Here is a 143,852-nt window from a genome sequence, read left to right as displayed (position 1 = left end):
GTGATAAGAGGAACTGGAGTTGGAACTCGTTCTGGGTTCTTGAAGGTACAAATTGGTTTTATGCTGAATGGGTTTTTAATTGGGTTAACGGGTGCTGGGCCTGGAATTTTTTGTGTCTGGATATCTAAATGGAGGGTGGGGTTTATAAGAAGTTGGTTGGGGTGATGGATACGTGGGCTGTTCCCTATGCAAGGTTGCACGGACCATTTTGTGTGGGCTTTTGACTTGTAGATTCATTCTTCTTTTTATGGGCTCCCCTTTGGGTTGTGCTGAGTCCTATTTTTGGGGCCATAAGGCTTTGTATATACAGTTCTGTCTTCGCTAAGGCCTTCTTTCTGGTTGGACCTCTGAGTAGAGGACGGTACATCCTTTGGTCCTTCGGCCTCTTTTGATGAACTTTTCCATTGGCATGTCCAAGTTCCCTTGTATTTTTTTATTTCTTTTTCAATACAATTACCAGTTAACCCAAAAAATAATAATAAAAAAAAATGATGAAGATTTTTGCTCTTCCAAAGTGGAGTTATATAGCCCGATGGATCCATGCCAAAACTCTCCCAAGCTAAAGCAATTTTCAATTGACAGACTGAAAATGCTTTAGCCCAAAACAAAACCATTATTAGAATTGAACAAAAACTGGATCTACTAGCTCATTAGGTGGACTCTCAGTCTCAGAACCACACTATGCTAATTTCTCGGTTACAAAAACAGATTGATCATCTCCAAAACTGGATTGATCAACTCCATCAAGAATTAATGCACATTGTTAACACCTCTTATGGCTATTCAACTCAATGTCTCCAAAAAGAAGCAGAAATGAAGTCACTAAAAACCCAAATGGCATCGCTTCAGCAGGAATATCTTAAGAAAGACTCAGACAACCACAGACTTTCCCAAAAATGCCTTTGGTACCAAATCCTTTTGACTCTTCAACAGCATGACCACAACCCTGTTTTTCACCTTTCCCAAAGATTAGTCAACCTTTGGTCTCACCTCATATACCTTCTGGTGTTGTTCAGGCTTTTGGAAACACTAAACAGTTTTATGTCAAGCTCCGCAAAGAACGTGATGAAAAGATCAAGCTGGAACGAGAACAAAAGAAGCAAGAAAAATATTCTGCTAAAACGCAGAAACCATCCGATGATATACCTGATTCTTTCTCTTCCAGTCATTCAGATCCTCCATCTCCTAAGCCTCATCGTCTTTTATCTAAGGACAAGGCTCCAATGAAAATAATGATGATGGAAAATTGCCAAACTTCTGCTAATCCTATCTCTTCAGAAAACCCAGTCTCTTCCAATTTTATGAGCTCTTTTTTTAGAGACATGGCAGAAAGACGTCTTGCAGCTTCAGGTATTTCTCAGGATTCTCTATCTACCTTCCAAACAGAATCAGAAGTTGATATACCTTCGACTGATGAATCATTTGAAAGTGGCTTTGACTCTGAAAGTAATACTTCTAATCAATATCCTAATGTTTATCCCCAACTGATGACCCATCAACCTGAATCGTCAAGACCACATGTTGTTTCTGAGGTTGATGATGAGATGCCGGAAGGTGATGATTCCATTCCTGAATCTCCACCTATGTATCGACAATCCCGTCATACTACGGCTGAGCATGACTCTTATACAGTTTCAGCAAAGCTCCACACTTTTACTGTTGATTATCTTCCTCCACGCAAATGGAGAACTCGGATGTATGAATTTCAAGCTTAGTTACAAGCTGAGATGCTTAAACCTAATTCCCAAGTCTCTATTATACTTACGCAGTTTACAGCTAGATTTGGTGGCATTCTCCGTGATTGGTGGCTAAGTCTTCAAGAGTATAGACAAAATTTGTTCATTCAGATGCCAAATATTAATCAAGCTCTATATCTCCTTTATGATGAATTTTGTGAATTACCTCACCTTTATGAGAACCAGGTCAAAAAAAAATATTTTAAGATGCGATGCTATTCTCTTAAGAAGAAAGATCTTGACAGGCATTACAAAGAGATGATAAAAAGATATCATATACTTAGGGGTATGAATGATCCTAACATGAAGCAAGCCTTTTTAGCATCTATTCCAGAATCCCTAAGTCATGAAGCAACCAAGCTTATGCAGTCCCAGCACAAACAACTTGGTTCCATTTCTCTTAGAGAAATTTATCAGTTTGTCAGTCTTGCTCCAGAAAAGCTCTATTCTCAAAAATAATTTTTTGACGATTATCTAAAGCGTTCTAAATAGCTAACAAACGTCTGTCAAAGACCAGACTTGCAGATCAAATGCAAATCAGATCGCTTATGTTCTTGTCCTACCAAGAAGAAGTTTCATTCCAAACACATCAAGTTTTCTCCACCTAATGCTCCTACTAGACGCAAATTTCGACGTTTCAAGCACCACAAGTTACTTCGAAAAAAGAAACGCCGAGGCAAACGATCTAATCGATGTTATTTGTGCAACCGTCCTGGTCATTTTGTCAAAAAATTGTCCAAACAAGCCCAAACAGTCAGCCAAAATGATGCAACAGCTTTCTTAGTTCACAAATATAGATTTTTCTGATGATAATGTTGAAAGTTGGTTTTCAATGGATGAAGAACCCACTTCAGACACTATTTTCCAGTTTGTAGCCATTGATACTGAGTTCTCTGATTCAGATGATTGTCACTATTTCTACCATATCCAACAAACACCACAATCCCTTCTATCATTAGCCTTCTCATGTCACGTACCTACAGCAAAAGTTCAGATATTCCCCACTAAATATTCCAATCCCATTTTAGTTATAGCATTTTTTGATACTGGTGCTACTCGCACTATTATCAACCCTAAGATCCTCCCATCCTCTCAGTGGAAACCTTATCAGGAAGTTCTCTACACTGCTAATAGTAACACTTTCACTACTCATCTAATCAGTAAACCAATTAAAATCCAAATTTTTCCAGGATGTTTTACTTTTCATAAAGTTCTTAGTTCCGATTTACCTGGTAAAGATATGGTTCTAGGTTTTGATGTTTATTCTAAACTCAATAAACTTAGAATCCTCCCTAGTGGTGTTTGGTACAAGATGCTTTTCCAATCCTAGACAACTCAGCCTAATTTATTCTAGATTGACAGCAATCCTATTGAGCAGATCAAAACCCAGCTTATTTCCCGCTCTTGTGCAAATTCTCATACAGATTTTCTCACTAAATGTGCTCATCCATTATGGAAGAATTCTGATTTCTTTATCCATCTTCCATTCATCAAGAGCGAAGATGTCAAGCCTGCTAAAGCTAGTCATTCAGGCATGTCACTAGAAAATCTTAGCCTAGCCCAACAAAAATGTACTCAACTTGTATCTCAAGGATTGATCGAACCCACAGATTCTCAATAGGCATGTAAAGCTTTTTATGGCAATAAACGTGCTGAACAAGCCAGAAGAAAACTCAGACTTGTTATCAATTATCAGCCATTGAATTTCTTTCTCCGTGATGATAAATTTCCTCTGTCTTCCAGACAAGTTCTCTTTGCAAATCTCCATAATGTAAAGATGTTTTCCAAATTTGATCTCAAAGCTGGATTTTGGCAACTTGGAATTCATCCTGATGATCGTCATAAGACTGCTTTTTGCATTCCCAACCAACACTATCAGTGGACGGTCATGCCTTTTGGACTTCAGGTCGCTCCTTCCTTGTTTCAGAAAGCCATGACAAAGATTTTTGCTCCCCTGCTGCATGTTTCATTTATATCGATGATATCCTTCTCTTTTCAAAAAATGAGAAATCTCGTAAATGTCTTCTTCATGAATTTGTTGATATCATACACTCTTATGGTATTATACTCTCTGAGAAGAAAATGCAGTTAGGGTAAACAAAGATTGATTTTCTTGGTATGGTGATTGCTGACGGCAAGTATGATCTTCCGCCTCATATTGCTAATGAGTTGCGAAAATTCCCAGATGTTTTCACAAACAAGAAAGAAATACAACAATTCTTGGGAATTGCCAATTACATGCGCAATTTTATTCCCAACATTTCTCGTTTCATTACTCCACTTTCCCATATGCTTAAGAAGAATCCTCAATCATGGTCTGAAAAGCAAACAAATGCAATCAAGAGTCTTAAGTGCACATCATTCCATATACAACCGTTGAAGATTCTTTCTTTTGGGAAACGAATTCTTTAGACGGATGCTAGTGACACTCATTGGGGTGCAGTGCTTTTTGAACAAGATGATGACAAGGTACGACATTTATGTGGATACTAGAGTGGACAATTCAAACCACACCAGTAACATTATCATTCTACTTTCAAGGAAGTATTAGCAGTAAAAAATGTCATTGAAAGGTTTGAATTCCACCTTGTTGGACATCATTTCTTTGTTGAAACGGATATGAAGTCTTTTGATCAAATGCTTCGATTCAACAAGAAAAATGTTCTGCATCAACAAGTATTTCGATGGGTAGAATGGTTCAGCAAATATTCCTTCACCGTCTAGCACATTAAAGGTCAAACCAATACTATTGCAGATTATCTATCCATACCTAAAACTAAACAAGTTGGTTTCATGAACCCTAGATCCAAACCTCTTCCTTGATTTATGTTCCAACCATTAACCCAGTCCAGTTCTTGTTCATCATCTTCTTCACCAAACCATACTCCAAACGTACCTCTTGAATTCGATGACCTTGTTCAAACTCGTATCATTGATGAAAATGCTACCACCCTCATGTTTTCTTATCAGATTCAATGCATTGAAAAATGTGGATAATCCATGTATGATATGTTAGGCATCCATCCGGATTACCCCTTTCAAAAATCTTTTGTTTACCTCCAGGTCTTGATATCATATTTTTAGAAGAATTATTATGGTTCTTTTGGTATATGTTACACCAGAACCACATTGTCATTCAATTCCCGGTCCATCATATGTTGAAAATAATTTTTCGATATCAGTCATCCTCAACCTTTGAATTACTCTCTTTGATGACTTTTTTTAGATGGTTTAAAACACAAGACAAATGGAAATCTGTGTTTGCTCATCAGCTTGCCCGGTACAAAGGTCATATGTCTACCAAAATGGCATGGTCTATCATGTTTTTCCATAGACATCACTCCATTAGATCCGATGACCTATATTTTTCACAGAATCAAGTCATATTTCATCGGTCTTATCCATATGACCTCGTCCATAATATGTTTGACCATCCTATTGAGACTAGATCAATTCAAAAAATCATTTTTGAAAAAAATTAGATCATTCCAAATGAAATATGACTATCCTTTCGCGATGATGCTCTGTGGGAACTCTTTCCTCCAAACTACACTAAGAAATTACTCCAAGCCAAACAGACATACATATGTTCTATCACTGCTCAATTCAATGCCAATTCAGATTATCCAGAATGGTGGCACCCAGACTCACAACTAGATACTGTGCAAGAAGAAGAGCTTCAACAGTCTTGTAATTACTATCTTCATAAATCCAGGCGACAACAGCACATGCATGCACCAAGTACCTCTACAATACAAACATCCTAGATTCCAGACATTTCTTCGGATACTCATCCAGATACATCTTCTCGACAAATCCATTCTGACTGGATTCAATCAATGGGTTGTCTCGATTTCCAAGATGAAGACTTGTAGCACGTTACCAACTTGTTAGACGATTAAAGCTCTACGTGTCTTAAAATAAAAAGTTGTGTCCTTTATGTAAAATAGTGGTGGACTAAATGGCAGTTTGCCAACTCTGTAATATCTTCCGTATGTTTTGTAAAAGTCAAGTATCGTAGGCTAATTAAAAAAAAAAAAAGTCAAAAAGTCAAAAAGTTTAGTCAAGTATTAAATGACTCATTTATGAGTCTTGCTTAGGTTGTATATCTCTTATCTATAAATAAAGCCTTTTACCTTCTCGTGGAGAAGGATGAACTTTGTAAAACTCTTGTATATTACTCTTGCTCAAGAATCTCTCACTTCTCCTCTGCATATTTTCTTTACACATCTTTACCATAGTTCTTCCATGTTTCTTCCATCTTTCTAAACTTTTCCTCAACCTCAAGGGTGTCGTAATATTCTGATAATGTTAAGGATAACAAAAGATCCCATATATGTCTTTAATTTATGTTCTTTGACATGTTTAATATATATGTTCTTTATTTATGTTTTTGTTCTTCGTTTATGTTCTTGGTGTGTTTAATTTTCACTAGCCCTTTTAGATGATGTTAGAAGCTGTGTGGGTGTACGTGTGTGTAGGATAAAATGAAGGCCTTGACCATGATTTTGACCGATTGTTATGTTGATTGGTTTCGCTTAGGTCCGCTATCATAGTTTCCCACATGCATAAACTCCACAATCTTCTGACAGCATCTCTAAGGTCTAATAATCTGTATGGTTAGCAGTAAACGTAGATAAAGCTGAAAAGGATTCCATATGCGTGAGTTAGCTGTGTAATACCACCTCAAATTGTAAGGATAGCGCAAGACCCAAACATTAAACATACAATAACACATAAAACATAACCAAAACTTAAAGGAGCCAATATTCGAGGGGAGGTAGTCCTCCGCACACGCAGAAATTGGAACCAAAAAGTAACTTAAAGAAGCCAATATTCGAGGAGAGGTAATCCTCCGCACACACAGAGATTGGAATCCATAAGTGGTTTGGCTCTAATACCATACGGATTACGAGACCTTAGAGACATTGTTTTAAAAGCCAGACCGACTGGTCCAACCGGTTGGTAGGGGTGGAAAAAAAAACCCGAAAACCGAACCGGACCGAAACCGGACCTAAAATTCTGTTTTATTTCGGTTTCGGTTCGGATATTAAAAAAAACCGAAAATCTGGTTCGGTTTCGGTTTTTGAAAAAAAGAAAACCGGTTTTCTGAACCGAAATTAAAAAAAATATATTTTACGTTTTTATTTTGCATTTGCATTTTGCAATATCCCTAACACTCTCAGTCTCTCACGCTCACGGTCTCACACTCTCACTCACTTTCACTTTAGTCTTCAGTCTAAGTCTTCACTACTCCAGTCTCCAGCTCGACAGCTCCACTGCTCCAGTACGGCAGTACTTACAACTCAGATCTCAGACTCACTCGCCGGTGCCGGTACTCAGACACTCACCTCAGTAACTGTCAGTCTCCCACACTCTCAGAGTCTCAGTGACTCAGTCTCTATCTCTCACTGACTCACTATCTCTCGGACTCTCTCGGACTCTCACTGTCTCTCACTCTCAAATCTCTGTTCTCACTTCTTAGTTCTCATGCCGAAGTCACGCGGTCACGCCTCAGCCAGTAGCCACACAAATTTCTCACGCTGCTCACGCCACCGATTTTGCTCACGCCGCCGATCTTTGCTTACCGATCTATTGCTTAATGGTCGGCAGTCACCAGTCACGGTCACCATTCTTCCTTTTTCTGTTGCTTCTGCTATGAAAGTAATATGAAATCAAAGTTTTTAAGAGGTTTATGCCTACTCATCAGTGGTTAACCAAGCAGTTATGCCTTTGGTTTGCTCCACAAGGTTTGAGGTTTTAAACTTGGTTTCTCTAAATAGGAAAACAAAACTAGAGGGTCATGCCATAAAAAAACATAAAATGGAGGAGTCTTGAAACTTTATACGCTATAAAGATTATGTTCATTTCACTTCTCACTTCTTAGTCTTATTTTATTCATTTCATGTGTTTGATTTGTAATTTTAGGATGTGGAAATATGTTTATTATGTTTGATTTTGTGGATTTTGTGGAAACTAAGTTGGCAACAGGAACTATTTTTTTGTTTGTATAGTTTGTATATTTTTTAGTTTGTATAGTTTGTATATTTTTTAGTTTGTAATTGAGTTTATATCATATCTTTGTTTTTGCAATCTTTGATTTGTAATTTTAAATTATTAATATTTGATTTTGATGTACATTCAAATTATATGAATTCAAATTCAATTACAATAGATATAAGCTTATTAACGTAATTGAATTTACAGTAGATATAAGTTTATAACTTTAAGTCATGTTAAAAAAAAAAAAAAAAAAAAAAAAAAAAAGTGCAAAGTGGAGTGTGCGAATTGGGCCAAAAAGGCAGCCCATAACTTATGGGTCATAAGTGGAGTGTGTGAATTGGGCCGAAAAGGCAACCCATAACATAATAAAAACCGGTTAACCAAACCGAATTTTTGGTTTGGTTTATAATCGGTTAATAACCGAAACCGGACCGGTTTTGGTTCAGTTTATAACCGATTAATAACCGAAACTAGACCGATTTCGGTTCAGTTTATTTTTGAAATCGGTTCGGATCAAGAATCTGATTAACCGGTTCGGTTAACCGGATTTTTCCACCCCTACCAGTTGGACCATGAACCGGTCACGTGTCTGATTCGAGTCAATATAAAATCCGGTATTGCGCAATAACCCGTTTTAACCCGGCAATGGACCGCGTGAATAATGCAAAACTGCCGGTCCAACCGGATCACAAGAAAAACTAGCCCAACAGTAAAAAGGGAAAAAAAAATTCCCTAATTTCTCACTTTCTCCCATTTTGCAGTTTCTTCTTTCTCGACGCGCAAAATTCTCTGAAAACATTTGAATGAAATCGCGAAAATCTGAAATCCCACACAAATCAAAACTCAATCTTGTTGATATCGCAACCATTCCTTGCTGAAATCGCACCCATTCGTTGCTGAAATCGATCGCAACTCCAATCTCTTAAATCGCGACGAAGCCCTCCTTCCTCGCCGAAAATCGATGACGACAGCTCCATCCCTCCTCATCAACGATCCAGGTAAAAAAAATATTAGCAGCAAATTGGAAAACGTTAAAAGAAAGCAAGGAGAATGGAAGTTGAAACGTGAAAAAGAAATTAGTAACCTTGGGGCAGAGTACGAGGGATGTCGATGCAACGATTGTTGCGATGATGGGATTTGATAACGGAATTGTAATAGAGATATCCCTTACAAGATTTTGCCTTTGGAATTTTGTTAACAACAAATTTTTGTTGTTGTTGTTGTTGTCGCTGATCATTGTCTACTTTCTCTTCTTCTTTAGTCGTATCCATACTCCGATTTGCTTGATCACTTCTCTATCTGTTTCTATCTCTCTTTCTCTCTCTCTCTCTCTCTCTCTCTAATTCTGTGTCAGCACATGCATAGGACTCCCCTCCAAAAGACTCATCTCCAAATCAAATGCAAATGCTATGATATGACTCGCTTCGACGTCGTTTCTTTTTTTAATTATTTGCTTCATGCTTGATTCATTCATTTAGGAGTCATTCACAATGGTTGACGCCTTCATAAAATTAAAATTTAGTGATCTGCCAAACTTGCTAGGTATAATGATAGAAAACCCCCCACATGTTTGATTTAATAGTTCAGTACTAATATCTTAGTGAAGTTGGATAAGCGACCATCTCATCCATTCTTTTATTATTTACTTTTTTATAAGATTAATCCACACAAATTCAGAATGAAGAAAGTTTACATGTAATGTTACTGTGGTCTTTCACCTAAGAATCAAACATCTCTAATCTCTATGAATAGGGTTAACTCACTCTCATGATACAAAAACTTGAACATCATTCTTCAATGATTTCAATGTTGTACCACGCCTTATATTTTATTTATCATAGTTTACAGTGAGCTTCGAGTTGCGAAACTCATCCAAGAAGAGGCATTAACAGGTTCTTTAAAATGTGTTGACATCATCATGATGTGTGATGATGTCACCGGTCCAATCGACGGTCCAACCGGTTGGAACGATTGAACCGTGACCTGGGAAGCTAAATGGGTTGCCCTCCGGTCCGGCTTTTAAAACAATGCTTAGAGATGTTGTTAAAAGATCGTGAGGTTTATGCATGTGGGAAACTATGATAGTCGACTTAAGCGAAACCAATCAACACATACGGATTACTAGACCTTAGAGATGTTGTCAGAAGATCGTGGAGTTTATGCATGTGGGAAACTATGATAGCTGACCTAAGCGAAACCAATCAACACAACGATCGGTCGAAGTCATGGTCAAGGCCCTCCTTTTATCCCACACACACGTACACCCACATAGCTTCTAACATCATCTAAAAAGGCTAGTGAAAATTAAACACACCAAGAACATAAACAAAGAACAAAAACATAAATGAAAAACATATTTATTAAATATGTCAAAGAACATAAATTAAAGACATATATGAGATCTTTTGCTATCCTTAATATTATCAGAATATTACGACACCCTTGAGGTTGAGAGAAAATTTAGAAAGATTAAAGAAACATGGAAGAACTATGGTAACGATGTGTAAAGAAAATATGCAATGAAGAAGTGAGAGATTCTTGAGCAAGAGAAACATACAGGAGTTTTACAAAGTTCATCCTCCTCCACGAGAAGGTAAAATGCTTTACTTATAGATAAGAGATATACAACCCAAGCAAGACTCATAAATGAGTCATTTAATACATGACTAAACTTTTTAACTTTTTGACTTTTTTTTATTTATTATTATTAGCCTACAATACTTGACTTTTACAAAACATACGGAAGATATTACAGAGTTGGCAAACTGCCATTTAGTCCACCACTATTTTCATAAAGGACATAACTTTTTATTTTAAGACACGTAGAGCTTTAATCGTCTAACAAGTTGGTAACGTGCCACGACTCTTCATCTTGAAAATTGAAACAACCCATTGATTGAATCCAGTCAGCATGGATTTGTCAAGAAGATGTATCTGAAGAAATATCTGGAATCTGGGATGTTTGTTTTGTAGAGGTACTTGGTGCATGCATGTACTGTTGTCGCCTGGATTTATGAAGATAGTAATTACAAGACTGTTGAAGCTCTTCTTCCCGCATAGTATCTGGCTGTGAGTCTAGATACCACCATTATGGATAATCTGAATTGGCATCAAATTGAGTAGTGATGGAACGTATGCATGTCTGTTTGGCTTGGAGTAATTTCTCAGTGTAGTCTGAGGAAAGAGTTCCCACAGAGCATTATCGCGAAAGGACGGTTATATTTCACTTGGAATGATCTGATTTTTTAAAAAAAGATTTTTTGAATTGATCTAGTCTCAACAGGATGGTCAAACATATTATAGACAAGTTCATATAGATAAGACCGATGAAATGTGACTTGATGCTGTGAAAAATATAGGTCATTGGATCTGATAGAGTGATATCTGTGGAAAAACATAATAGACCATGCCATTTTGGTAGACATAGGACCTTTGTACCGGGCAAGCTGATGAGCAAACACAGATTTCTATTTGTCTAGCGTTTTAAACCATCTAAGAAAAGTCATCAAAGAAAGTAATTCAAAGGTTGAGGATGACTGATATCGGAAAATTATTTTCAACATATGATGGACTGGGAATTGAATGGCAATGTGGTACTGGTGTAACATATACCAAAAAAAACCATAATAATTCTTCCAAAAATATGATATCAAGACCTGGAGGTAAATAAAATATTTTTTAAAAGGGGTAATCCGAATGGATGCCTAACATATCATACATGGATTGTCCACATTTTTCAATGCATTGAATCTGATAAGAAAACATGAAGGTGGTAGCATTTTCATCAATGGTACGAGTTTGAACAAGGTCATCGAATTCAGGAGGTACGTTTTGAGTATGGTTTGGTGAAGAAGAAGATGATGAACAGGAACTGGACTGGGTTAATGGTTGGAACATAAAACAAGGAAGAGGTTTGGATCTAGGGTTCATGAAACCAACTTGTTTAGTTTTAGGTATGGATAGATAATCTGCAATAGTGTTGGTGTGACCTTTAATGTGCTAGACGGCGAAGGAATATTTGCTGAACCATTCTACCCATCGAAGTACTTGTTGATGCAAAACATTTTTCTTGTTGAATCGAAGCATTTGATCAAAAAACTTCATATCTGTTTCAACAAAGAAATGATGTCCAACAAGGTGGAATTCAAACCTTTCAATGGCATTTTTTACTGCTAATACTTCCTTGAAAGTAGAATGATAATGTTACTGATGTGGTTTGAATTATCCACTCTAGTATCCACATAAATGTCATACCTTGTCATCATCTTGTTCAAAAAGCACTACACCTCAATGAGTGTTACTAGCATCCGTCTGAAGAATTTGTTTCCCAAAAGAAAGAATCTTCAACGATTGTATATGAAATGATGTGCACTTAAGACTCTTGATTGCATTTGTTTGCTTTTCAGACCACGAATGAGGATTCTTCTTAAGCATCTGGGAAAGTGGAGTAATGAAACGAGAAATGTTGGGAATAAAATTGTGCATGTAATTAGGAATTCCCAAGAATTGTTGTATTTCTTTCTTGATTGTGAAAACATCTAGGAATTTTTGCAACTCATTAGCAATATGAGGCTGACGATCATACTTGCCGTCAGTAATCACTATATCAAGAAAATCAATCTTTGTTTGCCCTAACTGCATTTTCTTCTCAGATAGCATAATACCATAAGAGTGCATGATATCAACAAATTCACGAAGAAGACGTATATGAGATTCTTCATATAAATGAGACATATATGCAGCAGGGGAGCAAAAATAATAATAATAAAAAATAACCACACAAACTTATAGCTTGAATTGAATTGGAAAATGGAAGCATCTGTACAACTTATACATTCATTACCCAAATCTTATATTACTTTTGAAAACTAAACTTAGTAATAAAATAATATAAAATAACATTACCTCATCAATCTCATATAACCCCCAGCCAAACGCACCTTATACACTTTTATTTTCTGAATACATAATCATTAAAATTAATCATTTTTTATATATTTATAACATAACACACCTTATGTTATCAACTGTTTTTTCAATCATAAGTAATACTACACATACAACAAATTTATACAACATTTCTCATACAACATTATGTGATAAAATATGATTGACTGATTTTAGATTAAAATTAAACTTTCACCCAATCATCTTGTGCCACATAATGTTGTATAAAAATGTTGTATGTATAGTATTATTATTCAATCATAATCTACAAATAAAGCTTGCAATAGATTCCGATGGCAGGAAGCGAAATAATATTTTGCCAAAGCTCCAGAAAAAATCCAAACTGGATTTTCCAGCACTTATACCACATCTAACACACATAAATGCGATATATTAGAAGAACTCGTCGCCATTTAAACAACTTCAATCCTTCCAAAGATATCTTACCCAAACACAAGAAAAATTTGAAATAGTTAACAAACATATGTATTCACTGTTCACATAGATCAGAAAGACTTTTATGCAGCTATTTTGTGCCATAAATTCATCGAGACAGACTCGAGATCAAATGACAAGCTTACTTGCAATGTTTCCACTGAGCTGCTTCACTGCCTCAAAGCCTGCATCATCAAGTGAGACAGTGCTCAGATGTATAAGCATAGCCTCCTCAGTTACTTGATCGAATTCATACTTTGACCTGAACAAGAAATATCCGCCACATTCCCAAGCTGAAAGGTCGGATGAGGTTGTCTGTTTCTGCAGCAGTATATAATAAGTCATCGCCAATCACCAGAAACCAAAAGAAAAAATCCCCTAGCGTGATACAAACTTCACACAACAAAACCGTTACCAGCAATTTGCATAAATGTATCAGAATATTAAAAACAATATTTTAAAAATAAATTTTTTTTTTTTTAAAAAAAAAAAAGGAGTTTAAGCATTCCAACCCAAAAGCAGGCCAGAATTCCACTGTATCACAGTAATCACAACATTATTTTTCCAGATGTTAAAGCTTAAACACAAATACAAGAGAACAAATCACTATATGATATTATACATACAATGCAAAACCAAGTTTCCTTGCGTACCAGTATTCAAAATTTGAAAATGGAAAACTAAACAATGATTTATTAGATGAAAAATAAGGAAGCATGGTTTCGCTAATGATATTATGTACAAGTCAGAGATAAAAAAAGATGCATTTTGTAGTTCTTGTCCATGCTAAAAGTACTTTGTAATGAACATAATTAATTTGAAGTATTTAATTATTTAAATCCTTTTAATATTAAATATATATGCATGATCAAGCAGCGTGCAAAATAGAAAATAGTCCAGTGAATTATAGGCAAAAATCACTTTTCGCAAATATTCATCCCTCTCCTTTTTGACATCACATGTCAAATTCAAGAAATAGAATCACCAAGAAAAAAATTTATAACCATAAATTTGTATTGAATGCCAAGAAACTAGTATAACTATAAATTTGCTTCCTTCCTCTCAGCTCAAATCAAGCCAAAAAAGTAATCATGCTTTAAGTTTTTAATTGAAGTATTGCACATCTTTTGTTGAAGAAATTGATCATTTACCTGAAAGAACAAAAAGATCTTTTTGCCATGATCAGATATTAGAAGATTATGGGGAATGTTCTTTTCCTGTAAATGAGAACATATCTCAGAAATAAGCTCCACCATAATCTTAATATTGCAGGTGTGTTCAAAAAGGAGAGTCTTAATGGGGTAATCTGTCACTGTACTGATACGAATTCCTTTCTGCCCATCACTAAAGAAAGTATCAACATGCATGAGCTCCACAGGCAAATGATTTGGAAAGTAGCAGCCCTAAAACACCAGAGAAAGAAATAAATTTTCCGGTAAGTTCAAAGCACACATCAAGAAGAAAGAAAATTGACCACTGGAATAAAAAAAATTAGAACGTAAGCAAGAGTCTTGCATCATTAAATAATGTCTTTTTGAGCATCAAGGTTATTAAGTCAATCCAGTTCACAGGAAAACTGGAATCTACAAAATGTCTTCACCTCCAAACATTTTCTACAAAACTCAGAATGTGATACACGTATAACTTATTTGATGACATAAAATACAAATGCCTGATGAAAATTCAAATTCTTTTACTTTTACATTTGATGCTTACACTAAAAAGCCTGTCCAAATAAGGAACAGTCCATACATTCACATCACAATGTTTTTTTTTTTTCTTTTTTTTTCTTTTTTGATAATTTTTTTTTTCTTTTTTGATAATTCAGAAAGCCCCAAACTCTCTTAACAAACTTGATCTTAAAACAAGGTCCCCCACCAAACAATAATTTTTTTTGTAGCAGGAAAAATTTGTAAATTTCATCAGCAGCTAGATGACCCTGAGAATTGAATCCCAGACATTGGGAACCAGCCACATTGCCGATCACTCTCAACTAACCCCTCAGAATAAGATTTAAAATCACAAATAAAAAACTCTTTATTCAAACATGTGATCATGAGACTCTGATGTGTATTTGGTAAAGTAAAAGTTTCATTAATATCCATTGAAGTTTGTCCTAATTATAACATAACCCTCCTGGTTTTAAAGTAGGCAGCAATCCTCTTTATCTTTGAAAATTGCAATAACCTCAAAAAAATTTAGAGGCTTCCCATAGACGTTTATCAAGGAGTTAGCTATAGTTCAAATTTGCGATGAGTCTCTGGTCCTAATAATGTTATTCTCATCTTTAACTAAAAAAGAAAAACAGGCAGTGGAGAGTAACACTGCCAGTCCCAAATAATAATCTTATCTTATGCAACATAATTTAGAAATTATGAGGAAAAAATTACAGTAATAGTAGTGATTATCAGCTGGAAGATGCAAGCACAAAAAGAAAAAAATTGTTTGCAAATTAGTACCTGAAAATATATATGAGTAGCACCAGCACTAGAGCAATCATAGAACAAGCGGAAAGAATCGTTATTTATTTCAACGGTAACCCTCAACATCATTTCCAAGAATGTTGAATCCAAATAAAGTCTGCTAGGGCCATACGGTACCAGGAAGACATGGCCATATTCCAGTGGGGTTGCCTTAAAAACCAAGGAGAGAAATCAGATTGTAAGAATGAGTCATTCAAACTCTACATTCATTGATAGTAACAAACATCTAATACAGATTAACAATTTGCTAAGTAGCACAGCCAAATGGCAATTCACCGGTCCCACAAACAGTTTTTTTGATATACTGGCAACTACTGTATCCTTTTGAGCACAAAATAGGAGAACGACTCAAGCAAATAAAACTGCATCAAAATGGTTATTATCATCTAATGAGGACTAATAAATGGACATAGCTGTAAACCCATTTAGCAGAAAATTTCCACATATGTGATGTATACCATCTATGATACTGTAGATAAACTTATAGACACAAATCATACATACTCAGCCTTACATTTACAATAATCAAGATGGCACCATTCGGCACAGCAGCTAAAGGAATGAACTCAGAGTTCGTCTTGTCGCTGCTTGCAACACAAAAGAGTAGTTCTTCATGGTGGTTGATTCTGTGAAACAAAAACGAATCTCTTTGATGACAGACTTTACTGTCCTCAGCTTTTGATAGACAATCCATGCTCCACTCTTCAGTCAATTGAGCAAGGAACTTTCCTCTACCACTGATGACCTGCAAGAAGTACCTATGATGATAAGCAACTTAACTGTAACTTGAATCTTTATTTAAGAAAAATACCAGCAGTTTGTTTCATAACAATATTAATGCAGCTTAAAATACCTTAACTTCAGAAGTCGTCACATCATATCTGAAATAACCTTTCCACATCCGCTCTTCCCACTGAAAGTAATACAAATGCATTTAGAAACAGCAGCTAGACCCCAAGAGATATAGGTTCATGTTCGTTCCATACCTGAGCAAGCAAAAGAGCATCCAATATACTCTGTTCTTCTTCAGGATTGCTTAAAAGTCCTCCAGAGGAAGTCTTCTCACCAAGAGATTGGCTACCTAAGTTGTAGGTAGGGGTTTTGACACCTGTTGAATTCTTCAGATATTAAAACATATAAAAGGAAAGCAGAAGTATATTTTGCTTTAACAGTTTAGTGGCCCACACCACCACAATAGAACTCCAAAAGTGGAAGTTCAAATACAAACAATATTCATAAGAACTATCCATCGGGTTATACAAATGAGAAGAAAGGGTATATATCCTCACCAAAATATGGTGTAGGAGTAAATATCCATTAAGTTGAACTAATAAAAATTACTTTTGTTATCTAATTGCTGCTACTTGAAATACTTACCTTTTTCAGGTATCAGGGTCTCTAATCTTATAGTATTTCCTAATAGAAGCAGACTATGAGAAAGAGCAATGCCAACTAGACATACATGTACTTGTAACAATCTACTTTGACTGCATACCACACTATGAAACTAAAGGGGTCTTGTTCTGTAAATTTCAGTTCATAACCAGAGTAGGAAGAGGATAGGGTGGTTGTTATGTGTCATACATGCAAGTTTCCAGCAGTTGAAAGCAAGCAAGCAATATCTTACAAGAATCAGAAACACACTGAAACAAATAATACATAAGCCTAATCAATTAACAAAAACAAGCTGAAATTAACCTTGAAAAGAGAACAAAGGACATTTTAAGTGCTCTGTTGTTTCAGACTTTGGCAGAATTTTGTTATTTTGAAGTTGCTTGACGGTAACCATGCTCAAATTAACAATATTAGTAAACTGATAACAAACTGAAAAAAATATGTTTAGAATGCCAGTACAATGGTTTGAGGTTAGATCTACTGGATGCCCATATCAGCACCCACCACCGGCAAGGAAAGTAAGATCCGCTGGATGCCCACCAGCTGAAGGTAGGGCACCACGACCACCGTGAAATGAAGGGGATGCAATCAAGAACTTAGGAAAAGCTTGTACACATTCTTCGCCCCTTCTAATCTTAATACGAGTCTCTCTTGTTAGAGCCGTGTTTGAATAGACGAAGCCAGCCTAACTGGCCAGCAAATCACCTTCTCTCCTCAAATCTTGAAAGACCACTAAGAAAAAGTAAAATTAGCAGATCAAGTTATCCTGTAATCTTTAAAAATTCAATCAAGCAAGAAATACACAATCCCCTTTTCAACTCCAAAGGACCCTTAGAATAGGAAAGAAAATAGAAACTGATGATAATTTCCCCATTTCTTATTAATGCAAAAATTCACATGAACTCAACTAAAACTAGCCAGAATTTCAAAAAAAAAAAATTGTAGGAAAGCTATGAAAGTTAAAATCTTCAATACCACTCGTATCATGCAACAATCATTACCACTAAAACCACACAATCCAATGAACCCCCACATATATTTTAAATTTTTATATCAATCAATACACTACTACAGCCAATTTATCAAATTTCAGTTAAAATAAATATTAAAACTCCACAAATTTCAACTCTAAAATGTTCTATTTTACAACCAGCACCCAATTAAATGAATATGAGATTTGCCACAATTTTTTTTTTGTTTTTTTTTTTTTTCCTTTTCATATATTTACAATTACTCAACAACAAACACAAAGCAACACATAAAAATTCCAATTTCAGTATATCAGCAATCAAAAACAAGAGACTAATTGCATACCTTTAGCTTATACAAAGAAACTTCACTAATCCAAGCAATTTCAAAACCGCTCAACAACAAAGCAATATCTGCATTCAGGTCCATTATACAAAACAAATAATTCAATAATTTATAATTTAATAAACTTTAAATTTATTAAATTTTTTCAAGAATTCAACAACATATACCTCGAAATTCCTGATCTGCAAAACAAAGAACTAAAATTAGTAAGCCGAAGCCCTAATTTATAGACGAAATAAAAAAATTTCTGCAAATTTGTGTATTTTAATATTTGTATATCTCGTGATGACGTGGCTTGATTTGGCTGACTGGTCAAAATCTACAGATCTTTTACTTCGAATCAGTATTTGACACGTGTTTAATTCAACGAAGCGGGAGAAACTCGTTGCCAAATATTCGATCGTGCCAACATATTGTACCTAGGTCGGTCTGCGCTTCATATAATTGCACATTCTATGGATGCATTCGGAATATTCATGTTACAAAACCTTTTTTTAAGCGTAGGCGTCTTAAATATTGTGAGGGGTTGTTTGGTGGGGGTTTATCTCTCATTACTTTAGTAATGGTATCTTATATTATTAACATTTGTTGAGATTTAATCACAAATTAGTAGTAAAAAAGCAGAGAAAATGGCAGAAAATCCAATAGCAAAACAATGGAAAATAGCAGCAAAACAGTAGAATAAAAGAAGGATAACAATAGCAAAACCAGTTGAAGAATAGCAGCAAAAGTAGCAGAATAATAGTAGTGAAATAGCAATGATACAACAGTAAAATAGCAACAATACAGCAGCAAAACAGCAATGTCAAAAGCACTATCCTTAAGATCAGAATTTCACCTCTACTGGAAGAATCTTCGTGGTGCAAAAAAAGCTTGATAGCTAACTGACCTCTATGATACAATGACGAATCTCCTTTTAGAGTGCACACTCTTAGAGAGATTTAGAACAGTTTAAGGAAATGTAACAATGGTTAAGGAGAGCTAGAAAGTTAAAAAAAAAAAAAAAACACAAAGGAAACAAGGATTTTTTCAAGTGAAAATTATGTCTTACAAATGAGAAAACCACCCTTTTTTATATTTTAAAATCTGCCCGTTTTCCCTTAACTTATTTTTGTAACCGAAGTCATTCAATTGCTTTTAAAACCATAACAACCCAAGAATGATTTGTATTGCAATAATTGCAGCAATTCAATTGCTTTTAATATATAACAGTCCAAAAGCAATTAAAACTTGGTATTTTGAAATACCATAACAACAACTATTATCACCGCATATTTCAAAATAACCAATCACCACTTACTATAGAATTTAATATTTATGAGTTGGTGTCTTTCGGACTATGAACCAATCATTGAGTAACTAAATGTGAGTTACGAAAATTTGGTGAAACTAAGTTCTATGAACCAAAATTTTTTTTATGTAATTCAGAGGATTAGTTCCTCATACTAAATTCTCTATATTGTATACTATTCTGCGGTTTAGCACTTTATGACCCTGTGCTAGCCTGGATTTCATGAGTGCTCTAGAGACATCTACCTAAGCTCTCATAGGAATCGACCCAATTTCACTTCACATAGGTGAATCTCTATAAGGTGTGAATTGCAATTTTTCACACCACCATTTATATTGGCTATGGATTTCATTAAGATTAATTCTACTCAACCTTATTCACTACAATCAATATTATCTCGTCATAGGGAGGACTTTCTATATAAAATTCAATCATACTTATCAAGACAACAAGTGGCTTTGTTATTACCCTTATGAACCTACTTCATGGGATCTCCAATCACATAGGTAAGGTTACCGTCACTCTCGCCTTATGCTTTAGGCATAAGTCCCATCCCACTCGACGTGTATTCCACTAACCTCCAACTTAGTGGTTTAGTTAGAGGATCGGCCAAATCTAACTTTGACTTCACAAAATCTAAATCACTACCCCAGATTCTAGCAGCTGCTTTATAATGTTATGTCTTATCCGGATATGTCTGTTTTTCCCATTATAAATTTTACTCTTTGATGTTGCTATTGCAGCCTGGCAATCACAATGGATTGATACTAAAACAAGAGGGTGAGTTTCAATGGGAAGATCTGCTAAGAGATTCCTTAACAACTCAGCCTCAAAACATGCCTTTTTTAAGGCAATAAGCTCAGACTCCATGGTAGACCGAGCTATGCAAGTTTGTTTGGAAGACTTCCATGACACACCACCTCCATCAAATGTAAAGATATAACCACTTGTGGATTTTATTTCATCTGAATTTGATATCCAATTGGCATTGGAATATCCTTCTAATACAGGTGGTGTACTTCTAAACGTTAGCCCATAATCAATGGCGCCCTTCAAATATCTAGCAACTCTATCTAATGTTATCCAGTGATTCTTTTCAGGATTATGAGTATACCTACTCAATCTAGTGATAGCATAAGCAATATTAGGCCTCGTACTATTCATTAAGTACATAAGGCTACCAATGATTTGGGCATATCTTTTTTTACTCACACTATATTGTATATTTTTCTTAAGTTGAGTATTTCCATCATAAGGAGTTAAGATGGATTTACTGACTGAATACCCAAATTTCCTTAAGAAATTTTCAACATTGTGTTGTTGTGATAACTTAAGACCATCATTTATCTTAATGATTTTAATCCCAAGAATAACATTTACCTCTCACATATCTTTCATATCAAAATTTGAGGCAAGAAACTCTTTAGTCTTAATTATCACATTCATATTAGCACTAAATATTAACATGTCATCAACATAGAGACATATTATCACATAACTATTGTCTTCAAATGATTTAGAATATACACATTTATCTTAACCATTAATTGTATAACCATTTGAGACTAATACTTGGTCAAACTTCTCATGCCATTGTTTTGGTGCCTATTTAAGTCCATAAAGAGACTTTACCAATTTGCACACTTTATGCTCATTACCTAGGATAACATAACCCTCTTATTGTTTCATATAAATTTCTTTATCCAGGTTTCCATTAAGAAAAGTTGTCTTTACATCTATTTGATGTATATGTAATTTGTAAATTGCAACTAAAGCAATTAACACTCTAATTGATGATATTCTTATTATAGGAGTATAAGTGTCAAAATAATCTATATCTTTCTTTTGTGTATAACCTTTGGCAACCAATCTTGCCTTGTATTTATCAATTGATCCATCAGTCTTTAATTTCTTTTTAAATATCCATTTGCACCCTATTGGTTTAGTTCCTAGAGGCAAATTAACTACTTCTCATGTATGATTACTCATAATGGACTCAATTTCATTATTTACTATCTCTTTCCAAAAGGATGCATCACGAGAAGTCATTGCTTCTTTATAAGTCTAAGGATCATTCTCTGTAAGAAAGACATAGTAATCATCATCAAAACTTTTGGCTTTTCTTACTCCCTTACTTCTCCTTATTTCTAACTCTGAACTTTCAGAAGAATTCCGAAGAGTTTTATTTTGAGGTAAAGCCTTTTCACAATTGATTTTCTTAGGAAAAACATTCTCAAAGAAATCTGCATTTTTAGATTCAATGATTGTGTTTGCATCATACAAACCAACCTCTTGCTTTATTACCATGAATCTATAAGCAACACTGTTCTGAGCATAACCCATAAACATACAATCAATAGTCCTGGGTCCTAACCTTTTCCTTTTAGGTTCAGGAATTAGGACTTTAGCAAAACACCCCCACACTTTAAAATATTTTAGGTTAGGTACATGACCTTTCCAGAGTTCATATGGTGTTTTGCCTGTTTTCTTAAAAGGAATTATGTTTTGTATGTAACAAGCTGAAAGCATTGCTTCCACCCACAAATTAAAAGGTGCTCCAGAATAGAGATGGCAATGGGCCCGATATTTTTGGGTACCCGACCCAGCTTGGCCCTTAAAGGCCGGGCTTTACCAGGTGTTCGCGGGCTTGGACTTGGGCTTGGTCCTGATTTTAAGGCTCGACCTCGGGTACGGGCCAAGCCTGGGTATGTCTTCAGGCCCGGCCTGGCCCGACAATTTTAGTATTAATTTTACTAAATTATCTTTATACTATTTATTTAATTACAAGATTATCCTACATATATATACCCATTTTTCCCAAACCCTAATCTCATCCCATTTGATGAGTATTCAAAAATAAATTAATATTTAAAAACTATTTTTAGAATTAAAAAATATAAAAAAATTGAAATTTATCAATATTTAAAAATTCACATTATAAAAATGGGCGGGCTTAGGTCGGGCCTGAGGTTACAAAAAGCCCGTCAGGCCGGGCTTGGGCTTTACCTATCATACCAGTGACGGGTTTGGGCCTTTGTCATGAGGTCGGGCTTGGGCCTGGGCCAAGGGGTACCTGGTCCCAGCCCGACCCATTGCCATCACTACTCCAAAACTAATCAACATAGCATTCACCATTTTTTTTAAGTTCTGTTTTTCCTCTCAACAACTCCATTAGACTGTGGAGAATAAGGAGGTGTTGTCTCATGTATAATACCATCATCTCTACAAAAAGAATCAAGGTCATTTGACTCATATTCACCTCCTCTAACTGTTCTTAACCTTTTAATTAAACCCAGAAGCTCATTTTCTCATTCTAGAACTGGTTTACAAGTCTTTTTAGTGGATTTAAATTCCACACACACATCACATTTATCAATATTTGAAATATTGACATTTGATAATAAACCAACTTCTTTCATCTTTTTCAGAAAACCATAATTTACATGACCTAATCTACCATGCCATAAATCTATTGAATCAATAACATAAGCAGAAGAAGATGCATTTTCATTCATAATAACATTAAGTACATTGAGTTTAAATAACTCTCCAGAACAATACCCCTTCCCAACAAAAGCCTCATTCTTGGACATTACAATTTTGTCACCCTCAAAGGAGACTTTCACTCCAGCCTTTCCTAATACATAAACAGATACAAGATTATATCGAATGTTTGGAACATGTAATACATCATTTAGTGAGAGCATTTTCCCATAACTAAGTTTGAGAAGAATTTTCCCCTTTCCCAAAACAAGAGTAGAGTGGGAATCACCAAGGTAAACACATTCTTCTCCATCCCGCACTGTTATGTATTCATAGAAAGAATTTCTATCTCCACAAATATGCTTTGTGGCCCTAGAATCAATAATTCATTCTTTCTTTTTAGCTACCATGTTCATTTGTGAGACAACCACAACAGCAATAACATTATCTCCCTCAGCCAGATTCGCTTTAAGAGGATTTTTGTTATCTCTAGTTTTTCTATATCTGCATTGGCTAGCAAAATGTCTATGATGAGACCCCTTTAGTGCACGTCTTCAATAGAAAAAATAAGAGAGTGAATAGAGGATGGGGGCAGGATTTACCAAGCAAAGGACAATCTTTAAAAGCATTTTACTACGCGTAAAGCAATGGACAAGTGGCATCTACAGATTGGGTTTAAAGAAATTATGTTAAAATGGGAATTGTGCATAAAAAGGGTTAACAGGGAATGTTTGGGATATCAAAAAAGTAAAAAGGAATTTGGGTTGGGGAGGTACTGGCCCTCGAAGCCAACTGGTTATCTTTTTCTTTATTTTCTTATTGTCAATTTGCTTATTGTCAATTGCTGTTCATTTTCTGGTTTGTTGCTTTGTGTAGTCCTTGTTGATGATTGAACTTGTGTTATGTTTTGAATATTCATGATAATACAGTAGAGGTATTTCAGTGAAGTTCTGGTTGAGAGTGTTTTGTCTAACCATTGTTGTTAAAGTCATTGGGAATTCTGGGAAATTAGGTGCATGTGTGGTTTTACAGGTTGAGATAAAAAAAGGTTTCTATCAAAGTGGTATCAGAGCGTAGTGACGATCAAGGTATGGTTGGAACAAGGATGGAAAACAGATTAGATATTATGGAGAAAGACATGGGAATGATGAGGGTCTGCTTGTTGGAAATCCAAGCTTGGATTAGACGCAAAGACGAGGAAGAAGCCAGGAGAGTTGAAAGGGGTGGGTTGTAACGCCCACTTTGAGGTACATAGTTTTGTTTGCTTATTTTTGTATTGGTGTTGTTCTTGTTGATTGGTTGCCCTTGGTTAAGTTTGTAAGGTGTTAAATTTGCTTGGATGCCCTGAATTTGGTGAAGCCTTGGAAAATTTTGGAAATGCAAACTTCACCGGGGCGAAGAAGGAGCTTCGCCGCAGTGACGTATGCTCTGTATTTTTTCGCCGAGGAGAATAGTCGGCTGATTTTTCTTGTGAAGTTTCTAGAGAATTTTCCATAGGGGTGAAGTGACCATTCTACCCCTAATTAGTAGGAAAAGTGGGGAGTGAAATATAAGAAAATTTCATGGAGAATGCTTTGGAGTAGGGGTGACTTTGTAAAGAATTAAAAGACAAAGATGGAATTTCCAAGAAAGTGCAAGGGCAAAATGGGAAAGAGTGCTTCTTTATATGAGCTAACAAGGGTTTAGCCTTAGAAACCCTCCCATTCTCTACACCCCATACACTTCTACTACTTTCCATTTCTCTCAATTCTTCATTCATTTTGCTAAGGAAATTGAGGGCTTTTGGTTGGATTTTGACAAGGATTTGATCATAAGCATCAAGAGGTAAGGATTCTTACTCTAGATATGAGATTAATTTATGAAGTTTAGAATTCTTATGAAGTTTATGCTTAGGGTTTAAGAGCAAGAACTAGTCCCACAAAGATAAAGAGTTTCTTGCGGAATTACTCAAGCCAAAGGTAAGTAAATCCAACTTAAGTTATGATTTAAGCAATCAACTAATTTGATATGCATGTATGTGCTTATGAGTTGACTTTGATTAGTGAGAATGTGATTATTGATGAGTAGATGGCTCTTGATGAGTAGATTTGAGCCATGAGAAGTAGAGTTGAGATTGCGGTGACTAATTGAAGTTTGGTTGCATGTAGAAAGAAATTGAGTAGAATATTTGAAGTGTTTTTCTTGGCCATGTTTAGATTTATTATGGAGGATTTTTGCTCCATGAATGGATGATTTAAAAAAGAAGTAGAGATCTATCAAAGATAGAATTTAAGTATGCATGCATGATGTTTGATGAAATGCCTAAGAGAAGCTTGTGCATAAGTAGAGAAACTTATTTTGTGCAACATAGCATAATTGCATTGCATAATTGCACTTAAGAAAGAAACATAAGCATGAGCCATCCATATGCATGAGAACTTAAAGAAAGAATAAAGAATTTATAAGAACAAAGAGAAAGAAAGAAAAAACACTAAAGAATTAAAGAAAGAAAAGTGCTAAAGAAGATAAAAGAATAGGTTGTTGTGATGGGGAACCCGTGGGTGACAAGAAGAATTTCCCACATACATGTTGCCTTAAGTGAGCGGCATAAAAAGAAGAAGAATTTGTACAACCCGTAAGAGTGTATGTGGATGAGGGTTGTACCAAGAAGAATTCCTACATGCATGCCACCTTAATTGAGTGGCCTAAGAAGAAAGAAAGAATTTGTATAGTCCATAAGAGTGCATGTAGATGAGGACTGTACTCACTCACACGGCCAGGGTTCCAAATCCATGCATCAACCGAGTCCGATCGGCAAAGAATAAGAAAGAATGAGAAAGCTTGAGCCAATAAGAAAAAGAAAGAAAAGAAAAGAAAGAGTTTAAGCAAGCAAGAAAAGAAGAAGCAAGAATAAGAAATAGAAAGAAAAGAAAAGAAACAGAAGAAGAAGAAGAATAGAAAAGAAAGAAAATGCATTTTTATGCATTATTGCATGTGCACTCCATTCATGCATGTTACCATGAATTCTATCATGGTTAGTAAGGATTAGAAAGAAAGAAAGAAAGAAAGAACAGAGAGAATTAGAAAGAAAGAACAGAAAGAATTAGAAAGAAGGAAAGGAACAGTGAGAACTAGAAACAGTGAGAACTAGAAACAGTGAAAGAAAAGAGAAAGAACAAAAAGAAATTGAAGAAGAGAAAGAATGGAGTAAGGAAAGAACCAAAGCATAAGTTGCGGGGATGAAAGAGTAGAGGATTTACTTACTGAGCATTTTTGTGCTCACCCCGTTGTTTTTCCATGTTTCACAGGAAATAGGTGAGAAGTAGTCGGAAGGACGTCGAAAAGTGAAGAGTAATGGCATCACTGTTCGCCATTGCTAAAGTTGTTTTTTTATATTTTGTATATGTAAAGAATTATATGTTTAGTAAAGAAAAATTTTGGGCCCAATTACTTTTTATTTAATAAGCATGTATGTTTTTCATACTATATTTTCTAAGTATAGTAGTATAAAGAAGCTATTACATGGGCTGATGGAAATATCAGTTAATTCGAATCCAAACCTAAGGGAAGAGAATGATGAACCTAATCCAAATACGAACGGTGAACACACAGAGACAGGACGAAGTCGACCAGAATTTGTTGGCCGAAAATTTGAAATGCCGATATTCATGGGTGAAGATCCTTATGGGTGATTATTTAGGATCGAAAGATACTTTAATGTGTATCACATGGCGAAAGAGGAACGATTGAACACAGTGGTGATATGTATGGAGGGAGACGCGATACATTGGTTTCAATGGATGGAAATCCATGCTTCCGTCGCATCCTGGCCTGTGTTTAAACTCTCCCTACTTCCTCGATTTGGTGGATCCCAAGAAGGAGGACCGTATGAGGTGCTGATGGGAATCTGGTAGACTAGCTCCATGGAAGATTATCGCCGTAAGTTTGAAGTATTGTTTGCACCATTACGAGATAAGAAAGAAGACACACTTTGGGCAGCCTTCCTAAATGAGCTCAGGCCAGAAATTAAAGCAGAAGTCAGGTTGGGATAGCCCAATTCACTAATCTAGCTAATTGAATTGGCCCAGAAAATAGAAGAGGAAAATTAGGCTTTGGATGAATTGAAGAATGGGCTAAGTAAAGGCGTAAGGCCTAGAGGAGTAAGTGGAGTTAATAGAGTGGCTTGGACTAATAATAGTGGGCCGGTTAAAAATTTTGGGCGGTTAAGAAACTCATATGTAACCAACCCGATGGCACCTTCAGGCAGCGCAAACACAAATGCAAATCCAAATTTCAGTGCATAGACAAGCCAAAATTAGAACGATTGACATCTTAATGCTGTTCCGAGCGACAGCCAATGCGGCAGCAACAGTTTCATTCAACGACCACTGACCAGTTTGAATTTCAAGAAAGAGTTCCCTTTTAAACAGATGACAGAACTTGAGATTCAGAGAAAAAATGCGCGTGGGATATGTTTCTAGTGTGATGTGAAATTCTTTCCAGGCCATCGATGTGGGGACAAACAGTTCCAGTCATTCTGATTAATGAGGAGGGTACCCAGGATGAGATGAACAACAGTGGAGGTGAGTTGAGTGAATCCGTCGTAGAACAATTGCAAAATGATGCGAAGCTTTCGATTAGTTCTGTTGTTGGTATTTTGGGTCCGAAAACTATGAAATTGAATGGTAAAATCAGAGGTGCTGAAGTGATAGTGGAGCCTCACACAATTTTATTAGTAAGGGTGTGATAGAAAAATTGGGGATATCAGTGATGCAGACTCAGACTTTTGGGGTGAGAATTGGTGACAGTTATAAAGTGCGATGTGAGGGAGAATGTAGGGATGTGCAACTGGATATCCAAGGAGTTCTAATTGCACAAAAAAATTTCCCATTTGAGATGAACAGTGTAGATGTAGTTTTGGGAATTGCTTGGTTGGAAACTTTAGGGGAGACAACAATCGATTGGAAGACACAAGTGATGAAATTTAAGTTAGGAGACAGAGTAGTGAAGATTGTGGGTGATCCCGCCTTAAGCAAGACCCTAATTTCATTAAAGGCTATGCTTAGGATGATCCAGTGCCAGGGACACGGGTATTTTGTAAAGTTTGGTAATTTACAGAAGCAATTTGAATTAGAATTTGAGGGGGACAACAACATCTTATTAGTTCTGAATCGGTTTCAGTTAGTCTTTACTTCGTTATCAGGATTACCGCCGTCTAGAACCCAAGATCATTCCATTAGCCTCATTCCCAGATCCTAACCCCCAAACATTAGACCTTACTGCTATCCCTACTACCAGAAAAATGAAATAGAGAAACTGGTGGGTGGGATGTTAGCTTTCGGAATCATTAAACCTAACCTTAGTCCCTTTTCTAGCCCAGTGTTATTGGTTAAAAAGAAAGACGACAGATGAAGATTCCATGTTAATTACAGGGCTCTAAATATGATAACAGTCCCAGATAAGTTTCCCATTCTGGTCGTGGATGAATTATTTGATGAGTTATAAGAAGCCTCAATTTTTTCTAAGTTGGATTTGAAATCGGGCTACCATCAAATTAGAGTTAAGAATGAGGATACCCACAAAACGACATTTAGAACACACGAAGGGCATTATGAATTCTTAGTCATGCCTTTCGGCTTGACCAATGCCCCGACCATTCTTCAAGCTTGATGAATAACATATTTCGGCCTATTCTGCAACGGTTCATTTTAGTTTTCTTTGACGATATCTTGGTTTACAGCCATACAAAAGAAGATCACATTCGGCACTTGGAGATCACCCTTAGCACACTTGAAGAACACCAATTGGTTGCCAACAAAAAGAAATGTTTCTTTGAACAACGGAAAATAGAATACTTGGGGCATATCATTTCGGCGGCTGGGGTGGCAGTTGATTCTTCCAAAATCAACAGTATTTTGCAGTGGCCGGTTCCTAAGGATATTAGGGCATTACGTGGATTTCTTGGTTTGACAAGATACTACCGACGATTTGTCAAAGATTACGGGAAAATAGCCATTCCTCTTACATGTTTACTTAGGAAAGATGCATTTTGATGGAATCCTGAAGCCTAAAAAGCCTTTTATGAGCTTAAGCAGATCATGACATCAGTACCAGTGTTGGCCATGCCGGATTTTGCTAAAGAATTTATCATTGAGACGGATGCCTCAAGGAGTGGATTAAGGGCTATTCTTATGCAAAAGGGTAAATCGTTAGCTTTTTTGAGCAAAGGGTTATCGGCACAATCTAAGCTTAAATTAGTTTATGAACATGAATTAATGGCTATTGTAATGGCGGTTCAGAAGTGGAGACATCACTTATTGGGGCGGCGATTCATCATTAGAATAGACCAACGGAGTTTACATTTCCTAATAGATCAACAGTTACTGAGTGAAGACCAACAGAAATGGGTTACTAAATTGATAGGCTTGAACTTTATCATACGGTATAAACCGAGGACAGAGAATCGGGTAACTGATGCTTTATCTTGAAGAAGTGAACTGGTTGATTTCAATGGGCTTTTTGTGAGTTATTTTGCGGGGTTAGAAGAACTTAAGAGTGCTAGTCAACAAGATGACAACTTGTGTGGGATTGCCCAAGAGCTACTGTTGGATCCTAATGGTCATCCACCATTTAAATTAGTTAAGCACCATCTCTTGTATAATGGCCGGCTGGTTTTACCGAAGAAAGGGGCCCACATTCAACAACTCCTACATGAGTTTCACTCATCACCTGTTGGGGGCCACTCGGGTTCTTTCACATTTATAAAAGGCTCAACAGTGGGGTGTATTAGGAGGGCATGAAACGGGATATCAAAGAGTATGTCGACTCTTATTTGGTTTGCCAACAAAATAAGTACCAAGCTTTGAGTCCCACCGGATTATTGCAGCACTTATCTATTCCTAATCAAGTGTGGGAAGACATTTCCATGGACTTCATCACCGGACTTCCGAAAGCAAATAGCGTTGACACAATTTTGGTGGTGGTTGATAGGTTGACTAAGTACAACCATTTCTTGACTTTTAAACACCCCTACATAGCCATGGATGTCGCCAACCTTTTGATTAAAGAGATTGTTCGGCTACATGGGTTTCCCCGATTGATTATTTCCAATCACGATCGTATATTCATCAGTCACTTTTGGAGAGAATTGTTTAAACAATCGGGAACGCAGCTTCGCATGAGTTCGGCCTACCATCCTCAAACAGATGGCTAATCCGAAGTTGTGAATCGGTGTGTGGAGACATATCTACGCTATTTTGTGGGTAGTCAGCCTCGTCAATGGCCTAAATGGATCTCTTGGGCCGAGTTCTGGTTTAATACAACGTTCAATGGCTCCACAGGTATGACCCCTTTTAAAGCACTTTATGGTCGCGATCCTCCGTCTATCCTTAAGTTTTTCAATCATGGTTTGACTGTCGATGAAGTGAATTGTCAATTGCAAGCTCGCAATGTCATCTTAGCAAAGTTGCAGGAGAATCTCCTCAAAGCTCAAGGATGCATGAAAAGCTATGCAGATACAAAAAGGGGGGAAGTTCAACTGGAAGTTGGGGATTCAGTTTACCTTAAGTTGCAACCCTACTGTCTTCGCTCTTTAGCTCATCGGTATAATGAGAAACTAAGTCCCCAATTTTATGGCCCTTTTGAAGTTAAAGAAATGATTGGTACAGTGGCCTATTGCTTGAATCTACCCCCCACAGCCCGCATTCATGATGTTTTCCATGTGTCACAACTCAAGAAAACCAAGTACCCACCACCTACTGCCCAACCTTTCCCTGCGACACTGGATGAAGATCTTGTTTTGAAGGTCGAACCAGAAGAGGTTTTACGTATGCGGAAACTTCTAAATGGTACTTTGGAAGTCTTAATCAAATGGAAAGGTCTGCCCAACTATGAGAACACTTGGGAGGAATTCACCTCCATTGATCTCCAATTTCCTTTATTCCACCTTTGGGACAAGGTGGCTCTCCTTGGGGAGGGTAATGATGGGACCCCTTTAGTGCACGTCTTTAGTAGAAAAAATAAGAGAGTGAATAGAGGATGGGGGCAGGATTTACCAAGCAGAGGACAGTCCTAAATAGCATTTTACTGTGCGTAAAGCAATGGACATGTGGCATCTACAGATTAGGTTTAAAGAAATTATGTTAAAATGGGAATTGTGCGTAAAAAGGGTTAATAGGGAATGTTTGGGATATCAAAAAAGTAAAAGGGAATTTGGGTTGGGCAGGTACTGGCCCTCGAAGCCAACTGGTTATCTTTTTCTTTATTTTCTTATTGTCAATTTGCTTATTGTCAATTACTGTTCATTTTCTGGTTTGTTGCTTTGTGTAGTCCTTGTTGATGATTGAACTTGTGTTATGTTTTGAATATTCATAATAATACAGTAGAGGTATTTCAGTGAAGTTCTGGTTGAGAGTGTTTTGTCCAACCATTGTTGTTGAGGTGACTGGGAATTTTGGGAAATTAGGTGCATGTGTGGTTTTACAAGTTGAGATAAAAGAAGGTTTCTATCAGTCTAGTTTTCCCACACACAGAACAGTGCCCTTTCTTTTTGAAAGTGTTAGGGTTCTTGTTGTTAAACAATTTCTTGTTATTGTTCTTAAAACTCTGCGGTTTCTTGTTCTTAGGTTGAGGAGGAGCCACTTGGTTTTCAACAACATTAACCTTGGATGTTAATTCCTTGGCCTTATCAGCTTTATCTCTAAGCCTATTCATCTCCTCAATCCTAATATGTACTATCACATCTTCTAAGCTCATTTGCTTCCGCTTATGTTTCATACTATTCTTATAATCTCTCCATGAATCTGGAAGTTTCTCAATTATACAACCAACCACAAAAGTTTCAGGAAGAATTATTTCTTCATTTTTCAAGTCATTTATCAATAAATGATAGTCATGGACTTGCATGGATACCTCTTTTTCTTCTACCATTTTAAAATCTATGAAGTTTCCTATGGCATATTTTTGTGATCCAACATCTTCAACAACATATTTCTTTTTCAGGATTGTCCATATCTCATGTGCAATTTTATAAGCGCAATAATCATCATAAAGCTCATTTGATAATGTACTGAGGATAGTATGATGACATACCTTATTTCCTTTCTTCCATGTGTGAAGTTTTTGATCAAAATTGTCTACTATAGGTTTTGGTTCTTCTAATGTGAGGTACTCTGCAAAACCAAGCACGTCCAGGGAGTTGAACACTTTTTCTTGCCACCTCTTGAAATGAGCTCCGGCAAAGGGCTAAATTTTGGAGATGCCAGGAAGAGACTTAGCGGTAAGAATTGCAACGTCCATTTCGGTAGATTGCACTTAAACTTCTGGTCTTAAGATTGTTGAGACTTAATCATAAATTAGTAGCAAAAGAGTAGGGAAAACAACAAAAAATCCAGCAGTAAAATAGTGGAAAATAGCAGAAGAACAACAGGATAACAACAACAAAACCAGCGGAAGAACAATAGTAAAAACAGCAGAACAATAGCATCAAAACACAACAATGAAATAGCAATGATACAGTAGCAAAATAGCAGCGTCAAGGCGTGCAAAAACACTATCCTTAAGATCAGAATTCCGCCTCTACTAGAAGAATCTTCGTGGTGCAAAAAAGGCTAGATAGCAAACTGGCCTCTAGGATACAATGACGAATCTCCTTTTAGAGTGCACACTCTAAGAGAGATTTAGAACAGTATAAGGAAATGTAACAGTGGTGAAGGAGGGCTGGAAAGTTAAAAAAAACACAGAGGAAACAAGGATTTTTTCAAGTGAAAATTATGTCTTACAAATGAGAAAACCACCCCTTTTTATATTTGAAAATCTACCCGTTTTCCCTTAACTCATTCTTGCTGTAACCGAAGCCATTCATTTGCTTTTAAAACCATAACAACCCAAGAATGATTTGAATTGCAATAACTATAGTAATTCAATTGCTTTTAATACATATAACAGTCCAAAAAGCAATTAAAATATTCAATTGCTTTTAATACATAACAGTCCAAAAGCAATTAAAACTTGGTATTTTGAAATACCATAACAGCAGCTATTATCACAACATTACCATGTTTGGTTGCATTCCAGTAATCCTCCAACGTCAATATATAGTAATCACTATTGGTCATATAGGTGGTTTTCTATGTTAAACTCTAAATATAGCTAATATTCCTAAAGAGGGGTGAATAGGAATAAATAAAAATATTCTTAGAATAAAAACTTATCAATGAAAGTTAAAGCAAACGATGAATTTATCAAAACAAAGTTCAATGACTAAGCTCACCAACTAAAGTATGATAGAGATATTGTTAATGCAAATGAGCAATAAACGAACTCAAAAGAGAATAATAAATGCAATCAGCTTGAAGTCAATAAATATGAACAATGAATGCATGAACAAGTGAAATAAATGATGTTCAACCAATAATGCAATGAATGATAAAGAGTTGAGAGAGAGAAAAATGCTCAAGGATTTATAGTGGTTCGGAGTTATATCAATAAGCCTCCTATATCTACTTCTTCAAGGTAACCTCCTTGAAGTTCCACTAGAATCGAGTTGCGCCACTACAATAGTTTTCGCAAGGATTTTCACCTCACATGCTTAGATTTACAAGATTGTACCTAGTTTTAAAGGATTTCGCCACTAAGGAATGAATCAAAGTTGTTTGTGAATGATTGTCTCTTCTGTAGGCTTATACATACAATAAGAACAAGTGAATTCTCAAAGGTTTACAAAATGAGTACAAGTGAGAGTTTCTGATTTGGATCTTGAGCTCTAGAGATTATATGAGAATGTATTCTAATTTAGTATGACTCTTCTCTCTCTTTTTCCCTAAAAACATCGAGCTTTTACAACCCTAAAAAGATTAGCCATTGCAACATTTAATGTAGTTCTGACAAAGTCTGCAGAACCCAGAGGAACGGTCATTCCTGACACAATGATCATTTTTCACAGATCTAGGTTAACTGGAATAGTCATTCCACCATACCTTCATTCCACCACATGGAACGATCACATCCAGATGCTCTTCCAAATCTTCTTAAATTTCCAGAGGCATTAAAGACCTCTCGGAATGATGTCGTGAAAAACTCTTTAGATACGAACGGTTATTCCAACACAAGGAACAGTCGTTCCAATTTTGAACTTTGAGTTTTGACTTTGACCTTTGAAATGAAGTCAAGAGCGCAAAGTGATCCGAATTTGAAATATCTTTACTTTTTTACTTGAGCTCATGATTTTGCAGGATGGTCTTGTGAGTGTAGTCTAGTCATGTGAGTGCCACTCAACTTGGCAGAGAGACTAACAACCAAGAGGAACGATGTAATGCGACATTGCATGACAACTTTCTCTTATGATACGGTCGTGCCTTGCTTGCACACGGTTGTGCTTAAGCAAAAATTTGCTTATGCATGGTCATACTACTTGATAAACCTATTTTGGTTTTATTATGACTTATGTAATACCTTAGCATGTTATGGTTAGTGTTCAATCAACTTTTTGGATAGTTTTAGCACATCAAAACACTTGAGAGGCCAACACTCTCCCCTTTTTTTATTGATGACAAAACTAAACAAAAATTGAGTTTCAAATAAGCATAAAAACATATATTCAATATGCATTTTTCGTAAACCAAAACTTGAGAAGAGATCCCCCTTATACTGTGAACTCTTCTTCCAAATATGCATTTTTCAGACGTGAATTTTGAGCACAAATGCTCCCCTTTCAACAAGCATATTTTCAACAAACACAAAACACTTCACAATATATACATTCATTTCACAACAATCACAAACACAAAACAACTTCAATATCAACAATCAACAACACTTCAATATTAACACAACACAACACAACACAACTCAATTTCCATCTTTTCTCTTCCCCCGTAATCTTAAAATAACATCCTTTTACTCGATAATCGGATTACTCCCAATATAGCCTACAGTAAACACTATTGGCATTGAAAAATTACCAGAATCTTTAATTACCTAAAACTAAACACGGTAATATCCCCTGTTTGAGATAGATCACCGATGCAATCTTCCATTATAGCTAACCAAATGGCCCCTATGTGTATTCCTTTATAAATTTTGTTTGTGTTTTTTGAAAGTATTAAAAAGGATTGATTTATAGAAAATTTGATGAATTATGAGTTTAAGTTTTATGTAAGTTTTGCTTATGAATTTTTTTTTTTTTTAATGTTATAGGAAAAAGGACATTTTCATCTTTTTAAAAAAAATTTTGATGAATTTTCTTCATGATAAGAAAAGAAAAACATAAACATAAACAAACAAATATTTATATTTTATGAAGAAAAAGATGAAAATGTAACTAACAAGCCTATAAATCTCAGCTACTAGTTTTAAATATTTGGAATAATGGAGAAAAAAAAAAAAAAAAAAAAAAAAGAACTTCAACGTTTTTGCAAATTAAGAAGAATCTAAAACCTTTTAAAACAAATTATGAAGTCGAATTTAGAGGAGATAATTATAGAAAAACCCTATGTAGATCGCCTAATGATGCAACCCCTCCCACATATGGAAAATGCAGCCCTAGCTCCCATTTATTAATATTGCCTGAAAAGTTACTAAAGAATATGTAAACTTGATATTTTCATTTTCTATAAGGGTAATTTTGATATTTAACTAACCTAGATTAACTTACTTCCTTAACCCCTACTCTTTTTCTTTTACTCTTTCCCCTTTTTTTCTTTTTTCTTTTTCCTCCCTTCTTCTTCCTTCTTCTTACCGTTGTTAACCACTTCAAGGGTGTGCCCTGAGGCAAATCCATTCTCTACTGGCACTAGAAGTCAGATCTGGCCTCTCTCAACACCCAATTGCCAAATCCGACCTTTACCATCACTAAGAGAACGGATATAGCCTTATGGTGTTGTAAGGCAGATCTCGCCTATCGATGCCGTTAGAGACCTAATCCAACCTCTCGACGCTAGTAAAGGTGGATCTAGCCTCTACGGTGTTGTAAGGCTAGATCTCGCCTATCGATGCCGTTAGAGACCTAATCCAACCTCTTGGCACTAGTAGAGGCAAGATCTAGCCTCAATTTGCAGTCGAGGCTTATTAGGCCTCAATTACCACTTCCAAAAGGTTAGATCCCAGAAAATTGTATTTTCCTCATGTCAAAAACTTGCCAAAACATATTTGGCCAAACAGTGTAACTAAGTAGGAGTTAACTCGTTATGAGTTTCAAACATTTAAAGCTCGCATTGGTTGTAACTATTGCTCGATCGTAGTGGGCATGTGTAGGACTAACCAAATCCTGGCTGATAGACACCATTTTAAACTTAGATGAGGAAAAATTCTAGAATATTAGAAAGCTTTACTAAACCAAAACAAAACAAAACAAAAAAAAAAAAATACATTTTACAGAATGTGACCGATACCTAAGTGTTGGTCATTATCAATTATTGTCAATCAGAGAGCTCTTTGTCTAAATGACCGATAGTATCCAAGAACTAGGTATAGTCACTTTAATTGACCGAATGTTATGTGTCAACACCGATACCTGTTATCCAATTGACCAATACATGTATCGGTTAGTTCATTTTAGGTATTAATCACCGTAAACTTACTTGAAGTGACCGATAGCTTGTATTTGTTCATGCAAATAGTGATGATAACTTGGGTATGGGTCACTGTCGGTCATTTCGATAAAGGGCTCTTTGATTGAATAGGACGACAGTGACCGACCAGTAAGTGTGACCGAAATTCATAGACAGCTACACCACCCTTTTGAATCGCATTTTCCATCAAATACCTAGGGATGGGCATAAAATCTAACCCCGGAACCACCCCACCCCACCCCCCCCCCCCCCCCCACCCCCCCCCCCCCCCCCACCCCTCCCCCCGCAAACAGGGCAGAGTTTCCCCGAATCATTCGGGATTTGGGTAGGGATCGGGCCCAAAATTAATCCCAAAATTCGGGGGCGGGCCGGGATAGGTCTTGCCCTGCCTCGCCCCATTTTGTCCCCACCCCGAAATCCTCAGCCTGGCCCATATATATATTATACATAATATGTTAATGCTATGAAATAAAAGTTATACATTTGATATTATATATTATACACGGTATACATTTGATATTATACATTATACATTATACATTATATATGGTATATAACTATAATGTATATAACATAAATATGTTATACATTATATATAATATGCTATTATCTATAATCATATGTTAATACATAATATATATATATTATATACGTGTAATATATCATTTGGTGTTTTGATTGATTATAATAAATCATTATAAATTGAATTTCTTTTTGGGTGGTATATTATAATTTGGAGAAAATGGTAATAAGGACACAAAAAGACACAAAACCCCCAGGGATTCCCCGTTTGGGGAACAGGCTTTGTTCTAGGATTCCTCGAATTCCCCGAACGGGCTACGGGCCGGGATCGGGGAATCCCTTTGGGCTTTCGGGCCGGGGTCGAAGACAGGGGTCCCCGGCCTCGGCTCAGCCCGTGCCCATCCCTACAAATACCTAAACCAACAAACAAACAACCAATTTTAAGTTCTAAAACTACTACCTAGGTCAAAACATCACAATTTACCCCCCAAACACAAAATCAATCATTGTAATACTTGAAATAAACTAATATCAAGATAAAACATAACATACCTTCTAAATTCACGAATAATTCATTGGGTAATTGCAATGATAAAGAAATAAAATCACTTCTTTACTTGATTTTGGTCACAATCGATAGATTTTTAACTTAAGATGATTTGAAATTTTAAAGGAGGGAAGTGTTATGTTAGGTTAGGGTTAGGGTTAATTGAGGTTTATATATGGAGGGGCAGTTTCGACATTCAGAAAAAGGGGAATTGGGTTGGGCTAATCCTTGAGAGACTTTCCACACCTAAGCTAGTTTTCAATTTCCACCCCAATTTTAAATTATTTTTTACAATTTCTCTAATTGAGTTTCATATAGTTGTTGACTAACATGATAAGGTTTTGATACAATAACTTTTAAGAACGACGTACTTATATTAATTTTGTCAGTTTAGGTTTAAATTCTATAAGATTTTATTCATAAAACATCGGTTCGATCAAATAATATTTGATTAAATCAAATAATATTTATTTAAATCAAATAATAATGATTTAATAATATTTAGGCTCCATTTGGTACATATATTGGGAAAACTATTCTAGTTTATTCAATAAAATTAACACAAAATTTGTGTTTGGTTCACTTATTTTCAAAATATAATACTAAATTATTAAATTTCTTTTAAACCCTCTAAATTTGTTAATTTAACTAAACAATCAATTTTTTTTAAATTGACAAAAACACCCCAGCAACCCAAATTTACCAGATTCCAGCCATTATTGTCGGAAGCTGGTCGGAATCTGGTGTAATGGCGCACTACCTGCTGAATCTAGTCGGTAGTGCACTGATCTATCATTTTCTGGTCAGATCCACCATGGATCTAGTCGAAAAAGGCTAGATCTTTGGCTGTAGACAGTCGTCAACGACGGTTGTATCTTTGGCTGTCGTTGACCAAATGCGGCCAGATTTGGCTATCAATGGCCAGATCTAGCTGTAGATCTGGCTATCAATGGTCAGATCTAGCTGTAGATCTGACATTTTCCAACTAGATCCACGGTGGATCTGGCCGAAAAATGTCATATCGGCTCACGACTGGCAAGATCCAGCCAGTCATGTGCCAATACGACGACTCCGGCCACCTCCGACTGTGTTGGCCTGCTGTCCGTATTTAATGAGTGAGTTATGGGTGTTTTTGTTAACTTTGAATATTTTATTATATGAGTGTTTAGTAAAAAAATATACATAAGGGGTATTTTTGTTAATTTTTAAAATTTTATATCGTAATACCCACCTAATTTAGTTTTTTTTAAAATATTATTCTAAAAACTATTTAATAATTAACTAAATAGAGCCTTAAACATGCTCACAAAATTATAAAATTAAAAAAAAAAAAAAAAAGGAAAGGCAAAAACAAAAAACAGATGAGTTAAAAAACATTGGGAATAAATTCTAAGCTTTTATTTTTTATTTTGTTTTATTAATTATTATTATTACTTTCATATTTTCTGTTAGTGTGAGCAGTACAGTCAGCGCCACACGCACTCACTCGCATCTTCTTCTCTTCTCCGAAACAACCCTAGAAACTCGGCGTCTCCCAAACAAGCAAAACCTTGAAAGAAAAAAATGCCTCCAAAAGCTTCAAAATCGAAAGAAGCACCTGCCGAGCGACCGATTCTCGGCCGATTCTCTTCTCACCTCAAGATTGGCATCGTAATCTTCTCCTTCAACTCCACACTATCGCTCATTTTCGGTTTTTTTTTTTTTTTTTTTGAATTCTCATTTCTGTTTTAATTTTGCTTGTAATTTTAGTTCTCATTTCTAGTGAATTTGTTTGTGATTACATGAATACCAGATTTTGCGATAATGTTAGTATCGTACTTGTAGGAGTTACTTAAAGTTCTGATTCAGTCATATTATTAACACCAAGAGAATCTAGAAATCTAGGTTTTTTTTCTTTTAATTCTTATTTCTATGTTGATTATGCTTGAGATTCTATTTTTCATTTCTATTGGATTTGTTTGTGATTAAATAAATACTTAATGTTAATGTAATGCTTGTGGAATTACTTAAAGTTCTGTTTCAGTAACTTTTGTTAACACCGAGAATCTAGAAATTTATTTTTTAATTTTTTTTATAATTATTGGCGATTGGTTTCAGGTTGGATTGCCAAATGTTGGCAAATCTACACTTTTCAACACGCTTACAAAGCTGTCAATTCCTGCTGAGAACTTCCCTTTTTGCACTATTGAGCCTAATGAAGCTCGGGTCAATATCCCTGATGAGCGGTTTGAGTGGCTTTGCAATTTGTTCAAGCCAAAAAGCGAGGTTTGTGGCTTTTTTTGTTGGTCTGATTTTGTTGTAGTTTTAGGCTGCATGGATGCTTGTGTTATTTGTTCACTAATTTATTTTAATTTTCGATGTCCAGATTCCGGCGTTCTTGGAGATCCATGATATAGCTGGACTAGTTAGAGGTGCCCATGAAGGACAGGGGTTGGGCAACAGTTTCTTGTCTCATATCCGTGCGGTTGATGGAATTTTTCATGTTTTACGTAAGATACTTTTATTTGTAGTGTTGCACATCCATGCATAATTTTTGTGAATGATTGGACTTAATAAATGGGTTTGCATGTGATTTGCTAAATACTGTTGTCTATCTTGTTCAAATTTTGAAATTATTTTGTTTTGTATGTGCACCTATAAGTTTTCTTCTCTTCTAATTATGTGCTGTGTTGTGGAAGTGCAGTAATGATATAGGATTTGGAATGCGCTAAGTTTTTAGTGTCATATAAATGCTTTTTTTAATTTCCGAGTAGAGTGATGGTATATGTTGCTCAGTGATGGTATATGTTGCTCATTCTTGTTAGACTAGAAAATGTGGTTTTTGACCTCTTTATCAGTCGTTAGGGAGGTTTGATGGAATGAATACTGTCTTTGTAGATTATGTTATGATATAACTTCCTTGTGCACATCTTCGAGGACACTTCATTTCTCTGTAGTTGTGTGACCTATATTCAGACTGATCGTTAATTCGAGATGCATTATCTGCTTTTTTGCTTTTCTATTCATATATGCTTTTACTGTGAAATTCATCTTTTCAATTTTTAAATTATGTTTTATAGGTGCATTTGAAGATCCAGACATTATCCATGTTGATGACTCTGTTGATCCTGTGAGGGACTTAGAGGTCATTAGCTCAGAGTTACGGTTAAAGGTATGCTTATATTGAAACTCAAGCTGATTATAATCTTTGGCATTGTGTAGTTGGTGGATACTTTATTTGTTTGAATTATGATGATAAGTATAAGATAGGCCTACATATGACTATGCTAATTGCTTGTTAATGGGGGGAGCTTGTCCGAGATAAAGATTTCTATTCTATTACCCGGTTTTGAGATGGATAAGCTTAAATGAAAATTTCTCCCAACAGTTTCTAGAAGATATTTGCATATCCTGTTGAGGTTATCATAATTATTGGTTTTCTTCTCTCTTTCTCTTGCTGCTGATACATTCTTACATAGATATTGAACATGAGTTCTCAATTTATATTTGGTATTTATGAGAAACACTACGTTTATTTGCAAAATTTACATGAGTGAAAAATATTTATCATTGTTATAACTATACAAGCAACACTTGTATATTGGGGGTTGTAAGCTGGTTCATTGTTCTAGGTCAAAATTCTAGACAAGCAACATCAATTTGAGTAAACAAGAGATTCTCATGCCTTTTTTCACATACTAAAATTTTATAGTTCTCAAAGATTTCAAATTTTATAAAGGCATCTTGTCTATTTGCGTACTAGAAAATTTACAATGACAATCTCTTCATTGGTCATTTATTTTTTCTCTAAATTTGTGATTCTTGATTGTTCATGAATTTCATTTTAAGTATGTGCTGTAGCTTTGCTAGAGAACTTCCTTTGTTTGTCTTGTATTTTCTCATTTAATCGTATTGATTTCTTGACTATATTTGTGGTTACAACTTTTCCATTGAAATAAAAGAACTTGCTATATGTTCTAAATGACTTGTAGGATATTGAATTCATGGAAAGGAGGGTGGAAGATATTGAGAAGAGCATGAAAAGGAGCAATGATAAACAGTTAAAAATAGAGCATGAATTGTGTCAAAAGGTTAGTGCTTCACTGGCTATGATAATGATCTTGACTTGAATGTATTAAGTTCTTTTTCTTCTTTAAGTAACTTATATATAATGCTGGTTCTTGGTATCTACAGATCAAGGCCTCGCTTGAGGAGGGAAAAGATGTTCGTTTAGGGGACTGGAAAGCTGCTGATATTGAGATACTAAATACTTTTCAACTTCTCACTGCCAAGCCTGTAGTTTACTTGGTAATCCCTTCTTCTTCTTATAATATGAAGAAAGCTCGCTTCCTGATTACTGGAGCAAGCCATGCTTGTCACTTTTTTTCTCTATCCTTTTATGCCCAGCCTTTTTATTTATAAACTTTTTGTGGACCCAAGTCATCCAGAATAATAATCTTTACAAGTCAGAACATATCTTATCTTCTGATGAAGAACAAAAAGCCAGGAAGTTGATGATGTTTTCTTTACTGGGCTCATGAATTGAGTTTGCTATTTATTTAAAGAGGAAGAGCTTTTTGTTGAAAAAAAAAAAAAAAAAAAAAAACACCATAGAGGTTGTTGCACCTGTGTACAGTGGTGTTACAGCCTTATCGTTTGGGGCTCTATGTATGTTTATGTTACTATATCCATATTTGAATATCTCATCCAGGCAGTGGTAAGGATATTTCATGGTCATATCTTTATTATATACACAGGTGAATATGAATGAGAAAGACTACCAAAGAAAAAAGAACAAGTTCTTGCCCAAGATTCATGCTTGGTATGCCCTATTTTTTTCTTGAACATTTATTTAAGCCACTTAAATGGAGTGAGTCATCTGAAAAAATACAGAATTTTATTAGTGCTAAAATTCAATTGTCAGAAGGAGTTAGAGTTGCATTATCCTTTTTTAGGGTCCAGGAGCATGGGGGCGAACAAATTATTCCTTTTAGTTGTGTGTTGGAGAGAAATCTTGCAGATATGCCACCAGATGAAGCAGCAAAATATTGTGAGGAGAACAAGGTACAGAGGTTAGTTCATCTAAACTCAAAAGATATCTTTCAACAATGAGGGCGCTTATATAAAAGAAAAAAATGAGGGTGGATGCCTACTGAATATACATGAAAATATTGTAGCTTTAAGAAGGAACTATGTTTGATAGTTTTATAAAAGTAAGTATTTTTTGTCTTTATTTTGACAAAGTCCATAGGAAGTTGAACTGAATGAGATTGAAAAAAAGGAATTACCTGGCTATAACAAGAGATTATCTTTGGGTTAAATGATGATTGTGACCCAATTGTAATTAATTAATCGGTTTCTTGATTTTCCAACATAAAATGCCATCTTATGTAAATTTCTGTATCTATTGATTTAAGAGAGCATGGTTATGCTTTCTTTATGAAGGATTTTTCTTTTTAAATTTTGAAATTAAGTTTTTCAAGAGCTTGTTGAGATCTCTTCTTTCCATTCAAAGAATTTGTTTATGTAATTTTCAATCTCTTCTTATAATATTGGAGAAACAGAAAAGGAAAAAAAAAATCTTAGTGAAGAAAGTTTCTTGAGTTTTTCGATGGAAATTAATAGAATTGTAATGAGTGCATGACTGAGTTGATTAATCTTCTTTGCAACAGTGCTCTTCCAAAAATCATCAAGACTGGTTTTTCAGCGATCAATCTCATATACTTTTTCACAGCAGGACCTGATGAGGTAATGTGGATACCTTAAAGTTTATTGTTGTCAATTTCCTTCATGTGCCTTAACAGCAAGTTGTGGTACCATTGCCTTGAAATTAAATTTGTTTAATGCTTCATTAATTTATCCTAGTGTCTGTGTTCCTTTGATTTGATGCGTTGAGGGTGATGCTTTCTGAGCTGGGTATCAGAGCTGAATGGCTCAAATATTGGATTTATTCTTTTCAAGCTTGGTAATATCTTGGGGGATCAATCTCTCTATTTGAAAATTTACATCGTTCTTTTTTCAGTTACTAAATTCCAAACTTAAGTTTAATTTCATTTTCTTGGTATTGTAAAGGAACTCCCTTTTGTTGCAATGAGTCATAAACTTATTTCTAGGTTTTCTTTTCATGGTATTTAGTTGTTGTTTGTATAAGCTTTTCTTTGTAGTATGAGGCCATTGTTTTGGTTTGCATGATAAGAATCTTCTTTTGTAATGCTCTCTTCCCCTTGTGATAACCATTCTTCTGAATTAAAATTCCTTCTTCGATATTTTTCTTGACCTTTTCAGAATGAGGAAATAAATGTCTAAATAATTTGCCTTTTTCCAGGTGAAGTGTTGGCAAATTAGACGGCAGACAAAGGCTCCTCAGGCTGCAGGGACCATCCATACTGACTTTGAGAGAGGGTTTATTTGTGCTGAGGTTGTTTCTTGTCCATGATTTTCTCTAGTGCATATTCTACTTTGCCTCACTAATGGCCACGCTAGCTATATGCATGCCAGTATTGTTTCAAATCTGGAACTCTTGCAAAAACAACTGTTACCTCCATTACCATGATGTCATCCTGCTTTCAACTATTAGGGCCACCTGTTCTCTGTAAGCATGGCATCAGCACTACCTGCCTCCCCACTATTGCCAGGAGCCATTTCACATCATATTATACTCATACATATGGTTATGGTTGCATTGCATTCTCCTCAGCATGATATATATTGTTGATCTGCTGTTAAAAGGAGAGAGAAATATTGATTTCTCCTCTATGTTACGTTCAAAAATCTTAGAGAGTTTTATCATTTACCAAAAGTACGCAGATGGCTATACTTGATTTTCACAGCCGTTTATGTTGATATATATGTGGAATCTCTAATTTTTACTGATTGGGATTTTATTCTGTTTAGGTGATGAAATTTGAAGATCTGAAGGAACTTGGTAGTGAGGCAGCTGTTAAGGTACTTGCTTTAATCTAAAGTTGTATAGTTAGAATTCTTCTTTACCCATCCTGCCATTGCATCCCCTTTTGAATTTGCAGTGTCCGTAGTTGAGAATATTGGTATTTTTCTGCTAAGGACTTGAGAACATCTGAATGAACTTACAAAAAGAATTTGTGATGAAAACAGAAGTATATACACTTGAGACTCATGCAAGGCTAGTATGCAAGCGATGGAAACAACCAATGAGCATAGCAGATATCCCTGTTGAATTTGCATTGTTCATTGATGGGAAAAAATAAAAATTTTCGGTTAATAACTGGAGAAAATCTTAATGAACTTGCAAAAAGAATTGTAGTGAAATCCGAAGTATTGCACTTGAGATTCCTATGCAAGGCTAGTATACAAGGGATGGAAATAATCAATAAGTGCATCAGAGTTGCAGTAGGATCTGAATCGCCTTTGGCTTGGACAGGAGGTTGTAGACTCTTGTATAGGTAAAAGAAAACTAGAATATGGAAAATAATATGTGGTATTCAGCACAAACTCAAATTAATCATCCCTCCAAATGATTGGGATTTCACATCAAATCCTCTTTGGTATATGGGTGGTTTGGTGATCTATTACGAAGATGTTAATCAAATGTCAATTATGTCATTAAACAAGACTAGAGTTCAAATTTTTTGTGTGTTTCATATCTTTCATTGGTGTAAACCTTTGGGAATTATGATCTTTACTAATGATATTGTACAGGCTGCTGGAAAGTACAAGCAGGAAGGAAAAACCTATGTGGTCCAAGATGGGGACATAATATTCTTCAAGTTCAACGTTTCAGGGGGCGGGAAGAAGTGAGAGTTTACGTGCCCCATAGGTAATAGAGTTACTTTGCTGGGTTTTGAGATGGTTCAAGTTATTGATTTTGATCCATAATCTTATATAGTGTTTGAACATGCTTCTTTGTATCCTTATTGGTGGTTTATAGAGAATCTCATGTTTATTATGCACACTTCTTAAATATATGTTTGGAGTTGATTGCGGACTCGAGAAAGCCAGCAATTAACATCTGGCTTCGCCTCGCCTCGCTAGAAAATTATTATAGATAAAACATGCTTTGTGATTGTGGCCACTGTCAAGTTCTTCTCGTATTTCAGTTTTGTACTTGAAATTTCAACTGGTTCAATTTAGTTGTCAAAGTTTTATGGTTAGTTTATCAATATCTATATTAATTGACCTTGCATGCTATTTTTATTTGTGGATGTCGTCCATGTTCATTATCCCTTTAGAAATTCTTTTGATACGAAAAGTTTGATAGAAATGTTGTAGCTGAATTTTGGTCGTTTAGTATCAGATAGCAGTATTACTGCCAATAAACAAGATCTGCAGTAGAATATATATATATTTCTTGTTGGTGGTTTTAAACGTACTTAAAAGTTAAAACTTAAAACATGTAAGATTGGCCTATGATCAGCTGGATCTTTCTACATTCTGATTGAAATCCAGTGACAAGTAAAATGAAAACGATTTGCTATCTGGATTCCATATTCTTGTAGTATAATATAATTCACAAGTTCCATCAATCTGTTTTTGTCTTGAATAAATGAATCTTGAAGTTTTGCTAAACATATCGTTAGTGTATATATATAAGTTGTGTCGTGCAAAGAATTTATATTTTTGTCTAATTTAGACTTGCAACTCTTTGCACAACAAGAAGTTGAAAGACCTTGGATTTTGGTTTCCATTCCTATCCCATTTCCAGTTCCTGAATTATTTGAGTTGAGCGAAATGGGAAAACCTCCTCATGGGGAATGCTTTCTTAATCTCAGTATATAGTTTACATTGGGCCTTTTATTTGATAAATCTTTCTTAAATACTCTATTTTAGGCTCTAATTTTTGTAATAATTTAATTTATAATTATCTAACTTGGGTTATCAAAATTCCAGTTAATTATCTTTAAAAGCCTCAAAGATGGGTGAGTTTTATTTCTCTTATATAAAAGGTTTTACATACTATGTTTTCCAACCTCAAATGGTTGTAAATCACTTATGTTCGGAAGAAAACAAGTCCTAAAAATTTTGGGTACATCAAGCTTTATTCTTCTATTTGAGAGTGATTCACCATAAACCGAAATAAGAAAATTTCTTTAAAACAAAACTTCGGCAGTCTTCTAAAAGGGGTTACACTTACACACTTGCACTAGCAGTTTCCCGATATATTTTGACTCTAAGAAGGAAAACTCGAAGGGTAGGACGGTAGGTCACGGGTTGGCTGCCCTCTTGTTTAAATAAAAACAATAATCATCTTTGAGAACATCAAAAAGTAATAATGCCAACTATTCCTAGATAATCGAATGGTTTAATAGAAATTTTTAGGTGTATTATTCAAGAGGTCTTGAATTCGAATTCTTCTTCAGTTACGAATAAAGATAATCATGTGAACTCTTTTCCGACTCATAGTTTCAGAGTCTTGAAGGATTAGTTGATGCGTGCGTAACAGCATAAGTTGGCTTGGACAACTTCGATCATTAAAAAAAATAAAAAAAAGTTATCCACTATGCTACTACCTTTCACAATTTCTCATTCTCAAGAATATATATATAATACAGTAAAATCTCTCTATAATCATAATGATGAGACTAACTAATTTTATTACTATAAGAAGGTTATAACTTAATGAATGCATAGTTATAAAAATTATAGTTTTGATTTCTTATTTTTTAATTCATGTTTTAGTAGTATAGTATTAGGATTTCAATTCATATTTTAGTAATATTAGGATTTCAATTGAATGCTTCAACTTCAATTGCCTACTTTTGAAATGGATAGAAGACCTTGTCTTAAAACTAGCAAAGATAAGTGTCATTGATGGAGCTATAAATATAGTTGATGGATGGTCAATTGATGTAAAGCCACAAACAATTGTCAATGGTTTTAAACATTGCAAAATTAGGACTCTCGATTTCAATGAATTGTAAGTTACAAATGAAGTGGACGAAGAAAATAAAAGAATCATTGCAAAATTAAGTTATCAGATTCGACAAGAAAATAAAATAATCATTGCAAAATTGAGTGATCAGATTCGACAATTTCACTACATTAATCAAATGGATATTAATGTCTTCTTCGATCATCCAAATAAGCAATAAATCATGTATGTTTTAATCGAAGAAGAAACCATTGTTACAATTAGATAAGAAGATAAAGCAAATAATCCCATGGATGATAGTACGAAAATACAAAAAGTTTCGTGCCATGAAGTTTTAAATATGCTTCTTAGCTTCAACAAGAAAGTGTTTATGCTAGCAAGTTATTACATACTAGTAAGGTAAAAAATGTGATAACAACTATAAAATATAAATCATTGTGCCAAATAACTTTAGATAAATATTTTATTTCATCTTAAACCTTTAATGTAACATAATATATATTTTTTTGTAATATACAGATAATTATTACTATGTGCAGACAATGTTCTTTAAGATGGAAATTAGAAAAATTATAATTTATTACAATGTAGAGTTTATTCTTATTTATAACTATCCCAAATTGGGATTAGAATTTTTTATGATTATGTAGAGTTCATTCATATATATCACTATAGAGAGGTTTTACTATATATATATATATATATATATGGTGTAATTTTTGTGATATTAATATATATTTATAAATATTTGATTTATATCTAATTATAAAAAAATAATATATTTTACATTTAATAATATTTATGAATGATTAAATTAAGGTGGAGACCAGTAACATCCCAAAATTAATTATCAAAAATAACATTATTTTTTAAAAATTAATTGTAATACAAAGTTATACTGTAAATAAAGTATAAATAAAAAAATAACTAATATTGAATAACAAATTATCTAATAAATAAAAATATAAATTGAAGACTCAAGGTAATAAATAAGTCAAATGAAGACGATTTGACTATAATAGCCTTAATGAAATGGGAAAACATTATTAAAATGAACCCTCCTCCCTTGTCCTTTCTCCATTACAGATCTCCATTTGAGCAGTCAGTAAATCGCCATTGAAGTGAAGAGACTAACCGAAATCACTGTGGGTTTCTGGCGATCCATCATTCCTTTGGCTTCAACAGTTTTCTCCCTTTGCTTCATTAGGTATTTAATTCTGTTCAATATGTTAACTTTTTTTTTTTTTCCTTTCTTTTGGAGTTCTCTTCTATTTTGTCTTAATTTCCCATCACGATCTTACGGATTATTAATTTTACATTGTTTAAACTGTTTGTTATTTGGTAGCAATACATAAAACCTGTAAAATATTACATATTCTTTGCGTTTATAAGAAAGATTGCGAGATTTTTCTTTAAAAGTAGAACCCTAAGCCACGCAAATGAGTCGGTTGGTTAGTTAAATCAGAAAGAAGAAAAAGGGTGATTGATCATTTGGATTTTTTTGATTAAGTTTCCATGCCAGGTTAGGAATTTTCTTTGTAGTAAAAATTTTATGTAGAATAAATACTGTCAAGAAGCAGGGTCAAGAATGATTTTTTTCTTGGATTTTTAGCATTTTTAAGAAATGGGTTATGGAATGGTTTAGTTCAAAATGCAGATTTACATTGAGTTCAATTTAATAGACGAAATTGATGACTATTCCAGAGTAGAAAGACATCTTACTTTGTCAAAACTTAAAAAATACTCGATTCGGAAGCAGTTTTACTTCAAGAACCTTGCGTACTGAATTACCAGCCAATTTCTAGAGTAAGAGAATAATTTTTAAAGAACAGAGTTAAATTACTGAGCACAAGTATCATCAAAACCTTAACATGCGTTATTTCTCTTCCCACATGCTAAAACCCCTACTTTGGTCTCTAACCCTTATCTAAACGAACAACTCTTTAATCTTTGATCATATATATATATAGAGCTTACCCGAATGAGTTGAGAACTGACTACGAGCACTTCTTGAGACGGTTTGGTTTACTGTTAGGCTAAGTGTTTGAAGAGAAAAGTAAGAAAATTGAGTTTGTGGAAAGACTGAAAATTGTGAAACTGTAAGCTTCAAGTTGACACAGCCTGCAGTTCTTTTTCTTGGCTGAAAGTCTGATGTGAGTTTGTAGAGATTTGGAGAGGGACCATGAGTTGTAAAGGAAGGATAGAGTTTATTAGGTTTTTTTTTTTCCAGTAAGGGAAAAAAAAAAGCATCATCTAGTTTTGTGGTTTATATGTCTTTAAAATGTAAGTTGGCAATGTGTCTTTGAAAGTATTGAGTTTATATTGAAGGGAATTCCAGTAAAGAAAGGATAGAGTTTATTAGGTTTTTTTCCAGTAAGGGAAAAAAAAAGCATCATCTAGTTTTGTGGTTTATATGTCTTTAAAATTTAAGTTGGCAATTTGTCTTTGAAAGTATTGTGTTTATATTGAAGGGAAATCCCCTTATATATCTGCTGTCTCAGATCTTGGTGAAATTTTTAGTTCAGATCTGCATGTGTATGTTTTATTTGAGATTTATATTCTGGTTCAATCTTTTGCAGTGATTGTAGAAGAAAGAAAACCCATAAATCTCTTGGCCTTCCTTCGAAAACAGTAAGTCTTTTTGTGTCTCTCTATCTTTTATTTCATATAAATGATCAAAATAGCGTTTATTTTTTTTTTTTTTTTTAAATTCAATTTAATTGCTTAAAATTTTAATTTTAGCTCTGGATAGAACATAAAAGGCATATTTGATTGTAAACAAATATCATATAACACCATAGTGATAGTTGAATCATTTTATGGAAGAAAATCTGTCCTAGAATCTAAAAGAACACCCATATCAATATCATAATAATAAACCATAAATCTCATATCATGGTCTGTTTTTTGTTTTTTAAAAGATGAAAATTATGTCTTATTAGTGGAGCTTATTTATTCTAGATAATCTGAGAAGATGTCTGGGCAAAGCCAGCGGTTGAATGTAGTTCCAACAGTTACAATGCTTGGAGTGATGAAAAGTCGACTTGTGGGGGCTACAAGAGGTCATGCTCTTCTCAAGAAGAAGAGTGATGCTCTGACTGTTCAGTTCCGTCAGATTCTTAAAAAGATTGTCACTACAAAGGAATCAATGGGAGAGGTTATGAAAACCTCTTCCTTTGCCTTAACTGAAGCCAAGTATGTTGCTGGTGAAAACATCAAGCACATTGTCCTTGAGAATGTCCAAAATGCTTCTCTTAAAGTTCGATCTCGACAAGAGAATGTTGCTGGTGTCAAGCTTCCAAAGTTTGAGTATTTCACAGAAGGTGAGACCAAGAATGACCTTACTGGATTAGCGAGAGGTGGCCAGCAGGTCCAACTCTGTCGTGCTGCTTACGTCAAAGCAATTGAGCTTCTAGTTGAGCTTGCTTCGCTCCAGACTTCATTTTTAACACTAGATGAGGCCATTAAAACAACCAATCGCAGGGTCAATGCACTAGAGAATGTTGTCAAGCCTAGGTTGGAGAATACCATCACTTACATTAAGGGAGAGTTGGACGAGCTTGAAAGGGAGGATTTCTTTCGCTTAAAGAAGATACAGGGTTATAAGAAGAGGGAAATTGAAAGACAGTTGGCTGCTGCCAAACAGTTTGCTGAGGAGCAGTTTACCGATAAGGTCTCTTTGCAGAAAGGAATTTCATTTGATTCTGCACACAACTTTTTATCTGCAGCAGCTGTTAACAAGGACGAAGATATAATTTTCTAACGTGGAGGTTAGTTTATGTGTTCGTTTGTTCATATATGGCTTTTTATGTGCTGTTTGTTTTGTGGTGGAACATTCATAGTAATAATGTTATTACTACTCAAAAGAGGACAGTCTAATATTTTGAATAAGCTTTATGAATGATTCTATTTATTGTATTGGTATCATTGAATTGGCTTTAATTTTCAGCAGAATACAGATAAGGAGTTTCCTCGTCTAGCTTTTTTCTCAAGTGTGTCATGTATATTTAATCAAACTCTTGTTGCATATGAAAACAATCTTTGCTCATCCATAGTTTGTTATTTATTATTATTATTTTGTCCTCAAATTGTTCATCTAATAGGGGAACTTAATATGCTTTTCTGGTGGATTTGAGAACCATAGATGAGGATTGAAGGACACATTGCTAAAATAGCTCGATCACATAAAGTCCCTAATTCTATTGAAAAAGAATTGCCCATCTGGGCTTTTGTAAATGAGTTTCAGGAAAAGAAGTTTGATACAGTTATCACATCGCCTCACCTACTTTTCAATTTTTTTTCTTTAAAAAAAAAACCCAAAACAATATAAGTGATCCCCCTTTCTCCTTTCACTTGTTAGTGCTCTTTCTTTTTATTACGAGTGATACTGCATATTCCAAATGATATTCCAACATTCATATCATCCTGTTTGACATTGCCATATCATTTACCAAATCACCCATTTATTTAGATCTCATCATCACATAGGATTACACATCACTTGGAATGAGAATTTGGGATAACTTTTGGGATGTGTAGTATTATTGTTTTATTATATGATTAATTGCATAGGCAATCTATACAACAACAACCCATGTGGGATTAGCATAATGCACACAGGATTATAAAATTTATTTTTTTATCTGTAGTTATCTTATAGGATTTACTTTGATTATTAGGGTTATTATTATCCAATTTAGATTGAGTTAGGATTTTTTATATTTAGTTGGATTATGTTTTATCATATTAGTATTTTAGTCCTATCAGTGTTTAATACTTTAATCATTATACATAAGAGGCTTTTTCCCTTGTGGAATAGAGGGTTTTACTTGATTGGGTTTGATTCAAAAACTCGTAATTTTACCAGCTCTGTTTGATATCAATTTTCTGCTGCATTAGTTTGGTATTAGAGCCGTCCATACTTCTTTTACGATTTGGTCTCTACCCATGCATCAATTCCTAATCTTTTTCACCCAATAACATCACAACACCTGTATTATTGTGGAGATATATAAAATAATTGGCGAAATAACCTTTACAAGAAGAAAAGGATGAGGAAGTGGAGTTTGGAAAGATTTTTAATATCTTCGATGATGAGATTGAAGAATTCTTGAAGAGGAATAATGATCAAGAAGAATACTGTCTTCCCAAAAGCTTTAAGAATTAAATCAATCATCTCTGAATCATCACATGAAGTGCCGAATCTTCCCATATTCGGGCTCAATAAATTGGGTATAAAATAGCGAGAAAAGAAATGTTAAACTAATGAACTTTATTTAATTAACTACTATTTGCCCTTTAAACCAAAAGCACTTTTAAACCAAAGTTCTCACCTTTTGAAGCTTTATAAAATCAAAAATACTTTAGGTCAATGGGCTCTATTATTAATCTAAACTATTCCAACTTTAGGCTAAAGTAATCTTTTTTCAGCCTTTTATTATCATGGGGGTTCCATATATTTTCATAATTTCAGCAAGGAAAATATTAGATTTGTAACCTCTTTTGACAAACTTCCTCTCACAATCTTAACGTAACAACTCATAATTGAATAGTTCGTAATTGTAACTGATCAATTGCGAGTTGTCACTTAATCTTGACGTAGCATTACTTGTTCAGCAATAACCCAAAACTTAAAAAGTTTTATTATTATTAAGGAAACATAATATTACTTTCAATAAAATTTTCATGAATCATAGATATTAAAAAAATAAATATATTTAAGTTGTACATATTAATAAAATTCAATGTTGTTTTATTTTTTTTCATTTATATAAAAGGAACTTAACATTTTTTATATTAAATTTTATTTATTTTCATGCTTAATAATTTAACACTCTATTTCAGGTTAGTTACTAAATACAATCTAAAACTTGTTAAAAATGTGAAAATACTCGATCAAATACTTTAAGAGGAGTATTATGTTACTTGTTTATAACATGATTATATACTTATTGGTCCTAATTTGATTTTATGTGAATAAGTTCAACCCGTGTTGAACATGTTGATTATATGTAAGTAAATTAAGCATTTTGTAAATGGTTAGCCGGTATAAGACTAAATTTGTTGAATGTAATAGGAATGGATATGGAGGTCGTTCCATTAATATTGTCAATATTGTTCACGCTTTGGGTGCACGGATTTGTTTCTGGGTTTCGCTCAATCATCATTCATCTAAAATATGTCTACACTAAATTGAGTAGAAGCAAGACTTATAAATTTACTTAAACTTTCATTTACTATCTATCACATCTTATATCGCTAACAAATGAGCTTGAGATTAGTTTATAAGATTTGAGTCATCATAATTAATTAGATATGTTTTGGGTGAATGATAGTTGTGTGAAACCCTAAAGACAATTTTTTGCAGCCTAAAACGAACAATATATATTTGGTTGGACATTAAATTTGAAGGTTTTTGCCTGAAATAGACAATATTCTACTCTTTTTTTTTTTTTTTTTTTTTTTTTTTTTTTTTATGATTGAGGATGTTCAAACCAATTTATACGCATCTCAACTAATATCTTGGGACTCTATAACTATTAGTCAGGTAAGAGCTTTAGTGGCTACCCCTTTTAGCAATCGAAAAGGAACTCGAACTTAAGATTCCTTGAGTAATGCACCCAACTTCCAAGCATCCCTATCAGACCACTCGACTATCCAGAGTTAGTTCACAATATTATACTTGGTTTGGTATATACCTTCAAACTATCAATATGAGTTGTGACAGTATATATATTTAACTAAAATTCTGATATAACATTCTCTGAAACTAAAATTCTGATATAATATTCTCTGAAACTGATAGAATATAATATGAGTAATGCTACAGCTACCGAAGGTTGCGCACCGAATGACGTGATAAAATCCCAACCATTGATTTATTATCAGTTAATATTAATCAACGGTCAGGATTTTATCACGTCATTCGGTGCACAGATTCGATGTGCAACCTTCGGTGGCTCTATCATTTTCAATATAACATAACAACCTAATAGCCACTTCTATGACGTTGTAACATTTCCATACTCTTTTAAACTTTCTTTATATTCCAATTCTTTTTAAAGCCAATTCCCAATTTCTTAATGCAGTTTTCCAAACTGCTTTTTCGTCTAAAAGGCAAGAGCCCACAAGTCCCCAGCATGCTCCACATTGCATTGCTCAAAAGTAATATATGCTCCTTTAAATCTTTAATATCATTTAATTGCTTTTTACTTAAAGGAATTCTGAGCTTTAAATTCTTCCAAACCTTCGATGCATGAGATGAATAATTGTTGGGGTACTTCATTATGCCTTGAATATCCACTTCTTTAATCATACTGCCTTCCACCAGGTACAAAGTCTTCTCTACCACATTAATATGATCAAACCTTTTTCTAGCAAAAAATAACCCATTGAAATTATCTAATGAGCCTTACCAAAAAGTATGAATTTTTTTATTAAATTGAGAAATTATATGTGTTTCATTATCTGCTTAAATTAAGCCAATTCCCAATTTCAAATAACCGATATTACATGTGTTTTCATGTCTTGTATGCTTTAAATATATACTAATTAAAGTTTGAGGACAGCAATTATATCCGAATAAGAATGTTCAACTTTAAATTAACAACTCAAAAGCCATGATCTATAATAATACATGTACGTGCAATCTTTTTTAATACATTGCAAATTATTATGTTATAATAAATCTTTGGCGGTTAAATTACATCATCACCCCTATCTACCACAACGGCCTACAAACGACCAGAACTAGCTGGTAATTCACCGATCTAGCCTTTAGCAACGGTCAGACAACGATGACTATATCTTTGGCCGTCATCTGGCCGAAAAATGTCATATCGATGCCCTACCTGCCAGATCCGACTGGTCTACGTCGTAACGTCATTTTTTAGCCAGATTCCGGCGGTGATGGCCGGAATCTAGCACTGTGGGTGGGTGGGGGTGTTTATGTTATTCTATAAAATTTTTATATATTGGGGTGTTTAGTTAAATTAGCAAACTTAGGGGTTTTTTTTTGTAAATTTTTAAATTTTACCTCGTAATACTCTCCTATTCAACTACCCAATATTATTCCTAAAATCCTATCCAAAATAATAAAACAAACAGATCCATAAGTTTTTGAAATCAAAAAGGGTGAGATAGTCATTAAACCCTAGATAAAAGGGTAAAATTGTAATTGTAACACACCATATTTCTTGTTAATTTGTTTTTTTCTTAATCTTTCCCAAACACAAAAATTTTCACATTGAGCACACAAGCCCGAAGGGAAAGTTACTCCACATCACACAACACAAAAATAGATTAAACATCACCACATCATGGACCACTCAATTTTTATTCTTGAGATCGATTGATCTCTGTGGTCCTCCAGATCTGCATACTATGACTCCAGACTGGGGTTCCACATTTAGTTACAAATACGTACCATTTGTCCACGTGTCATCAGAACGGTGGATATCTGACCTCCTGGGCCCTACTCCATGGCCCATCAATTATGTTTGCAACCAACTTCACCTCTTGTGTATTATTATTGGGACTTGTGAGAGCCCTAGTCAAACGGGCGTTGTGGGTCCACGACACGTGGCACGATCACACTCTCCAATGCCCTCATATTTATTTTATTTTAGATAAAAAAAAAAAAAAAAAAGATTCTTGAAAGTTAAAACCGGATTTGATAAATCCTTTGACGTCCACTATGTAAAGTATTTAGAGCGATTCTTTCTTTTTTTGGCGGGTAAATCCCTAATTATACAAATAAAAAAACCCCTAACATTTTCCCGCTATCTTTTTGTCTTTTACTGACACTGACCCTCAAAAGAATGAACAGAAAGTAGTATTTTTCTTTTTCTTTTTTTCATTTTCTTAATTTAATCAAACACTGCAGACATGAGACATATTAGGGTTTTGTTTTTGAGTCCTCACATGCTTTCTCATACTGAGTAAAGAGACAAAAGCCAAATTTCTTTTTTGCGTCTTTTTTTCGTTATTAAAGAAAAATTAGGGCTTTCTCATGTTTTAATCAGCTAAAATGTGCACTAGATACTATTACTAGGGTTTTTATTGCAAAAGAATTTCTGGGTCCCTCTCATCTATTACATTCTAGTTGTTTTAATGAATACCCAATTCTTGTTCATTAATGGGTATTTTAGTGTGGTACCGTGCTTGGATTGTATAAAGTAATCTAAAGCCCATGTGTATTTTGTTATGTAAATGCAAAAAAATTTTTTTTTTTTTTTTTTGCTTTAAAGTTTGAGTCTTTTTGTTGAAAGAGTTACAGTTAAGCCTACACTGTTAAAGGAAAAAGAGATATTGGTAAGAAGATGCTGTTTGGGAAGCACGGTCAGTCCCTTGAAGCAAATTTTCTTCCAAGATTTGGTCCTTGGTCAGGTAAACGAGTACTGAGTTGATGTACATTTAGAGTTTTCTAAGCAATGTGTCAAGGGTAGTTACTTGTTTTGCTTTTCTAAAAGGCCGAGTGAGTGTAGAATTTGTAGGGTTAATAGCTGAGAAATCCTCTTTTTGTTGCACATTGAGCTTGTCTCTTGCTTTAATGGTGTTGGGAAAGCCTCATAGTCTGGCAAATGGTGCTTGTTTCTGGCTCTGGGTTGTTTTTGTAGACGTTGAAGATAAATTATTGTTTTTATGTTAATTTTGCCCTAATTGGCATTGGCCTAGTGTTCAGTTGGGTTTGTTTCTATTTGTGGAGTAGCAAGCTAGAGAGCCCCCTTCTGTCTTTGAGTTTATCTTGTATCATTCTGACTGGATGAATATGAAGCTGTTTAGGCTTCTACTTTTATCCTTGTTTTTCTTTCATGCCATGGGTCAGCTTCCTTCACAAGACATTTTGGCATTGCTTGAATTCAAGAAAGGAATCAAGAATGACCCCACTGGTTATGTCCTTGATTCATGGAATGAGGAGTCCATTGACTTTAATGGTTGCCCCTCTTCTTGGAATGGAGTAATATGTAATGGTGGAAATGTTGCTGGTGTTGTCCTTGATAACTTAGGTCTGTCGGCTGTTGCAGATTTGAGTGTGTTTGCGAATCTCACAATGCTTGTGAAACTTTCCATGTCAAACAACTCCATAACAGGCGTAATACCCGACAATATAGGCGACTTCAAAAGCCTTAAGTTTCTTGATGTCTCTGATAATCTATTTTCTTCATCGTTACCACCGGGGATTGTTAAATTAGAGAGCTTACTGAATCTCTCATTAGCTGGGAACAACTTCTCGGGCTCAGTTCCAGATTCAGCATCAGGGCTTGTTTCAATCCAATCTTTGGACTTAAGTAGCAATTCCTTTTCTGGGTCGCTGCCGAAATCATTGACGAGGCTGAATAACTTGGTGTATCTAAACCTATCGTCTAATAGATTTATCAAGACAATCCCAAAAGGGTTTGAACTGATTTCTGGTCTTCAGGTGCTGGACCTGCATGGCAACATGCTTGATGGTCATCTTGATGGGGAGTTTTTCCTTTTGACAAATGTCAGTCATGTTGATTTTAGTGGGAATATGTTAGTGAGCTCTAGCTCTCAGAAACTGTTACCTGGTATCTCTCCAAGTGTTAAGTACTTAAATCTTAGCCACAACCTACTTACTGGGTCACTGGTGAATGGAGGTGAGCTAGAGCTCTTTGAAAACTTGAAAGTGTTGGATCTGAGCTATAATCAGTTTTCTGGAGAATTGCCTGGATTCGATTTTGTTTATGAGCTTCTGGTTCTCAAGCTCAGCAACAACAAATTTTCAGGGTTTATTCCTAATGATTTGTTGAAAGGAGATTCCTTGCTGGTAACTGAATTGGATTTGAGTGGCAACAATCTCTCAGGCATGCCTTGCATTTCTATTAGTTTCTTTGAGCTACATTATTCTTATGTTCAGTAATAAATGATATTAGCTGCTTAATCATGCTTACTTTGGCCTGTTATGCACCTGACATTTTACTTCGTCTTTCAGGGCCAGTAAGTACGATTTTGTCAACAACTCTTCAGGTACTTAATCTCTCCTCTAATGCACTCACAGGTGAACTTCCTGTTCTTACTGGAAGCCTTTCTGTACTTGATCTTTCAAATAATCAATTTGAAGGAAATCTGACTAGAATGGTGAAGTGGGGTAACATTGAATATCTTGATCTCAGCCAAAATCATTTGACAGGGTCTATCCCTGAGGTAACAGCACAATTTTTGCGTTTAAATTATCTCAATCTATCTCGAAATTCCTTTAGTAGCTCTCTCGCAAAGGTTATTACTCAGTATCCAAAGCTTAGAGTCCTTGATCTCAGTTCCAACCAGTTAGACGGGTCTATTCTAGCTGATCTCTTAACTTCATCCACATTGCAAGAACTCCACCTCTCGAATAATTTACTCACTGGTGCAATTGAGTTCTCTCCACCTAGTAAATCCACTCTGGAGGTTCTTGATCTTTCCCATAACCAGTTTAATGGCTTTTTTCCTGATCGACTTGAATCATTCACTGGACTTCAAGTGCTCAATCTTGCAGGAAATAATATATCTGGTTCTCTGCCAACTTCTATGGCTAACATGAGCTCTCTAAGCTTATTAGATATATCCCAGAATCATTTTTCTGGTCCTTTACCAAACAACTTGCCCAACACCCTTGAAGCCTTTAATGTTTCATACAATGAGTTTTCTGGGGTTGTTCCTGAAAATCTGAGGAAGTTTCCTAGTTCTTCTTTTTATCCTGGAAACGCCAAATTACGTTTTCCAGGTGGTCCTCCTGGATCAGGCAACTCCCCTGCTGAAAGTTCGAAGAAGAAATCTATCAACACCATTGTCAAAGTCATTGTGATAGTTTCATGTATAATTGCTGTTATCATTCTTATCCTGCTTGCTATCTTCATACATTACATCCGCATATCGAGAAGACTGCCACCAGAACATGCTACAGAGAAAGATATACGCAGGCGTGCTCTATCAAACCCCTCTGGCACTACTGGAATAGGTGGTGGGGGGCCTTTGATTGTTTCAACAGAAGATCTTGTGGCTTCGAGGAAAGGATCATCATCTGGGATTATGAGCCCTGATGAGAAAATGGCAGCAGTAACTGGCTTCTCACCATCAAAGACTAGCCATTTGTCTTGGTCTCCAGAGTCTGGGGATTCATTCACAGCTGAAAACTTTGCAAGATTGGATGTGAGATCACCAGATCGATTGGTTGGTGAGCTGCATTTTCTTGATGAGACACTTAGTTTGACACCTGAGCAGCTATCAAGGGCCCCTGCCGAAGTGTTAGGGAGGAGTAGTCATGGGACTTCTTATCGAGCAACACTGGAGAATGGGGTGTTCTTGACAGTAAAGTGGTTGAGAGAGGGAGTAGCAAAACAGAGAAAGGAGTTTGCTAAGGAGGCTAAAAAATTTGCTAATATCAGGCATCCAAATGTTGTGGGTTTGAGGGGGTACTATTGGGGACCTACACAGCATGAGAAGCTCATTCTTTCAGATTATGTCTCACCTGGAAGTCTAGCAAGCTTTCTTTATGGTAACATTTTGCCCTGATATGTTTCTCAACTTAATAAATTAGGTTCATTGCGTGTTCCATTTCATCTTTCACTTAAAAGTCTTGCAATCTTATTTACGATAACATTTCTGGGTTCTTTTCTTTTGACATGTTGATTGTGATTGTAGATAAATAAATTATACAAAAAAGCTGATAAGAAATTCAATCAAATATACTGCTTGCAATTGCTAATAGCCTGGTATTCCTATGATTAGTACAACTTTGGCGTGGTTTTGGTAAACACACAATCAATCTACAGCTTTCCACTTGGGACTGCTGTCCCCAAATGCTTATGAATTTGGTAACATGTCATGGTGAATGATTGAATGGTGTGATCATTTCCTCATTGAAAGTAATGCTAAAAGTAAAAACTGCTGCTTGAAGGAAAGGGTCATCTTAAATAGAGAGCTCGTTTTCTTTGCTGTGCTTAAAAATGGTGATGGCAATGTCAACTATCTACTGGAATGTGCCATTTCCACAAAGCTTAGTTTTTGTATTGCATATCAAAGATGTATTAATATTATATGACTGTAATCTAATATGCCATTTTCACACTGAAGTTTTCCTCAACATATTGTTCTGTTTGGGTGGACAAACTTCACTTACATTGTAGAGACAGTCAGTCTAGGCTGATTATTTTTAGTAGTGACTACTTAAGGTTGAGAATGGCATGATCTATCATTCATGATAGTCTCTTCTCTTTTTGCATTGTGCATGCATGACTCTTATATTAGCTAAAAATTAATTTTCATTGATGATAAATCCTTTTTTTCAGATCGACCGGGAAGAAAAGGCCCTCCATTAACATGGGCCCAGAGACTCAAAATAGCAGTTGATGTTGCACGTGGCCTGAATTATCTCCATTTTGACCGGGCTGTTCCTCACGGTAACCTAAAAGCAACAAACGTACTATTAGACGGACCTGATCTTAATGCACGTGTTGCTGATTATTGCCTCCATCGCCTCATGACCCAAGCTGGCACCATTGAACAGATTCTTGATGCTGGGGTCTTGGGTTATCGTGCACCGGAGTTAGCTGCTTCCAAGAAACCACTCCCCTCCTTTAAGTCAGATGTATATGCCTTTGGAGTGATATTGCTGGAACTTCTAACCGGTAGATGTGCAGGTGATGTAATTTCTGGTGAAGGGGGAGGGGTTGATCTGACTGATTGGATGCGGTTGAAGGCTGCCGAAGGTCATGGCTCAGAGTGCTTTGATGCTGCATTGGTGTCGGAGATGGGGAATCCGGCAGCTGAGAAGGGAATGAAGGAGGTCCTTGGAATAGCTCTTCGATGTATACGATCTGTTTCTGAGAGGCCAGGTATCAAGACTATATATGAAGATCTATCATCCATATAGTTTTCATCGCACCTGGTTTATCTGGACCTGAATTTTGTGGGAATTTAATAGCTCATTAGCTCCCTTTTTTTAACATGTGATTTTGGCATTTAGTGTGATTAGCCAATTGTATTAACAACAGTTTGTTGTAAAAATGGAGCATATTTTGAATGGATACAAAATTTTCGCATGTTTGCCTTTTCCATGAGTTATTATCACCATCTGTTAGCTTTTCCAGTTCCATTGGCAGCTGCAATCTATAATTAGAGCATGTAGAAAAACTACATTGGCAGCAAAATTTTGACATAACAATTGTGTTTCTGCTGTGACAGTATATCAACTTCTAAATTAAAAATGTAAAACTTTTACATGATTACAGTCGAAGCCCTGAAATTATTCAAGTTATGAACCCACCTCTGTTTACATTTGACAATAATTGACATCAATGGTCATACTAAATTTATTGGCCATCCAAAGGACAAAATAAAGGAAGTTTGTGTCTGAGCTCAGTTGGGTACTCATTCTTTATGATAATGTTTATATGAAAAGGGGAAGCAAATCCATCTGAATCTTATCTTGTAATTCTAGTAGAAACATTTTATCTGCCTTTTCAGCTGATTCTTAGCCAATTCCAGGTTCCCTTTTGCATGTGCCTGTTCTTATTAAATAAATATATAAATTAATTAACATATATAAGAAATCAGTATGCTCAATCATCTGTTGGTGAGGTGGGGCATTTATATTTTAAAATAGTAAATAATAATAATAACAATAAGAAAATCTAGGTAAATACATTAGTAATAAAATTGACCACAAGACTAAGACCTCTGATAAAATAGTAAGATATTGTACTTTTATTTTATAATAAATAACAAAAAATAAAATAGAAAGGTTTTATACTTTTAAAAATTAAGGATGTGTTAAAAAAATAAACATAATAAATTCAAATTTTATATTCAAAATTAAAAAACGCCATTGTTAATTCTTTTGAAATAGTATTATTTTATGTAGTTAAATTTTTTTTAATTATATATGTGATTTTATGTTGAAGTGAACAAATATGATTCCGTTTTCAAGAAAAAAAAATCAATTGTAAAAAGGCCTAAATAGTTAATTTTTATTTTCTTTTAACTAATTTATTATAATTTTGTTAAAAAAAAAATTCCAAATGTTATAGTCCTAATAGTTTCTTCATTTATAACTATAAAAAACAGGCCAGGTTTGACTTTTGAGTGTGCAAGAAACCAAAGGGGTGAGAGAGCTATCAAGTATCAATCAACCCACATGGCGATGAGTAGATTTAGAGCACTGATTTCTTCGTCCAACTTCAAGTCTCCCTTAATATCTCCTCCCTTTCAATCTTCTCCAATCCGCAGATTCTCTTCATCCCAGTTTGAGGTAAAATTTTTCCTCTTGGCTTTACAACTTTTAATTCTTAAACCATAATTTATGCGTCATTTCAACTTTAGAATCACACTTGATCATCATCTTCACTGCAAATTCTCATCTGGGTTGTCATATTTTTATGGGTTTGTTTCATTTTTTTTTTTTTTTAATATTTGTTTTCTTTTAACAGTCATTGTCAATTAGTCATGCTTTATTATGTCATCAGGAGAATTTATATAATTTGTTTTTGTTCTGTGTGAAGTATTTTTCATGCTCAATCAGTGGAGAGTGTTCTTTTGAGTTTGAATTTGTGAAATAATTTCACTTGATTACCATTTTGCTTTATTTACTGTAATTAGTTGTATGTTACCATAGGCTATAGTAACATACAACTTATTACAGTAAATAAAGTCTATAGCATATGTCACCAGAATAAGTTTTTGTTTAATTTTTTATTTTGTTTCTATTTCACGTGTATGTTATTAAAATGATGTAAACTATTTTTACTTTTTTGTAATTTTATTTCAATCAATGTTTTTCAAAAAAATATGATGCAACTTGTTATCAAATAACACTGAGATACTGAAATTTTTTGTCACGGTAACTGTATCGGGATTTGCTTTTAGGATAGCAAGATTTCTATTACTGTACATCTTATATGAGTTCTATAAGAAAAATAGCTTATGGGAATGAATATGGAATGTATGTAAGAATAGTGTTGAAGTGGATTTTTTTGTGTTATTGTCTGTAAGCTAAGTATTGAGTTTATATTTGTAAGATGGTCGATTATGTGTTTGTATGGGGTTATGTAAGTTGTAATGTTGAAATAAAATTCTGCTGTACCAAACACAATTGCGTAAGTCAGCAGCCGATTGAGTGATAGCTTTTTAGAACGATTATTGCACCTCATTGTATTTCACTTTAGAGTTCCAATAGTATAAGAAGATATGTTTTTTTCTTGGGAATTTTTGGATATGTAGTAATTACATTTATGTTTATATTTGCACATCTATGTAAATGTAAATATATGGGTATAGGGTGCAATCTAGAATTGGAAAAGGTGTCAATGATTGTCAAAATTGTCTCTAGCTCTATGCATTCATGGTCAACCTAATCTCGTAATGCTTTTTGTTTAAACCATGAAATAGGGGGTGTGTGTGTGTATTCATTTTTATTTATAGCTGAATCATGCCTATTATCACAAGTGTTCAAGAAGAAAGACGTGCCATTTTGTATATTCATTTGTTTATAGCTGTATGTATATTAATCGGCCTGAGTTTCTATTGAAATAATGCTGTTCATCTCATTCTTATGTGTTCTGTCAGGGTTAATTAGTGAAAATTTGTGCCATTTTTTCTGCTTATTATTTTTTCATACTGTCTTATTTTTTTACTCTGAATTTGTTATATTTTTCTGTTTTTGGACAAATTACAGAGTGTTGGATTCATAGGGCTGGGAAATATGGGATTCAGAATGGCGCAAAATCTAATGAAGGCTGGATACAAACTGACTGTTCATGACATGTAATGCATTTAAACCCTCTTTCTTGCACTTATGACGTTTTGGTTTCCTTGAATTGCTACTATCTGAAGAATTTTTTATTAGTTTTATAATCTTATAGTAAATAACATGTTGGCTATATATACATATATATTATTTGTAATTAGAGGTACTTAAGTTTATTTGTTTCATAATCTTATTGAAGACATATTTGCTATATGAATTCAAATGTTTGATCTGTATATGTAAAACATCATCTCTTTTGGAAATAAGTCTTATTTGTTTCTACTATAAATTTGATCTGTTTGTTCATAGAAAGTATAACACACACAACTTTATTTTGAACCGAATTGGCAAGTCTGACTTCAATTCAGAAACTGTAATGTCATGAAGACATTCTCTGAAATGGGCGCCCTTACAAAAGAAACACCTTCTGAAGTTGCAGAAGCAAGTGATGTTGTAATTACAATGTTGCCTTCGTCATCTCATGTGAGTAATATACCAGTTGGCTTTTCCTCTTATCATCATGTTATCATCCTTTTTGGATATTAATGTGAATTATACTTGTTTAATGTCAAAGGTTGTAATTATTTATGTCTCCCCTTTAGTGTTTAAAGAAGTGGCCCTTATGTAAGGGAATCCAGTTGACAATGAGGTGGAAATATAGAAAAAGTGCAGTTTGTTGAACTTTAGCATGGAGTTCAGTTTATGTTATTTTGTAAGTACTGATTGTTAAACACTTTATGTTCTTAGAACTCATGTTGTCTGCACTTTGTGGCCTGAAGGATCATGTTGTCCAAGCATGTACATATTTGCATTGTCTTATCCTCATTTCCGAGTATAAAAAATGGGGATTGCTGATTATGCATTAAGTATGAACTTTTGATCTTATCTGTGAAGGTATTGGATGTTTACAATGGACCAAATGGCTTGCTTAAAGGAGGGAATTTCCTAAGACCACGATTATTGATAGACTCGTCAACTATTGATCCCCAAACATCAAGAAAGATATCTGCTGCAGTATCTAATTGTATTCTAAAAGATAAGAAAGGTAATAATGAGTGAATTTAACAACTGAACTGTGCTTTTACCAGATAGCCTCTAATTGTTCCTCTTTACTCTGACATTACATCCATACAGTCCATGCTTTTTGGTATCTCTAATAAATTAATCTTCAAGTTAATTCATATATACACGGGTAGCTACTATGTGCAGTTTGATAAAATTATCAGATATGCTAAATGTATGATCAAGTTGAGAGGGATATTTATCACTTTATATGGATTTCTGTTCAGGAAAAACCCAGGTTCTTCAATTGATGACACTGGTGACGTGCACCTTTTTATTGTTGACATTATTATCTTATATTTAATAAATGAACTGAATAAGAATAGTTTTGATTAAGAGAATTTCTTGTAAAAACAAGAAATTGTCACTGTTGGGTGGTTCTGTATTTTTCATTGACTGAATCCAGAAACTTTGAGATTGTGATGTGGTCAGTGGAAAGTTGGCATCCTTCTTTAAATGAATTATTTATTCAAAAAAAAAGGAAAAAAAAAAAAAAATAACTGATGGTATTTTTACATACATTACTATTGGAGTCATTATCACCATTATTACAAACAAGCCAAATAGAGAGCCAGCAGTCTTTGATCAGAACCAGCAGATTATAGAGCCAGTCTTCAAAGAATTTTACTTTTCTGTCTTTCTTGTGTTGGATATAATAATTTTCTCTTCCCCTCTGAAAATTTTACATATACCTGTGTATAGATTTATGGGAGAACCCTGTCATGTTGGATGCTCCTGTCTCTGGAGGTGTTCTTGCTGCAGAAGGGGGTACACTTACTTTCATGGTATGATCCACTTCTCCCTAATCCCAAAAGTAAATCTTCAATTTTCTTTGGTCTGATTATGGATCCTTTGATAAAAACTCATAAGTTTTGCTTTTTTGAAACTGTCTGTGGTTGCTTCTATTGTTTTGAAGAGTAATTTGCTTCAGTTATACAATCTTGATATGATTTATGTATGACTGGGAATGACATGTGAATGATAGATATCTATTTCTTTTATTTGTCAAGAATCTCTTGTAGACTGTAGTAACTTATAGTTGGGTACATGGCTAAATTATATTAGTTTGATCTAGCATTTCTGTTTTTCTGCAAGTAGAAAAGCTGAATCCCTTTAATCTAGTTTTATGTCTTGTATGGTTCTTGTTTGCTACGGAAGCAATTGGGTTTGGATTTAGCCAGCGCTAAATTTGTATCTTAACTCTATGATATCATTTTTCTAGTTGTAACTTTATCTGTCAGAGGTAAGAATTCTTTCTGCAATTTTGCTGCTATTCTTGTAGAGTTTCCAATTTAGCATCACCTTTTGGTTATAGCATATTGAAGAAGTTTGCATTATGGATGTTTGCATAGGTGGGAAAATGTATTTTACTGAGCTATGAAAGTTCTATTAGGTACCTAGGTTGGCAGTTGGTGCTATTTGACTAATGAACTAACGATGCCATGTCATTTAGGTTGGTGGCTCTGAGGACGCCTATCTAGCTGCAAAAACTTTCTTCCTCTCAATGGGCAAAAACACAATATATTGTGGTGGAGCAGGAAATGGCTCCGTAAGTTCCCATTAGTACTTGAAGCTAAATCCTTTTCTGTATGTTTTTTCCTCTCATGGCATAGGACTTATAATAGGCAGTGAATAAGAAATATCAAATAGGGGAGGCGACTTTGATTGTTTGAAACAAAACTATTAATTGATCTAAGATATTTGTATTATTTTAGTCTTTTCTTTCCTAATTTTCTGTTTGAGTCATTTTCCCTTGTGAGCTGGCCTGGTGGCTTCAGAGCTAACAGAAACTTGTCAGTCATTTCATTATACATACAGACATTTCCTGTTTTGTTCTTTGGTAGACTATCTCTTATGTTGTTTGTTTCTTGCCAAAACACACCTATATTTGGTTCCTTATCAAGCATGCCTTATGCTGCTTTTATCTTATTTAATGTACTCCAATGACTTGGTATTTCAGATGTGTAGAAGCATCATACTGTCCTTGCATTTCACCACCCATTTTGTGTAGATGGTTTGGTTCCTTATCAAGCATGTCTTATGCTGCTTTTATTTTGTTAATGTGCTCCATTGACTTGGTATTTAAGATGTATAGAAGCATCTATCCTTTCCTTATGGTTTGGTGTTCTTGTGACAATTGGACAAAGTTTGAAACGCTGGTGGAGAGAATATTATCTTTGCTGTCCAATTGACATACATTGAAATGAGCCAGACATAATCAAAGTCTAATGGGTCCAAGACTATAGTCTTGACCACTGTGCTTAGATTCTAAATCCTAAGTCCCCTTGAGGGAGTTTTAGATTTGGAATCACTTACTTCTTGTTTTGTCTTCTATTTAGTGGATTACTGGTCCACCTCTTTGTAAATTATCATTTTAAAAACTTCGTATCATTAAGAAAAAAAAGTTCTTCGATCTTCTAGATATGGATCTGAGTCAAACCTGGATCTACTTTCTGATCCTGCTAATGTTAATCGATACTTATCCATCTTTTTGGTTGGTAATTGTGTATTGTGCAAAAGCAATAGACATTAAAAAATTATTTGTTAGGTTCCTTAAGTGCTTGCTATCACATATGCCCCTCTTATATACATAAGAACAACGTAAAATATAGTAACAATGATTTTAACACTTTGTGGGAATTTGTGCTTCGTCTATCTGGATTTATTTCTAAGCAACTAGCATCTTTGACATGATTTTGTTATTAGGCAGCAAAGCTTTGCAACAATTTGGCAATGGCCGTGAGCATGCTTGGGGTGTCAGAAGCCCTTGCTCTTGGTCAGTCACTGGGAATAACTGCCAGTACATTGACAAAGATATTTAATTCTTCAAGTGCTCGCTGTTGGAGTAGGTAAACTACACTTCTCCAGGTTCATCCTCATTATTGAGATTTGGTAGCTTTATTTTTTTAATTGAAGCAATAGTTTGACTGCCAGCCCTTGAAAGCTGAAACAGTTCAAGTTCTGGCTGAAAAGAAAATAAATGGAAGAAGAATTCTCTTCCTGCACGGTTTAAAATCTTAGAAGAGTGCATTGTCACATTTTTATTCAATATGTTCAAGGAAGCTGAATTTGTCAGTTTTTCCTTGTCAGTTGGTCAATATTTCACGCCAATGGTGCTCTCGTATCATTTTTCAGTGATAACTTGAGGCCATTTTTCTGTTTACTTGGGAAGAAAAACTTGAGAAACAATCTATCCATTTTTACTTCTTAGAGGGATTACATTGATATATGAAAAATTATTTACAAAAACACATGAAACCAGCATGTAAAGTGCTGCATACTATAATTTAGAAAGGCAAAAGTAGTTATTCTTCTATTGGGTTGATTTATCTAAAACTAGCAAATATCTGGGGAAAGTTCTTTCTTAAAGGTTTACTAATTTTATCAACATCCATAAAATGGCAGTGATAGTTATAATCCAGTTCCAGGAGTGATGGAAGGGGTGCCCTCTTCAAGGAATTATGGTGGTGGATTTGCATCTAAGCTCATGGTACTTTGGCTTGTTTTATATTTTTCTTATAGAAAGTTTGTTTATAATCAATGCTTCACTAGGTTGCTCAATTTATCACTATGGATAGCAATCTTATTTATAAGTCGGAATGATGTCTCTGTCAATGGGATTGTTTTCTGCAATCAACATTTAGCCTCTGTTTACTGCATCCTTTAGCCCATAACTAGATTGCTCAATCATTACACATTTATCTTCTCTTCTGAAATCCTGTAGATTAATTATCAATTCTTAATGCAGGCCAAGGACTTAAACCTTGCTTCTGCATCAGCAAAAGATATTGGTCGTGAATGTCCATTAACATCCAAAGCTCAAGAGATGTACGTACCTTTGCTGATAGAGTTAACATCTAGAACTTGATTTGATTCTCGAATGCATTTTCGTGAGCAATGAACATGATATGGAAAAGCTAAATCACAAGCAAACTAGTGCTGGAATACTGGTGCATTTGTACTATTCCAGCACAGTTCGCGCTCAAAGTAAATGAAAAGCTAAAATCTAAAAACATCTTTTCCGTTAGTTGATGGACAAAGCAAATTTGAATAGTTTACTAGATGTCAATTTATATAGCTCGTGGAGAACCATAGTGGCAGACTGTAGTTGGAAAATGAAACATTCCAATGGATGTGAATATTATCATATCCTTTTGCCTGCATAATACTAGATTTATGTCATTGTTTGCATTGTCTTTAGCTCTTTGCCTAGCTGATAAATTCCATGTAAAATCAATTGCCATAACACGTAGTGATACAAACCTTGGACGTTTTCAGCCTGCAGTTGCCTTATATTTTAGCTGAGAGCCTGGGACAGCCTACTGTTAACCATTTTACTTGTTGATAGAACTGTTTTTCATTAATATTTTACTTTGTCGTTAAAACGTTCCTATAAAGTTACGTTTGGAAATTCCGATCAAGATTATGAAGTTTGATCTGCATTAATCTCTAGGACAGGAACTTGGATATACTATTCTATATCATATTTTTCAATTTCATATACTAATGTCAGTTCTGCTTTGTGCAGATACACGAAAATTTGTGAAGAGGGTCATGAATTTGAGGACTTCTCGTGTGTTTTTCGCCATTATTATTCTGGCAAGGATGAGGTTTAACTTCATCATTCAAGGATCTTTGTTTTAGAATAAAAAGTTGGAAGAATCTGAGCTTCATTTTGAAAATAATTATTCTCTTTTATATCAAATTGGGTTTTCAATAATCTCCCCTAAGTTGCCATTGCACTTCTTCCTTTTTTCCTGCTTGCCAAAAAAGGGTTAACACATAATGTATCTATTTTAAAAGGATTAATCTCATAACCGTACCCTCGGTTTTAAGAAACCATTTTAAAGCCCTGGATGACCAGAAGTTTTTGATACTTTTTTATCATTCTTAAAACTCAAAAAAATAGACACTATGCAAAGAAAAGTCAGCTCAAATCTATAAATAAATGACACCTTAGCCTAGAAGTCTTGAACACCCTTTCTAAGTAAGTAGGCCATTGAAGCTTCTCATCTCTCAAGAATAAAGAATAATGAAATTTCCTTAAATTTCAAGGTAATTGTCTAATTGATGTCCCATGCATAAAGAACACACCTCTTCTCCATCTATTTGATTTTCAGAATGAATTAAAAATCTCTGTCTAAGGGGTTTTAAATATTTTGGGTAATACTACATATCCCAAATGATAAGTCATTTTATTTGGTATTGCCATGTTATTCACCAAATCCCCTATTTATTTAGATTTCATCATTATATAGGATTGCACGTCACTTGGGATTTATAGTAGTATTATTATTATTATACTTTTAAAGGTGTAGATGTATGATATATGTTGGGCTCTTGTAAGGCCTAACAAACAGCTAACTATTGATATATGACAAATCCAGATATATGGTAAGTGAGTTCTCAAATATATTATCTGTTTTGGACTTTGAAGTCTACACGATTTTGTCTTAAAAAGATATCTCTGGGTGATGAGGGTGTTCTTATATTATATAAACGACCAATGTTTTTGTTTTTTAACCGATGTGAAATTTGACATCCACAAAAAAGTTTTATTATAATAATATGGTCAGATTTTGTCTTAAAAAGAATGTTTTTGGTAATTTCAAGGAGGTTTTTAGTACTTTTGGAGAATAGTTGGAATTTGAGACTAATAATATGGTCAGATGTGCAAAACTTGTTTTATTTTGAAACCCCTTAAAATATGATTATTTGTGGTCCAGCCCTAAACTAATATTTAATTTACGGAAGAATACCCAAGAAACAGAATATTAGAAGGAAGGAATAAATAAATTAAAATCCCCTTGACAAACAAGTCGTTTAAAAGTCACACCACAAGCATGGGTTGACCAGACTGTCACTTTAACTCAAACTGAATCAACAAAATTCCATCTCTCGTTCCGTTAATTTGTTGGTCACAGAACTTTCTAAAATTCCTTTAATACCCCCAACCTTTCCCTCCTTCCTTTATAAGCCGTCCTTCCAAAACCCCCACGCCCAGAACAAACCAAAACCTTCAGAATGCCATTGCTAATTTGAAGGTACAGTTATCGCTCTCTTCGTTTCATTTCTTTCCTCTTTGATTCTTTTGTATCAATTGCTTATTTATTTATTTTGTTTTTGTAACGCCAGAACGCTTTTTTTTGTTTTTGTTTTTTTGTGTTTTAATTTTTTAAAGCTTATGTTTATTTTGTTTTCATCATTTTCAAATAATGTCTCAGAGGCTGCGTTTGCCAGAGGTTTTGTTGGAAATGCTTTGAGTGATAGTGCTTTTCTTTTTCTTTTTGCTTTTTCTTTTTGGTGCTTTATCTGGCAGTTCTTGAAAAAGTGCTTTAAGTGCTCTTTTTATTCTAAAAAAAAGAGTTGTTCTTCTTCTTCTTCTTTTTTTTTTTTTTTAATTTATTTGTCTGAATTTGATAACTTATAATGTTTGCATAAGTATGTGAAGTTTAACGATAATGGGTATTACTTCATTGGAAAACAACTTGTTTTATCTATTCATTGATGTGTTACTTCGAATATATGGGTGTCAATGTAATAAGTATGCAAAACATGTCAATTTTCCCGTTGTATGTAGTGGGAAAGAGAAGAAAAAGAACTGCTATGAATTATACAGTACCAAAATATTGCAGTATAAAAGCATTTAGTTGTTGAAGTGTATCTATGTTTTTGTGTACTGTGGTTTCTTTTGTGGACATTTAGAATTGGAGAAGGGCTTTTGAGGTGTCCATTTTCATGTTTTTGTAGAGATACGTGTTTGGATTTTGGAATTCTCTATTGAAGCTATTTGATGTTTTGGATTTTAATTTTTACTTTGTATGGTTTTTTCTTTTATGTTATTAACGATTTTAATTTCTACATTTTACTGTTTTGTTTTTGACGTTTTCTTGTATATTAGACTTCCTGTAGAGCCAAGGTGCATAAAATCCTAATAGATTGTGTGCACTGTAAGGGAAATTATTTGTGTTAATGATCTAGAGAGTTGAATGATTTAATTTTCATAGGATCTTTTCAGATATAGTAGTATCAATATATAAAAGATGATAGTGTAAGTTGATCTTTATTAAGACCACCTTGAGAAAAATGTGCATGCACCACATTTATTGTACACATCTGTATTGTGATTACTGTGTCATATAGAGTTAGATGCAGCCTAAATATTTGAAATATAGATCATTCCATGTAAAAACGTGTATGGTATGATTTTAACCTTTCCTATTTTCTGAGGTTTGAATTAATTTGGTTGTCCATGTGCAGGAGGTAATTTGGTATAGCACTGATATAGTTGTTTAGTATTTTAACTCCAACAATTGGTGAGTGCTGATGGAAACTGAAGGGCCCTCAGCTGTTTCTGTGAGAAAGGCAAGTCTTACGCCTAAGGCTATTATATTCCAGAAGTTTGGTAAGGAGGCTCGCTATACTGTGGATGAAGTAAATGTTGATCAAAATGGATGCCCAGGATTGGCTATTCCTCAGAAAGGTCCTTGCCTTTATCGCTGCATTTTGCAGCTTCCAGATTTTTCTGTTGTGTCAGAAACCTGTAAGAAGAAAAAAGATGCTGAGCAGTCTGCTGCTGAGAAGGCCATAGGAAAGGTTTGCTTTACCTTACTTTTCCTATGTCCTTGTGATTATCTTGCCATTTGATATACTTCCCTAATTTGGGAGCCTTGATTTTCTATCATTGCATTTTGCCCATTGCTCATTGCTGTGGGGTTATCTTTTTTTAATTCTTATTGTTTTTCTCTGATTAATCTAAGTGGTTTATATTTCATGTTATTATAATTCATGTATAGCCAAGTTTGCTGGCATGTTGCTTTTTCACCGTGTGCTCAATTGCTTACGGTTAGGCCTACTGATTCTGCACTTGATGTTATAATCAATGCTTGAAATTACCTTGGTTTTAAGGAGCTGGATGGTTATATTAGGGTTTCAGGTTAGTAACAGGATTGTCAATATCTCCTTAAAGAAGAAGAATTGCTTTATTGAAACTTTGGCTTCTTTGATGATACAATTGCTTATCCCAAAAGAAAAAGGGTTCTTCTTTTTTCTCAATGTATCACTTATTATCTATTTATTTTTGTCGTTGCAGCTTGGCATTGAGACTTCAATGGATAATCCCTCTGCAGAGGAAGCATTCAGTAAATTAATTGGTTGCGTAAAATATCTATTTTCAGATGAGGTTGGTAGTTCTTCTTACATGAACTGTGAAATGTCTATTTCTGAGAGAGAGAGAGAGAGAGAGAGAGAGAGAATAGGAAGCATCCTTGATTCAGCAGATCAAAGTATAAGTTCACAGTTTTTCATATTCATATGCGGTGTTGTTTTAAAGTACATTGGATTATTATTATAATTTCGTCAGTTATTGTTCATTGACCTGACGTTAACTAATCGAAATAGTGACTGTATCTTGCATTTATGTCATTGTCAAAATTTCTTATTCAATTAAAGTAGGGTTGAGTGCAAATATTTATCTACTTTCTTACTGAATTTTTTCTTCCCAGTCTAATTTCATAAACAGTAATCATCATTACCAACACATGGAAATCTGACATGTAAATGCTAGTTGCCCTTTAGCTTTGTTAGTTAAGTGGTTGACATGGAGTAGGTAGCTAGGAATATGTTTGGTGCATTGCCTTAAGTTTTAGTTTTACTGAATTGTAGAACTGTCTAATGGAAAAGAAGAGATGACTGAAAGATAAGTTAGTTTTTTTGAACCTTGGTTATTATGTCTGGTGAGGTATACTTCTTTCGAGAAATCAAGCGGTACGATTATATAAACATAACTCAAGAATTTTTTGTCCTTCTCTGCTCTTTTCCATGTTATCCTTCTGTTATACAAGAAGTTCATTTAATCTAAGTAAAGATGGAAGCTAACATTTATGATCGTTTTTGTTTGCTAAAATTTGGTTTTTAAGCAAATCTTGCATTGAGTTTGCTTGGGTAATCAAACCTATGAATTGTGTCATACTCTTTTTCTGTTACATGTGAGTAAGTTTAATTGCTGTGCTCTTAATGGGCTTTATCTTTTTTTGTCATTGTTGAAGTTCCTTTCATCACTTCACCCCCTGAGTGGTCACTTTAGAGCCGCTTTGCAGAGAGGTGGTGATCTTTACAGTTCAGTTCCTGCTTCTATCATGGCTGTATGTGATTCAAAGCTCAGTAATCTGTGTAAATTAATTAATCCTGAGGCGGAGTTAAATAATATTTTGATCATATCATATATCATGAGGGCTGCTGCTAGGTTATCAGAGTCTGTTGTTACTTTTGAGGGACAGCTTTCTATATGGAGGAAAAATCCATATCCGCCTAATATTATAGAATCATTAGTAATCCAGCAATCTAATTCCCCTAATAGCATATGTGTTGGAGCCATATATATTCCGTGTTCACTAGAGAAGGCCATTCAGTCAGTTACTCTTGATGTTTCCTCAACTGGCTATTATCTGGATGTTATTGCCCGAAAACTTGGTTTAACAGATGGAAACAAGGTTCTTGTCTCAAGGTAGGTGGAACTACATTTGCAGAGGCCTGGGAAGATTTCTTATTTTTTATTTTTCAACTTCTCTTTGGTTTGTGAAGTAGGATTACTTTAATTCCTTGTACACCATGTTCGACTAATTCATGGTTTTCTTTTTATTGGTGTCTAGCAGGACCCTTGGTAAAGCATCTTCTGAGATGAGATTGTACTTTGCTGCTCCGAAGTCATTTTTTTTGGATCTGGCATCTGATCTTCCTAATGTGAAAGAAGTTGCTCACTTTGAAGGTTTGCTGAATCCAAGAGCAAGCTACTTCTATGGTCAAGAAATATATGGTGATGCAATCTTGGCATCCATTGGATACACATGGAGGTCTCAAGACCTTTTCCATGAAGATATCACCCTGCAATCATATTACAGGTGTCTTTTCATTTCACGTACTTCCTGGACTTCTTTGTTTACTGTCTTACATTTTTCTCCTAGAATGTTTTTCGAAGCCTTTATACAAGACTAAATTGTTTGTTTTTCACCTGTGGTGGCACGATCTTGGTTGAATTGCATGACTGTTTTGTGTAATATTCAAGCTCAGCTACACATTTTATCTTCTAATTTTCATTATATGGAATTGGTAAAACACTGCATATAATTGTTATTTCTTTTTTCCTTACTCGCTCTTGTGTTAATTTTTGATCTCATTTTCTCATATAATTTATTACCTCTATAATATTAGGTCCACCACACTTTTTCCTTCTATTATTTAATAGTTGACTGTTAGTTTGTTCAAAACTGTGGAGAAAGTCAGATCATTTAGAACTCTGGGAAGATTGGAGTTGATCTTGGACAACCTCTTGAGGTTATTGCAATTTATGCATTTTAATTTCTCCTTCTCATGATCAAGTTTAATAGGAGGATAATTATATGCCTGTTTTCACACCTGCAACTATATTGCATGAACCTGGGTGCTCTTGAGGCGTCATTCAGTTTCACATGTCTTAGTTTTTTGTTTTACGTGGTATGTCTTGTCTGATGCATCTGTTCAGATATTTAGTGTAAAGACAAGAAATTTCAAACTTGAATTGCCTTGATTTCATAATCATTTCAGATCTGCTTATCCAGGATGCTTATAAATCTGATGCCCAGTGGAGTTTACAAATTGTCCAGAGAGGCAATACTTACAGCAGAGTTACCCCTGGCATTTACCGCGAAAACAAACTGGAGAGGTTCCTTTCCGAGAGAGATCCTCAGTATATTTTGTCGTCAACATTGGTTGTCTGAACCTGTTTATTCTACCGTAAGTATGCCTTTTGAAGCATCATCTGAGTCATCAAGATTACACCAGAAATTGGTGGTTCCAGAGTCGGCTGAACGAGAAAAAGAATGTATAAAAGGAGGTGGCAATGCCACTAGTGGCCAAGAGCCTGTTAGATGTGAAGTAAAATTGTTTTCCAAGTGTCAAGATTTAATTTTGGAGTGTTCACCAAAAGAATTACACAAGAAGCTGAGTGATTCCATACAGAATGCTTCTTTGAAAGTTCTCTCTTGGTTAAATGCATATTTAAAGGACCCTGACATGTCTTTGGAGAAGCTAAACTATTCTGCTGGTGCCCTTGACATTCGATTTTCTCCCGAAAACTTTTTTAAAAAGTTTGCATTATGTCGTTCTAGTCATAATGTTCACCATAGTGAATCTCAAGGAGGCAGATTTCTAAAATCAAACTCCATAAATATGCTAGATGCTATCCCAGAACATGGAGTTTGTTGTTTAAGCATAGGAGGTCCTGATTTTGGTGTCTGTCCATCTAATGGGTCGTTATTATTTATAAGTTATTCTGTATCTTTGGTTATAGAAGCTGAAAATATGAAAGAACTTCTTGAAAGCAAAGAGGAGTTTGAATTTGAGATAGGAACTGGAGCTGTTATTTCCTGTGTAGAAGCAGTTATAACACAGATGTCTGTTGGTCAGTCTGCGTGTTTCAATACACAGTTGCCTCCTCAAGAGTTGATTTTAGCTGCAGCTGATGATACTGCTAGAACTCGTTCACTGTTATCATCAAGTGAGTTCTCAATTAATCTCAATTTAAGATTTTATTTTTATTTTTTTCATGAAGCTTTGTTTGGTATTTAGACATGGACTACGTTTCTTGATATGCAATTGACAAAATCTGCTATAGTTCTGGATTCTGAGTTGGTGCACTCAGTTTTGCTGATAAAAGGCGTGCATTTTGGGTTGTGGACAACTTTGGATGTGCATCACCCAAAAGAGTGAAAAAATTTGAATGAATCAATGTTCTAAACGCTGGATGGTTATTATTATTCTTTCTGAAGGTTGACTTGTATGGTTCTACTACTTCCAAGTGGTAGGAAATTCTGATAAATACCTTTATTTATGGGTGTAATTATCTGGTGACAAACAGCATTGCTTACTTAGAAATGACCAGCACAGTTTAGTTTCTCTTTATGCTGTTCAAAGTGGTGAATTATCTTCTAATTATTTGTTAGTATCATCATTACTATTATTATTACTAGTTTAAAAAAATAAGTTGCTACCATTAAATTAAGTGACGATGCTTTGAGAAATTTATTGCTGAAATTTCTATTATGATGCAAATTCTAGATGAACCTTTTTGACTTCTAATATCCCTCTGATATGTAATTTCCATAGTTGATGGATGGAGCCTCTTATTGTTTCTTTTATATCTTTTTAAAGAATGTATCCAATATTTAATTATCCGTGCATTGCATTTGCCAATATTGTTATTTTTGCAGAAGCTTGCTGCTTGGAGTACTCTATATCATTGTTGCGCATGACAGAACCCCCAGAGGAGAGAATGGAACAGGCTCTTTTCAGCCCTCCGCTTTCGAAGCAACGGGTGGAATATGCAGTGCAGCATATTAAAGAATCTTGTGCTACTACTTTGGTATATATTTAATATGTATCCTGCTTTTGATTATCGATGATGATATGAGAACTGAGTTTAGATTCTTATCATGTCTGTTCCTATTGCAGGTTGACTTTGGATGTGGTTCTGGAAGTCTACTGGACTCTTTATTAGATTATCCTACAGCTCTTGAAAAAATTGTTGGTGTTGATATATCACTGAAGAGTCTCAGCCGGGCAGCTAAGGTCTAAACCATTTAATGCTACGGAATATTGCAATTAGAGATTTTTGCTCTTTTCTTAAACCTAATCTGAAAGTTTCTCTAAGTTAAGGTCATACCTAGGCTACAGATGAGATTTATCTTGAGGTGTGAATCAAGTTGAATTTTCTCTACATATAATGTGTGCATGGAGGTCGGCTAATGTTTGACAGGTCCGATCATTGGCGTCTTTTTCTCAACTGGTGGGCCTCCACGGTTACTGATATAGGATTTTCCTGCTATGGACACTTAACGTTGGGGCTGTTTTGTAGTTTATAGTTCTAATCATGGCTGACTTTTTCTATATGTTATGGAGAGGTAAAATATATAACATAATCACATGCTGGATAGAAATGCCACAGATAGATTTACCATATGGCAGTTTATGTTACAAGAGGATCTCTGTTGCACTGAGTTGCTTCCAAGGACAGAAAAGATCATGCAATGTTACTGTGAATATAATACCATAGAATGGGTTAATTAAGTAAATTTCAACTAGGTGGCTGTAATTCTTAGTCGTGCATTTCTCATAAAAATAAATCTAATCGTCTGTGTTGATCACTAATAAAATTTAATTTTGTTCTAAACAAAACCGAAAAAAACTATATTTTGCTTAGATTTATATGTCCCACCAGTATTGCATGTCTTTTAGGAGTAGTCTGCTGATCGGAGATTGAATTATGGAATTATTTAATCCTGTAATATAATTGTGTATAATGTTTATTGTGTTTATTAAATTGGTTAGAAACTTAACTCCATAATTGCATTTTGCTAATACTGCAGATACTTCATTCAAAACTCAACTCAAAGTTGGATACTGTCATTCCACGTACCGGCATAACATCTGCAGTTCTTTATGATGGTTCCATTACAGTGTTTGATTCTCGTTTGCGTGGTTTTGATATTGGTACTTGCTTAGAGGTATTCATCAACCCTTCTTAATCTTACCATCAGAGAATTGATCTTTATTTATTTATTTTTCTTTCTTTTCTGGTCAAGAGTTATTAATTGTTTGTTCTCTAATAAAATAAATAACAGAAGGAGTTGAGAGTTTTTTGTTGTTTTACTTGTTCCAATCTGACCTTTGTTCCGTTGACTTTTCATAATGTTATTGAAGCATTTCAAAGTTTTTTTTTTTGTCCGATTAATTCACAAATAATGATACTATATGCCTAAAATCTCACAAGTAAAATATCATTGGAAATGGATGTTAAACACTAGAAAATTTAAAGACTAGTAAGTTCCTGGGAAGATGAGAGACCATTTTTTTTTTTTTTGGTTATTTAATAAATATTTTGTAAAATAAAATGAGAAATTGGATATTGTATTTCCAAATATAATTTGGAAACAGTTTCTTTTTCAGTTTTAGAACTAAATATTGAAAATGTGAATAATTCTAGTTGTCTGGAAAACTTGAAAAGAGAACTTCTGTATCATCTATCAACTGTGAGATAGATTTGAAAACAGGAGTTCTGATCAATATCCCTTAGAGAGCTCTTAGCCAAATATTAGCATCATGTGTCTTTTTGAGTACCTGAATAACGATCATAGATTGTCTTACTGCTGTTACTGCAGTATTGTAATAAAAAATTTATCTGACCCCCATCCAACTACATGGGCGGAGCCTTTTCATAGCCTTCAGGGTCCATGGCCCCTCAGGCCGTTGCAGGACCTCATAATAATCCTAACAGTTCTTGTTGAGCACTACTAGGACCCTATGTTTCCTGTCGTTATTTGCAATAGTGCAATTGTGAAAATGAAGTCCGGCTAGCCAATACAATGCAAAATCTTTGCTTCCATAAAGTAGAATCAGTTTCATATGTGATGAAGATTGCATTTTCTTTTAATTGACCACTTTGTTCTGGCTGAAAAATTTTTAGGTGATTGAGCATATGGAGGAGGATGACGCGTCTTTGTTTGGCAACATTGTGCTAAGCTCTTTCCGTCCAAGGATTCTTATCGTTTCCACCCCAAATTATGAGTACAATGTAGTACTTCATAAATCAAGTCTAACAAGCCAAGAAGATGACCCGGATGATAAAACACAGTCACAATCGTTCAAATTTCGCAACCATGATCACAAGTTTGAATGGACTAGAGAACAGTTCAATCGCTGGGCATCTGAACTAGCGGCAAGACATGGTTACAGTGTTGAGTTCAGTGGGGTTGGTGGTTCTGCTGACACCGAACCAGGGTTTGCTTCTCAGATCGCCATCTTTAGAATTGGTTCTGAAACCAAGGAAGATACTCGAAACGATGAAGAGGTAACTCACCATTACGGAGTCATATGGGAGTGGGATAGTAGCAACTGTTCAAGGTCTGCTTTTTGAGAAGTAAATGCTAACAGCGGTTCTAGTAGCACGCATAAAGGAGATTTTGCTTGTAATTTTACTGGGTCAAAACCAGTTTAACTGGAAGTATTGTGCAGTATTTTAGATGCCGATATGGCCTGGTAACCTTACTGAACTGGTTGGTAACCTAAGTTGTGTGCAGTTATTAACATAGAAGCAATAGATTATGATATAGATGTATGTCCATATGATGAAACATTCGATATTATATTTGTTTTTGATCTCTCAAAGTAATATTTATCAAAATCATCACTACTAAGAAAATAGCATACTCTCTGGGTCATTAATACTTTGAATTATTTTGGTTAAAGAGATTTGGCTAATTGGCAATGTTTATTTTCATTGTAGCAAATATAGTGGATAATTATTAATTTACAAAATTTATATATTTTATTAAATCCATGATTTGTAATACAAACTGTATATATATATATATATTAACATTGTTAAGGATACTTAGTAGTGGTGGTAGAACTAGAACATTATGCTTGAAGGGGCTAAAGTGTAATATTTATTGAATGAGGGAGATTAAAGGTTAGCAAATTTATTTAGGAAATTGCGTTTAAGGGATAAAATAAAATTTTCAGAAATAATGGTGGCCAAACTGGAGAAATAGTTTTTAATAAGATGAAATTGTTATTTTCATATGGAAAATTTTAAATTTTCCTGGCGGTCAACCACCGTTTAGTAGGCTAGTAGTTTGATTATTTTCATCCTTGTTATTTTTCATAGAAGATAATTAAGTTAAGTGACATGATTTTATGGTTTTTTTTTTATATTTTAAATAAAACCTTGACCTTTCGAGAATTAGAATCAATAAAATGGTTAAAAGAAACACTTTATCCACCCTGAGGTTTTTAGGTCTTAATAGGGAGTATATCCTATTAAGATATTAATTTTTTAAAAGCTGCTGTACTACAAGTCTTATATATTCTTGTTAAAAGTGTGCATACACTGGTACGATATGATTTTGAACTCCAGTTTCGCAGAGCTCCATCTTCAACAATGGATGATGGTGAGTGGTTATAGTGGATGGTTATCGGATTCATACAAATTGAATGAGGAAGGCCTAACTCCTAAGAGCAATCAAATTAGCCTCTTTGCCCTTCAAAAAAAAAAAACACTTCACTTTCCTAAGACATGTTGTACGTAATAGGTTAACACTCTTTCAACATTACGTTGATCCGACCAAGCTGTCGTCGAAAGAAGTTACAAGGATTAATTAAATCTCTATCTGCCATATCCCACGTTTCTAGCGAATGTGGACGAAAAACATCTTATGAAACTCAAAACAATATCTGCACGGTTGGACTTGTATTGTTACATGATGTATTGTTGGTTTATGATGCATCAAGTGAGAAATATAAGGTAATGGTGTTGAATTTAAGATACTTAGTCATTGCTACTTCTATTTGTTAAGTATGAAAAATGACTTCAAGGGTTTGAAAAATGAATTGTGGTGGCAGTCAAGATCCAGACTATGTTAAGGGTGCGCCATCAATTTTTTTTTTTAAATTAAAATATGTTATTCTGATTTGGTTTGACTTTAGCCTACCCTTAATTTTTATTTTTAAATATTAAAACATCTGACCAACTCTCAATTTTAATACTAAAAAATCTTGGAATAAAACTTGTAAAGCCTTCCTCTGCATTTGCAAACCCTCAGTCCGGTAATCCCTTACATCTTCCTCACTTCCTCTCTTGCTTTCCCTAATTCTTCATAGTTTAGCCTTCAACAAATTTCTATCAGCTATTTTCTCCTTGGTTATTACTTTTTTTTTGTTTTTTTTGTGTGTGTATAATTTTTTTCTTTCATTTGTGTGTATTAGCATTGTGCATTGAATTTTTTATTGAGAAAACTTTCAGGAAAAAAAGGGAAGTTTTTAGATTCCAATATTTTGTGATAGGTAAATGATTGTTTTGTGGTCCCAAAATTTGGAAGAAAAATAATATATAGATAATATAGATAGAATCAATGAGGCTTTTATTTTTATATATTGTTTAAGACTTTAAGTTGATGATTGAAAACAAATAGAGAGGATAACAATGTGCGGGTTCATTTGGTTGACCATGAATTTTTTTGTTTGCTGAAGCCTGAAATGGCAAACAAAGATTGGTAACAGCATTAATAGTCTACTCTAATATTATATTTGAGAATATAATACTTCTTTCTTAATTGCTCCATTATCTTTTATATACATAAATCCTACTCAATTTCATTTTTCCCTGCTGAAAAATCATTAAGAAGTGACATAATTGTGATTCATTATTTAAGACCAATAATTATTTAGATGAATATTATGGAAAAAAATAAAGAATAGTTGAAAAATTTAGAATTTCCATAGTTATTATAGAATTCAATTCAATTCGTGAGTTAATTTATTTCTTTGTATTTATATAGTTTTATTTCTTTGTATTTAGATATGAAAAAATATTTTGAAAGAAAGTCATATAATTTTATTTCTTAGTATTTAGATATGGAAAAATATTTTAAAAGAAAGTTAATTGCTGAGATATCTCAACTTTGTTCTGGTGTCAATGATAATGAAAACCAATCTTCTTCAAAGAAAAATTACTTCAAAGTTGACTTGGAAAATCTTCATTTTGATCCTGGATTTCGACCAAGAATTACGTTTTATCATCATAATGTTCGAGATCAAGTCAGAATGTTTTATCTACAAAAAGGGTCCTTGTCAACCTCGCAACCATAAGTTTCCCAAATCAAAATCTGGTGATCGTGAATGGAGTTTCCAACGTTCTTGGTTGGACAAATATCCTTACTGGTTGGAACATAGTGTTGAGAATGATGCTGCATATTGTTTATGTTGTTATCTTTTCAAACCAGATAAAGGTGAGCAAAATGGGGGTGATTCTTTTGTTCTTGATAGGTTTCACAATTGGAAGAGACTTGAGAAATTTAAATATCATATTGGAGGTCCTAATAACTATCATAACCAAGTTTTGAAAAATTACCAAGCTTTGAAAAATTGTCAAGCTTTGATGAACCAAAAGCAGCATGTGAGTACAATTATTAATAAGAAATCTGACCAACAACGAGAATATTATTGTATTCTGTTGAAATGATCAATTTCTGCTAATCAACTTCTTCTTCGGCAAGGATTTCCTTTTTGTGGCCATGATGAGTCTGATAATTTATTGAATCCGGAAAACTTTCTTAAACTTTTACACTATACAGTTGAGCAAAATGAAGAATATAGATTAGTAGCATTGGAGAATGCTCCTAGACATGATAAATTGATTGCTCCTAGTATCCAAAAAGACATAATCAATGCATTTGCAGTTGAAACCATCAATAAACTAATTAGTGATCATGGAGATGCTTTTTTTTTTTTTTTTTTTTTTATTAGCTGATGAAGCTCGTGATGGATCCAACAAAGAGCAGATGACAATTATCTTACGTTATGTAAATAAAAGAGGATGTGTTGTTGAGTATCTATTGAGCATTATGCATGTCACGAATACGATTGCTTTGTCACTAAAGATGGGAATCGAAACATTGTTCTCTAAATACAATTTGAGCATTTCAAAATTACGTGGACAAGGTTATGGTGGTGCGAGTAATATGTGATGTCAGTTTAATGGGTTAAAAGCACTTATATCGAAAGATAATGAATATGCCTTCTATGTTCATTGTTTTGCTTGCCTACTTCAACTAGTACTTGTAGTCGTGGCAAAAAAAGATACAAACATTGAGAGACATTTTTTGAAAGTTTCTTGTGTGATAAATATTGTTGGATGGTCACCTAGACATCGGGATCTTCTTAATGAAAAACAAGCTTGGAAGGTGAAAAAAGCTATTGAAAGTGGTGAGCTTTCAGCAAGGCAAGGCCTTAATCAAGATACTAATCTTAAGTAGACAGGGGAAACACGCTGGAGTTCACATTATGAGACTTTATTGAGCTTGATTAATTTGTTTTCATTTGTTATTGAAGTGCTTGAGGATCTTATTGAAAATTCTGATAATAGAGTTAAAGTGATTTGGTGGATTATATGACTTCTTTTGATTTTGCTTTTAACCTGTACATGATGAAAAACATTTTGGGAATCACATTTGAACTTTCACAAGCATTGCAAAGGAAGGATCAAGATATTATAAACGCTATGTCTTTGGTTCACTTGTCGAAAAGAAGATTTTCGTTTATAAGAAATAATGGATGGGATAATCTACTTGATGAAGTTTCCCATTTTTGCATTGCTCATAATATAAATGTGTAAAATATGGAACATAAATTTGTTGCATGAGGGATATTGCAGCGTAATGTTCAAGAGATGACAAATTTATTTTATTATCGTGTCGAGTTGTTCTATGCCATAATAGATTTGCAACTATTAGAGCTTAATAGTCGTTTTAATGAAGGTAATACATAATTACTTATTTGCATGACCTTCCCAAATCCAAGTGATTGCATTCAAGCATTTGATAAGGGAAATTTTGTTCATTTTGCTCAATTTTATCCACTTGAATTTTCTTCTACTGATCTTATGACACTTGAACTTCAACTTGATAATTACATTGATGATATGCGCTCGAATAGTGATTTTTCAGAACTAAATGATATTACTAGTCTTGCTCAGAAAATGGTTGAAAAGAAGAAGCATCTTATTTACTTATTGGTATATTTGTTTATTACATTGGCTTTAACCTTACCAGTTGCAACTTCAAGTGTAGAATGGGCATTTTCTACTATGAAAATTGTGAAGACTCATTTACGCAATCAGATGAGAGATTAATTCTTCAATGATAGCCTAATTGCATATGTTGAGAAAGATATATTTGATAGTGTTGATAAGGAGATGGTCATCCAACGATTCCTCAATATGAAGCCCCGCCGAGGACAATAGTAAATGTATTTTTTTTCTTTTTGTGACAATTTTGACTAGAAAAACAGAATATGCATGTTATGTACAATTAGTTTTCATTTGGCCCATCCAAACATAAATTTCTAGATCCGCCCCTGTCTACGACAACAAATGATGATTTTTTTTTCATTTTTTATGAATCATTTTGAAAGGAGTATTATATTGGATAGCAAAATGTGTTGGAGAATTTAAGAGTTTCTTAATTGAACTAATGAACATTGTAACAAAAGAATTCATGGAAATCATACAAATTCCGGCCTGGCGGTTGTTGGAAAGGATGCAATTGTTGGAGATGAAAGGATCAATGTGTTTGATGAATCCAACCTCTGATATAGAGTTAACACATGGGTTCTAAAGATTCAGTTTGAAGCTTTTGGACGAAGCAATAGAGACTCTCTCTTTGAATGCTTTTCATCCAAGTCTAGTTTAGGAGGGTTGCAACAACCTTACATATATTCTCGTACCAAAGAAGTTTGAGCTCTACTGGTTCAATATGGTTAATCAGGAACTGAGGCATATCAGTATTGAATCTTATTATTGTCCAATAACATTTTTTATTATACATTGACGAAAAACCATCAAGGAAGTCCAAAACTGTCAAGAAGTTATTATCGTGAGAACTTACCATTTTAATTGATTTTAATTTTGTCGAGGAATGCTAACGTTAGTATTGGAGCTGGCCCTCCTCTTCTCTTAGCTTGTATAAATTATAGTTTAATATATGTTAGGCAATAAATCCACATAGAGTGGATTGATGCCATGTGTTGAATCTCTCTAACTTGTGTGTCAATTCATGAGAGAATTACTTCAAGGGTAAGAATTGAAGTGCTTTATCACCAGGTTGTGTGCCATTCCCTCAAAGGATTGCTTCATGTGTAAGACTCCAAAAGATTACTTCACCAGAAGGGGCGGACCCGGGAATGAAACTTAGGGGGGTCAAAGGTTAAAGTAACAATTAATATAAATATAAATATAAATAAACATAAATATTTGTATTAATAAAATTCTCATTAACTAATACATTTATAATTGTCCTCGATAAGATTTTATCTTTTAAAAATACTGTATAATAACTTCATTATCAATACTATCAAATACATCATTCTCTATATACACAACTAAACTATATGTAAATTCATCTAATTAGCCCCTTAATTTCAATTGTATATCATTGTTTAATCTCAAATTCATAATCTGAAGTTACATATAGTTCGAATGACATAAATTCATTCTAATGCTATAAATCAAAACAACAAAAGAAATTTAATTCTAAAAACTTTAATTTTTTTTTCTAGTAAGATTAATTTTTCTTTTTTGAGAGTTCTTGTCTTCTTGGTACAAAAACAACAAGTGAACAACCCATTTCTTGCTCTTGCTTGGCAGCTTAATAAATTAAAATATACTTAGAAGATAAAAAGTAGCAGTCAGCCAAGCACAAAATTATAGCAACATGCCAACAATCTCACCATTTATACAGGAAAAAAAATTCTACATGTGCTTGAAGAAACATTGTAAAAGCCAATCAAAATTACCCATGAGCACAACACTATAAAGGACATTCTAGAGAACTTAAATGAAATTAATTAAACAAAACTCAATAATTGAATCAACTAAAAAAAAGAAATCAACAAATATTCCTATTGTTAAAAGAGATTTTGAAAACAGTGGTGATTCTTCAACTAAGTGGTGGGGCACGCTAGGGCTGGGGAAGAGAAAAATAGAGATTGGAGAGATGGGCAAGAGAAAAAGTTGGGATTGTGGAAAAAAGGGGGAAAGATATTATTTGAGAAAGTCAAAATTTTTAATTAATTTAGTTTATTGTAATTTAGTTTTGTTACGGGGCAAAATTGATTTTTTTTTTTTAAATAAAACCCAAGTGGGGTCACTTGATCCCATGTGGGTCTGCCCCTGTTCACCAGTAAGATTTCAAGCTATGATGTCATCTTGGCCACGTGTTGCTATGTAGGAAGGTTACTTCACCTCTCATCCTGGCCATGTCTCGCTATGCAAGAAGGTTATTTCACACCTAAGATCACCCTCTAAACATTATAAATAGGGGGTTCTCACCTCAAAGTAAGGACACCATCATCCCATATCTACAAGAGCACTACAACAATAGTCTCTCTAGAGTAAATACTTCTAGTAATCTCAACAATAAAATAACAGTGGACGTAGAAATTGCCCTCTGCATCTAAACCACTTTAAAAATCACTCTTGTCTATTTCTCTATTTTCTTTATGCATTTATTGTTTTATACCTCATTGTTTACATACACAAACCCCATTGAATCCATTGGTTCAACATCATATTTGCTATTTCACGGTCTTGCATAGACCATTTTCGCAAACTTTCCAAAGGCTTGTGTACATCTCGTTAGTGAGAAAATCCGCATCAACAGTAGATATAGATTTTTGTATAATCATAGCAGTGTCAAGAGGAGAGTCAACGGGATTGACGCAAGAAGCCCTCAATTTTATTTATGTTACTTTTGTTTTCCTTAATATAGGGAGCTTTGGATGCTAAATTTAGTGGGCCATAATTAGTATAATACTTGTTCCTAATTATTTGTTATGTTTTGTTATTTGAATTATCAACTTAAATTCATTGATACAATTATCAGTTGATCAAAAGAAACGGCTCCTTAACCCCAAGGGGTTGACTGGGTGGTTAAGGAGGTTTGTTCCCTTCCTTGAGTTCCTAGGTTCAAATCTTGGGTCACCTATCATAATAACATTGTGACTTACCTAGTCCTTTGAGCTTGTAGGATGTTTAATGGACTCCAGAGATTAGTTGAAGTGCTCGTAAGTTGGCCTAGATGCCTCGGTTAAAAAAAAAAAAAAAATGGCTCCTTCAGTTTCTTAATTTTTTTTTTCAATGCAATTCAAGAAAAAATTGTGGATAATAAATTAATCTTAGAATACAAACTTTATTTGTAACATTTCTATCATACAAATGACACTTAACAAGTCTACAAGAACAAACCGGCTCATACAATATAAGAACAATGTCCAAAAACGTATTTTAAAAAAAAAATTATAACAAAAAAAGAGTTTTCTAATTTTATACTAATTTTGTAGAATTATACCTGAAAATAATCAGTTCTATTTCAAAAAGACCCAATTAACAAGCTATAGAAATAACAAGTGAAGACGAGGAAATATTCAAAATTTAAAATATAATTTACTTATTTGCAAAAAGAAAGTATATTATAATAAAAATAAAAAATTAGTTAATGTTTAAAAAAATATTTTTTTCTCATTCTAATTATATAAATATTCTAAAAAAATACTTTTTATTCTATATATTTTCATAATCAGTACATGAAATCAATTTATCAATACCTAATCGTAATAAATCAATAAAAAAAGACATTTAATCTTTCATTACGTTAAACTCTCACTTTTCTGTTTGCTTTTACGTTCGGCCTCGAGATTTTAAGGTAATCTTCTGTACACTCTCTCTAGTTTTTGTGTCCATCTTTTCATTTATAGTCTGATAGTTTAAATTTAAATATATATACATACATGTAGTACGAAGAAACATATATGATTTTTATTTCATTATTTGGTTTATTTTAAAATACCTGTGATCGATTTGTGCCTAATAACTTAGTTTTAATTTGCTGCTAATCATGATTACATTTATCAAATTTAATATAGATTTTTATTAGGGTTTTCAACCATGCACAGAGTCTCTCATTGTTTGTATGTGCTTGCATTTTTTTTTTCTTTCAACAGTTGCAAATTCCAGGAATATGGAAGAAAATCAACCTCAAACTCTTACAAAAAGAAGAAAAGAGTTTTATTTGCCTCTAGATAGTCAATATGATATATTCATGAGGCTTCCTACAAAATCTCTGGTGAGATTCAAAAGTTTGTGCAAGCACTGGTGCGATATGATTTCGGACTCCTGTTTTGCAGCGCTCCATCTTCGACAACGGATGTCAAAAATTATGATAACAAGTTTCCATAATGCTCCGTATAGATACTGTTCATACAAGTTGAATGAAGAAGGCCTAAGAGAAATCAAATCAGCTTCTTTGCCCTTAGAAGAAGCACATTACTTTCCCAAAGCATGTTGTAATAGTTTGACACTATTTCAACAGTTCTTTGATCAAAAGAAGATATATGTCTATGATGCCACGAGTCGTAGAATGAAGTTACTTCCTCGTTTACAAGGATTAAATCTCTATTTGTCGTATCCGGTGCAAGCGAACGAGAATCTGACACCCCCTCAAATGAGTAGATATCTTTTGGGTGAAAAACATCTGTATAAAACTCAAAACAATATCTATTCGGTCAAACCCATACTATTACATAACCTATCATTGGTTTACGATGCATCGAGTGAGAAATATAAGGTAATAGTGTTTGCGATATGTGTTGAACTTGATGTAATTACTCATTGCTATATCTATTCATTGGGCATGGAAAATGAATTCAAGGGTTTGGAAAGTGGATTATGGAGGCGGTCAAAACTTCATGTATGGCAGCGAATGATGACAAATTTTGTACCAATTGTTTTGAAAGGAATGTTATATTGGATAGCTCAAAGTATTGTAGAATTTAAGGGTTTCTTTATTCAACCAATGAATATTGTAACAGAAGAATTCATGAAAATCATACTGGTTCCGCCCTCGTGGTCGTCGAACAGGATGCAGTTGTTGGAGATGAAAGGATCAGTTTGTCTGATGAATCCAACCTCTGATATAGAGTTAGACATATGGCTTCTGAAAGATTCAGTTCGAAGCTTTTGGATTAAGCAACATAAACTCTCTCTTTCTAATGCTTTTCATCCAAGGCTGGTTTTGGATGGTTGCAACAACCTTACATATATCCTCGTGCAAAAGAAATTTGAGCTCTACTGGTTCAATATGGTTAATCAGGAACTGATGCACATCGATAATGAATCTCGTTATTGTCAATTTACGTTTTCGATCATGCATGGATGAAAAACCGTTGAGTAAGTCCAAAACTATGAAGAAGTTACTATAAAGGGAACTTACAGTTTCAATTGATCTTTTAATTTTGTCGATCTCCCATCCTCTTGACATGAGTCCAGTTATAGTTTAATGTATTGGTTTTCTTATAATTGAAGGTATGTCAAAAGAAGATCTAGTGGCTGAGTTTATCGCCCCCAATTTTGTTTGTGTTACTTTTGTCTTCCTCAATATAGTAAGCTTGGGATGCCAATATGGCCAGGTAACGTTACCGAACTGGTAACCTAAGTTGTGTGTAGCTATTAACGTAGAAGTAGTAGCTTATGATATAGATGTACTAGATCCACATGATGAAACACTGGACATAATACGTGTTCTTTGATTTCTCAAAGTAATATTTATCAAAATCAATCACTAGTAAGAAAATAACATATAATTTGGATCATTGGCAATATTCAAAATTTTGATAGATTTTGTGATAGTTTTGGATATATTTAACTATTCATTAATGTAACTGAAGTACATAATGAAAAAGTCTTATGGGTGGACGAATATATATACATTATATATATTTTTATTACTAGAGGTGTCCAGACCAACTTGTACATATTTCTACTAATCTCTCAAGGCCTTGAAATTATCAGTCGAGTAAGAGTCTCATTGGCTATCACTATTAGTGCTTGGAGAGACTTGAACTCAAGACTTTATAAAGTTTCATTTTACTTTTTTACTATCAGGTTACCTAGTGGTGGTTTATTTGCTTTGATTCTTGTAGGCTATTTGTTGAACCTGCATGTATAGTGCAAAATTACACTAAACCCAAACTTATCTTTAACTACTAAATTCAGGTTACGTTAGTAGGTCTGTGTCCCATTTTGTCACCTATAAAATAAACCTAAAATTCCTACAAATTTGGAAGAGGGTGTTACAAAAATTAACAGGAAGACTTTATTAAAGGGTAAGCTATAAATTATTGATAGAGAAGGATGAATAAATAAAAAATAAATAAATTAGGTTTTATTGCTCATTATTAAGAGCCGTATAGTAGAAAATTTAGGGTTGAATAAAAATCTCCTAATCCTCAATATTACAAGTACAGTGTGACTGCTTCACTTTCCTGCTTGCTTTTATGTTTGTCCTGGAGATTTTAAGGTAACATTCCGTACACACTGTATTGATTTTGTGCCCATCTTTATTGTTTGAATTTGTATACATTTAGTGTGGAGAAAATATATATGATTTTAATTTCATAATACTCTTTATTTAAGATTCCCTGTGATTGATTTGTTAAAACCTAATTAATAACCTAGTTTTGCTTCTAATCATATTATTAAGTACATAAATCGTGATTATATTTAGCAAATTTAAGATGGAGTTTTTTTAGGGTTTTCAACATCAAGTCTCCTATTCATGTAGTGTGCTTGCAATTTTTTTTTTTTTTTAATTTTTTTGAGCAGATACAAATTCCAGGAATATGGAAGAAAATCAACTTCAAATTCTTACAAAAAGAAGAAAAAAGTTTTATCTGCCTCAAGTTATTCAATATGATGTACTCATGAGGCTTCCTACAAAATCTTTGGTGAGATTCAAAAGTCTGTGCTAGCACTGGTGCGATATGATTTTGAACTCCAGTTTTGCAGAGCTCCATCTTCAACAATGGATGTCAAAATTTATGATGGTTAGCACCCATAAGGGATCATTATGGGGTCCTGAGTTTGAATATTATTCATACAAATTGGATGAGGAAGGCCTAAGAGTAATCAAGTTAGTCTCTTTGTCCTTCGGAAAGACACTTTACTTTCCCCGACATGTTGTAATAGTTTAACACTATTTCAACATTACTCTGATCCGACCAGACTGTATGTTTATGATGTCATTAGTCGTCGAAAGAAGTTATTTCCTCGCATAGAGATTAATCTCTGTCATCCTATGTTTCTAACGAATGTGGATCTACCATCATGTCAAATAAATAGATTTCTTTTGAAAAAAAAAAAAAAAAAAAAAAAAAAAAAAAAAAGAGAGAAAAACTTCATGAAGCTCAAAACAATATCTGCACGATTAGACCTGCACTGTTACATAATCTATCTATGATGCATTAAGCAAGAAATATAAGGTAATGGTGTTTGCGATTTGTGGTGAAATTAATGTACCTACACATTGCGACATTTATTTGTTGGGTGTAGAAAACGAATTCAGGGGTTTGGAAAATGGATTATGGAGGCAGTCAAAACTTCATCTACGACAATGAATGATGAAGAATTTTTCCCCAATTGTTCCGAAAGGAATACTACATTGGATAGCTGACAGTGTTGGATAATTCAAGGGTTTTTTTTATACCGCCAATGAACATTGTAATAGAAGAATTCATGCAAATGATGCAAGTTCCAACCTCCTGGACGGACAAGATGCAGTTGTTGGAGATGAAAGGATCAGTGTTTCTGATGACACTAGCTTTTGATACTGAGTTAGACTCATACAATATAAGACCATGTCCAAATTAGAAAATGTTTTCAAAAAACAATTAAAAAAAAGTGTTTTCTAATTCTGTAACGATTTTGTGGTTGTATCTGGAAACAAACAATTCTATTTCAAATGCCTCCGATTAACAAGCTATAGAAATATAAGTTAAGAGAAGGAAAGATTCAAAATTCAAATACAATTTTTTTTTAAATTAATAAAACAGTATAATAATTATATAAATTAAAAAAAAAAAAAAAGATTTATGTTGAAATTAACGTTTAAAGAAATTTTAAAAGTTAAATATACTATTGTTCATGTCTTCTTCTTGTTCTTTCTATATTTTTGATTTTTTTTTTTTTATAAGTTTTTTCATGCGGTGTCTAGGATTAGGGTTAGGGTTTACATTTAGATGTTTTATTTAATGGTAATTTTATTAGGATAGTTTTATAATTATGATATTCAATAATGATTAACATTGATTATCGAAATAATTGGTGATCAAAATTCAAAATTATTGATTTGGAGTTCTTTAGTTAAAATTATAGTAAATTTATTAATTTTCTTAATGTTTGAATTTCTTTTCTTTTCTTCTCTTGATTTGGAGTTCTTTAGTTAAAATTATAGTAAATTTATTAATTTTCTTAATGTTTGAATTTCTTTTCTTTTCTTCTCTTTGGGTTTTATTTAGAACTCCAAATATTACATGTTTCATTTTTGTTTGTCTCGGTTCACATTTTATGCTTAATACAGGTAAACGATAACTTGGTTGGGTTACCTACATTAGTTAAACGAATCAATACGAGACTCTATAGTAGGGGTGGGCGGGTCAGGGTACCTGCCCAAATCCCATGGAATTGGAACCAAAAGCGGAATTGGCCGGTTCTTGGGATTTGAAACCGAAACCAAAACCAGAACCAAAACTAGTCGGTTCTTGAGATTTGAAACTGGAACCAGAATTGGCCGGTTCTAGTTTCTAAATGCCTAGAATCGAAACCTGAATCATAGGTTTCGGTTTCAGGTACTTGACACTATTCACAAAAATGACAAATATACCTTGTGAAAACTACAAATCACCCAACTATTTATAGAAATTACAAATACACCTTGCAGTGATTGCACTCAAAGAAGAGCGAGCTTTGCTTTTAAACCTTTCAAATGGCTCAATAACTCACTCTTTGATTACTTTCTTAAGATATGAACCATCATGCAATTACGTATAAGAGTTAGACTGAATCAATAAATTGAAAACCCTAATTAAAAAAAAAAAAAATTAAAATTTTGTGAATACCTTTGTCGGAATAAAGTGAATCGGCAACCTTTTGTGTATAGGAGAGAATAGCAGCCGACAATTCGACAATTCCAACTGAGAGTGAGAGGCAGCCTGGAGTAGACAAACGGAAAAAGAAGATTTTTCATTTTTTCTCCAAATCGTAATCGAATTTTCATTTTTGATATGTAAAAGTAAAAAGACCCCCAATTTTTAATGATATTTCATTTCAGTCCAACTTCTCAAATCGATTCCTGTTGGGTACCCGAATTTAGGTTTCGATTTTAGTTCCCAGTTTCAGTTTTAGTTCCTATAGTGGTGGAACTGAAATTGGAACTAGACAATACCAGTTCCAATTTTTGAGAACTAGATCCAACCTTATAAGGGCCGGTTCCGAGTATGAACTGGAACTAGAATCTAGGTACCCATCGGTTCTAGTTCTACTCTAAATTCTTGCATACCCCTACTCTATAGCGGCGACAAAAAGGTGCTTCTCGATGTATGTGAAAAGTTTTAACCCAATTATTGGTGTAGCTTTGCATAACCTTTGCTAATTACAGTGTTTCTTTCTCATAAATCAGTAATGTTACATAAACAAATTATGAATAAAAACTCTTATTTGCAAATTGATTGATATTTAAATGGTTTGATTTGTCATGAGTCATAGGGCTGTGCAAAAAAACCTGGAACCCAATACTAAAACGGTAACCAAACCAGGCGGAATCGAAGATATCGGATACCTGAAAATTTGGTTTGGTTTTGGGTTGTAATAAGAAGAAACCCGAATTTTCGGTTCGGCTACCGGTTTGAATTTGTAAAAATCTGGGTACCCGAACCAAACTGAATTAAAGATAAATTAAAAATCATTAAAATCTTTTCTTCTTCTTCTTCTTCTTAAATTCTTCTTTTGTGTAGCAACCCTTTTTTGTTTTCTTCATATTGGTTGTATGGGAGGTTGTTAGGGGTAGTGTTGGGATTTGGTGGCGAGAGGTGGTGCTTCGGTGGGGGGCAGATGTATGGAAGTGGTGGTTGGCATGTGAGAAGTGTTTCAGATGGCTAATAGAGTGTTTGGGAGTTGGGTAGGGTAGGACATGTGCAAGTTGGCTTTGCGCGTTGACCTAGTGGGCTTAGGGTTTCTAGGTTTTGATTGGGGAATTTTAGTGAATAGGTGGTAGGCGTGGGTGAGGCATAAAGGTTTTAAGGCTAAAGGGGACGACCGACGGTCGAGAAACTTGACATAAACAATAAAACAACAAATTAATCAACCAAACAACAACTTAACACAAAAAACTAGCAAATTGCAGTGGGTTGAGATCACAAAATGCGATTGTCGTGCAATGGGGGAAGCAGGTTGTGGACAAAAAACGGTGAATGGAGCACCATGGTGGATGGATGGGTTTTTTTCAGGAGAGTATGAGGGTTCTTATGGTGTTAAGACTGGTGATTTCTGATGAGTAAAACAGTCGAAAATTGGCCTTCAAGATGGCAAATCCATCCAAAACTTCTTCTTTAAACTCATAACACTTTTCATTCTTGCATATATAGCCACAATTAATAAACAAGCTATTTGAACCAGCATTGTCAGGCTCGCCTATTGGCTTGGTTGCTAATATTTTTGCAAGTTTTGATAACCCTATTCACCCTCTAGTAGGCCTTAACAGTGTTTTGCTACAACTTTAATGTCAAAAACCTTTTGAAAATAAGCAACAACTCTCTCCGTAAAAACTCTTATCTGTTTTTGACAAAGGATGGTTATTAGTTAATAGTTTAAGCAAAAAAGCAAAATCATAAAGAACATGAAAAGTAACCCATTTGAAGACATTGTGGTTATGTGTGGACAAAACTGCTAAACATTAGGCATATAATTTTGCATGGGAATGCCATCCTTTAAAGTCAAGATCATGCTTGTTAAGAAGTTGACTGGATGTCTCCATATATGAAGTCTTTCTCCATGTCAAAAGTCTACAAAAATAAACTCCCATGCATAGTCCTATTGCTCTTTTCATCCCATAATGTGATGCCGAGTAGAATAATTTTATCAAGTACATGTCATGGCATGTTGCAAAGAAAACCTAGTGTCCAAGAAAATCAAGGAGATAATATTTTGTGGAGCTAAATTACTCTTTGTCATTAGAATTGAAACGTATAAATAGTACAAATGTACAACAAGAATAACAACTTACATTGTAGATGATAAAGTCTACAATTGATTTGGAAGGGACAAATCTTGTGAGAAGCGAGCCACTAACAATTGGATGGACATGCAAAGAGAGAAAGAACGAACGTGAAGGTTCGGGGGCCATCGGTGTGGTGTCCACTATAGGCACTCCGATACTCAAGTTAGCACAGTTAAAGATATTTTAGTGAGGGTTGAGAGCAAGAAAGGGTTTACCATAATGGTGCAGCTAGAGTAGGATTATAGCAAAATGACTGGAGCACAACTTTGCGAAGGTTAAAGGTGGTAAAGTTAGTCGGAGCTAAGCTTTACGACATGAGAGACGACCGTTCTTGACAGCAAGAACTTTGAGAGCTAAAGCTATTGGTTATCTATCTATCCATAATGGGAGGCTTGACCCCTGCTTCTATAGTGAGCCAAGGAGGCTTGAATCCTAGTAGAACTCTAGGTCTTACTTGGTATGAGAGTTCGAATTAGGAAGGAACTCTTGTTCCTTGCCTTTATCAGTTTTATAATACTAATTTATGTAAGATCATGGATCTTGAATGAACTAAGAAGTTGATAGGATTCTAATTCCTATTTTGGGACGAATGTAGGCTAATGGGCTAGAACCCAATTTAGCTTAATTATAGAAAGGCCTAACTCACAAAGTTGCCAAAGCATAAGTTGACCTAGTTTGTAGGGTGACCCTGATCGTAGAGAGATCCAACTTGTAAAATAGCTCAGCTCATGGAGATGGCTGACTTGTGGTGTAGTTTAGCTTGTAAAATAGGCTAGCCTATAGAATGTTCTTTCTTACAAAATGAGTCATCCCATCAGATGATCAATCTACAAGATGGATTTAAGCGTAGGCCTAATTGGGATTGGGCTAAGGCACTGGGCTGTATTTTGTTTGTATTTCGTTATTGGGCTTGACAAGGTCTAGTATCATTTTTTGCCCAAGCACCTATACATTAGGATGACTCAAAGAGTCCTATTTCTAAAGAATACCAAAACAAAAACAACTCACTAAGCCTTTTAAACTTAAATACAAAATTCAAACTATTTTGCATTGAATATTTTGCAATCTACCCATTTCAAATATACCAGAATACAGTTACGTTCAGTAAAGTAAAACTATTATTAATCAAGAAATCAAGAATACAATAACAGTTACATAGCCCATTACAAAATTAAACTTAATAAAATGTTTAACATCAATATAACAAGACAATTAATTAACCAAAAAAACAATAGAATCAAAATTTATTAAGTAAAAGTATTATTGATATCTATCTGAAATTTAATTCTTTTACATCCATGAGGTATAATTTGCATAGGAATGTGAGGCATAATTTGCATGAGAACACGAACAAAAGGGTTGTGCAAAACCAAGTACCCAAACCAGTTTTGCAATTTGCTAACTCAACCCGACCCAAATATTCAGGTATCTCTATAAGTGTACTCGATAATTGAACGGGTTTTTAGGGCACTCGAATTTTCAGTTCGATTATCAGGTACTCAGTTTCTAAACCGAATTTGCTACTTTAATTCCGACAAAGCAATTAAAAATCATATTTGGATTCAATACACATCCCAAAAATACACAAGTAATTCAAAAGTTGACAAAGCAAAACAAGACAAGAAAAGTAGCAAGCTTGAAAACTTATGGTGACAAACAAAAGGAAAAATCAGTTTGGAGCATCAAAACAGGCCCAATTTACACAAATCTAAAGGTGCCAACAGAAACAAAAAAAAGACGTAAACAAGAGCTGAAAGACAACCAAAATCAATCCAAATATTTAAGTTTTTGCGACTAAGCAACCATGAAGAGACCTACAAGAATTCTAATTTTTTTTTGTACCCACGACATAAGTGGTCACATGATCAAGTAAGTTGCTTAAAAGAATTTCAACACTTGATATTGAAGAACAACTCATGGGTGCCAAAACACAATTTTCTCATTTGAACATTTTATCGAACAAATGAACTACCACATCAAAGGTTTGTCAAGTAAAGAAAATTTTACACCTAAGAGGCTTCTCCACTAACAAAGCAATGATAACAACTCAAACAGCAACCCAAGAGCAACCCAGGTGCAAACCAAGCATAGTTGTAGCCACCATGTTCACGACTTATAGTTTGTGAAATACAATTTACCCTTTAATTTTGGGTAATCTCAACCAAAAAACAACACAAATTAAATGAGCATTGGACAAAACTTAAATGACTCCAGTCAATCTCAAATCGACTCGTTGCGAACCAGAGAAGATTAGAAGAAGATAACTTGCTTTTGTTCTTAGGGTAAATTGATTTGGGGCTTTTAGATTTTAGGTTTTTTTAATTAAACTGGGTTTCGGGTACCCAATTTAATTTTTGAATTGACCCAAAACCCGAACCAAAAGTTCAGGTATCTAGTAAACTACTACCCGAACCCAAATTGAATTTTCGGGTACTTGAAAAATCTGTTTTGGTTTGGTTTGGTTACCATGTTTTGTTCGGGTAAGGGGTAATTTTGAATCCCTACCTAAAGGATGATGATATTCAACGGGTCTGCCATAATGGTAAATTGTTGGTGGTTATTGGTCAGCTAAAACGTGGGACAATAATTTTAGTTGGCATCCTTTTGAACCTTCTTGTTATCCCATAAATAAATCCATCCAAAACTTCTTCTTTAAACTCATAACACTTTGTCATTCTTGCATATATAGTCATAGTTAATAAACTAGTTATTTGAACCAATGCTGTGAGGCTCACCTATCCACTTGATTGTTAATATTTTTGCAAGTTTTGATAACCCTATTCACCCTCTAGTAGGCCTTAACAGTGTTTTGCCACAACTTTAATGTCAAAAACTTTGGAAAATAAGCAGCAACTATCTCCGCAAAAGCTTTATCTGTTTTTGGCAAATGACTGTTATTAATTAGTTAATAGTTTAAGAAAAAAAGCAAAATATATAAAACATGAAAAATAACACATTTGAAGACATTGTGGTTATGTGTCGACAAAACTACTAAAAATTAGGCATAAAATTTTGCATGGGAATCCCATCCCTTAAAGTCACGTCCATGCTTGTTAAAAAGTTGACTGGATGTCTCCACGTAAGAAGTCTTTCTCCATGTCAAAAGTCTACAAAAATAAACTCCCATGTATAGTCCCATTGCTCTTTTCATCCCATAATGCGATGCCGAGTAGAATAATTTTGGTATTGTCTCCATAGTATTTTAGATCAACATAATGGATATCATCAAGTGCATGTCTAGGCAAGTTGTGAAGATCTCAGTGTCCAAACAAATAAAGGAGTAAATATTTTGTGGAACTAAACTACTTTTTCTCATTAGAACTGAAATGTATAAATAGTACAAATGTACAACAAGAATAACAACTCACACCTATACATCAGGATGATTCAGAGAGTCTATTCCAAAGGAAGACCAAAACAAAAACAGCTCACTAAGCATTTTAAACTTAAATACAAAATTAAAACTATTCTACAATCTACCCGTTACAAATATACTATAATACAGTTACATACAACTATACCCGTTATAAAATTACACTTAATAAAATGTTTTACATCAATATAACAAGACAAATTATTAAGAATAATAGTACTACACATACAATATTCTCATGCAACATTATATGGTAAAAGATGATTGGGTAAAAGTTTAATTTTAATTTAAAATTATCTAATCATATTTTTCCACATAATATTGTATAAAAATGTTGTTGGTGTAGTATTACTCAATTATTAATCAGAAAAACAATAAAATCAAAATTTATTAAGTAAAACTATTATTGATATCTATTTGAAATTTAATTATTTTACATCAACGAGGTATAATTTGCATGGGAATGTGAGGCATAATTTGCATGAGAACACGAACAAAAGCACCAAAAGGATGATGATATTCAAATGGTCTACCATAATGGTAATATGTTGGTGGTTCATGAGGCATTATTGGTTGGCTAAAACATGGGACAATACTTTTAGTTGGCGTCCTTTTGAACCTTCTTGTTATCCCAAAAATAAATCCATCCAAAACTTCTTCTTTAAACTCATAACACTTTGACATTCTTGCATACATAGCCACAATTAATAAACTAGCTATTTGAATCGACGTTGTGAGGCTCACCTATCGGCTTGATTGCTAATACTTTTGTAAGTTGTTATAACCCCATTCACCCTCCAGTGGGCTTAATAGTGTTTTACCATAACTTTAATGTCGAAAACCTTTTGAAAATAATCAACAACTATCTCCGCAAAAGCTTTATCTGTTTTTGGCAAAGGACGATTATTAGTTAATAGTTCAAGCAAAAAAGAAAAATGATATAGAACATGAAAAGTAACCCATTTCAAGAGATTGTGGTTCTGTGTGGACAAAACTACTAAAAACTAGGCATAAATTTCTGAATGGGAATCTCATCTTTAAAGTCATGTCCATGCTTGTTAAGAAATTGGCTGGATATCTCCATATAAGATGTCTTTCGCCATGTCAAAGTCTGCAAAAATAAACTCCCCTGTATAATCCCATTGCCCTTTTCATCCCATAACGAGATGCCGAGTAGCATAATTTTGGTATTGTTTATATTGTATTGTAGATCAGCATAACGGATATGATCAAGTGCATGTTTGGGCATGTTGCGAAGAAAAGTCAGTGTCCACACAAATAAAGGAGTAAATATTTTGTGGAATTGAACTACTCTTTTTCATTAGAATTGAAATGTATAAATAATACAAATGTACAACAAGAATAACAACTCACACCTATACAACAGGGTGACTTAGAGATTCATATTCTTAAGGAAGACCGAAATAAAAACAGCTCACTAAGCCTTTTAAACTTAAATACAATTTGCATTCTACCCATTACAAATATACCAGAATACAATTGCATCTCCTAATGCCCCGTCAAGATAGTCCATGAGTGGAGAGGCCAATCTTGTCTCATAACAACTAAAACTGAGAAGTAGATAATGGTTTGGTAAGAAGATTTGCAAGTTGGTCAGCAAAAGAGACATGAGCCACACGAAGTAGACCCGACTGTACATGATCTCAGATGAAATGATAATCAACTACATGTTTCATACAAGTGTGAAAAATAGGATTGGAGCTTAATTGAGTGGTACCAATATTGTCAAAATAGATAATGGGAAAAGTCCGTAGGATAACACTAAGTTTTGTAAGCAAGGAGCAAACCCATTGAAACCGAACAGTAGTAGACGCAACAGAGCGATACTCGACCTTGGTGGAAGATCGAGCAACGGTTTGTTGCTTCTTTGAACTCCAAGAAATAAGGTTCCAACCAAGATAAACAAGGTAGGCACTAGTGGAAGAATAATCATCTTTATTTCCAACCCAATCTGCATCGATGAACACATGAAGAGAATATGAGAAACCATGAAATTATAAAGGAGAATCACAGTAGAGTAGAAGTTCTTCGTCCAATGTGCCACAAAGATACCACAAAATGTGCTTAACAAGAACCTAATGCTCGGTGGTTGGGTTGTGCATAAACTGAGACATTTTATTAACTGTAAAAGAAATATCATACGAGTGAGAGAGAGATACTAGAGGCTTCCCACTATGGCATGATATTTAATAGGATTAATAGAGGAGAGCTAGAGGTGGAGGAGACTACTGATGAACTAGTTGGCAATGGAGTAACGAACATGATGGCATCCTCCATATTTGTCCTTTTAAGCAAGTTTTGGATATATCTTCATTGTGAGGGAAAAATGCCATGACAATGAGAGAGAACTTCAACTCTAAGAAGGTAAGATAGTAAACTAAGATCTTTTAGAGATATGCATTTAGTAAGACAATTGTCAAATTGAGATACAAATCATCACTGTTACCAATTAAGACAATGTCATCAACATACAATAATAGATACAAGAGATGATGGCTACTTTTGAGAACAAAGAGATGTATCTAAGTGTGAATTCTTGAATTTGATGTCCAAAAGAAATTGGCACAATTCATTATACCAAGCTCGAGGAGCTTGCTTGAGACCATAGGTATCTTTGTTGAGTTTACCTATGTATGTGAGGTGATCAGAATCCATAAAGCCAGGAGATTGAGCCATAAAAACATTTTCAGAGAGCCTGCCTTGATGAAACGCATTATTGACATCCAATTGTCGAATTGACAGCCATTACTCACTACAATACTAAGCACAAGTCTTACGGTGTTGAGCTTAATATCAGAACTAAAATTTTCATTGTAATATTCACCTGGTCTTTGATGAAAGCCTTTAGCGACAATGGGAGCTTTAAACCTATCAATGGAACCATTAGAATGTCTTTTAATATGATAAATCCATTTACAATAAGCTAAAGTTGTGATATCGTTTGGTGGAATAGCTCCCACGTTCCACTACAGACAAGAGCATCATACTCTTCAAACATAGCTTGACGCTAGTGATGATCTTTGAGGGCTTGAGATATGGATGTAGGTTTGGGATTGTGTGAAGAGGTTTTTTTTGATGTAAAGGTTGAGTTTTTGAATTGGTTTGGTGGTGTTGTTTTTGGCTCGAGTAGTCATGTGGTGTCGGGTGGCGATTTGGTTTTGAGTTTCAATAGACTGGTAAGGTTGTAAGCTTTGTATTTTGGTGGGTTGATAGGATGAATTAGCTATTGGTTGGTGCTCAATTTCTTATTGTTGTAATGGTGGATCTATCAACTTGAAAAGACATTTCTTGAGTGCATATTATAGGTAGAGTGTTGAAAGCTGACTGTCATAGAGTAGGAATTGAAACAACAAGGACATGGGAAATTTGAGTATCAATTGTATTGGAAGTGGGACGTGGTAGATTTTTGTGAAGTGAGGTGTAAGGAAAAACTGACTTTGCAAGTTGAAGATGACGAGAATCAAAGGTTTTTGAGGTAGATAGTTCAAAGCATAAGTATGCACTTTGAGATAAAGAGTATGCAAAAAATACACATGGTTTAGACTTTTGATTAAGTTTGTGAGATGTGTATGGATGAAGCCAAGGATAACACAAACACTTGAAAACCTTTAGTTTAGAGTAATTAGGACTTTTGTGAAAAAATAATTCATACGGAGATGAAAAGTTGAGCATAGTTGTAGGCATCCTGTTAATTAAGTAGACAACAATGGTAAAGACATGTGATCAGAAGGTAGTTGGAAGAGAAGTATGAGAAAATAATGTGAGGCTAGTTTCAACAACATGATGTTGTCATCTTTCAAAGTAGTCATTGTGTTAAGGTGTATGTGGTGGGGTAATTAAGTAAGAGATGCCATTTAGAGAAAGATAATCTTTGAGACCCATATATTATGCCCTATTATCTGAATAAAGAGTGATAATTTTGTGTTTAAAATAATTTTCCACAATAGCTTTGTAACGTTTGAAAACTTCTTGAACTTCAGATTTTCTTTTCAGTGGATAAAACCATATGTATTTTGTAAAATGATCAACGAATATGACATAGTGTTTGAACCATTCTTGTGATACAATAGGAAAAGTCCAAACATCAGAAAAGATTATTTCAAGAGGTGGTGTAGAGATAAGAGAGGAAGTAGAAAAAAGACAACTTATGACTTTTATTACTAAGACATGGATTACATGAAAATTCTTTTGTTATAGGAAAAGAAGAATCCAAATGATAACTAGAAACAATGTGTTTCAAAATAGGAAAAGTCAAATGTCCTAAATGATGATGCCAATTTGATGATGTAGTTTTGACATGAGAGAAGGCAAGAATTGGAGATGATACAGATTTGCTACCGGCCACTCATACACTCCATCCTTGGTGCTACCCTTTGAGAGAATTGTCATGTGCAAAGATCATTCACATGAAAAGAAGAAGGTAAAAATTCAACCATTGCATTATTAGTAGTACAAAATTGAGAAATAAAAATTAAATTCTCTTTCATGTTTGGTATGCCAAGAACATCATTCAAAGTAAAGGTAGTTAGTTGTTGGAAGAGAGGCATAACCTGTGTGAGAAATGGAAAGATTTGTGCCATTGCCAATCATAACACTATTAGAACCATTATAAGGTGCATGAAGAGACAGGTTGCTCAAGTCCGTAGTGACATGTTGAGAAGCTCTACTGTCCAATAGCCAAGTTGGATTGTTGGAAAAGGTGTTTGTAGAATAGTGAGCCTATGGCTACCAATGTGTATTCGAAGTATTGGGTGGTGGAGCTCTTGTATTAGATGGTTGGATTGGTACAAGTTGAAATGATGGGCAATGCTTGGCTGTATGACCTTGAATTCAACAAATTTGACAAAATCCCTGATATGGACATGGTGGAAGGTAGTTGTTGCGAGGTGGAGCACCTGAATTGGTGGCCATGGGTGCTCGGCCAATGTTGCTTGGAGAAGGGTGCCAACCTATGTTACCTGTAAGGGATGAGTAGGTTGGACGCTAGTTGTTGTTGGGCTTGTATGGCCACCAATTGGTGTTGTTGGTAGTTGTCATGTTTATAGGATTAGCAGTGATTCGGAGATGTTCCTCAGATTTTGAGTTGGCTTGAAGAGATGCTTCAAATGATAGAAATTTCTCATGGAGCTCATCAACATGAGCTTGAACAACATGAACTAGCTCTTTGTAGTCATCTTCTAGTCTATCCAAGTTCTTCTCTGTAAGATTTTCTTCATCCACTAGTGCTTCTAGTATGGCAAGTTCATTGGCATTGGTTTGATAGAATGTAGAAAATAAGTGATATTCATAATACCTTTGGTGGGATTTTTGAGTAGGTTTTTGACTTGTATAATGCGACCAAAATATGGTTTGACATATGCATTGGCAAGAATAGTCTATGCTTCACAAGACGTGTTGGCAAGAGTAATTAATGAATGAGATAATTATAGGAGAGAGAGAACCGATGAGAGCATTGAGGATTAGTTGATCCTACTAAATCCAAATTGTGTGAGCCGGATTTTGTATTGTAGTTTCATTTTGAGTGATAGTTGTAGGTGGGCATGGTTTCAATCCGTCAATATATCCAAGTAGATCGTATCCTATGAAGAGAGTGTGAAATTGACGCTTCCAAGAGATATAGTTATTACCAATGAGTTTGAGAGAAGCTTGAGCAACAATGTTAATGCTAATTAAAGTATTGTGTGACTCGTTGGGGTTGTGGATGGAAGTGTTTGGTGTTGTTGAAGCTGAAGAATTGTTGTTTGCCCCGACCATGAGTTTAGAAAAAAAAAATTAGTGCTCTAATACCATGAAGGAGTTAATATTTTGTAGAACTGAACTACTCTTTCTCATTAGACTTGAAACATATAAATAGTACAACTGTACAAAAAGAATAACAACTCAAACCTAACATTAGGATGACTTAGAGAGTCCTATTCCCAAGGAAGATGAAAAATAAAACAACTCACTAAGCCTTTTAGACTTAAATACAAATTCAAACTATTCTGCAATCTACCCGTTACAAATATACCAGAATACAGTTACATCTCTGACAACAAATTACTTTAAACTAATGCAGTACACCATCAACAGAAGAAATCTGTTGATGAAAGTATCTCTCCAAACTTATTTGATCTTCATTGTACTTAATTTCTTACAAAGAAAGAATGAAAAGGAAAAAGAGAATAGAGAAAGAATAAAGTAGAAAGATAAGAAATTGTATCCATTGCAGCATTTATACTACAAATTTAGAGATATCATACTAATACAAAAATTGACAAGGACATCAGTTTTTAAAGGCTAAATTTTTTTAAGACATAACTTTAAAACGTGAGGTCTAAAGTTTTGGGAATGACATCGGTTTTAAACCAATGAATTTTTTAATTGAAAAACCGTTGTCTTCTGATAGAATTTGAGGTGGGTGTGACTCCTCACCAAATAAGGCCTTGTTGAATGGGATAATTACCCTCTTCTTATAAACCAATAGGCTTGAGCTTGCCTAGTCGGTGTGGGACTCCTATACTCCCCTTCATGGTCAAGCCCATATGTTGGGTCATGCCTATTGATGGAGGTAGTTGTTGGCTCTAACTCCTCACCCGCTGGTCAAACACTCAGCTTTACTAAACTTGGGCTTTGATACCATGATAGAATTTGAGGTGGGCCTAACTCCTCACCCAATAAGGCCTTGTTGAATGGGAGGACTGCCCCTTCGTCTCACACTGACTAGGCACACTCAAGCCTATTGGTTTATAAGAGGGGGTAATTCTTCCATTCAACAAGACCTTATTGGGTGAGGAGTCAGGCCCACCTCAAATTCTATTGTGGTATCTGAGCCCAAGTTCAGTTGAGCTGAGTGCTTGACCAGTGGGTGAGGAGTTAAAGCCAACAACTATCTCCAATAACAGGCATGACCCAACATATGGGCTTTACCATGAAGGGGAGTGTTGGAGTCCCACACCGACTAGACACGCTCAAGCCTATTGGTTTATAAGAAGGGGTAATCCTCCCATTCAACAAGACCTTTTTGGGTGAGGAGTCAGACTCACCTCAAATTCTATCAGTCAACAATATTAATATTTTAAGCCAATTTCTTTTAGATGAATATTAATTTTTTCTAGCATTGGTAGTTCAAATAATGTTAGGAAATGAGTTGAATTATTTGACATGTTAGGAAATTATATGGTTAAATATGACGTATAACAAATAATGTAGATTTTTATAACAACACAACATTATCACGACATGCGCACATCATATTTTAATGCTTCTATTCATCTTAATATATGACGAAATGAGACATCTCTATACAAATTCATTAGTTTCTTAATCCTACTTGGAGGGGGAGCCACTGCAACAATATACACATATAGCTACAAAAAGAAAAATTGTAGCAAATACATATTTACAGCTATAAAAGTCAATATTTATAGTTAATTGAAATAATTTTAGTGATAAGAATTTCTCCCTCGAAGCTAATATTCATCTATTGCTTTAACTTATTAAAATTGTGGCAATAACTATTCATTTAGCTATAATGTATTAGCTATAGTAAAACATTGTAGCTAATTAATGTATTTAGCTATAAATATTTCATTTACATGGCATATAATATCATTATTTGCTATGAGTTTTAACTATATAGCTATTATTTGTGTATTAACTATAAAATATTGAGATTTGTAGCTAATTAATGTATTTAGCCATAAACATTTTATATACATGGCATATAGTATCATTATTTGCTACGAGATTAACTATATAGCTATTATTTGTGCATTAGCTATACAAATTTTATTTTCATGGTAGTGACAACATTTTAGTATCATTATTAGCTACTAATTTTAATATATAGCTAATATGTGTGTATTAGCTATAAATTAACTAACCTTTTTTCTTGAAATCAACCATTCAGATAAGTAAAACGTCCACCCAATTCAATTCAATTTGGCTAATTGAGGACTCAACAAACGGATTCAAACCCAATCTGATAGTGGTGAGCGTAAGTGAAAACCGAGGCCTTTGGGGAATTAAAAAAAGAAAATAGAAAAGAAATAGATGTTAATAAACACGAGATGGTGGAGATCCTAATATTGATCTTGAGCTGCCAAATCAATTTCGTTTTGTCTAATCTAATGGTACAATTTTCACCTGTCCACCGTCAAATATCTCACATTTATGTTATATTTTATTTTATAGTGTGAAAGTTTTGTCTAATCTCACCTGTCAACCTCCTGTTGCCAATCTCACATTTATGCTATATTTTATTTCAAATTATTAAATTAATAATATTTTATTTAATAATAATACTTTACTCGGCTAGTGGAATTGGGATGAAATATTTATATATAAAATACATATATATAAACTATAGTAATTATCACTTTGGCCTTTGCGCATAACTAAATCAAATATTTAAACCATTTTAATTAATAATAATTGCTTTTAAGTATTTATATAATACTTTATTGGATCTATATATATATAAACTATAGTAATTATAAACAATAGTAATTATCACTTTGGGCATAACTAAATCAAATATTTAGACCACTTTAATTAATAATAATTGCTTTTAAGTATATATATAATAGAAAATCCTATTTATTTGGGTTAACCTGAATCTAACCCAACCCAAGCTCAAATATTAATAATCTAATAACAAGTCCAATTACTAATTGGACTAACCATGAAGGGCGCGTTGCCCCCTCATCCCCGCCCTCTCACCAACAAGCGGGATCGTCGCCCACTCACCAGGGAACGGAACCCTTGAATACGTCATTAATCAATAAGTTGGAGATCAATTTGCAAGTTCATTCTATGAACAAGAAATAAAGAATTCATTACGGAGCTTAACAATGGTAGGATTTAAGTTCGTTTCATCTCCTTGTGATTTAATAAATTGTTCTCAAGGTGTCAATTGCAATTAATTCAAACCACTTATGATTTAATTCACAATCTTTTCGTATTGTTTATAATAAGAATATAAGTTTACTTATAAAAATTGAACTTAGTGAATCACATGAGACTATGGTTAGCTTGTGTGACAACTATACTATGTAAAGATTATTTATCTTATTCATCATTTATAATTCAAATTATTTATCTTAAATATGTAGAATTTAATTTTCTTCATCATAATTTATGTAATTTATCTTTTAAATGTGAAAAATTAAATAAATTATTCATATATATTAATAATTATAAGATTAATTAATAAAATAATTTGTTTAATTTTACTTATGATACATATTAGGGTAAATAATCAAACATCTAATCCTCGTAAACCCAGCTTATTATATACATTTAATTTTGATGCATATTCTACTTAAACAAAACTCTACCAAAATCCAATTCACAAGTACAATAATTTGTTTTCCTTGCATATAGTGAAACAACCGAGGCAATAAATATAAATAGCACAAAAGAAGGGTTATTCCCAAGGAAGTTAAATGTCCATAAGTATAATGAAAATGAAATAAGAACAAATTCCCATTTAGGAAGTCCACTCCTCAAAACTTTACAACAAATATTAATCACTAATGGAAAAATGCCTAACCACTTGGACAAATTTAAGACCACAGATTAATGATCTTCTTCCCAAAAATATCATGCAATTTAAAAAATCACAAATATTTTAATTAACAATCATGCACTATCAAATTAATGCTAATAATCAAACCATATTATATATATTTGACAAGCATATGAATCTTCATCATCATTTATCTTTTTTTATTAAATTATGTGTAAGTTGGAAGCAAAAATCGGCACAGACTCCGATGTGTAATGCTCAACTTTTGTGATTTAACCGAGATTATAGTCACTGTAAAGGCGGCTGTATAAGAATTTAATCAAATAAATACAAAGTTTTTATTATTTTTTATTTGACAGGATACGCATGCAAAAACACAGTTATATAAAATAATTAAAATAAATAAAATATATTTACAATTAAATAGGATAAAGAGTAAATGTTTTCCCAAATTATAAAAGTAAAAGTGGCGGTACTTTTTATCCCTCCATATTTTTCAAGTGCGCTTTTTCTTTTAGGGTTTTTTTTTTTTTAAGTTTTTATTTTATCATAAACATGGGGGAATCAAGAACAAGGTGCAGCAAACGATTACAAGCATTAGAAGAATTCCCAGACAATATTCAGGCTTCAAAGGTTAGTTTTCTTTTTGGAACCAATACAACATCATTGAGGTTTTTATTTTCTAGTGTTCTTTGCATTTTTTTTTCTTTTGCAAATTGTTTTACTTGCAGTTTTCTTTCAAGAATCAATTTTCTTTCAAAGGTAAGTTTTCTTCTGCAAATTGCTTTGTTTTCTTCCGTGCATTATGTGTTTATATAGCGTACGAAGTCTCACAACTTTCTAGGGTTTTCAGAAAATACACTCAATTGATATTTATTAAATTTTTTTTAATGACACAATCATCGATAAAAACACATAATCAAACACACATTAAGTACATAATGTCAAATTTTGAGAAAAAAAAATAATATTATACTATAATATTAAACTTGGCCATGCGTCACACATCAAGTACATAATGTCAAATTTTGAGAAAAAAATTATTTATATTATAATATTAAACTTGGCCATGTGTCAAACCAATAGGTGGATATAAAAGAAGGTTAAAAAAAACTCATAAAAAACTCGTGACAATAATTACCTTTGATTACATATATAATATCCTCCACAATGCCTCTGCTTTTTATTAACTCAGCTTGCTACTTTAGCTTTCGAGACTTTCCATATTTGCTGCAATAAATAGTGTCATCAGACTTTGCTAATTTTTATATATTTTTTTTTGGACATTTTCTATCTTACATTATTTAATTAGTATTTTGCAACCAAGAAACCAGTTATCTTAAGGCAGATTCCCCGAGGCATCAAACCATTACATAAATATATTCACAACATATTCTTTTCATGACCCACTCTGCTTTTTTATGCGTAGTCTGTCTTCATTCATACCTTAAGGTTTTGGAAAATGGATGAATGATTAATTGACATTGGGAAATTTTCCGTTTTATGGTCATAGCTTAATAGTGTCTTTTTCTTTCATTTATTTATTTATAACTTAGTGATTTATTTTATTGTAAATAATACCCTTTTAGAATACCAACAACATGAGTAAGCGTGGAGGTTTAGTTAGAGGCAAAAGAAAACCTAAGCTCATTGACAAAAAGTGTCATCCTGCCATAGTATCTCTCAAGATATGCAAAAAAACTCATCATGAAGCACAACTCAATAAGGTGCAATCTACTACAAATAGCATTGAAAAGTCATGTCTTAATCACCATTCTCGTATACAGCCAGAAAAAGCAATTGATTCTATTGTGTGAGATTCAAAGAGAAAACGAAAAAGTGGAGTAAATCTATGTAACAGAATTTCATTTTTGTTTTTGCTTACAGATACAAGAAGAAGACTCTCTTTTATATGAAATGAGAGAGNTAAACATGGGGGAATCAAGAACAAGGTGCAGCAAACGATTACAAGCATTAGAAGAATTCCCAGACAATATTCAGGCTTCAAAGGTTAGTTTTCTTTTTGGAACCAATACAACATCATTGAGGTTTTTATTTTCTAGTGTTCTTTGCATTTTTTTTTCTTTTGCAAATTGTTTTACTTGCAGTTTTCTTTCAAGAATCAATTTTCTTTCAAAGGTAAGTTTTCTTCTGCAAATTGCTTTGTTTTCTTCCGTGCATTATGTGTTTATATAGCGTACGAAGTCTCACAACTTTCTAGGGTTTTCAGAAAATACACTCAATTGATATTTATTAAATTTTTTTTAATGACACAATCATCGATAAAAACACATAATCAAACACACATTAAGTACATAATGTCAAATTTTGAGAAAAAAAAATAATATTATACTATAATATTAAACTTGGCCATGCGTCACACATCAAGTACATAATGTCAAATTTTGAGAAAAAAATTATTTATATTATAATATTAAACTTGGCCATGTGTCAAACCAATAGGTGGATATAAAAGAAGGTTAAAAAAAACTCATAAAAAACTCGTGACAATAATTACCTTTGATTACATATATAATATCCTCCACAATGCCTCTGCTTTTTATTAACTCAGCTTGCTACTTTAGCTTTCGAGACTTTCCATATTTGCTGCAATAAATAGTGTCATCAGACTTTGCTAATTTTTATATATTTTTTTTTGGACATTTTCTATCTTACATTATTTAATTAGTATTTTGCAACCAAGAAACCAGTTATCTTAAGGCAGATTCCCCGAGGCATCAAACCATTACATAAATATATTCACAACATATTCTTTTCATGACCCACTCTGCTTTTTTATGCGTAGTCTGTCTTCATTCATACCTTAAGGTTTTGGAAAATGGATGAATGATTAATTGACATTGGGAAATTTTCCGTTTTATGGTCATAGCTTAATAGTGTCTTTTTCTTTCATTTATTTATTTATAACTTAGTGATTTATTTTATTGTAAATAATACCCTTTTAGAATACCAACAACATGAGTAAGCGTGGAGGTTTAGTTAGAGGCAAAAGAAAACCTAAGCTCATTGACAAAAAGTGTCATCCTGCCATAGTATCTCTCAAGATATGCAAAAAAACTCATCATGAAGCACAACTCAATAAGGTGCAATCTACTACAAATAGCATTGAAAAGTCATGTCTTAATCACCATTCTCGTATACAGCCAGAAAAAGCAATTGATTCTATTGTGTGAGATTCAAAGAGAAAACGAAAAAGTGGAGTAAATCTATGTAACAGAATTTCATTTTTGTTTTTGCTTACAGATACAAGAAGAAGACTCTCTTTTATATGAAATGAGAGAGGGTTTAAAACGACAGCGTTTTAGAGATAAGAGGAAGTGGAATTTACAACTTTACCCACTCTCACTCTTTTCTAACTTTGGTCAACATTTCCCCTCAAACACAGCTGGGGTGTCAACCTTGCATCTAAGAGATTCTAACATTTCCCCTCAAATACAGCTGAGGTAAAGTTTAACCAAATAAGCGTTTTCTTTCAAATGAGTAAAGATAAGTACTGACTGACTACCATATTGGGTTGTAGTTTTTGTTTTCACTGCTTCAATTCCTGAGTCTGCAATTCAGACTTCATTCTGAAAGTTGCAGACATTATCTTCAATGTTATACAGCATCTGCAGACATTATCTTCAAATGTTATACAACATTATTGACTTCACCATCAACTTCTTCCTATAATCCAAAACTTCGAATTGCATAAACACCATAATCAAAACTCCACAGCAACATCAACTTCTTTAGTTATAAATTTTCACACAACTAACATAAACTATTCCTCCACATCTGCAAACTCATCATCTAACCTTCTATTTGCCCAATTAACACAGAGCACCACTTCAAAACAATCAACTCAAAGCACCCCTTCAGATCGATCAACACAGAGCACTACTTCAGAACAACCAACACAAATCAGAACAATTCAGAACAACCAACACATAGCAGCACCATTTCAGAACAACCAACACAGATCAAAACAATTCAGAACAACCAACATAGAGCAGTACCATTTTAGGACACCACATTTCAACACTACAGACTACCATTTTTCTTTCAACATATTTCAGTGCTACAGACGACCATTTCAGCACTATAGACTACCATTTTAACACCACATTTCAGCACTACAGAATACCACAACATCACCACAACATTTCAGCACTACAGACTACCATCTTCAGTGCTACAAAAACACCTCATTTTAGTGCTACAAATTATTGCTTTCCATTACCACAAAACATCACATTTCAGTACTTCAGAACACCATATTCAACACTACAGACTACCATTTTTCAAACTAATCAATTCAGATAACAACACACAAACTCTCAGTAAAAAAAAAATTCAGTTCAGACTTTAGACTTTCCCAGCAGAAATCTTCACCTCAACAACATTGAGTTTCTATTTCAGCTACTGAAATTGAGCTATTGACAAAGACTTCATTAACACATCAGCAATCTACAATTTTGATGGAACATACTGCACTATGACTTTCTTGGCTAAAACCTGATCTCGGATGTAATGTATATCTATTTCAATGTGCTTAGTTCTAGCATAAAATATAGGATTAGCTGCCAAAGCTTCTGCACTAAGATTATCACACCAAATCACATGAGTGGCAGTTAATGTAATTCCTAGCTCAAAGAACAAGCTGTCTAACCAAGCTAATTCAGTTGCAGTCTATGCAAGGGCTCTGTATTCAGCTTCTGTTGAGGATAAAGCAACAACTTTCTGCTTACAAGAGCTCCATTGAATGAGATTGGGTCCTAGGTAAATACAATACCCACTTGTAGACCTCTTGCCATCAAGATTACTTCCCCAATCTGCATCGGTATAGCACTCAACACACAGGTCAGCTATTGGTTTGAATTGTAATCCATGAAACTGAGTGCCTTTAAGATACGGTAATACCCTTTTGCAGGCCTACCATTGAAGTTCAGTTGGAGCTTGAAGAAATTGACTAAGGTTGTTAACCGTGAAGCTTATATCTGGTCTTGTCAATGTCAAGTATTGTAGAGCTCCAATGGTGCTTCTATATAGACTAAGATCCTTGAACAACTCACTATCAGAAGAACAAAGCTTGGTACCAGTAGCCATTGGAGTTGGACAAGCATGAGCATCTTGCATTTTAGTTTTGGTTAATAAATCACCAATATACTTAGTTTGCTTCAAATGTATGCCTTCTATATTTCTAGTGGCTTCTAAACCGAGAAAGTAACTCACAAACCCAAGTGTTTTTAAAGAAAATTCACTATTTAGATCTGTTACAAGTCGTAAAATAGAAGCATTATCAGACTAGTAATAAGTATATCATCTACATAAATGAGGATGTAAAGGACTTGATTTGTTTCCTTAAGAATGAAGAGACTAGAATCTGAAACTGAATTCTGAAATCCTCTATTCAACAAAGCTTGCTTGAGTTTGTCAAACCAGGCTCTCGGTGCTTGTTTAAGACCATACAAGGCTTTATTAAGTTTACATACATGAGAAGCAAATTGAGGATGCTCAAACCCAGCAGGTTGACTCATGTAGACTGTTTCACTCAAAATTCCATTGAGAAAGGCATTATTTACATCAACTTGTTGGATATCCCATCCTTTGGACATAACAAGAGTAAAGATGGTCCTAATCATAGAAGGTTTAATTACTTGACTGAATGTTTAAAAGTAGTCTAAACCAGGGGTTTGTTGAAAGCCCTTTGCCACTAACCGGGCCTTATATTTATGTAATGAACCATCAGCATGATATTTGGTTCGAAAACCCACTTATTCCCAACAATATTCATGTCAAAAGTCTTGGGAACAAGACTCCATGTTTCATTTCTCATAAGAGCAGTGAACTCATCATGCATTGCCTCTCTCCACTCTTTACAAGCAAGAGCTTCATTTACTGAAGTGGGTTCAGGTTGAACAGGAGAAGGTGTAGAGACTATCAGGATAGTTTTGTCTAGATTAGCAGGTTTGACTTTATTTTGATTAGCAAGTTTAGCTCTAGTGATCATGGGATGGATATTGACAGATGAAGGATAGGTAGTTGGTGTATTTAATGTTGTTGATGTAGTGGAAAAAGGATGTGATTGGTAAGTTGGAAACTGAGAGGATGACAAATCAATTACAAGACTGCAGTTAGTGCTCTCACGAGGCAGAGGAAGTTGGGATTAAGTGTAAGTGATTGAAGAGATGGATTTGATGGGTATAGATGGAAAACAAGCAAGATCCACAACTAGAGGGTTAACTGGACAGTTTGAGGTATATGTGGGAGGCTGTGTTGGTTGTGTTTGAGACTTGTGAGATTATGTTTGGGATGTGGATAAGGATGGTGAAACAGAGACAGAGGTAAGAGACTTAAAGAGTGTGAAAGGCTGAGAATTATGATTAGAATTAAAGTTATGTAATAGATCAGGAGACTTACTAAAACAAGGAGCAGTGGAGTAAGGAATTTGCTTACCAACTGCTGTAGAAGTACAAGGTGGAGAACAGGGCACTACTAAAGAATCTTTGCTGCTGGAACCAGTTGCACAGTTTATAGAAACAAAATGATAACTAGATGGTGGAATGTCAGAAGATTTATGATTGGAGGTTTTATGAATAACAAGCTAAGGACCATTAAGAAAACCAGTAACAAATGGAAACTAAGTTTCATGAAACTGCACACTAGGAGTAATAATGATTTTTTCTTCAGCAGTGAGACATTTATACCCTTTATGAATGAGACTATAACCAATAAACACGCATTTGGAGGAGTGAAAATTTAGTTTGTGTTGATTAAAATCTCTCATGTAGGGAAAACATGCACAACCAAAGACTTTTAATGAAGTATACAAGGGAATTTTATTAAACAAAGATTAATAAGGTGAGATAAATTGCAAAACTGAAGAGGGCATTCTATTTTTTAAGAAAACAGCAGTTTCAAAGGCAAACCACCAGAATTTCAATGGCATTGATGCTTGGGCAGGTAGAGTAAGACCAGTTTCAGCTATATGTCTATGTTTTCTCTCACTTTTCCCATTTTGTTGATGTACATAAGCACACAAATGTCTAAAGGCAATACCAGCTTCAGTAAGATATGACACTAAACCTCTATATTCTCCCCCTTGATCAGATTGCAAACACTTGAGTTTTTTATTAAATTGTCTTTCAACTAAATGATGAAACCTAATGAATGTGGAGTTAACTTTAGCTTTTGTTCGTAAAGGAAATATCCAAGTAAAACGACTATAATCATCAATGAAATGAATGTAATGCCTAAAACCTTCAATAGTTGACATTGGAGCTGGACCCCAAACATCACTATGGATAAGTTCAAGAGGTTGAGTGGCTCTAGATTGTAAGAGAGGAAAACTATTCCTATGTAACTTGGCTAACTTGCATGCATCACAAAAAGGCAAAAAGGAGGCAGATTCTGTGAATTTGACATGAATGTGAGATAGAATTTTATGAAGAGCCTCAGTATGAGGATGACCTAACCTATTATGCCATAGAGATATATCAGCAGTAGTGCTACTAGCGTGTAAAGCAAAGGACACATTAGGCCGCAGGATCTGACCAGAATTATTATTGATGCGATCATGTGACAAATCAGAATATAACCCAGTAAAATCAGCAGTGTGATCAGTGTTATTATTATTATGAGCAGGTAACAATTCAGTAGATAACATGTTAGAGGATAACACAGTGCAAGCATTAGAATCATAAACACAAGGATTAGCATGAACATTGGACAATTCAGATTGTAACATAGGAGAATCATCAGAACTACAATTAGAATGCTTATTAATAACATTGAGACCAGGAACATTTTTATTTATTGAATTGGAATTACAATTAGAAACATTATCAAAAGAACATGTTTGTGTGTTGAAGTCAAAGGTTTCCAGATTACAATTATCATCAGTAATTGGCAATTTGCATTCAGAAATGACACTAGAGGTAAGATTTCTGTTATCTAGTACATAATTGAAGACTTGAGGATGCAGATTGTTAGGAGCTAGTTGCTCAATGCTCTTAGGTGACAAACTAGAGGGAATGTGCAACTGATACAGACCAGCTTTAAGACCTCCCTGTAGAAGCACTGTTTTGGTATCCTTGTCCTTAACAAGACAGCAGTCAGAGTTAAATTCTACTACCACATTATTGTCTTTTGTAAATTTTGAGATACTAAGAAGATTTTTAGTTATTCTAGGTACACATAGAACATTTTTTAAATACAAGCATTTAGAGTGTAAAACACTAGGTAGTAAAGAAAAACCAACATGGGAGATATTAAGAGACTCACCACTACCGACTTGTAATCGATCAGTACCCTCATAGTTTCTGCTGGCTATTGATGCGTGTTTACTACAACATGCAATGTATAGCAAGTGCACTAGTCGCATAAAGTAATAAATTGATGAGTAGGATATCGTTCCTACGAGGATTGTTAGCCAAACACTAAGTTTCCTAATGTTACCTAGTTGAAGCAATCGAAAATTTTGGATTGGTGGGAGCAAATTTTAATTAAAAAGACAATGAAATTTAGACTAAGAATTAAACTTGATTAAGACAACAATATGAAAACACGGAATATCAATTCAAGCAAAACGGGTAGGGTTTTGACTTTATTTGAATTTTATGGGTTAAACCTAAAAATTACACTAAATTCACATTTATATGCAATGGTTGTAAATCGAACTCGCTAATGTGTTAAACATACCCTCTCGGGCTATGTTTCCTATTCATCCCTATTAACCTTCCGCACCCAACAATTTGAAGATTAATAATTCCAAACTCATTAAGCAAAAGAGTCCTAATATGATTTCATTAATTCTTGAATCTATCTCTAGCATCCAATACTATAATGGTGTTTACCCAAGAAGCTTAACATGAATTATTTCTCAATCTCATCATGTTCATCATATAAAGCATTAAAAATTCAGAGTAACACACAACCCATGCAGATTCATATGAAAATAAAACAATCAAAACTTAACCCATTAAAATCCAAACTACAATCAAAACCCTAACCCTTAAAACGTTAGTTCATAGCTAAATTAATACTACAAAAACAAAAAATAGAAATAAACGAGTTAAACATAATGAAACTGAGATGAAAGATAAGAAATCTCCCCAAAATATAAATCTTCCAGTCAAAATCTGAATCTTCTCCCCTCAACAATCCGAAAAACTCCAAGTTTTACTCTAAGGAAAGTGTAAAAACGGCTAAACCTAAAAAGCTCCAGATGGTTGGGCAAAAAGACTAAGTTTTTCTTTTATACTTCGTCCAAATACCCCAGCCAAACACTCACAGCATGAAACTGTGCATTTAACAAAACTGGAATAAGTGACTGTCGCCGTTCTTCGCCGCGGCGAAGAATGAAAAAGAAAAGCTTGTCTCTGGCTTACTTCGCTGCGGCGAAGACATTTCCTTCGCCGGGGCGAAGCTTCCTCCTGAGTTCTGAAATTACAAAACTGCCACTCCGCTTGCTTCTTTGTTTGATTCTTCGATTCTTAGTGCTCTTCCTTGGAAACAAGCTTCATCGTGCTTTATCCTGCTCCAGAACTCTCCTATCTTCTGAGATCCGCTAATTTCTGAGTCAAAAATATCCAATTTTGTTCTTATTTGCTCGAAATGACCATTTTAACCTGAAATACGAAAAGTAACGAATTAAGGAACAATTCAGGTCAAAATGCACTAGAAAGTACCTGAAATTCGACAAAAAGGTATAATGAAAAGTGTATAATTCACGGATTATCAGCTACCAAGTGATGTAGATCAGAAGTGACATGATCGGTAGCTTCTAAATCCATGTACCAGGCTAGATTAGGTGGTGTGGTGGTGGAAATAAGCATAGGGATGAGAGAGTTGGGTGTTGGTGATAGATTTTGATGGGATACAAAGTAAGCTTGATTAGGAGTGGATGAGTTTAGTTATTGGCTTGGGACAGGAAGACTAGGCTGTGATGAAGATTGCTGTTGAGTAGAGGAGACAGAATGATGTCCTAATCCATGAGACAGATTGTTCCCAAAAGTGACACCTCCAATAAGTCCAGAATTTGACCGAGAACCAAGATCCCCATAATGTGTAAACTGAGGATGAGAACCTCCATACTAAGTTGCTGTGGCACCAAACTGAGATTGAGCAGGAGTACCAAACTGAGACTAAACAGGTGGAACCCCATTATAGGTTGAATTGTACCTATGATAACATTGAGCCACTGTGTGACCAACTTTGTTGTAGACTTGACACACTGGTCTGCCTCTGCCAGTACCTCTGCCTCGACCTCTGCCAAAGTTATAACCAGATGCTCTATAAACTGGAAAGGCAGCACTAATAGGTCCTCCAAAATGACCCTGATGTGCAGAGGGAAACAATGACTCAATGTGTGTAAGAGGAAAAGAATAGGCTGGATAAGTTAGAGTAGAATAACCAGTTGGTGCTGATGGATAAGCTGAGTAAGCTGATGAATAATTTGATGAAACTAGTGCTGGAGGTAGAGTATGCGTCAGAGCAGGTACATGGTACATTGTGTGGTGACCTCTAGTAACATCATTAGGATTTAGAGATCCCTTTGTACCAATAGACAACAACGGTGAAGTATTAGAATTACTGAGAGATGCCATATGCACTGAACTATTTGGAAAATCAACATTATTAAACTTCTCCAGTCTCATCTCATATTTTTAGAGCAGAAATTGAGCTTCTTGTAGAGACACTGAGTCAAATTTAGACTCAATCCGAGATGTCAGATTAACTGTGGCAGCATCAAACTCTGGCCCAAGGCCATCTAACACATATTAAAATAGATCTTCATCACTAACCACCTGACCACTTCTCGACAAATTGTCAACAAAACTCTTCATTTTCTTGACAAACTCACTAACACTCATACTTCCTTTCTGAGTAGTTTGAAGTAAATTCCTTAGATGAAGTGCTCTTGCTTTGGAGTCAGTAACAAACTCATGTTCAAGATTATACCAAATTTCAGTGGCAAACTGACACTTAGAGATATTACTAAACATACACTCAGATATTGACGCAAGAAGCCAAGTAACAAGAAATTTATCAGTCTTCTTCCATGCTACATAAGCTGGATTGATTTTTTCCTTGGTTAGGGTTTCACTTGATTGAGTTGAACTATCATTATCATAGAAAATTATAGGACCAGGACATGGAATTGAACCTATTAGATGGTCTTCCAGTTCATGAGCTCCAACGGCTGAGAGAACTTGAGATCTCCAGAACCTATAGTTGTCCTTGTAGTTATCTCTGGTCAGTTTCGGTGCAATCACTTGCAAAGTGGACGAAAAAATTGAAGACTGAGCTGAGCTGAGATTTGCTAGTTTCTCCATAACACCTTTTTTTTTTTTTAAATGAAAAATCAAACAAAGATCTAGGACTCTTAGTTGTAGATGTGTGTCTTCAGCTCTGATACCATGTGAGATTCAAAGAGAAAACGAAAAAGTGGAGTAAATCTATGTAATAGAATTTCATTTCTATTTTTGCTTACAGATACAAGAAGAAGACTCTCTTTTATATGAAATGAGAGAGAGTCTAAAATGACAGCGTTTTAGAGATAAGAGGAAGTGGAATTTACAACTTTACCCACTCTCACTCTTTTCTAACTTTGGTCAACATTTCCCCTCAAACATAGCTAGGGTGTCAACCTTGCATCTAAGAGATTCTAACATATTGGTAAACATCATTTAGTAATTTATTTATTTTTGATATTTTCTTGATCACCAAATCAATTCATTGTTATGTCTATCATGTACACTCATTATTAATATTGTTCGTTAGTTTATTTAATATTCATCTAACTTGAATTTACTTTTTTAATAATAGGAAGAATGGGCATACCAGACATGAGAACAATAAGATTTCATTATGGAGGATATTTTGTCTTTTCACCTACACGAACGTATATCAATGGTAGAGTGAGTGAGAAGTACTATGATTTTGATTTGGAGTTCGAGTTTCTCACATACTTTGCTTTGTTGGATTACATAAAGAAGAACTGTGACTTTGATATACTCCGTGGAGACAAATTGTTTTACCTGAAGCCAAGGAGTATCCTCAGTGATCTTGATGGGCTAGTCCAAATTATTGATGATGATGACGTGGGAAACATGCTTGCAAGTTACAGAAATACTACGGGAATGCATGTTAACATGTTTACTCTCTTAGAAAAGGATGATATAGTGCCTTGCTATCCCGAAGAACATAATCTTGCAAATGTTTCGAGAGAAGTCAACCAGACATTTTCGGAGGAACACACATCAGATGTTGGAATTGAGGCATGGACATCAGGTTTTAATTTTAATTTTTTATGTTTTACTTTCAAGCATTTTCATTTTCTAAATGTCGTACAGTTCTTAATTTGCTAATTAATAATTATTCATGTGATTTTTAGGTCTAAACACCAAAAAAAATGGAAAACAATAGGTCCTACGCTCTGCATAAAAATCATTACATTAGAAAAAGGAGAAAAATTGCCTATAGAATTTGATGAGGATCATCAGGATGTTGGTGAAAACTCAACAGATTTTGTTTGGTTTTTAGGACAAACAGTTCGGAATAAGTCATGTTGTCCTTTACAAATAAAGGAGTGGAAAGAACTTAAAGAACATGAAATTGACCATATGTGGACAATTATCAAGGTAAGACAGGTAAGAAATATATATTTATAATATTTTGTATTTTGTTTAGTATATTAAAGTGTAGAATTTGAAACTTATTTATCTTATATGCTTTTCAGGAGAAGTTTGTATCTGAAGAAGTAGAAGGAAGGAAAGAAGCCATTTTTTGTCACATGAATGCCTTATATAGGGATTACAGATACAAAATGAAAAAAAAAGATATTTTGATTTGAAACCAACTTACCAAAGTCGTTTGAAAAACAGGCCTAAACTTTTTCATATGGACGATTGGAAGTATTTGGTTAATTATTGGAGTGAGGCAACCTTTCAAGTAAGCATAGCTATTTGAGTTACATTTTAGCATAATTACTATGTAATTATAAGATATAAATATTATTGCTTATGTTATCATTACACAGGAAAGGAGTAACAAGAATAAGACAAATAGATCAAAGCGGTCTATGCCTCCTTACACAGGAACTAAAAGTTATGCTCGACTCAGACATCAAATGGTAGGAATTTGCTTTTAAATATGAGATTGTTAATAATTCACATTCATTATTTTTTAATCAGCATGTTCATAACTTTATTATGACAGCAAAAGAAAAATGGATATACTCCTTCTCGTGTTGAAGTTTGGATAGAATCTCGCAAAGAAAGAAAGATAAGCAAGTTGAATCCAATAAAAGACATTATTGTAATAGCTTGTATTCTCTTTAACTACTTCTTGATTTTTTATTATGCACACACGTCCAAGCTAATACCATAAATTTGTTTTGCAATTATGTTTGATCGATTAAAAACAAACAAGTAGAAGGACAAATCTTATTGAATGAGATGAAATATTGAAGAGGTCCTTGGTCTAGAGAAGAATGGCTATTTGCGTGTTTATGGTCCAGGAAAAAGTATACCGAATTTGGAAGTAGACCAACTAAAGCACAACTTATGAAACAAGTGCAAACAACTAGGAAGGAAGCAAATGAAAGGGTGGAGGAGGCAAAGAGGGAAGCAAATGAGAAATTAGAAGAAGTGAAAAAGCAAATGGAGGAGATGAATAGACGATGGGAAGAGAAGTTCATGATGATGCTTACAACTCAAGGTCAACAATCTTCAATAAATAACCAAATCCTTTGGATGAAATTGTAAGTTATTTTGAAATTGCTATATACTATAAAACCATTTTTCTTTTACATTAATCAAGTGATATGCGATGATTACATTGGTCTATATGATTAACTAATTTTTTTTTCAAATTTGATATTGCAGGTCGGTGGAAATTCTTAAATGGTCAAGAAAGATGCTATGACATGAAGATTCATATTGTGTAAAAAAAATTAGTTGATAACATTTTAAATTACTAGGATGAAGGATTTTATGAGTAGACAATTATTGGTTGGAAATGACTTTGTTAAGTATAACTTTTCATGTTAGAAATTTTCATATGACGTATTATCTATTTAATATAAAAAGATGCTATAAATTGTAATTATTATTAAATTTGTTAATATAGCAAATTTGTACAATTAATTTTAATTGGAGCAATAAATTATAGTTTTTTTTATAAAATTATTTGTTCCATAGCAAATAATATAATATTTAGCTACAAATTAAAAGTATTTATAGCAAGTTATTTCAATATTTAGCTATTAACAAACTATGTTCATAGCAACTGAATTTCACATATAGATATGACTTCAATATGTCCATAGCAAATAATTATGATATTTAGCTACAAATCAAAAGTATTCTAGCAAGTAATTTCAATATTTAGCTATTAACACACTATGCCATAGCAATATCTTTCTATATTAGATATGACTTTATATGTCTGTAGCAAAAAAATTAATATTTAGCTATGAATCACTATATAGTGACAAATGATATTTTATTTAGTTACGATTTAGTTGTCACGTAGCCAAAAGGTTATTATATTTGCTATGGATATCATTTTTGTAGCAGAAATTTTCAAGATTTAGTTATAAATTTATATTTGTAGCTTAAATGCAAACATAGCTATATAGACTATTCTCCGTGGCATAAAGGCAAAGTTTTTGCTACAAGCTTATTATTGTATGGCAAAAACATTTAAGTTTTTAGTTACATATTAACTCATCTAAGCTAAAAATATAAATTATTAGCTACGTAAGCAAAAAGTTACTGGTTAAATTTTAGCTACGCCACTTCTAGCTACGATAAACTACAAAACATTGCATTTGTAGCCAAACCATTTAGCTACGTAAATTCAACTTTTAGTTATAATGAACGTCATGGCTAGAAATGCATAATGTTGTAGTGGAGGTTGATTTCATTTCAGCTCAGGACAATGTATTTTTCAATTCATTAGTTTCCTAATTCTATTTAGAGGAAGAGGTTGAGTTCATTTCAGCTAAGGAAAATACTATCTATTTTAAAATCGGTAGTTTCCTAATTCTAATGAAAATAAGCTAGAGTTCGTTTCAACTCAGGATTATGTGTTTACCCTCACCTTTATTCTCACTCAAGTTAATTTAGTATTTTATCTCCCTATTATACAATTTTTATTTTTTCCGATCATTCATCCTTCAGGTTTGGATTAAATGATTGTGGAAGTGGGAGTTTGAACAGAAGTGAAGGTGTGAATTAGTGTAAAATCCCATCTTAAAGTTAGGTTTGTCAAGTCAAATCCTTTTTTTTTTTTTTTTTTTTTTTTGTTTTTTTAACGATGGTACTGTAATTTATTCATATACAAGTATTTTTGTTTTTATCTCATAACATTCTTATGAAAGAATATCAATAGAAAAAAAAAGGGAATAATTTAAGTATATAATTCTTAAAATCGTTCAAATTTTCCTGCACGTATTTGTTTATTTGGGATTTATAATTTGGTTATTTGAGACTTTTCGCTAGTGACATTTGTTTTTGACGAAAGAGATTATTAATTTAGGGTCACTTTTTAAATACTAAGAAAAGGGCCACTTAACAGCCCAATTCTGTTAAACTTGACTTAGTTTAAATACATGGACTAAAACACCCTTTTTATTAAAATTTAGTCATTTGAAAGTTGGATCCAAACCTAGTAAACGGACAAGTTAGGCGAGTACGACCAGTTAACCATGGGTACAGGTCAAACGGGTAAAAATTGTGAATGGGTAACGAAATACATCACCCATACTCGGTCATGCCGGTACAGTGGAACCACAGGTCACTCGTTTCTTTTATTTTTTTTAATTTTTCCTCTCCAGTTTTTTCTTTTTAATTTTTTCTCTCCATTTTTCTCTTTATTATTTTTCATCTCCAATTCTTCTTCGTGTTTTTCTCCCTCTCCACTTTTTCATATTTCTTCTTCTTCAGTCTTCACCCTTCCTCTAATTCCTCTTTGTCCTCTTCTTCTCCCTCTATCCTACGGAAAAGAGATTACTCCCTGTTTGTTTAACTTTTCTAACCCTATTCTATTCTATTATCTAATCCTAAAAAGTGAAAAACGTGTTTGTTTTAATATTGTTCAAAATTCAATTCAATTCAATTCAACTCAAAATATATAACAATTACTTTTTTCAATAAAAGTTTATAAATTAACAAAAACACCCCGACCCACCCAAGCAACAATTGCCTGCCAGTAACCACAGTCGGTCACCAGCCGCCGTTACTATCGGTTGCCGATGCCGAAACGATGCACAATCAGCCATATCTAGCTGATCGCGTGTCGATTTGTCCGTTTCCTGCTAGATCTACCATTGATCCGGCCGGAAGCGGCCATATTGAAGTACGACCGACCAGATCTAGCCAATTGTGTGCCATTCCAATGACTTTCGACCACCGTTCGACAGTGGTGGCCGGATTCCGGCAATCAGTTGGGTGGATGGGTATGTTTTTGTTAATTTATAAACTTTTATTGTGAGAGGTGTTTAGCTAAATTAACAAATGTAGGGGGGTTAAAAAAATCTAAATATTTTTAGAAAATGTTTACAAAAATGTACCAAATACATTCTCAGAATCCTATCCTATTTGATTAAATCATATCCTATCTTATTTAGAATATAATATTATTCAAAAAAGAGTACCAAACAAAGCCTTTGATTTTCTCTCCCATTTTTTTCCTTTGTTCTTTCATCTTTGTGTTTCATTCTCCATTTTCCCTTTGTCTTTTATAAACTAAATATACCATATGTTGAGTCAATCTGAACTACTAACACTCAAAAAATCATCCACCAATTTCATACACAACACACAAACAAAGAATGTAAAGAAATCAAGAACAAAGACACACGAATTTTTACCGTGGTTCGCTTATCCTATATAGGATAAACTACATCCACATTGAGCTCAAGAAACTCAGGAGCTCGCTGCACTAAAGATTAATACAACCTGATACAAACAGATGCTACACCCAAATCCACTCTAAAACAGCGTATATCTCTCACACAACAAACTGAAATCTTCCTATGAGAACTCTAAACTTAGATCCTCAAGACTCAAGGGAAACGCAACCCTTACAAGTGATTACAACCAACCACACAAAGATTACAGCCAAGAAANACTGACCCACCAGAGGATTCCATATGGATGGTAACCCCAGTGTCTATGGAACAAATCCTCTAACGAATGGTGGTGCATGTGATCCTTAGACTTGAGATCACCGGAGCGCCTTGCGCACCGATTGGTGTAGTTTGACAGTAGCCTAACGCAGTTCTTTTCAGAGTTGTCAATACGGTGGTGATTGGCTGCATCAAGGAGTGTATCAAGACTATGGTGGATAGACAGAGGATTCATCACTCCCGGGTACAGGAGAAAGTTATCTCACGGCGCAATTCAGTATATGGCAATGACACTAAAACTGTGGCCGGAGTGGGATTGAGTTGTTGCTCTATCCAGATTATAATACAGGTCATTGGTCCAGAAACTGAATACATAATATCGAGAGTAACCGAAGGTTGACACTATTTCTATGCCTTTGTCTCATTGAGATAATGTATGATGAAAGGATCGAATTGTACGATAACCATATCGTTGACAGGTAGCTACTTTGCTGAATTCGAATCTATCGGGTGGCCATGATGCCTTGCTAGGTGCCAATCTTGGTCTGTGTATTAGTAAGACGATTAATTGGTATTAATCGCGATCCTATACACTACCAGTATGATGAGGAGCCTATGGGTCACACACATAAAAGATAATTTAAGACGCAGGAAGTAAGAAGGGCGTTTTTGTTTTTTTAGGTGAAAGGGTATTTTGGTAATTTTACAGTGCAATTAAATTTGATGAGGTCGTAGCCTTTTATTTAATTTGTTAGAAAAATTAAATAAGTGAAATTACATTTAAATATGTGTTAGCATATATTTAAATAAATTATCATTATTGTTAAATGTTAATATATATATATATATTAAATATATATTAATTGATTTCAATTGAGATAATGATGAATTAAAATAAATATCTAAATGGAAGGGTTTGGGTTGGAGCCCAAGTCTATTCCATATGGGAATAGGGCAATTAAAAGATCACTATAAAAGAAAAGGTTTCATTGAAAAAGGTGTGAGATTATTCATTCATTACTTTTTCATTGAAAACAAAACCCTCCAGCCCTAAATACTCTCTCCCACGCCACTTTTAGTTTTGATTGAAAAATCAAATACATTTTTTTTTCTTTCTTTGTTCTTAAGGCTAAGGAGGATCTAGCAAATCCCTCCTTAGTTCCTTGTGATTGTCTTCGTGTGGACTACATTAGTTCAATCCTACACTTGGGTCGGTAGCAAAAACGTTCAGAGACAACTTGGAGGAGCCTCCAAACGAGCGTATGATTTCTTAAACCTTGAACTGATTTTTCTGCAGATTTAATAAATATTGTATAAACTGTAAATTTGTACCCAGATCTTGGTTCTAAGAAACGATCTATGTTGTTTTTGTTTTTGTTTTCCGCTGCATAAATGGGTCGTTTACTAACAGTCAAACCTTTTATACTATTGTCTAGGGGCTTGTTTAAGCCCATACAATGACTTATGCAACAGGCACACATGATCACGACAGTTTCTATCAATAAATCCCATAGGCTATTTCATGAAGATTTTTTCATCTAAGTTACCATGCAGGAATGCAGTTTTTACATCTAACTGCTCTAGTTCTAGGTTCAGTGTGCAACTATAGATAGCATAATCCTAATAGTCTTATATTTGACTATAGGGGAGAAGATTTCATTGAAATCAATCCCTTCCCTTTGATTGTAGTCTAGCTTTGAATCTAGGTGGGTCAGGGGGATTCATACCTTCCTTTACTTTGTATAACCATCTGCAGTCAATAAGTTTCTGGTTTTTAGGATATGGTACCTGGGACCAAGTCCCATTTACCTTCAAGGAGTGCATCTCCTCTTCCATGGTAGCTTTCCATTTATCCCTGTCTTTGGACCTTATAGCTTCATCATAGCTATCCGGTTTAGTTCTCTGGATTTCAGTACCTGCAACTAGAGCAGTATAGATTAAGTCAGCATACGAATACCTAGCAAGGGGTCTGATTTCTCTTTTGGTTCTGACTCTGGTGAGTTGGTATTGTTCTAATGACTCATGTTGGGGCTGTTCTGAATTTTCAGTTTGATCATCCTCTTGTTCATGTTCCAAGTCTGATGTTACAGGTATTTATTCTCGATTCTCCAGTTCAGTTTGAACTCTAACTCGCTCTACCTCAATTTGTGTCCCATGGTGCTAGTCTTGACTAATACTCTCACTGGTTGAGGTACCTGTAGGATTGTTAGGAGTTCTACAAGGAAACATATTCTCATTAAAAATTACATCCTTACTTATAATAACTTTTACCCCTAGTGCATTTCTTTTCCACAGCCTGTACCCTTTAGTCCTCTCTTGGTATCCTAAGAATACACATTTTAGAGACCTAGGTTCTAGTTTTTCCTCACTGGTGTATGCATAAGTAGCACACCCAAAGGCTCTAAGATGACCTAGGTTGGGCTTCCTATTGGACCATTTCTCTTCTGGGCACATAAAATTAATAGCACTTGAGGGACTCCTATTAACTAAGTATGTTGTAGTGTTAAGGGCCTCTCCCCAGAAAGATTTTGGTAAACCTGATGTAAACAATAAACATCTGACCTTCTCTAATAGGGTCTTGTTCATCCTTTCAGCGACTCTATTTTGCTGTGGAGTCTTCCTCATAGTCCTATGTCTAAGTATCCCTTGGTCACTAAAAAATTGGTCAAACTCACAATTACAAAATTCTAGGCCATTGTCTGTTCTAAGAGCTTTGACTCTCTTATCAGTTTGGTTTTCTACCAACACTTTCCAACTTCTAAACCTAACAAGGGCCTCATCTTTGGTCTTAAGCAAGTAAACCCAAATTTTCTACTATAGTCATCAACTATAGACAGAAAATAAATGCTTCTCCTATGTGTTTTGGTTTTTTCAAGCCCCGACAAGCGAGCATGAAGATATTCTAGGCAATTAGTGGCCAGGTGAGTTCCTTTCTGGAAACTCACCCTGTGTTGTTTACCTAATATACAAGTTTCACAGAAGTTTAAGGTGTCAATAGGATCTTTACCAAATATATCTTGATGGCTCAGAATGTCAAGTCCTTTCTGGCTTATGTGGCCCATTTTGAGGTGCCACTTCTCTGTAACAGTGAGGTTAGTAGTAAACAAAGTAGAGTTAATAAAGTTTGAACAGTAATTACCACACAAGATGTAGAGCCCATTGCGTTTAACACCTTTTAGGACTAAGTTCTTATTCTTATACACATTTAGGCAACCACATTCAGCTTTACAGCAACAGCCTGACTCATCTAAAATGCCCAAAGAGATTAGATTTCTTTGGAATTCAAGTATGTATCTCACCTTAGTTAGTTTGAAAGATTTACCATCATTGAGTCTTAAAGCTATACTCCCAATTCCCTGGACCTTGCAGGCATTGTTATTACCCATATACACAGTTTCTAACTCACCAGCTTCAAAATCTTGAAACCACTCTCTATTGGGGCTTATATGAAATGAGCACCCATAGTCTAACACCTATTCATCTATATTTTCAGACCTAGATATACTCAAGACTTCTGATTCTTCGACATCATTTTTACTAGAGGCTAAATTACTCTCTGTACTATTTTGTTTTTGTTTTCTGATCCAATCATAACAATTTTTCTTCAGGTGACCAGTCTTGTTATAGAAGAGACATTTCCTTGTTTCTCCTTTTGTCTTATGAGTGTTATTGCTCTTCTTTTTATTTCTAAACCTAGTATTAAACTGTGAATTACTCCAAAATTGCCTAGAATCTCCCTTTCCCTTTACGAACAAACTACTGTTGTTTTTCTTTTGGACCCTAAGCTCTAGTTCTCTAGCCTTCAGTCCAGATGCAATTAGGTCTAAACTAGGGATAGTTCCAGTGTAAAGCAGAGCATTCTTGACAACCTGATATTCCTTGGTGATAGAATTCAAAAGAATCATAGCTAAGCTAGACTCACTAAGTTCTTGATCAGTGCCCTTGAGTACAAGGGTCATTTTTCAAGAACTCATCTAAGTTTTCTTGCACTATACATTTTATAAGAAAACCGTATGCCTTTCAAATAACCAAGATTAGGAGCAGATTGAATTGCATAAAGTGATTCAAGCTTACCCTAGGGAGCTATTGGTGTCTCAACACCATCTACCTTTCATAATACGTTGTCGGCAAGATTCATGACAGTGAAATTGTATGCTTCCTCATCAATTTCATCTTTGTTTTTCAGCTTTTCCTCGGGCCATTTGGTCTAGTCCATCTCCAGTGTGACTGCCAATTTGTTATGCGACAGGAGTGCCTTCATCTTCTTCTTCCAAGTGTTGAAATCGATTTTGCCATCATAGTGTGCGATCTCAACACGTGTGGTACTCATTGTGTGAAACAGAAAAGAATGGTGTTGTTGAATTTCGACAAACAGATTCTAACTAGGATTTTGCTCGAATTTTGATTACCTCAAGAAATTAGGGACTCAATTTCATAGATTTCCTAACCCTAGACTACGCTGAATCTTTAATTCAAGAAACCCCCAAAAATTATCAAACCCTAATTTCAACAATAAACCCTAAAATCAACAAACCCTAATTGAAGGCTCTGATACCACTGTAGAGATAATCTGCAGAATCACTGAACTAACAATCCACAATTCCACACACACAACCACACAAACAAACTGAAAAGAAAAACAAGAACACAGGTTTTTACCGTGGTTCACTTACCCAATATAGGATAAGCTGCATCCACGTTGAGCTCCAGTAAACTTGGGGCTCATTGCACTAGAGATTAAGTTTCTACGCCAATACAACCAAGATTTACACCAAATCTGTTCACTCACTATGTAACACTCTCTCAAGACGAGAACAGTAACCAAGACTTGAAGGAAGCTCAACCCTCAACGATTACAACCAATCACTCAAGATTACAATCAATAAAGAGATTCACAGCAAACCCTAATAGAGACAATATTCTAATTTGAATAACAGTATGAAAAACCTTGGCCTTTGACAGAGTAAGAGCATCGATCTATACTGGTTTGAGGAGGAGTGATTCTGGCCGTCAGATTCTGAATGCTTTCAATGGCCAGGATCTCTTCTTGATATAGTCCCCTAAAACGGCAGCATTGGACTTAATGTCCAACGACGCCGTTTTGGGCTTCACATTAACATATTGTTTGAAGTTTGCGGATTCATGGTAAAATGCAAGAAGATAATAAAGTATATTCCATATGACATAAAAACATAAAATCAGTTTAATATTCTTCCAATAATCTATCCATTCAAGAACAAAGGATTAACATGTCTAAGCAATACTTCCAAACAACGGAGATATTTGTTCTGGGTTTTCAATCTAACCAATCTTCAAGTAATATTTGGAAAGTATTTAAAGAAATCCTAAATAGTAGTTGGGGTAAGATTTCATATTGGAAGTAATTAATTAATAACCTAAGATATCTCAATGAATCTCTGATGCTCAAATAAATAATTATTTTTTTAATGAGATAAATTTATGAGAATTTTTCAAGCAATCCTGACAAACACTACAGGCTACATTCTAGTAATCAACAATTTTTTTAAACAAGTAAAGATAAAACTGCATACCTGTGAGATCTGGAACAAGGAAGAAAAGCATTCAAAGTGGCTTCATCCTCCCATTGCAACTCTTTCCACCACTCTTCATGTCCCTCGATAACAATCTTATATTCCTTTGCACTATTTGAGCCCAGTGGAAGCTTCTTAAGCTTTGGGGATAGTAATACACTAATTTCCTTGAGATGTGGGAAAGGCAAGGCCTTCCCAAAGATGCTCTTCAAATTATATAGATACCATAATGTAAGAAATCGGAGTTTCTGAAAAGGGAATAGATCTGACATCATCTCTGGAACTTCCCCCAATTATAGTAGCACAATGGACTATAAAAAGAAACTTGAGGTTTGGAATAAAAACAATCCATGTTAAATCCCTAAATGAGTTGCAATTTGATATTTTTATATCGTGAAGACTGTAGAAACTAGATGTTTCCTGTATTTTTTGTACATCCCCTACATTCACAATATCAGAGCCTTTCCATTCATGATTTTCTAGTACACAAAGATGCTTGAGAGTTGCTAGAGCTGAAATATTGAACGACATTGACTCATGAAAGCCTTTAAGGAATAGAGGTTGAGTACAATGCTATAACTTAACGGAGCTCAAAAGTCTTTGGAGAGCATTGTAACTTCCCAAGGTTAAGGACAACACATTTAAATATTTCAAGCAATCACGTTCTTCCACCAATATTTCACCACCACCATCATCAAATAAATCACTATCCTCTATTCTATCTTCAACACTGGTACCACATCCGTACATTCTCAATGTATGTAACCTTTGAAGATTAGATATCAATTGACATGGAATTGTTTTTAGCCAGATAATATACTCCAAGCTCAAACATTTAAGATTTGTTAAGGCTTTTAACTCAACCGACAACTCCTGTATATTAAGATTATATGATATATGAAGATATTGTAATGAATCCAATTTTGAAACTCCAATTGGTAATTTAGAAAGCCTACTATGTGACAGATTCAAAAATTTAAGAGAAGGCATAAAGTTAAAGAAGTCATCACAGACAATTGATAACTAAATTTGATCGAGAAACAAAGTTTGGAGATCAAGGCATGTAGGTGTTTGTGACATAATCTTAATTTTATTGCCCATTAATGATATTTTTCTTACTCCAACCCATTTTCCAATCTCTAGTGCTTCAGTTAATCCAGTGCTTGCTTCAACTAAATAATTTTCTTTTTCCTTCCTAATATCAAATGTTGATTGCAACCCACAATTGCAACCCCCCGGTGCCGTATATGCCAATGATTCCCACTTCTTCGACGACAAGGCATTTCCAAACTTGATCAAATGTTGATTGTAACCCTTCAGTTGTTGGCTGCATAGGTATCTCGTCCACAGCAGGCTCTGGTAGTTCCTGAGCTACCACTTGGAAAGCTCCCTCATCCTTTAAATTAACCACATCTTGCAACTTTTTGGCTACTTTCTTTCCAAACTTGTAGCTTGACTTGAAGTTCTTGGAACAGTAGCCTCCCAAACATAATTTCTCAATTTCTCGAGAGCTGTCACGTAGCAATTCACCAACTTCAGTTCCCTCAGCTTCTACCCTTATAAGCCACCCTTGCACTTCACTCAGCCGCTGCATTTGTGGACGTTGTTCAACAATGTCAACCCTCCTTTTCACATCGGCCTTTGCTTCAACCAGTTTCTACAACTCTGACTGTAAGGAATTAACATTATCTTTAAGCTCCCTTATGTGTGCCACTTTTTTGGAAGTGCAATCCAGACAAGGAGGGAAAATGGCCTAACATGTGGCAGAAATTAAGTCTGAGAACACGTTTCCCATTTATGTGAAAGAGAGGAAGAACAGGTTATTTGATTTTGAGACTAGTTGTAATTAGGCTTCAATGTGTTTGCTTGCTAAGAAAAATGTTGAAAATATAAAGATTCACGAAGTCAGACAAAAGCAAAGCAATGTTTGATTCTTAACTACCCACTTTCCTTTAATAAAGGTTTGTCCCTTATATATCAATCTAAGGAAAAGAACAAAAATTGAATTAATTAGTTATTGTCATAAGTTAATAAACTAATAAAATAAAAAATCATATTACAGTAATTAATTAGGGCTGCGTCACTTTAAATAAAAAATTTAGAGTTAAATTTATAGCATTGTTAACAAAAAATTATATGTACACCTTAAACTTTATTTATTTATTTATTTATTTTTTTGGGTTTTGAGTTTGATTTGGATCTCAATTTTGCCCAAATATATATGTAAACTACATCGCTAAGGTATTGAAGAAATGATATTATCAAGAGAGATTAAACCTTCGAAAATTAAGGAGGAGGGATGAACCTCTAATGCAACTCTTTCACTAGAGGGACTCATAAAAAGTCATTTGAAAGCAGGGCTACTAGTTGTTGTACTAAGAACCAAAATAGAGCATGTAAATAATCAACCTAAATTAAACTACAGAACACAACGAGTATGTATATTCTCTTTTAAATTGACTCGGAAATATAGGATCAGGAGTACTGCTGACTCCATCTAGATTCGAGTTCCTAGACGAATGTTGATAAATGTCAGAAACCAAAATCTCTAGCCATAGTATATTATTAATCACATGAAAGTAAGTTTGTGATGACAAATTTTGGACATATTGATTGATGATTCGGTAGATAATCAAGTTTAGGATTTTGACGTTCCATGGATCCATACTCGATCAGGATATATCAATAGAGGGACTTTACCTACATGATACATATGATCTGAAAAGGGTTCGATGAAATATTTCTTCATTGTGGTTTAGGGACTACGGCACATTGCTAGATGTTTACTATAGTTATTGGGCCTTCGGATAGGTTTTCAGATTCATCCGGAACCGGCTCACGGCTAATCCATGGTGGACCTACATGGTCACACCAATGGCATTGAGTAGTTAGAGAAGGATAAGAGAGAGAAATAATTATCTGAAGAGGGCTAGCACCTTCCAAGGGTAATGACAGGATTTCTATGGTAATTGTTATGTAGAAAATTATTCATGACATTTTAAAGGTTAAAATGGTCAAACAATAATTAATTGTATTTAATTATTATATCTTAAAGCGTTAAGATAATTGAGATGAACTAAAATAACCTTTTAATAGTTAAAGGGGAAAAGGGTAAACTTATAGGTTGTTAATGTAAACTAGTGTAGTTTACATTGGCCTTTCAATAATATTGATTATTCAAAGGCCAAATTAATAAATGCTTGGGCTCTTTATAGAATAAGATTTTATTAGGGCATGCAAGTGAAAAACAAGTAATTACAAAATGACCTATATATATATAAATGCAAATGTTTACATTTTAGGTCAAGTTGTTCATTGTTCACTCAAAAGAAAAACACAAGCTCTCTCTTAGGTTCGGCCACCCTCTCTTTCTCTCAAGGTGGTGTTAAAGTATGGAGGGTTCATAGCTTTGAATCTTAGCTTCATCAAACCTAAGCTTTAAGGAGAAGTATAATGTCAATTTATGCTTGATTTAAAGTTTTTGAATCTTGTAATCCATATCTTAGCTTGCATGTCTTGTTTACATGCTTTCCATCATTTTTCCACCACCTCTTAATGGGTTTTTCAATTTGACACTAGCCCAACGTAGTTCTATCTAGAGCTATTAGAATGGTAGTAATTGGCTACATCAAAAAGTGTATCAAGACTATGGTGGATTAACAGAGGATTCATCACTCTTAGGTATGACAAAAATTATCTCGCTAAGTAATTTGGTAGATGGCAATGACATTAAATCTATGGCCACAGTGGGATTGAGTTGTAGTTCAATCCAATCTATTCTGGTCGTTGGTCCATTAACCGAATATTGAGATATCAAGGATATCCAAGGTTGACACTACTTCTATACCTCAGCGTTTGATGAGATAATGAATGATGAAAGGATTGAATTGCACAGTAACCATATCATTGATAGGTAAGTTGTTTCGTTGAATCCAAATCTATTAGGTGGCCATGATGTCTTGTTAAAGGCCAATCTTGGTCTGCGCTTAGTGAGACGATTGATTAGTGTCAATCGCGAGACTATTCATTATCGATATGATGAGGAGCCTTTGGGTCACGCACATAGAAGACAAATTAAGGATGGATAAGTGAGAGGGGCGTTTTTGTCATTTATGATGAAAGGGTATTTTCAACTTTTAAGATGAAAGGGCATTTAGGTAATCTCATAGTGCAATTAAATTTGCTAAGGTTGTTGTCTATATCTAATTTCATATGGAAATTAAATTAGTGAGATTCTATATTTAAGTATTTAGTTTATATATATTAATGTATATATTTAAATATAATACATATTATTTAATATTAATATTTATTAATATTAATTTTGATAATATGGAATTCAAGGTTAATTTTTAAATTTGAATTGAAATGCTTTGTTTGGTATTGGAATATTGCTAATCTTAATATGGAATAAGTAGATTGCTATTCCTTATTAGATTAGGTTTTTTAGTGTGCACTATTTAAGTGCAACTAAAAATTAAATGTGATAATGTTTTGCAAAATAAAAGAAACCCTAGCGACCCCTCTCTCTCCCCCTCTCTCTCTCTCTCTCTCTCTCTCTCATCTTTTCTCTCTAGGTGGAGAAAAGAATTTTTCCAAGAAAAATTTAGCATCTTTGATCCCTACGTTCTTGCTAGCACTTGAAACAGCAAGCCTATCACCCCTTTTGTCTTCGTGTGGATACTGAAACTACACTCTTGGCTTAGAGTGGGAGCGATCTGTATCACAAGACGGAGCATCCAAACACAACTATAATTCGGGATTTTTACTTCTTATACAAATAACGTAAATCTGGTATAAGTTCTTTGGCATCTATGTTATTGTGTGGGGATTTTTTTTTGCTTTTCACAGCATAAACCCCACCAGCGACTAACACAGCCCTCTCCAGGAATTATTTTGCTAGACATGCCATATTTTTTGGCCTGAAACAAGCTTTTAGTTGATATCTCACAGACCCCATAACTCTTCTTGGATCAAAAGATATGGTTGTTTTAAGTTGAGTTGCCCATTTACACTTTTAGGCCTTGTGTTTGGGCTTTTTACATGCAGCTTTGTTCGAGAATTCTTGTGCTAGATGTACCATAATGTAGGGCTCGAAACAAACTTTGCTTTGATATCTTACGGGTCCCACAACTCCTCCCAAATCAAATGTTATGGCAATTCTAAGTTGACATAGACATTTAGGATTTTTGGGCCTTGCGTTTAGGTTACTGATGCACATACCTCTTAATAAAATTTTGTGCAAGATGTACCACATTGTTAGGCTTGAAACGAGCTCTCTATTGACATCTCACGAACCTCGTAACTCCTCCCGGATCAAAAGTTATGGCAGTGTTAAGTTGACATGCACATTTTGGACATTTGGGCTCGCAGCCCTCTCCAAGAATTCTTGTGCTAGACATATGAAATTGATGGGCTCAAAAAAAGCTTTTTGTTGATATCTTACTCGCCTTGAAACTCCTCCAAATCAAAAGTTATGGTCGTTTTAAGTTGACATGCTCATTTAGAACTTTTAGGCCTTGTGTTTGGGCTTTTGACACACAGCCCTCTCTAGAAATTATTTTACTAGATGCGAAACATTGCTTGGCTTGAAATGAGCTTTCTCTTGATATCTCATGGGTTTCGTAACTCTTGGATTAAAGGTTATGGCCGTTTTAAGTTGACTTAACCATTTACACTTTTGGGCCTTACGTTTAGGCTTCTAATGCACGACCCACTCCAAGAAATCTTTTGATAGATGTATGACTTGTTGGGCTTGAAACAAGCTTTCGGTTGATAACTTATGGGCCCTGTAACTCTTCCCGGATCAAAAGTTATGGCCGTGTTAAGTTGACATGCCCATTTAGGACTTTTGGGCCTTGCGTTTGGGCTTTCAACGCATAACCTTCCATAGGAATTATTTTTCTAGATGTGCCACATTGTTTGGCTTAAAACAAGCTTTTTGTTGATATCTCATGGGCCTTGTAACTCCTACCTGATCAAAAGTTATTGCCATTTTAAGTTGACTTGCCCATTTGCACTTATGGGCCTTGCGTTTGGGCTTCTGATGTGCAAATCTATCTAGGACTTCTTGTGCTAGATGTACCATGTTGTTGTGCTTTAAATGAACCTTCTGTTGATATCTTACAAGCCCCATAGCTCCTCTAAAATCAAATGTTATGGCAGTTTTAAGTTGATAGGCCCATTTAAGACTTTTGAGCCATTAGTTTGGGCTTCTGACGCACATACCTCTCAACCAATTCTTGTGCTAGACATCCCATGTTGGTGGGCTTAGAAAAAGCTTTATGTCGACATCTTATGGGCCCTACAACTCTTTCTAAATCAAAAGTTATGGTCGTTTTAAGTTCACATGACCATTTAGGAATTTTTAGGCCTTGTGTTTGTGCTTCTGACGTGTGGCTCTATCTAGGAATTCTTGTCCTAGACATACCACATTGTTGGGAATAAACTGAGTTTTCCTTCGATATCTTACAGACCTCGTACTCTTTCGAACAAAAAGTTATGGCCTTGTTAAGTTGACATGCTCATTTAGGACTTTTGGGCCTTATGTTTGGGCTTTTGATATGCAGCTCTCCCCATAAATTCTTTTGCTAGATGTACCATGTTTTTAGGCTCGAAACAAGTTTTCTGTTAGTATCTTATAGGCCCCACAACTCCTCTCGGATCAAATGTTATGGCCGTTTTAATTTGACCGGACCATTTAGGAATTTTAGGCCATGAGTTTAGGCCTCTAATGCACAGACCTCTCAACAAATTCTTGTGTTACATGTCCTATGTTGTTGGGCTCAAAACAAGCTTTTCGTTGGTATCTTATGGGCCTTGTAACTGTTTCCAAATCAAAAGTTATGACCGTTTTAAAGTGGCATTCCTATTTAGGAATTTTAGGCCTTCTGACATGCAGCCCTCTCCAAGAATCTTCTACTAGACATGCCACATTGTTGGGCTTGAAATGAGCTTTTTGTTGACATTAGTAGTCCCTATAACTCCTACCGGTTTAAAAGTTACGACCATTTTAAGTTGACATTCCCATTTAGGACTTTTGGGTCTTACATTTGGGCTTTTGATGCATAGCCCTCTCAAGGAATTATTGTGCTAGACATACCATGTTGTGCTGAAAACAAGCTTTCTATTGATATCTTACGGGCCCCGTAACTACTCCCAGATCAAAAGTTATGGTTGTTTTAAGTTGACATGGCCATTTAGGACCTTTTGGCCTTGTGTTTGGGCTTCTAACATGTAGCACTCACTAGGATATCTTATGCTAGACATTATACATCGGCCTCAAAAAGAGATTTTTGTTGCTATCTTAGGGCTTCGTAACTCCTCTCGTATCAAAAGTTATGGCCGTTTTAAGTTGGCATGACCATTTTGAACTTTTAGGCATTACATTTGGGCTTCTGATGTGCAGATCTCTACATGAATACTTGTGCTAGACATGAAACATTGTCGGCCTTGAAATAAGCTTTTCGTTGATACCTTATGGCCCTTGTAACTTCTCTTGGATCAAAAGTTACGATTGCTTTGAGTTGACATGCCACTTTAAGAATTTTGGGCTGTAACGCCCCACTTGAGGTACGTAGTTGTTGTTTCTTCCTTTGCTCTTATTTCAGTTGGTTTTTGGTAATATTGTTTGATTGAGTGTTGTGTTGAGTGCTTGCCCTGAATTTGGTGGAAAATAGAAGAAGTTTAGTGTTTCAGTCTTCGTCGGGGAGAAGAATAATCTTCGCCGCGGCGAAGAGGTGTTGAAGCCACGGGGAATGTAACACCCCACATGAGGTACGTAGTTATTGTTTCCTCTTTCGCTCTTATTTGAGTTGGTTTTGGTAATATTGTTCGATTGAGTGTTGTGTTGAATGCTTGCCCTGAGATTGGTTGAAAATAGAAGAAGTTCAGTGTACCAAGCTTCGCCGGGGCGAAGAAGAATCTTCGCCGCGGCGGAGATGTGTTGAAACCACGGGGAAACTCTCTGGGAAGTTTCGCCGCGGCGACAGAAGCTTCTTCGTCACGGCGACAGGCCGATTAAATTGTTTGTTAAGTTTTAGATATTTTCTTCCCTAAGGGCAATTTGACCATTCTACCCCTAATCAGCAGGAAAAGTGGGGAGTTAATTGTAAGGATTTTTCATGGAGAATAAGTTGTTATGGGGGTGTGCTTGTAATGAATCAAAGGATATAGATGGAATTCCCAAAGAAGAGTAAGGGCAAAATGGGAATGCTTTGGTATAAATTTCTTAAAAGGAATAAGAGGTAGCAAACCTCTCATTCTTCTTCTGAAAAACGCAACTCTCATTCTTGTTCCCCAACTTCTCTTTCTTTTGATCAAGGAGTTCCAAGGGGTTTTTGAAGTGATTTGGGGTAGAAAATCAACCTAAGGCTTCCTAAGGTAAGGATTCTTATTAGTTGTGAAACTTGTGAGTTTTAGTTATATTGAGGTTTGAGGGTTTTTGTTCTTTTGGTTAAGAGTAGAGGAAAAAAATCAAGCAAACAAGTGAAAGGAAGAGTAGGTGAAGTCTCTCCATAACAAGGTAAGTAAATCCCAACCCAAGTTGAGATTTAAGAATTTTCTTGATTACGGTTTTGATAGAAATGAGGTATGTGATATACATGTGATAGCCATGTATGGAGGTTTAAATAGAGATTCTATGCCTTGTGATTGTTTAACCTTTCAAATATGAGAAATGAGTGTGGGTTGGAAAGGTAGTTTGAGATGGAATTGAAGGGGTGTTGTGGATCCTTTTGGAAGTGTTTTATTTTAACAGGTTTGTGGCTATGTGAAGGGGTTTCTCCCATTTTGGATGGTTAGAAAAAGTTTTAGAATCATTGCTATAGTAGAGTTTATAGTGCACTTGAGTTGTTTGATGAAATGCCTAATAGAGGTTTGAGTATGAAGTGAACCTTAATTGCAACATTGCATGTTGGCATTTATAAGTGCATTAGTGGAGATGAACCATCCATAGGCACTAATTGTGCATTGAGAAGTGACCTAAGAAAGAGTAGGAACTTGTGTATGCAATTACTCTATGAGTAGAGAACTTGGTGGATTCAAAATAATCTAAGGGTAGAGAGAATGAAAATGCTAGAATAGAATGAATTAGAAGAGCAGAAGAGATGGGTTGATTTGCTGATCATCACCAACAGTTATGGAATCGGATTGGTGCTTTGTGATCACCACTCGAATAGCCCTTAGAGATGGGTCGATGCTTTGTGATCGTTACCGATAAGTATTAGACACGGAGGATGCTTTGTGCACCACCCGGTTAGTTAATAGATAAGTAGGTTGATGCTTTGTGATCATCATCCGACTTAGAGAAGTGGGTTGATGCTTTGTGACCATCACCCGACAGTGACTAGAGACGGGTTAAGCTGGTGATCGTTACCCAAAAGTCATGAGAAAAGGGTAGGTGCTAGGTGGTCTCCACCCGATAGTTAGGAAAATGAGTTGGTGCTTTGTGACCCACTCGGTAGTCACTGAGAAAGGTTGGTACTGTGTGAATTCCACCTGATAGCATGGAGAGTGAGATGGTGCTGGGTGAACGCTATCGACGTACCTCGGTAAGATGAGGCCTGATGTTAGTAGAAACAGAAATAGAATCAGAAATGTATAAGGAAAGAATTAAGAGTTATCATACGGGGACAGACAGATAGAGGGTTTTACTTACTGAGCATATATTTGTGTCACCCCGTTATTTTCCTTTGTGGATGCAGGATTAGGTGTTGATGCAGTCGGAGGGGCGTCGGCAAGCGAAGAGCAATAGCTACACTGTTTCCCCTGTTTGTCTTTTAAAACAAATTTTTGTAAACAACTCTTGTGTATAAAAGGCATATGACTTATAATGTAAAAGAAAGTTTTGGGCCCAATTTTAATTGTTATTATGCATGCATTGTGCTAGTTTTCAGTAGTTGTTACAGGGAAGCTGCTGGACAGTTTCGCCGTGGCGACAGAAGTTTCCTCGGCGGCGACAGGCGACCAAAATGTTTATTAAGTTTTGGATATTTTCTTCCCTAAAGGCAATTTGACCATTCTACCCTAATTAGCAGGAAAGTAGGGAGTAAATTGTAAGGAAATTTCATGGAGAATATGTTGCTATGGGGTGTGTTTGTAATGAATCAAAGGATATAGATAGAATTCCCAAAGAAGAGTAAGGGCAAAATAGGAAGGCTTGTGTATAAATTTCATTAAAAGGAATTAAGACATTGTAAACCCTCATTCTTCCTCTCCAAAGCCACTTTTCTCTTGCTTCCTCTCAATTTCTCTTTCTTGTGATCAAGGAGTTTCTAGGGCTTTTGGAGTGATTAAGGGTAGAAAAAAACCTAAGGATCCTAAGGTAAGGATTCTTGCTTTGGTTGTGAAGTCCTGGGAGTCTTTGTATATTGAGTTTGAGAGTTTTTGTTCATTGTTGAAGAGTAGAGAGAAAGTCAAGAAACCAAGTGAAAGGAAGAGTTGGTGAAGTCTTCCATAACAAGGTAAGTAAATCCCAACCCAGTTGAGATTTTGAATTTTCTTGATTAGGGTTTTGCTAGCAATGAGTATGGATGTGATATACATGTGATATGCCATGTTATTGAGGCTTAAATAGAGATTTCTAGTGCTTTGTGATTGTTTATACCTTTCAAATATAAGAAATGAGTTGTGGATGGAAAGGTAGTTTGAGATGGAATGAAGGGGTATTGTGGAACCCTTTTTGGAAGTGTTCTTTGGCCGGTTTTGTGGCTATGTGAGGGGGTTTTCCCCATTTTGGATGGTTAGAGAAAGATTTAGAATCATTGTATAGTAGAGTTTTATGATGCACTTGAGTTGTTTGATGAAATGCCTATAGAGGTTTGAGTATGAGTAGTGAACCTTAATTCTTGCAACATTGCGTTGGCATTTCATAAGTGCATTAGGGGAGATGAACATCCATAGGCACTAATGCATTGAGAAGTGACCTAAGAAAGAGTAGGAAACTTTGTATATGCAACACTCTATGAGTAGAGAACTTGGTGGATGTAACTACTCTAAGGGTAGAGAGAATGAGAAATGCTAGAATAGAGTGAATTAGAAGAGTAGTAGAGATGGGTTGATGCTTTGTGATCATCACCGATAGTTATGGGAGTCGGGTTGATGCTATGTGATCACCGCCCGAATAGCCCTTAGAGATGGGTCGATGCTTTGTGATCGTCACCAATAAGTAGTAGAAACGGGGGGATGCTTTGTGATCCCCACGGTTAGGTCATTAGAGAAAGGGGTGATGCTTTGTGATCATCATCCGACATTTATTAGAGGTGGGTTGATGCTTTGTGATCGTCACCCAACAGTGATTAGAGACGGGTTAATGCTTGGTGATCGTTACCTAAAAGTCATGAGAAACGGGTAGGTGCTAGGTGGTCTCCACCCGATAGTTACGAAAACCGAGTAGGTGCTTCGTGATCCCCACTCGGTAGTCACTAAGAATGGGTTGGTACTGTGTGAATTCCACCCGATAGTCATGGAGAGTGAGATGGTACTGTGTGAACGCCATCTGGCCGTACCTCTGGTAAGATGAGGCCATGACGTTTAGTAGAAATAGAAATAGACACAGAAATAGTATAAGGAAAGAATTAAGTGTAATACATACGGGGACAGACAGATAGAGGATTTTACTTACTGAGCATTATTTTGTGCTCACCCCGTTATTTTCCTTTGTGGATGCAGGATCTAGGTGATGATGTAGTCAGAGGGGCGTCGGCAAGCGAGGAGCAATAGCTACACTGTTTCCCCTGTTTTGTCTTTTAAAAATGACTTTTTGTAATCAATACTCTTTGTGTATAAAAGACATATGACTTATAATGAAAAGAAAGTTTTTGGGCCCCATTTTCTATTGTTATTATGCATGCATTGTATTATTTTTCAGCAGTTGTTACATGGGCCTTGCATTTGGGCTTCTAACACACAGCTATTTGAAAGAACTCTCATGCTAGATGTGCCATGTTGTTGTCTGTGAAATGAGCTTTTTGTTGATATCTTATAAGCCTTGAAACTCTTCCCAGATCAAAAGTTATGGCCATTTTAATTTGACACGCCCAGTTATGACTTTGGGGCCTTGCATTTAGGCTTCTGATGCATAGACCTCTCCAAGAATTCTTATGCTAGATGTGCCATGTTGTTGGGCTGAAAACGACTTTTCGTTGATATCCTACAGGCCTCTCAACTCCTTCCAGAAAAAAAAATTATGGCTGTTTTAAGTTGACATGCCCATTTAAGACTTTTGGG

General features: G+C 34.5%; 7 protein-coding genes across 17 annotated transcripts; 6 read left to right on the top strand and 1 right to left on the bottom strand.

Annotated features, from left to right (window-relative positions):
- Window positions 1–12,630: 12,630 nt before the first annotated feature.
- Window positions 12,631–18,541, bottom strand: LOC116107393 (GDP-L-galactose phosphorylase 2-like). Of its 4 annotated transcripts, XM_031393668.1 has the most exons (10): window positions 18,481–18,541; window positions 18,314–18,381; window positions 17,303–17,731; window positions 16,591–16,712; window positions 16,458–16,517; window positions 16,119–16,349; window positions 15,581–15,754; window positions 14,273–14,524; window positions 13,268–13,442; window positions 12,631–13,056 (listed from the first exon to the last, which is right to left on the bottom strand). In XM_031393668.1, the coding sequence occupies exons 3-10, from the start codon at window positions 17,391–17,393 to the stop codon at window positions 13,046–13,048; spliced, it is 1,116 nt and encodes a 371-aa protein (XP_031249528.1). In that variant the 5' UTR covers window positions 17,394–17,731; window positions 18,314–18,381; window positions 18,481–18,541; the 3' UTR covers window positions 12,631–13,045. The 4 variants fall into 4 exon arrangements, with proteins under 4 accessions (XP_031249528.1, XP_031249525.1, XP_031249529.1 ...); XM_031393665.1 differs by having other exon boundaries at window positions 12,631–13,442; XM_031393669.1 differs by having other exon boundaries at window positions 12,631–13,436.
- An 8,448-nt stretch (window positions 18,542–26,989) lies between these two features.
- On the top strand, window positions 26,990–31,140 carry LOC116107390. Its single transcript, XM_031393663.1, has 3 exons — window positions 26,990–27,108; window positions 27,570–27,718; window positions 30,407–31,140. The coding sequence occupies exons 1-3, from the start codon at window positions 26,990–26,992 to the stop codon at window positions 31,138–31,140; spliced, it is 1,002 nt and encodes a 333-aa protein (XP_031249523.1).
- An 8,021-nt stretch (window positions 31,141–39,161) lies between these two features.
- LOC116107396 (obg-like ATPase 1) lies at window positions 39,162–45,811 on the top strand. 2 transcript variants are annotated; one of them, XM_031393676.1, is made up of 13 exons: window positions 39,162–39,353; window positions 39,801–39,968; window positions 40,069–40,192; window positions 40,763–40,854; window positions 41,675–41,773; window positions 41,877–41,990; window positions 42,440–42,504; window positions 42,638–42,754; window positions 43,355–43,430; window positions 44,008–44,100; window positions 44,577–44,627; window positions 45,360–45,477; window positions 45,632–45,811. In XM_031393676.1, exons 1-12 carry the CDS (start codon window positions 39,267–39,269, stop codon window positions 45,456–45,458), a joined length of 1,185 nt encoding a protein of 394 aa, XP_031249536.1. In that variant the 5' UTR covers window positions 39,162–39,266; the 3' UTR covers window positions 45,459–45,477; window positions 45,632–45,811. The 2 variants fall into 2 exon arrangements, with proteins under 2 accessions (XP_031249536.1, XP_031249535.1); XM_031393675.1 differs by having other exon boundaries at window positions 45,360–45,811.
- A 2,787-nt stretch (window positions 45,812–48,598) lies between these two features.
- Window positions 48,599–51,577, top strand: LOC116107392 (V-type proton ATPase subunit D-like). The gene is made up of 3 exons (XM_031393664.1): window positions 48,599–48,736; window positions 50,109–50,160; window positions 50,491–51,577. Exon 3 carries the CDS (start codon window positions 50,504–50,506, stop codon window positions 51,290–51,292), a length of 789 nt encoding a protein of 262 aa, XP_031249524.1. The 5' UTR covers window positions 48,599–48,736; window positions 50,109–50,160; window positions 50,491–50,503; the 3' UTR covers window positions 51,293–51,577.
- Window positions 51,578–56,824: 5,247 nt separating this feature from the next.
- LOC116107395 (LRR receptor-like serine/threonine-protein kinase GHR1) lies at window positions 56,825–61,552 on the top strand. The gene is made up of 3 exons (XM_031393674.1): window positions 56,825–58,355; window positions 58,484–60,025; window positions 60,819–61,552. Exons 1-3 carry the CDS (start codon window positions 57,293–57,295, stop codon window positions 61,400–61,402), a joined length of 3,189 nt encoding a protein of 1,062 aa, XP_031249534.1. The 5' UTR covers window positions 56,825–57,292; the 3' UTR covers window positions 61,403–61,552.
- A 1,051-nt stretch (window positions 61,553–62,603) lies between these two features.
- On the top strand, window positions 62,604–70,055 carry LOC116107382 (probable 3-hydroxyisobutyrate dehydrogenase, mitochondrial). 4 transcript variants are annotated; one of them, XM_031393653.1, is made up of 10 exons: window positions 62,604–62,779; window positions 64,202–64,290; window positions 64,642–64,756; window positions 65,168–65,318; window positions 66,038–66,120; window positions 66,789–66,884; window positions 68,042–68,184; window positions 68,741–68,825; window positions 69,084–69,163; window positions 69,864–70,055. In XM_031393653.1, the coding sequence occupies exons 1-10, from the start codon at window positions 62,666–62,668 to the stop codon at window positions 69,949–69,951; spliced, it is 1,044 nt and encodes a 347-aa protein (XP_031249513.1). In that variant the 5' UTR covers window positions 62,604–62,665; the 3' UTR covers window positions 69,952–70,055. The 4 variants fall into 4 exon arrangements, with proteins under 4 accessions (XP_031249513.1, XP_031249514.1, XP_031249515.1 ...); XM_031393654.1 differs by lacking the exon at window positions 66,789–66,884; XM_031393655.1 differs by lacking the exon at window positions 62,604–62,779 and having other exon boundaries at window positions 64,626–64,756.
- Window positions 70,056–71,174: 1,119 nt separating this feature from the next.
- LOC116107394 (small RNA 2'-O-methyltransferase-like) lies at window positions 71,175–80,549 on the top strand. 4 transcript variants are annotated; one of them, XM_031393670.1, is made up of 10 exons: window positions 71,175–71,379; window positions 72,596–72,931; window positions 73,428–73,517; window positions 74,383–74,840; window positions 74,989–75,234; window positions 75,931–76,868; window positions 77,581–77,732; window positions 77,822–77,938; window positions 78,736–78,873; window positions 79,833–80,549. In XM_031393670.1, the coding sequence occupies exons 2-10, from the start codon at window positions 72,662–72,664 to the stop codon at window positions 80,280–80,282; spliced, it is 2,859 nt and encodes a 952-aa protein (XP_031249530.1). In that variant the 5' UTR covers window positions 71,175–71,379; window positions 72,596–72,661; the 3' UTR covers window positions 80,283–80,549. The 4 variants fall into 4 exon arrangements, with proteins under 4 accessions (XP_031249530.1, XP_031249531.1, XP_031249533.1 ...); XM_031393673.1 differs by lacking the exon at window positions 71,175–71,379 and adding an exon at window positions 73,186–73,271 and having other exon boundaries at window positions 72,915–72,931; XM_031393671.1 differs by lacking the exon at window positions 71,175–71,379 and having other exon boundaries at window positions 71,838–72,931.
- The last annotated feature ends 63,303 nt before the right edge of the window (window positions 80,550–143,852 follow it).

This window comes from Pistacia vera, unplaced genomic scaffold (genome assembly GCF_008641045.1).
Source record: "Pistacia vera cultivar Batoury unplaced genomic scaffold, PisVer_v2 Contig535, whole genome shotgun sequence".
NCBI lineage: Eukaryota > Viridiplantae > Streptophyta > Magnoliopsida > Sapindales > Anacardiaceae > Pistacia > Pistacia vera.
Note: the sequence above shows the minus strand (reverse complement) of the source record. Positions and strands in the feature narration are given on the sequence as shown.

Coding starts and splice junctions, on each gene's coding strand:
- LOC116107390 (XM_031393663.1), top strand. CDS start 26,990: ATGGAAGATTATCGCCGTAAGTTTGAAGTATTGTTTGCACCATTACGA. Junction 27,109..27,569: donor GAAATTAAAGCAGAAGTCAG/GTTGGGATAGCC, acceptor AATTCTTTCCAG/GCCATCGATGTGGGGACAAA. Junction 27,719..30,406: donor TTCGATTAGTTCTGTTGTTG/GTATTTTGGGTC, acceptor ATGGCTCCACAG/GTATGACCCCTTTTAAAGCA.
- LOC116107394 (XM_031393670.1), top strand. CDS start 72,662: ATGGAAACTGAAGGGCCCTCAGCTGTTTCTGTGAGAAAGGCAAGTCTT. Junction 73,518..74,382: donor AATATCTATTTTCAGATGAG/GTTGGTAGTTCT, acceptor TCATTGTTGAAG/TTCCTTTCATCACTTCACCC. Junction 78,874..79,832: donor ATATTGGTACTTGCTTAGAG/GTATTCATCAAC, acceptor AAAAATTTTTAG/GTGATTGAGCATATGGAGGA.
- LOC116107393 (XM_031393665.1), bottom strand. CDS start 17,393: ATGGTTACCGTCAAGCAACTTCAAAATAACAAAATTCTGCCAAAGTCT. Junction 16,713..17,302: donor TCCTTTGTTCTCTTTTCAAG/GTTAATTTCAGC, acceptor AGAATTCAACAG/GTGTCAAAACCCCTACCTAC. Junction 15,755..16,118: donor CCATCTTGATTATTGTAAAT/GTAAGGCTGAGT, acceptor TTGGTTTTTAAG/GCAACCCCACTGGAATATGG.
- LOC116107392 (XM_031393664.1), top strand. CDS start 50,504: ATGTCTGGGCAAAGCCAGCGGTTGAATGTAGTTCCAACAGTTACAATG.
- LOC116107382 (XM_031393653.1), top strand. CDS start 62,666: ATGGCGATGAGTAGATTTAGAGCACTGATTTCTTCGTCCAACTTCAAG. Junction 65,319..66,037: donor TATTCTAAAAGATAAGAAAG/GTAATAATGAGT, acceptor ACCTGTGTATAG/ATTTATGGGAGAACCCTGTC. Junction 66,885..68,041: donor GTGGAGCAGGAAATGGCTCC/GTAAGTTCCCAT, acceptor TTTTGTTATTAG/GCAGCAAAGCTTTGCAACAA.
- LOC116107396 (XM_031393676.1), top strand. CDS start 39,267: ATGCCTCCAAAAGCTTCAAAATCGAAAGAAGCACCTGCCGAGCGACCG. Junction 39,969..40,068: donor TGTTCAAGCCAAAAAGCGAG/GTTTGTGGCTTT, acceptor TTCGATGTCCAG/ATTCCGGCGTTCTTGGAGAT. Junction 40,855..41,674: donor GCTCAGAGTTACGGTTAAAG/GTATGCTTATAT, acceptor AATGACTTGTAG/GATATTGAATTCATGGAAAG.
- LOC116107395 (XM_031393674.1), top strand. CDS start 57,293: ATGAATATGAAGCTGTTTAGGCTTCTACTTTTATCCTTGTTTTTCTTT. Junction 58,356..58,483: donor GAGTGGCAACAATCTCTCAG/GCATGCCTTGCA, acceptor TTCGTCTTTCAG/GGCCAGTAAGTACGATTTTG. Junction 60,026..60,818: donor TCTAGCAAGCTTTCTTTATG/GTAACATTTTGC, acceptor CCTTTTTTTCAG/ATCGACCGGGAAGAAAAGGC.